The sequence below is a fragment of the Sprattus sprattus genome (genome assembly GCF_963457725.1).
Source record: "Sprattus sprattus genome assembly, chromosome: 7".
In the NCBI taxonomy this organism is placed as follows: Eukaryota; Metazoa; Chordata; class Actinopteri; order Clupeiformes; family Clupeidae; genus Sprattus; species Sprattus sprattus.
Genome location: NC_137926.1, coordinates 36,242,144 through 36,386,322, shown reverse-complemented (window position 1 = coordinate 36,386,322; position 144,179 = coordinate 36,242,144). Strand labels below are relative to the sequence as shown.

The following is a 144,179-nucleotide window of genomic DNA, read 5'->3' as shown; positions in this document are numbered from 1 at the left end:
GGGTGGCAGTCAACATTTCGCTGAAGGTAAGATGCTATGGTGTCAGTCTGAGTGGTGTAAATTAAGCTGACTATTATATCTGCTGGCTTCTTTGGTCTATATTCAACATGGTGAGACACTAAAACTAAAGCAAGCGTGGTTTAATGTGCAGTTGTTCAAATAGTTTTAGGCTAGCTTAATAAGATAGCGAGCTAGGGTAGCTAGCAAGTCATTAACTAGGGGTATAACGCGATATAGTTTTCGCTGTTTCGTTAGGGCTGTTTTAGCCACCCATATATGGGCCATTCTACCGAATTCGTGTAATATGCAGTCCCTCAACAATAAAAACTATTTACAAAACAATTAGGTATTTAGGCATAGATATTTAATTAGAAAATGTTATGGTCTATATAAACCCAATGCATTACATGAGATAGTGATAAGCTAAATATATACAAAATCATCATTTATAGGGTACTTTCTATTGGGAAGTAGCTGTCCCCAACCCTGACATCTAAATTTCAATGCCTTTAAATAACACTTTTCAATTTTTTTAGATTTTTTTCAATTATTTGATTTCAAAGATCTTTATGATTGGGTTGAAACAGAACTTGGAATATTTAGATTTATTGTGGGTTTAATTTTTAAATCAATTTTCTATACTCAAAAAATCATGTCCCTAGTTTTCATGTCACTACCGAAACACAAGAGTTTTAGTCCATTGGCTGAGCCTGTGTTTTAGCCACGACTCTGCATTTTTGACCATGCAGTGACACTGCATCTCTGACCCTCATGGTTGAATGGTAAGTAGCTAAATCCCATAGTTTTTATATAAATGTGTTCCAAAGTCTGAAAATCGACGTGTAACCTTAAGAATTGTCACTACCGAAACGCATGTTTTCTTCAATTAAGTAAACCTTTTGGGGTTTCATGGAAAATCTTATGTTTGTATGTGTGTTCACCTCTTCAAAGATGTGTTTGCATGCCGTGTGCTTGTTAGAATTCTTTATTTATGCTTAAAGTTAGCTAGAATTGTCACTACCGAAACAGTCACTACCGAAACATGTGGTAGTGACCTGATGATTTCAGTAGTGACAAAATGAAATGGTAAGTAGTTCAATCCCATAATTTTTAAATAAATGTGTTGTGTGGACTAAAGGGCGGCCCAGAGCACCTTTTGGAAGATTTTGGGAGAGAAATGAACATCCATCCAACAGTGCAGTCACTACCGAAACACTGGATGTCACTACCGAAACAGTGCAGCACTACCGAAACACAGGATGTTTTGTAAAAAATTAAGTATATTGAGTAATCAACTAAATTGTTATGATACTGATTGGATTAATGTATGTTCAATTTCATCAATGAACAACTCTGGAATCAATATGATCAGTATTTTGCATTGTACAAAGAAATATTGCACTTAGATTTTGATGAATTGTATAAATTGAATTTGAAAATTTGGTAAAAAATTCATTTTTATGGATTTCATTGTAAAAACCTTCAAGAAATATTTGTAAAAATACTCTTCAGAGAAGGGAAGGAAACACAATCTGAACAGGTCAATAATAATACTTTTTTACTATAGTAAATGTGATGTTTCGGTAGTGACAATTTTTGGAAGAGGAAAAGCATTCCAACACATTCTGAAAATACAATATAAAAATTGACTGCTCTTTTACTAGATAAGTGTACTTTAGATATGGTACAATATACATACGGACAAAGTTTTGGGAATAAAACATAAAAAAAATCAAAATATTTCCGACCTGACTTTGCACCAATTCGGTAGAATGGCCCATATACATATATGTCGTTCACTAATTTGCTTGCCGGTCTTGTAAAGTTACTGTAATAAATATTTTGCTAGCTTGCTAAGGGCGCTCAGTCAGAACCGTTAACAATCAGAAAAAAACAACCGGGAAATGTTGGTAGTGCTTACATACGTCAGTTTAATATTCGGAACAACCGTCATGTACTTTGTGTGGTCTATATTATAATATCATACATATAATAATGATTGAGAAGAATATAATATTTTGTGTTGAAATGTCGCTGTTTCCAAAAGCTGGTTCTCTTGACCGGTCTTCCCATTTAATAGTAGACACATGATAGCCTGTTAGAGGGGAGGGAATGTATTTTGCTAGCTTGCTAAGGGCGCTCAGTCATTCTACAGACATCCTCGGATTTTTATCATTATAGTCACAAATAATTAATACGATAATATTTGTATCATAGCTTTCATTAAATTGATTGAATATGTACGGTAACTGTTACTGTTGTTCCGAATATTAAACCGACAAATATGTCAGCACAACCAACATTTCCCAGTTTTTTTTTTTTTGCCTGATTGTTAAGGGGAAAAAAACCCGGGAAATGTTGGCAGCGCTAACATATTCGTCAGTTTAATATTCGGAATAACAGTAACCGTACATATTCAATCAATTTAATGAAAACTATGATACAAATATTATCGTATTCATTATTTATATTACTTTAATTATACAAATCCGAGGATGCCTGTAGAATTGATGTGAACAATCACCAACGATTTCTCAGAAAATGTAGCCCTTAAGAAAAATCTGGTTGAAGAATTTTTCCGATTTTTCACACTTTGTGACTTTCTCTCTTTCTTTTTTTTCTTGCAGATTCTAAATGCAGTGGCAGTGCAAGGTCTGCGGATACGCAACAAGGAATCGAGGTTTGCTTATTAAACACTAAATCATGATTCCTTTGTAAGAAACCATGCACTTCCATGCCCACACTGTGTCAGGCAGGAATGAGGCGAATACATCGCAGTCTGGGCGAGTCTCTGCAGTGGCAAGTTGGTCCTCAGGATTTGTAAGTTCAATTTCAGAGCTATTAGTTTGAACATGGCAGCATTTTAGAAAATGTATCCAGTTGACTAACTTTACAGTTAGATAGATTTCTAAGGACAGCATGATACTTCTTAAATATCCAAATAATTTTATGAATAAATCTTCTCATCCCACATGCTACTGAATCACAGTGCCAGAGGAATTAAAATAGCCCTAGAGCGACACCTGTCCATCTGCCTGCCATCACCATGCTTCACTTTCAGAGCTATTAGTTTGAACATGGCAGCATTTTAGAAAATGTATCCAGTTGACTAACTTTACAGTTAGATAGATTTCTAAGGACAGCATGATACTTCTTAAATATCCAAACAATTTAATGAATATATCAGTTGTTGTGAAGGGGTGGGATTATTTGGACATAAATGTAATAGATTAAGCATCAACGTACACTTTTCCCCTCATCATGTAATTGCATTGCGCTTAAAATGAATTGATCTTCAATGCACTTATACATAGGTCTGTTTCATTCATACAAACTTTTCTAACGTATTGCCTGTGCACATTACTGTATTTTATTGTTGTTTAGTTTCAAGTCGTCTCACAATGAGGAGGTGACTCGTGCAGTCATTCAGACCATTGTGGATTCAGGGGAGAACTGGGGAAAGGAGAGCCTAATAAGAAGTAAGATACTGTTACTGTTAAACATCTATAACTTTGCAATTATTTGGTTTTCTGTGCTATGTAGTCAAGTCTTTTATTGTCAGATGCACAGTACAACAGAGTCGGACTGGGCACTGAAATTCTTAGGACAGGACACCGCACCACAACTAACATAACATAACTTAGTTTTGCTGATGTTGAGAGAGAGGTTATTGTATTCTTCTGTTTTATTCATTGGTTTGTTTCAAACAGGAGCCTGCAACAGGTACTTTGAAAACTTAAAAAGTCAGTGGAAAATGGACCTGGTGGGGAGGACAGAGGAAGTGAGGAGTGTGGAAAAGGCGGTATTGCACCCCCAATTCACACACGGGACGGGACGCAACAACCAAGGTTCCAAGGGTATAAAGCAAGACGCACTCAGCAAGTTGAAGTGAGAAAATAGTGCCGGTTTATTTTACAAGTGCGCAAGTGCCAAAAGTGCAAAAACAAAAGTATAATAAAGAAAATACTTTGGAAAAACAGAAATCAAAACCGGCCCTTCATAGGCAATACAAAACTCACTTTCGGTTCAGGTAAGTAAACACAGCCTCACAGCAAGCTGACGTGTAACACACTGGCAACCCCGAATCTCCCTACCCAGTCTCCCCACTAGCTTTAAATAAGCCAACCAATCAACGACTAATTGGGAGAACTCACCAGGATAGGTAAATCCATACATACAATATTCACTGAACAACAATTACAAAAGCCATAGAAACACATTTAGCATAATAATATCACATCATAATAAATATAAATATTCATACACATTTCCTCATTCACTAATAGTCTTCAAATACATCACATCAGCAATAATAATAATACACGGAAGTATTCACGGCAACTCAGCACCCCTCTCCATTAGCAAAACCCAATTACACTGTCCCAGGACAGAATAAGGACCTAGTTCCAATGTGGCTCGCGTTTCCACACGGACCAGTTTGCGGACGGACTTAGGAGACCTGCAGTTGAATCGTGAGTGTTGTGTTGCGTGTGTTTGAATGACTAACGAAAGTATTGTGAACGGAATGGAATCTGTAACTGAATCAGTGGGTACCTCACTGTTCGCTTTGTTGTTAAGTAAATAAATGAAGTTTATTGAACTGACGTGTGTTGTGGTTGTTTGTAGAAGTCAGCTTACCGGAACGTGCTGTAACTGACTGACTCAGCTTTGAAACGCTGCCGCGGCTACAATTACAATGTGTTGCATTATGGGAAATGTAGTGTGACGATGTGTGTGCAAACTCAGGGCTAGACAGTAGCTACTGGGAAAACGAGACCCTCGCTTTTCACATTTCCTCCCCCCTCTAAAGGCTCGTCACTAGGGTGACGAGACAGGAAGTCTGCTACTGGGTTCAGTTTCCCCGCCCTGTACTTGACCTGAAACTTGTATGGCTGCAGGGACAAAAACCATCGCGTAATGCGTGCATTAGAGTCTTTCATTTTGCCCAACCATTGCAATGCCTTATGATCGGTCTCAAGTAAAAAGTCTCTTCCCAACAGATAATATTTAAAAGTTTCTAGAGCCCATTTCATCGCCAGGCACTCAAGCTCCACCACAGAGTACCTGGTTTCACGAGGGAAGAGCTTACGGCTAATGTAAGCCACGGGCTTCTGTTCTTCGGCCTCCCCTTGGAGAAGAACGGCCCCAAGTCCCACTCCAGATGCATCGGTCTGCACCGTGAACTGGCTCTCAAAGTCCGGACTCTGCAACACTGGTTCACAGAGCAATGCTGCTTTCAGGTCCTGGAACGCCCCCTCATGCACCTCCTCCCACCTGACCCTTGTGGACCCCGACTTCCGGGTCAGATCAGTGAGAGGTGCAGCGCGGGTAGCAAAGTTTGGGATGAATCTCCGGTACCATCCAGCGAGCCCCAAAAAAGACCGGACATCCTTCTTGGTCCGGGGTCGCGGACAGTCCCGGACAGCCTCCAACTTATCCTTTTGAGGCTTAATCACCCCGCCACCGATGATGTGCCCGAGGTAACTAACCTCCGACTGAGCCAAGGCACATTTCTTTGGCTGGATTGTCAGCCCAGCTTCATGGATGCGACGCAGCACCTCTCCCAGATGCTGCATGTGCTGCCCCCAGGTGGCGCTATAGACGACCACATCGTCCAGATAGGCCGCTGCAAAGGTGTCGGTGCCGTCCAGCACACGGTCCATCAGCCTCTGGAAGCATGCAGGCGCCCCCTGCAGGCCAAAAGGCATGACCGTGAACTGGTAGAGACCTTGAGGGGTACGAAAGGCAGTGTAAGGCTTAACTCCATCAGCCAAGGGAACCTGCCAATACCCCTTGCAGAGGTCGAGGGTGGTGACGAATTGCGCCTTTCCAAGCCGTTCTATGAGGTCCTCCAACCTCGGCATTGGATAGGCGTCGAAGTTGGACTGAGCGTTCAGCTGCCTGAAGTCAACGCAGAAACGGAGGGTTCCATCTTTCTTTGGAACGAGAACCACGGGGCTACTCCAGCCACTGTTGGACCGCTCGATGACCCCCAGCTGCTTCATCGACTCCAACTCCTCCTGGAGTGCAGGCAACAACCGCTCTGGGATACGGTACATCCGCTGTCTCACCGGCTTGGCGTCTTTGAGTTGGAAGTCATACTCCACCACTGATGTCCGCCCTGACTGCTCTGAAAACAACCCCTCTGGGATAATAGCTCGAAGCTCCTGCGCCTGTTGAGTAGTCAGGTGTGAGAAGTCAGGCTCCGTGGTGGGGACCTACGCAGGGAAGTACTGCTCAGGAACGTCCTCATCCTCCCCCACAGCTCGCACCATCAGCTGGTGGCTGAGTGGCAACTCCCGTTCGTGCCACTCCTTGAGGAGATTGATGTGGAAGACCTGCCTGGTCTTGCGCCTCCCTGGCATCTCCAGCTCATAGGTCACTGGCCCCAGCTGACGAGTAATCCGATATGGCCCCTGCCAGTGGGCCAGAAGCTTGTTCTCTGTCGTCGGCAACAGCAAGAGAACCTGCTGTCCTGGCTCGAAGCTCCTCTGCCGCGCTGACTGGTCGTACCACCGGACTTGGATCTGCTGGGCCTGCCGCATGTTGTCTTCCACCAGGCTAGCCATCTCCTGCAGATTGTCCCGCATCTTCAAGACGTAGGTGAGTATGCCGTCATTCTCGGTGGGTCTAGGATTCCCCCAGGCCTCCCGCAGCAAATCCAGAGGGCCCCTGACTTGATGCCCGTATAACAGTTCAAAGGGCGAGAACCCTGTGGACGCCTGCGGCACCTCCCTGTAGGCAAAAAGCAAATACGGCAGCCACTGGTCCCAGTCCTTGCCATTATCAGCAACAAACTTCCTGATCATGCTCTTTAAGGTTCTGTTATATCTCTCTACCAGCCCGTCCATCTGAGGGTGGTAGGGGGTGGTCCTGATCCCTCTTATCCCCAGTAAACTATAAACTTGTTTCATGGTTTTGGACAAGAATGCAGTTCCCTGGTCTGTGAGGCTCTCATGTGGTATGCCTACCCTAGATATCAGTTGCAACAAAGCCCGTGCAATAGCACTAGCTGTAATCTTGCGCAAGGGGAATGCCTCTGGGTATCTGGTAGCGTAATGGCATATCACTAGAATGAATCTGTGACCTGCCTGTGTTCTCTCCAATGGCCCAACTATGTCCATAGCTATCCTATGGAAAGGGACACCAATGATGGGAAGTGGATGTAGTGGTGAAGGCTTAACTTTGTAGCTACTGGTAAGCTGACAGGTGGAACACGACTTGCAATACCTCTGAACCTCACTGTATAACCCTGGCCAGTGAAAACGTGCAGCTATCCTCTCAAGGGTCTTCACAATGCCAAGATGCCCTGCCCAAGGGATATCATGGCCCAATGCCAACACCTTCTCTCTCAGAGACTTTGGGACAACCAACTGCTCACTGCTGCCCCCTTCAGGTTGATGGTACAGTAGGCCCTCCCGGACAAAGTAGTGCTCCCCTGATAACGCTGCAGCTACACCAGTCTTCTCCCCATCTATCTCAGTGACTTTACTAAACACCTCTTTTAACGTCATCTTCTCTCTGTAATACCCTAACATTATTGGGAATCTCCCACAAAGCTCCCTGTGAAACATCAGGAACTGGCACCTGATCTCCAAGCTTCTTCACTGTGCCTTGCAGTTTCTCTCTCCTTCTCTGTCTGCGGCTCTTCTGCACCTTTGAATGCTCAGGTAAGCTAATGTCCTCCAGACTGAAAGGCATCATCTCTAGCAGTGACTTGTTACCTTCAGCTTTAGCCTTGGCTTGAGATCGCGTTGCTACCATGCTGACTGGCTTGGTAGTTTGCACCAACTCAGGTAGTATAAGTACGTCCTGTCCCAACACTACTGGCTGGCTCAACCCTTCAACCACACCTGCATTTAGCCAAAAGGTCCGCCCTCTAACCTCCAGGCATATCACTGACACAGGATAGACGTGCTCGTCCCCATTTACACAACACACCCTTATACGCTTACCCCCTAGCTTCTCTGACTTGTCTATCAGATGGGGCTGAACTAAGGTCTTTGTGCTGCCTGTGTCTAGGAGAGCAAAAGTAGGTTTGCCGTTGACATACACTGGGACAGTCTGCACTTTGCTGACACACTCCTCGGCTGTACTACCAGGTCTAGGTATGCTACACATACTCATCTCTTTAGCCTTTTTGATGGGACACTCCCTGCTGATGTGCCCTGGGTGCTTACAGTAGTAACATATAACATTCAGTTTGCTCTGTGTGGCTGTGGGTGCTGAGGCCTGTCTAGGCTGTGAGGTATAAGGTGGATTGTATGGTGGTCTAGGCTGTGACGTCGAGGTAGGGTGAGGCTGTGTGTTTGGTGCCCTACTCTGTCCAGACCCCCTAGGACCAACTCAAGCAAGGAACGCCTCCACCAGCTCAGCAGCCTGTTGGCCAGTCATCGGGTTATGCTCCTTCACCCACACACGCACATCAGGAGACAGGGTTTGCAGATACTGCTCCAAGATGAGGAGCTCTCCAACCATTTCAACAGTCTTGCCGTCTGGCTTAATCCACTTTCGATAGAAGTCCTTCAGACGGTTGTACAGCTCTTTCGGAGTCTCTCCTGGCCGGATGTCTGGATCACGAAAGCGCTGCCTGTAGATCTCCTCGCTGATCTCATATTTTGAGAGAATGGCATCCCTCACCTTGCTGTAGTCCATGGCCTCCAGGATATCCATTGCCACGTATGCAGAGCGGGCCCGTCCGGTCAGGTAGGGTACCAGGTACACAGCCCAGTCAGCTCTTGGCCACCGATAGGCCTCTGCCAGCCTCTCGAAGGTGGTGAGATACTGCTCGATGTCATCTCCCTCCTCCAGCTTTGGCACGGCTGCTCTGGTCCAGGCTGCTGGAGACGGCGCTGCTCGGCCTGGTGGTTCTGCTGGTCGAGGTCCTGGTTCTGGAGGTGCTGCTGGTAGTGGTGGTGCCACTGGCAGTCGATCGCCATCACCGCCTGGTCGACGTCCCTCACCGCCAGGCCTTCGCTCTTCCTCTAGTTCATCGTGGACATTGTTCAGCTGCACCTGCACGCTACGCCATCTTTGCTCCTGCTTGTGGGCCTCACGCTCTTGGCCCTTGAGAGTCTTCTGTAGGAGGCTGTGGAGTGATGCCAGGTTCAAGGTACCCAGGTCGTCTGCTGCCTCATCAGCAAGTGCTGGATCACGTCCCCTGGCTCCCTCATCGTCTTCATCTTCTTCTTCATTTTGCGCTGGCGGCGGCTTACCCTTGGTTAGATGTCGGATAGACATCCTCTGACGGATCAGCTCCCGTCTTCCAGAGTTCTTTCTTCTCTCGGAGAGTGCCACGATCCCACCGCTGCCACCAACTGTGGAAAAGGCGGTATTGCACCCCCAATTCACACACGGGACGGGACGCAACAACCAAGGTTCCAAGGGTATAAAGCAAGACGCACTCAGCAAGTTGAAGTGAGAAAATAGTGCCGGTTTATTTTACAAGTGCGCAAGTGCCAAAAGTGCAAAAACAAAAGTATAATAAAGAAAATACTTTGGAAAAACAGAAATCAAAACCGGCCCTTCATAGGCAATACAAAACTCACTTTCGGTTCAGGTAAGTAAACACAGCCTCACAGCAAGCTGACGTGTAACACACTGGCAACCCCGAATCTCCCTACCCAGTCTCCCCACTAGCTTTAAATAAGCCAACCAATCAACTACTAATTGGGAGAACTCACCAGGATAGGTAAATCCATACATACAATATTCACTGAACAACAATTACAAAAGCCATAGAAACACTTTTAGCATAATAATATCACATCATAATAAATATAAATATTCATACACATTTCCTCATTCACTAATAGTCTTCAAATACATCACATCAGCAATAATAATAATACACGGAAGTATTCACGGCAACTCAGCACCCCTCTCCATTAGCAAAACCCAATTACACTGTCCCAGGACAGAATAAGGACCTAGCTCCAATGTGGCTCGCGTTTCCACACAGACCAGTTTGCGGACGGACTTAGGAGACCTGCAGTTGAATCGTGAGTGTTGTGTTGCGTGTGTTTGAATGACTAACGAAAGTATTGTGAACGGAATGGAATCTGTAACTGAATCAGTGGGTACCTCACTGTTCGCTATGTTGTTAAGTAAATAAATGAAGTTTATTGAACTGACGTGTGTTGTGGTTGTTTGTAGAAGTTAGCTTACCGGAACGTGCTGTAACTGACTGACTCAGCTTTGAAACGCTGCCGCGGCTACAACTACAATGTGTTGCATTATGGGAAATGTAGTGTGACGATGTGTGTGCAAACTCAGGGCTAGACAGTAGCTACTGGGAAAACGAGACCCTCGCTTTTCACAAGGAGAAAAAAACTTCTCCGAAGCAGGCGAGAGCTGGTACGTGGCATGAAGTGAAATAAAAAAATATCACCCCATCTGAAAAGGAGTCAATTTTCATCCACACTAGGCTTTCATGCAGTTTGACACTATGCCTCTTTCTTTTGCAGCTTGTCCAGGAGCGCCTGCTGGTGGCGCGGGATCTGCTGGCACCAGAAGAACACCTGTTCTTCAAGGAGGCAGACGCCAGCTTCATGTCTGATGAGGAGAGTGATGAAGCGGACAAGCTTAAAATCAACATCCTGCCTCCCAGGTGGAGGTGCGCTCTGCGCTGCCAGCAGGCGCTCGAAAGCAATGGCCGGAGGGGCGTCACGTTGGGTGATACCAGGCGGCGAGTGACAGAGAGGGGCCACTTCTCTACAAGGAGCCCTCCAGCCCAGGCCTATGTTGAGAATTAAAATTAAAAAAAATAAATAATATTGTTTTTGTTGTCATAGTGTGTAACTTAGTACCAATCAGTCATAGAGGTTATAGATGGGTCATGAATATCCTAACCGTAGTCACTTGAGCAACTTTGTTTTTACTTAGGTTAAGAAGGAGGATTTATTGTTTGCATGGTAGACTTTGGCCAAATGGTGCTTCATTACAACTTCAACATGGATAGTTGAAGATTAAGATTTAAAAGATAAAATGTTTTATATGATAAAAGGGTTGATAAATGCCGATTTATTACTTAAATACTTCAATGTTAAACATAATATACTACTTAAAACAGGCATGAGATAAATGCCAATAGACATTCGGGTCCTGAAGCTTTTTGGATCGTGCCGCGCGCGCGGCCCGGCCATGCTGTGGGTTTACGGAGTTAAACACCCACGGAAACGATGACTGTCAGGAGCGTTTCCGTGCAGAATATGAGATGCACGGGCGATTTCTGGTGAGTATCCGGGGTCCGGATTTGTCGCGTGTGACATAGTCCCATTCCGGAGTCAAAACATGCTCCGGATATGATAATTGAGACTAACGTTTCCAGCGTGTTTCTGTCCGGATTTTCCCGGGAAGTCTAAATATCAGGTAATCTCAAGTTATTAAGATCTCCGGAAATAAGGCGTTTTAGCCCAGTGTAGAGTGATGAGACTGGTTCAGTGTAGTTAGAGCGATGAGAGTGGTCCAGTGTAGTTAGAATGATGAGAGTGATGAGAGTGGTCCAGTGTAGTTAGAGTGATGAGAGTGGTTCAGTGTAGTTAGAGTGAAGAGAGTGGTCCAGTGTAGTTAGAGTGATGAGAGTGGTCCAGTGTAGTTAGAGTGATGAGAGTGGTCCAGTGTAGTTAGAGTGATGAGAGTGGTCCAGTGTAGTTAGAGCAATGAGTGTGGTCCAGTGTCTCAGAATGATGAGAGTGATGAGAGTGGTCCAGTGTAGTTAGAGTGATGAGAGTGGTTCAGTGTAGTTAGAGTGATGAGAGTGGTCCAGTGTAGTTAGAGTGATGAGAGTGGTCCAATGAAGTTAGAGTGATGAGAGTGGTCCAATGAAGTGAGAGTGATGAGAGTGGTCCAGTGTAGTTAGAGTGATGAGAGTGGTCCAGTTTAGTTAGGGTGATGAGAGTAATGAGAGTGGTCTAGTGTAGTTAGAGTGATGAGAGTGGTCCAGTGTAGTTAGAATGATGAGAGTGATGAGAGCGGTCCACTGTAGTTAGAGTGATGAGAGTGATGAGAGTTGTCCAGTGTAGTTAGAGTGATGAGAGTGGTCCAGTGTAGTTAGAGTGGTCCCGTGTAGTTAGAGTGATGAGAGTGGTCCAGTGTAATTAGAGTGATGAGAGTGGTCCAGTTTAGTTAAAGTGATGAGAGTGGTCCAGTGTAGTTAGAATGATGAGAGTGATGAGAGTGGTCCAGTGTAGTTAGAGTGATGAGAGTGGTTCAGTGTAGTTAGAGTGAAGAGAGTGGTCCAGTGTAGTTAGAGTGATGAGAGTGGTCCAGTGTAGTTAGAGTAATGAGAGTGGTCCAGTGTAGTTAGAGTGATGAGAGTGGTCCAGTGTAGTTAGAGCAATGAGTGTGGTCCAGTGTCTCAGAATGATGAGAGTGATGAGAGTGGTCCAGTGTAGTTAGAGTGATGAGAGTGGTTCAGTGTAGTTAGAGTGATGAGAGTGATGAGAGTGGTCCAGTGTAGTTAGAGTGATGAGAGTGGTCCAATGAAGTTAGAGTGATGAGAGTGGTCCAATGAAGTGAGAGTGATGAGAGTGGTCCAGTGTAGTTAGAGTGATGAGAGTGGTCCAGTTTAGTTAGGGTGATGAGAGTAATGAGAGTGGTCTAGTGTAGTTAGAGTGATGAGAGTGGTCCAGTGTAGTTAGAATGATGAGAGTGATGAGAGCGGTCCACTGTAGTTAGAGTGATGAGAGTGATGAGAGTTGTCCAGTGTAGTTAGAGTGATGAGAGTGGTCCAGTGTAGTTAGAGTGGTCCAGTGTAGTTAGAGTGATGAGAGTGGTCCAGTGTAATTAGAGTGATGAGAGTGGTCCAGTTTAGTTAAAGTGATGAGAGTGGTCCAGTGTAGTTAGAGTGATGAGAGTGGTTCAGTGTAGTTAGAATGATGAGAGTGATGAGAGCGATCCAGTGTAATTAGAGTGATGAGAGTGATGAGAGTTGTCCAGTGTAGTTAGAGTGATGAGAGTGGTCCAGTGTAGTTAGAGTGATGAGAGTGGTTCAGTGTAGTTAGAATGATGAGAGTGATGAGAGCGGTCCAGTGTAGTTAGAGTGATGAGAGTGATGAGAGTGGTCCAGTGAAGTAAGAGTGATGAGAGTGGTCCAGTGTAGTTAGAGTGATGGGAGTGGTCCAGTGTAATTAGAGTGATGAGAGTGGTCCAGTTTAGTTAGAGTGATGAGAGTGGTCCAGTGTAGTTAGAGTGATGAGAGTGATGAGAGTGGTTCAGTTTAGTTAGAGTGAAGAGAGTTGTCCAGTGTAGTTAGAGTTATGAGAGTGATGAGAGTGGTCCAGTGTAGTTAGAGTTATGAGAGCGGTCCAGTGTAGTTAGAGTGATGAGAGTGGTTCAGTGTAGTCAGAGTGATGAGAGTGGTTCAGTGTAGTTAGAGTGTTGAGAGAGGTACAATGTAGTTAGAGTGATGAGAGTGGTTCAGTGTAGTTAGACTGGTCCAGTGTAGTTAGAGTGATGATAGTGATGAGAGTGGTCCAGTGTAGTCAGAGCGATGAGAGTGGTCCAGTGTAGTTAGAGTGAAGAGAGTTGTCGAGTGTAGTTAGAGTGATGAGAGTGGTTCAGTGTAGTTAGAGTGATGAGAGTGGTCCAGTGTAGTTAGAGGGATGAGAGTGGTCCAGTGTAGTAAGAGTGATGAGAGTGGTCCAGTGTAGTTAGAGTGAAGAGAGGGATGAGAGTGGTCCAGTGTAGTTAGAGGGATGAGCGTGATGAGAGTGGTCAAGTGTAGTTAGAGTGATGAGAGTCATGAGAGTGGTCCAGTGTAGTTAGAGTGATGAGAGTGGTCATGTGTAGTTAGAGTGATGAGAGTGGTGCAGTGTAGTTAGCGTGATGAGAGTGGTTAAGTGTAGTTAGAATGATGAGAGTGATGAGAGTGGTCCAGTGTAGTTAGAGTGATCACAGTGGTCCAGTGTAGTTAGAGTGATGAGAGTGGTTCAGTGTAGTTAGAGTGGTCCAGTGTAGTTAGAGTGATGAGAGTGATGAGAGTGGTCCAGTGTAGTTAGAGTGATGAGAGTGATGAGAGTGGTCCAGTGTAGTTAGAGTGATGAGAGCGGTCCAGTGTAGTTAGAGTGATGAGAGTGATGAGAGTGGTGCAGTGTAGTTAGCGTGATGAGAGTGGTCAAGTGTAGTTAGAATGATGAGAGTGATGAGAGTGGTCCAGTGTAGTTAGAGTGAAGAGAGTTGTCCAGTGTAGTTAGAGTGATGAGAGTGGTCAAGTGTAGTTAGAATGATGAGAGTGATGAGAGTGGTCCAGTGTAGTTAGAGTGATCACAGTGGTCCAGTGTAGTTAGAGTGAAGAGAGTTGTCCAGTGTAGTTAGAGTGATGAGAGTGGTCCAGTGTAGTTAGCATGATGAGAGTGGTTGAGTGTAGTTAGAATGATGAGAGTGGTCCAGTTTAGTTAGAGTGATCACAGTGGTCCAGTGTAGTTAGAGTGATGAGAGTGATGAGAGCGGTCCAGTGTAGTTAGAGTGATGAGAGTGATGAGAGCGGTTCAGTGTAGTTAGAGTGGTCCAGTGTAGTTAGATTGATGAGAGTGATGAGAGCGGTCCAGTGTAGTTAGAGTGATGAGAGTGATGAGAGTGGTCCAGTGTAGTTAGAGTTATGAGAGCGGTCCAGTGTTGTTAGAGTTATGAGAGCGGTCCAGTGTAGTTAGAGTGATGAGAGTGATGAGAGTGGTTCAGTGTAGTCAGAGTGATGAGAGTGGTTCAGTGTAGTTAGAGTGATGAGAGAGGTACAATGTAGTTAGAGTGATGAGAGTGGTTCAGTGTAGTTAGACTGGTCCAGTATAGTTAGAGTGATGATAGTGATGAGAGTGGTCCAGTGTAGTCAGAGCGATGAGAGTGGTCCAGTGTAGTTAGAGTGAAGAGAGTTGTCGAGTGTAGTTAGAGTGATGAGAGTGGTTCAGTGTAGTTAGAGTGATGAGAGTGGTCCAGTGTAGTTAGAGGGATGAGAGTGGTCCAGTGTAGTTAGAGTGATGAGAGTGGTCCAGTGTAGTTAGAGTGAAGAGAGAGATGAGAGTGGTCCAGTGTAGATAGAGGGATGAGCGTGATGAGAGTGGTCCAGTGTAGTTAGAGTGATGAGAGTGATGAGAGTGGTCATGTGTAGTTAGAGTGATGAGAGTGGTCCAGTGTAGTTAGCGTGATGAGAGTGGTTCAGTGTAGTTAGAATGATGAGAGTGATGACAGTGGTCCAGTGTAGTTAGAGTGATGAGAGTGGTTCAGTGTAGTTAGAGTGGTCCAGTGTAGTTAGAGTGATGAGAGTTATGAGAGTGGTCCAGTGTAGTTAGAGTGATGAGAGTGGTCCAGTGTAGTTAGCATGATGAGAGTGGTTGAGTGTAGTTAGAATGATGAGAGTGGTCCAGTGTAGTTAGAGTTATGAGAGCGGTCCAGTGTTGTTAGAGTTATGAGAGCGGTCCAGTGTAGTTAGAGTGATGAGAGTGATGAGAGTGGTTCAGTGTAGTCAGAGTGATGAGAGTGGTTCAGTGTAGTTAGAGTGATGAGAGAGGTACAATGTAGTTAGAGTGATGAGAGTGGTTCAGTGTAGTTAGACTGGTCCAGTATAGTTAGAGTGATGATAGTGATGAGAGTGGTCCAGTGTAGTCAGAGCGATGAGAGTGGTCCAGTGTAGTTAGAGTTAAGAGAGTTGTCGAGTGTAGTTAGAGTGATGAGAGTGGTTCAGTGTAGTTAGAGTGATGAGAGTGGTCCAGTGTAGTTAGAGGGATGAGAGTGGTCCAGTGTAGTTAGAGTGATGAGAGTGGTCCAGTGTAGTTAGAGTGAAGAGAGAGATGAGAGTGGTCCAGTGTAGTTAGAGGGATGAGCGTGATGAGAGTGGTCCAGTGTAGTTAGAGTGATGAGAGTGATGAGAGTGGTCCAGTGTAGTTAGAGTGATCACAGTGGTCCAGTGTAGTTAGAGTGAAGAGAGTTGTCCAGTGTAGTTAGAGTGATGAGAGTGGTCCAGTGTAGTTAGCATGATGAGAGTGGTTGAGTGTAGTTAGAATGATGAGAGTGGTCCAGTTTAGTTAGAGTGATCACAGTGGTCCAGTGTAGTTAGAGTGATGAGAGTGATGAGAGCGGTCCAGTGTAGTTAGAGTGATGAGAGTGATGAGAGCGGTTCAGTGTAGTTAGAGTGGTCCAGTGTAGTTAGATTGATGAGAGTGATGAGAGCGGTCCAGTGTAGTTAGAGTGATGAGAGTGATGAGAGTGGTCCAGTGTAGTTAGAGTTATGAGAGCGGTCCAGTGTTGTTAGAGTTATGAGAGCGGTCCAGTGTAGTTAGAGTGATGAGAGTGATGAGAGTGGTTCAGTGTAGTCAGAGTGATGAGAGTGGTTCAGTGTAGTTAGAGTGATGAGAGAGGTACAATGTAGTTAGAGTGATGAGAGTGGTTCAGTGTAGTTAGACTGGTCCAGTATAGTTAGAGTGATGATAGTGATGAGAGTGGTCCAGTGTAGTCAGAGCGATGAGAGTGGTCCAGTGTAATTAGAGGGATGAGAGTGGTCCAGTGTAGTTAGAGTGATGAGAGTGGTCCAGTGTAGTTAGAGTGAAGAGAGAGATGAGAGTGGTCCAGTGTAGTTAGAGGGATGAGCGTGATGAGAGTGGTCCAGTGTAGTTAGAGTGATGAGAGTGATGAGAGTGGTCATGTGTAGTTAGAGTGATGAGAGTGGTCCAGTGTAGTTAGCGTGATGAGAGTGGTTCAGTGTAGTTAGAATGATGAGAGTGATGACAGTGGTCCAGTGTAGTTAGAGTGATGAGAGTGGTTCAGTGTAGTTAGAGTGGTCCAGTGTAGTTAGAGTGATGAGAGTTATGAGAGTGGTCCAGTGTAGTTAGAGTGATGAGAGAGGTACAATGTAGTTAGAGTTATGAGAGTCGTTCAGTGTAGTTAGAGTGGTCCAGTGTAGTTAGAGTGATGAGAGTTATGAGAGTGGTCCAGTGTAATTAGAGTGATGAGAGTGATGAGAGTTTTCCAGTGTAGTTAGAGTGATGAGAGTGGTCCAGTGTAGTTAGAGCGATGAGAGTGGTCCAGTGTAGTTAGAGTGAAGAGAGTTGTCCAGTGTAGTTAGAGTGATGAGAGTGGTTCAGTGTAGTTAGAGTGATGAGAGTGGTCCAGTGTAGTTAGAGGGATGAGAGTGGTCCAGTGTAGTTAGAGTGAAGAGAGGGATCAGAGTGGTCCAGTGTAGTTAGAGGGATGAGCGTGATGAGAGTGGTCCAGTGTAGTTAGAGTGATGAGAGTCATGAGAGTGGTCCAGTGTAGTTAGAGTGATGAGAGTGATGAGAGTGGTCATGTGTAGTTAGAGTGATGAGAGTGGTGCAGTGTAGTTAGCGTGATGAGAGTGGTTAAGTGTAGTTAGAATGATGAGAGTGATGAGAGTGGTCCAGTGTAGTTAGAGTGATCACAGTGGTCCAGTGTAGTTAGAGTGATGAGAGTGGTTCAGTGTAGTTAGAGTGGTCCAGTGTAGTTAGAGTGATGAGAGTGATGAGAGTGGTCCAGTGTAGTTAGAGTGATGAGAGTGATGAGAGTGGTCCAGTGTAGTTAGTGTGATGAGAGCGGTCCAGTGTAGTTAGAGTGATGAGAGTGATGAGTATGGTGCAGTGTAGTTAGCGTGATGAGAGTGGTTAAGTTTAGTTAGAATGATGAGAGTGATGAGAGTGGTCCAGTGTAGTTAGAGCAATCACAGTGGTCCAGTGTAGTTAGAGTGATGAGAGTGGTTCAGTGTAGTTAGAGTGGTCCAGTGTAGTTAGAGTGATGAGAGTGATGAGAGTGGTCCAGTGTAGTTAGAGTGATGAGAGTGATGAGAGTGGTTAAGTGTAGTTAGAATGATGAGAGTGATGAGAGTGGTCCAGTGTAGTTAGAGCAATCACAGTGGTCCAGTGTAGTTAGAGTGATGAGAGTGGTTCAGTGTAGTTAGAGTGGTCCAGTGTAGTTAGAGTGATGAGAGTGATGAGAGTGGTCCAGTGTAGTTAGAGTGATGAGAGTGATGAGAGTGGTCCAGTGTAGTTAGAGTTATGAGAGCGGTCCAGTGTAGTTAGAGTGATGAGAGTGATGAGAGTGGTTCAGTGTAGTTAGAGTGAAGAGAGTTGTCCAGTGTAGTTAGAGTGATGAGAGTGGTCCAGTGTAGTTAGCGTGATGAGAGTGGTTGAGTGTAGTTAGAATGATGAGAGTGGTCCAGTTCAGTTAGAGTGATCACAGTGGTCCAGTGTAGTTAGAGTGATGAGAGTGATGAGAGCGGTCCAGTGTAGTTAGAGTGATGAGAGTGATGAGAGCGGTTCAGTGTAGTTAGAGTGGTCCAGTGTAGTTAGATTGATGAGAGTGATGAGAGCGGTCCAGTGTAGTTAGAGTGATGAGAGTGATGAGAGTGGTCCAGTGTAGTTAGAGTTATGAGAGCGGTCCAGTGTTGTTAGAGTTATGAGAGCGGTCCAGTGTAGTTAGAGTGATGAGAGTGATGAGAGTGGTTCAGTGTAGTCATAGTGATGAGAGTGGTTCAGTGTAGTTAGAGTGATGAGAGAGGTACAATGTAGTTAGAGTGATGAGAGTGGTTCAGTGTAGTTAGACTGGTCCAGTGTAGTTAGAGTGATGATAGTGATGAGAGTGGTCCAGTGTAGTCAGAGCGATGAGAGTGGTCCAGTGTAGTTAGAGTGAAGAGAGTGGTTCAGTGTAGTTAGAGTGGTCCAGTGTAGTTAGATTGATGAGAGTGATGAGAGCGGTCCAGTGTAGTTAGAGTGATGAGAGTGATGAGAGTGGTCCAGTGTAGTTAGAGTGATGAGAGTGGTCATGTGTAGTTAGAGTGATGAGAGTGGTGCAGTGTAGTTAGCGTGATGAGAGTGGTTAAGTGTAGTTAGAATGATGAGAGTGATGAGAGTGGTCCAGTGTAGTTAGAGTGATCACAGTGGTCCAGTGTAGTTAGAGTGATGAGAGTGGTTCAGTGTAGTTAGAGTGGTCCAGTGTAGTTAGAGTGATGAGAGTGATGAGAGTGGTCCAGTGTAGTTAGAGTGATGAGAGTGATGAGAGTGGTCCAGTGTAGTTAGAGTGATGAGAGCGGTCCAGTGTAGTTAGAGTGATGAGAGTGATGAGAGTGGTGCAGTGTAGTTAGCGTGATGAGAGTGGTCAAGTGTAGTTAGAATGATGAGAGTGATGAGAGTGGTCCAGTGTAGTTAGAGTGAAGAGAGTTGTCCAGTGTAGTTAGAGTGATGAGAGTGGTCAAGTGTAGTTAGAATGATGAGAGTGATGAGAGTGGTCCAGTGTAGTTAGAGTGATCACAGTGGTCCAGTGTAGTTAGAGTGAAGAGAGTTGTCCAGTGTAGTTAGAGTGATGAGAGTGGTCCAGTGTAGTTAGCATGATGAGAGTGGTTGAGTGTAGTTAGAATGATGAGAGTGGTCCAGTTTAGTTAGAGTGATCACAGTGGTCCAGTGTAGTTAGAGTGATGAGAGTGATGAGAGCGGTCCAGTGTAGTTAGAGTGATGAGAGTGATGAGAGCGGTTCAGTGTAGTTAGAGTGGTCCAGTGTAGTTAGATTGATGAGAGTGATGAGAGCGGTCCAGTGTAGTTAGAGTGATGAGAGTGATGAGAGTGGTCCAGTGTAGTTAGAGTTATGAGAGCGGTCCAGTGTTGTTAGAGTTATGAGAGCGGTCCAGTGTAGTTAGAGTGATGAGAGTGATGAGAGTGGTTCAGTGTAGTCAGAGTGATGAGAGTGGTTCAGTGTAGTTAGAGTGATGAGAGAGGTACAATGTAGTTAGAGTGATGAGAGTGGTTCAGTGTAGTTAGACTGGTCCAGTATAGTTAGAGTGATGATAGTGATGAGAGTGGTCCAGTGTAGTCAGAGCGATGAGAGTGGTCCAGTGTAGTTAGAGTGAAGAGAGTTGTCGAGTGTAGTTAGAGTGATGAGAGTGGTTCAGTGTAGTTAGAGTGATGAGAGTGGTCCAGTGTAGTTAGAGGGATGAGAGTGGTCCAGTGTAGTTAGAGTGATGAGAGTGGTCCAGTGTAGTTAGAGTGAAGAGAGAGATGAGAGTGGTCCAGTGTAGATAGAGGGATGAGCGTGATGAGAGTGGTCCAGTGTAGTTAGAGTGATGAGAGTGATGAGAGTGGTCATGTGTAGTTAGAGTGATGAGAGTGGTCCAGTGTAGTTAGCGTGATGAGAGTGGTTCAGTGTAGTTAGAATGATGAGAGTGATGACAGTGGTCCAGTGTAGTTAGAGTGATGAGAGTGGTTCAGTGTAGTTAGAGTGGTCCAGTGTAGTTAGAGTGATGAGAGTTATGAGAGTGGTCCAGTGTAGTTAGAGTGATGAGAGTGGTCCAGTGTAGTTAGCATGATGAGAGTGGTTGAGTGTAGTTAGAATGATGAGAGTGGTCCAGTGTAGTTAGAGTTATGAGAGCGGTCCAGTGTTGTTAGAGTTATGAGAGCGGTCCAGTGTAGTTAGAGTGATGAGAGTGATGAGAGTGGTTCAGTGTAGTCAGAGTGATGAGAGTGGTTCAGTGTAGTTAGAGTGATGAGAGAGGTACAATGTAGTTAGAGTGATGAGAGTGGTTCAGTGTAGTTAGACTGGTCCAGTATAGTTAGAGTGATGATAGTGATGAGAGTGGTCCAGTGTAGTCAGAGCGATGAGAGTGGTCCAGTGTAGTTAGAGTTAAGAGAGTTGTCGAGTGTAGTTAGAGTGATGAGAGTGGTTCAGTGTAGTTAGAGTGATGAGAGTGGTCCAGTGTAGTTAGAGGGATGAGAGTGGTCCAGTGTAGTTAGAGTGATGAGAGTGGTCCAGTGTAGTTAGAGTGAAGAGAGAGATGAGAGTGGTCCAGTGTAGTTAGAGGGATGAGCGTGATGAGAGTGGTCCAGTGTAGTTAGAGTGATGAGAGTGATGAGAGTGGTCCAGTGTAGTTAGAGTGATCACAGTGGTCCAGTGTAGTTAGAGTGAAGAGAGTTGTCCAGTGTAGTTAGAGTGATGAGAGTGGTCCAGTGTAGTTAGCATGATGAGAGTGGTTGAGTGTAGTTAGAATGATGAGAGTGGTCCAGTTTAGTTAGAGTGATCACAGTGGTCCAGTGTAGTTAGAGTGATGAGAGTGATGAGAGCGGTCCAGTGTAGTTAGAGTGATGAGAGTGATGAGAGCGGTTCAGTGTAGTTAGAGTGGTCCAGTGTAGTTGGATTGATGAGAGTGATGAGAGCGGTCCAGTGTAGTTAGAGTGATGAGAGTGATGAGAGTGGTCCAGTGTAGTTAGAGTTATGAGAGCGGTCCAGTGTTGTTAGAGTTATGAGAGCGGTCCAGTGTAGTTAGAGTGATGAGAGTGATGAGAGTGGTTCAGTGTAGTCAGAGTGATGAGAGTGGTTCAGTGTAGTTAGAGTGATGAGAGAGGTACAATGTAGTTAGAGTGATGAGAGTGGTTCAGTGTAGTTAGACTGGTCCAGTATAGTTAGAGTGATGAGAGTGATGAGAGTGGTCCAGTGTAGTCAGAGCGATGAGAGTGGTCCAGTGTAGTTAGAGTGAAGAGAGTTGTCGAGTGTAGTTAGAGTGATGAGAGTGGTTCAGTGTAGTTAGAGTGATGAGAGTGGTCCAGTGTAGTTAGAGGGATGAGAGTGGTCCAGTGTAGTTAGAGTGATGAGAGTGGTCCAGTGTAGTTAGAGTGAAGAGAGAGATGAGAGTGGTCCAGTGTAGTTAGAGGGATGAGCGTGATGAGAGTGGTCCAGTGTAGTTAGAGTGATGAGAGTGATGAGAGTGGTCATGTGTAGTTAGAGTGATGAGAGTGGTCCAGTGTAGTTAGCGTGATGAGAGTGGTTCAGTGTAGTTAGAATGATGAGAGTGATGACAGTGGTCCAGTGTAGTTAGAGTGATGAGAGTGGTTCAGTGTAGTTAGAGTGGTCCAGTGTAGTTAGAGTGATGAGAGTTATGAGAGTGGTCCAGTGTAGTTAGAGTGATGAGAGTGGTCCAGTGTAGTTAGCATGATGAGAGTGGTTGAGTGTAGTTAGAATGATGAGAGTGGTCCAGTTTAGTTAGAGTGATCACAGTGGTCCAGTGTAGTTAGAGTGATGAGAGTGATGAGAGCGGTCCAGTGTAGTTAGAGTGATGAGAGTGATGAGAGCGGTTCAGTGTAGTTAGAGTGGTCCAGTGTAGTTAGATTGATGAGAGTGATGAGAGCGGTCCAGTGTAGTTAGAGTGATGAGAGTGATGAGAGTGGTCCAGTGTAGTTAGAGTTATGAAAGCGGTCCAGTGTTGTTAGAGTTATGAGAGCGGTCCAGTGTAGTTAGAGTGATGAGAGTGATGAGAGTGGTTCAGTGTAGTCAGAGTGATGAGAGTGGTTCAGTGTAGTTAGAGTGATGAGAGAGGTACAATGTAGTTAGAGTGATGAGAGTGGTTCAGTGTAGTTAGACTGGTCCAGTATAGTTAGAGTGATGATAGTGATGAGAGTGGTCCAGTGTAGTCAGAGCGATGAGAGTGGTCCAGTGTAGTTAGAGTGAAGAGAGTTGTCGAGTGTAGTTAGAGTGATGAGAGTGGTTCAGTGTAGTTAGAGTGATGAGAGTGGTCCAGTGTAGTTAGAGGGATGAGAGTGGTCCAGTGTAGTTAGAGTGATGAGAGTGGTCCAGTGTAGTTAGAGTGAAGAGAGAGATGAGAGTGGTCCAGTGTAGTTAGAGGGATGAGCGTGATGAGAGTGGTCCAGTGTAGTTAGAGTGATGAGAGTGATGAGAGTGGTCATGTGTAGTTAGAGTGATGAGAGTGGTTCAGTGTAGTTAGAATGATGAGAGTGATGACAGTGGTCCAGTGTAGTTAGAGTGATGAGAGTGGTTCAGTGTAGTTAGAGTGGTCCAGTGTAGTTAGAGTGATGAGAGTTATGAGAGTGGTCCAGTGTAGTTAGAGTGATGAGAGTGGTCCAGTGTAGTTAGCATGATGAGAGTGGTTGAGTGTAGTTAGAATGATGAGAGTGGTCCAGTTTAGTTAGAGTGATCACAGTGGTCCAGTGTAGTTAGAGTGATGAGAGTGATGAGAGCGGTCCAGTGTAGTTAGAGTGATGAGAGTGATGAGAGCGGTTCAGTGTAGTTAGAGTGGTCCAGTGTAGTTAGATTGATGAGAGTGATGAGAGCGGTCCAGTGTAGTTAGAGTGATGAGAGTGATGAGAGTGGTCCAGTGTAGTTAGAGTTATGAGAGCGGTCCAGTGTTGTTAGAGTTATGAGAGCGGTCCAGTGTAGTTAGAGTGATGAGAGTGATGAGAGTGGTTCAGTGTAGTCAGAGTGATGAGAGTGGTTCAGTGTAGTTAGAGTGATGAGAGAGGTACAATGTAGTTAGAGTGATGAGAGTGGTTCAGTGTAGTTAGACTGGTCCAGTATAGTTAGAGTGATGATAGTGATGAGAGTGGTCCAGTGTAGTCAGAGCGATGAGAGTGGTCCAGTGTAATTAGAGGGATGAGAGTGGTCCAGTGTAGTTAGAGTGATGAGAGTGGTCCAGTGTAGTTAGAGTGAAGAGAGAGATGAGAGTGGTCCAGTGTAGTTAGAGGGATGAGCGTGATGAGAGTGGTCCAGTGTAGTTAGAGTGATGAGAGTGATGAGAGTGGTCATGTGTAGTTAGAGTGATGAGAGTGGTCCAGTGTAGTTAGCGTGATGAGAGTGGTTCAGTGTAGTTAGAATGATGAGAGTGATGACAGTGGTCCAGTGTAGTTAGAGTGATGAGAGTGGTTCAGTGTAGTTAGAGTGGTCCAGTGTAGTTAGAGTGATGAGAGTTATGAGAGTGGTCCAGTGTAGTTAGAGTGATGAGAGAGGTACAATGTAGTTAGAGTTATGAGAGTCGTTCAGTGTAGTTAGAGTGGTCCAGTGTAGTTAGAGTGATGAGAGTTATGAGAGTGGTCCAGTGTAATTAGAGTGATGAGAGTGATGAGAGTTTTCCAGTGTAGTTAGAGTGATGAGAGTGGTCCAGTGTAGTTAGAGCGATGAGAGTGGTCCAGTGTAGTTAGAGTGAAGAGAGTTGTCCAGTGTAGTTAGAGTGATGAGAGTGGTTCAGTGTAGTTAGAGTGATGAGAGTGGTCCAGTGTAGTTAGAGGGATGAGAGTGGTCCAGTGTAGTTAGAGTGAAGAGAGGGATCAGAGTGGTCCAGTGTAGTTAGAGGGATGAGCGTGATGAGAGTGGTCCAGTGTAGTTAGAGTGATGAGAGTCATGAGAGTGGTCCAGTGTAGTTAGAGTGATGAGAGTGATGAGAGTGGTCATGTGTAGTTAGAGTGATGAGAGTGGTGCAGTGTAGTTAGCGTGATGAGAGTGGTTAAGTGTAGTTAGAATGATGAGAGTGATGAGAGTGGTCCAGTGTAGTTAGAGTGATCACAGTGGTCCAGTGTAGTTAGAGTGATGAGAGTGGTTCAGTGTAGTTAGAGTGGTCCAGTGTAGTTAGAGTGATGAGAGTGATGAGAGTGGTCCAGTGTAGTTAGAGTGATGAGAGTGATGAGAGTGGTCCAGTGTAGTTAGTGTGATGAGAGCGGTCCAGTGTAGTTAGAGTGATGAGAGTGATGAGTATGGTGCAGTGTAGTTAGCGTGATGAGAGTGGTTAAGTTTAGTTAGAATGATGAGAGTGATGAGAGTGGTCCAGTGTAGTTAGAGCAATCACAGTGGTCCAGTGTAGTTAGAGTGATGAGAGTGGTTCAGTGTAGTTAGAGTGGTCCAGTGTAGTTAGAGTGATGAGAGTGATGAGAGTGGTCCAGTGTAGTTAGAGTGATGAGAGTGATGAGAGTGGTTAAGTGTAGTTAGAATGATGAGAGTGATGAGAGTGGTCCAGTGTAGTTAGAGCAATCACAGTGGTCCAGTGTAGTTAGAGTGATGAGAGTGGTTCAGTGTAGTTAGAGTGGTCCAGTGTAGTTAGAGTGATGAGAGTGATGAGAGTGGTCCAGTGTAGTTAGAGTGATGAGAGTGATGAGAGTGGTCCAGTGTAGTTAGAGTTATGAGAGCGGTCCAGTGTAGTTAGAGTGATGAGAGTGATGAGAGTGGTTCAGTGTAGTTAGAGTGAAGAGAGTTGTCCAGTGTAGTTAGAGTGATGAGAGTGGTCCAGTGTAGTTAGCGTGATGAGAGTGGTTGAGTGTAGTTAGAATGATGAGAGTGGTCCAGTTCAGTTAGAGTGATCACAGTGGTCCAGTGTAGTTAGAGTGATGAGAGTGATGAGAGCGGTCCAGTGTAGTTAGAGTGATGAGAGTGATGAGAGCGGTTCAGTGTAGTTAGAGTGGTCCAGTGTAGTTAGATTGATGAGAGTGATGAGAGCGGTCCAGTGTAGTTAGAGTGATGAGAGTGATGAGAGTGGTCCAGTGTAGTTAGAGTTATGAGAGCGGTCCAGTGTTGTTAGAGTTATGAGAGCGGTCCAGTGTAGTTAGAGTGATGAGAGTGATGAGAGTGGTTCAGTGTAGTCATAGTGATGAGAGTGGTTCAGTGTAGTTAGAGTGATGAGAGAGGTACAATGTAGTTAGAGTGATGAGAGTGGTTCAGTGTAGTTAGACTGGTCCAGTGTAGTTAGAGTGATGATAGTGATGAGAGTGGTCCAGTGTAGTCAGAGCGATGAGAGTGGTCCAGTGTAGTTAGAGTGAAGAGAGTGGTTCAGTGTAGTTAGAGTGGTCCAGTGTAGTTAGATTGATGAGAGTGATGAGAGCGGTCCAGTGTAGTTAGAGTGATGAGAGTGATGAGAGTGGTCCAGTGTAGTTAGAGTTATGAGAGCGGTCCAGTGTAGTTAGAGTGATGAGAGTGATGAGAGCGGTCCAGTGTAGTTAGAGTTATGAGAGCGGTCCAGTGTAGTTAGAGTGATGAGAGTGATGAGAGTGGTTCAGTGTAGTTAGAGTGAAGAGAGTTGTCCAGTGTAGTTAGAGTTATGAGAGTGATGAGAGTGGTCCAGTGTAGTTAGAGTTATGAGAGCGGTCCAGTGTAGTTAGAGTGATGAGAGTGGTTCAGTGTAGTCAGAGTGATGAGAGTGGTTCAGTGTAGTTAGAGTGATGAGAGAGGTACAATGTAGTTAGAGTGATGAGAGTGGTTCAGTTTAGTTAGACTGGTCCAGTGTAGTTAGAGTGATTATAGTGATGAGAGTGGTCCAGTGTAGTCAGAGCGATGAGAGTGGTCCAGTGTAGTTAGAGTGAAGAGAGTTGTCGAGTGTAGTTAGAGTGATGAGAGTGGTTCAGTGAGTGTAGTTAGAGTGATGAGAGTGGTCCAGTGTAGTTAGCGTGATGAGAGTGGTTAAGTGTAGTTAGAATGATGAGAGTGGTCCAGTTTAGTTAGAGTGATCACAGTGGTCCAGTGTAGTTAGAGTGATGAGAGTGGTTCAGTGTAGTTAGAGTGGTCCAGTGTAGTTAGATTGATGAGAGTGATGAGAGTGGTCCAGTGTAGTTAGAGTGATGAGAGTGATGAGAGTGGTCCAGTGTAGTTAGAGTTATGAGAGCGGTCCAGTGTAGTTAGAGTGATGAGAGTGATGAGAGCGGTCCAGTGTAGTTAGAGTTATGAGAGCGGTCCAGTGTAGTTAGAGTGATGAGAGTGATGAGAGTGGTTCAGTGTAGTTAGAGTGAAGAGAGTTGTCCAGTGTAGTTAGAGTTATGAGAGTGATGAGAGTGGTCCAGTGTAGTTAGAGTTATGAGAGCGGTCCAGTGTAGTTAGAGTGATGAGAGTGGTTCAGTGTAGTCAGAGTGATGAGAGTGGTTCAGTGTAGTTAGAGTGATGAGAGAGGTACAATGTAGTTAGAGTGATGAGAGTGGTTCAGTGTAGTTAGACTGGTCCAGTGTAGTTAGAGTGATTATAGTGATGAGAGTGGTCCAGTGTAGTCAGAGCGATGAGAGTGGTCCAGTGTAGTTAGAGTGAAGAGAGTTGTCGAGTGTAGTTAGAGTGATGAGAGTGGTTCAGTGTAGTTAGAGTGATGAGAGTGGTCCAGTGTAGTTAGAGGGATGAGAGTGGTCCAGTGTAGTTAGAGTGAAGAGAGGGATCAGAGTGGTCCAGTGTAGTTAGAGGGATGAGCGTGATGAGAGTGGTCCAGTGTAGTTAGAGTGATGAGAGTCATGAGAGTGGTCCAGTGTAGTTAGAGTGATGAGAGTGATGAGAGTGGTCATGTGTAGTTAGAGTGATGAGAGTGGTGCAGTGTAGTTAGCGTGATGAGAGTGGTTAAGTGTAGTTAGAATGATGAGAGTGATGAGAGTGGTCCAGTGTAGTTAGAGTGATCACAGTTGTCCAGTGTAGTTAGAGTGATGAGAGTGGTTCAGTGTAGTTAGAGTGGTCCAGTGTAGTTAGAGTGATGAGAGTGATGAGAGTGGTCCAGTGTAGTTAGAGTGATGAGAGTGATGAGAGTGGTCCAGTGTAGTTAGAGTTATGAGAGCGGTCCAGTGTAGTTAGAGTGATGAGAGTGATGAGAGTGGTTCAGTGTAGTTAGAGTGAAGAGAGTTGTCCAGTGTAGTTAGAGTGATGAGAGTGGTCCAGTGTAGTTAGCGTGATGAGAGTGGTTGAGTGTAGTTAGAATGATGAGAGTAGTCCAGTGTAGTTAGAGTGATCACAGTGGTCCAGTGTAGTTAGAGTGATGAGAGTGATGAGAGCGGTCCAGTGTACTTAGAGTAATGAGAGTGATGAGAGCGGTTCAGTGTAGTTAGAGTGGTCCAGTGTAGTTAGATTGATGAGAGTGATGAGAGTGGTTCAGTGTAGTTAGACTGGTCCAGTGTAGTTAGAGTGATGAGAGTGGTCCAGTGTAGTCAGAGCGATGAGAGTGGTCCAGTGTAGTTAGAGTGAAGAGAGTTGTCGAGTGTAGTTAGAGTGATGAGAGTGGTTCAGTGTAGTTAGAGTGATGAGAGTGGTCCAGTGTAGTTAGAGGGATGAGAGTGGTCCAGTGTAGTTAGAGTGAAGAGAGGGATGAGAGTGGTCCAGTGTAGTTAGAGGGATGAGCGTGATGAGAGTGGTCCAGTGTAGTTAGAGTGATGAGAGTCATGAGAGTGGTCCAGTGTAGTTAGAGTGATGAGAGTGATGAGAGTGGTCATGTGTAGTTAGAGTGATGAGAGTGGTGCAGTGTAGTTAGCGTGATGAGAGTGGTTAAGTGTAGTTAGAATGATGAGAGTGATGAGAGTGGTCCAGTGTAGTTAGAGTGATCACAGTGGTCCAGTGTAGTTAGAGTGATGAGAGTGGTTCAGTGTAGTTAGAGTGGTCCAGTGTAGTTAGAGTGATGAGAGTGATGAGAGTGGTCCAGTGTAGTTAGAGTGATGAGAGTGATGAGAGTGGTCCAGTGTAGTTAGAGTGATGAGAGCGGTCCAGTGTAGTTAGAGTGATGAGAGTGATGAGTATGGTGCAGTGTAGTTAGCGTGATGAGAGTGGTTAAGTGTAGTTAGAATGATGAGAGTGATGAGAGTGGTCCAGTGTAGTTAGAGCAATCACAGTGGTCCAGTGTAGTTAGAGTGATGAGAGTGGTTCAGTGTAGTTAGAGTGGTCCAGTGTAGTTAGAGTGATGAGAGTGATGAGAGTGGTCCAGTGTAGTTAGAGTGATGAGAGTGATGAGAGTGGTCCAGTGTAGTTAGAGTTATGAGAGCGGTCCAGTGTAGTTAGAGTGATGAGAGTGATGAGAGTGGTTCAGTGTAGTTAGAGTGAAGAGAGTTGTCCAGTGTAGTTAGAGTGATGAGAGTGGTCCAGTGTAGTTAGCGTGATGAGAGTGGTTGAGTGTAGTTAGAATGATGAGAGTGGTCCAGTTCAGTTAGAGTGATCACAGTGGTCCAGTGTAGTTAGAGTGATGAGAGTGATGAGAGCGGTCCAGTGTAGTTAGAGTGATGAGAGTGATGAGAGCGGTTCAGTGTAGTTAGAGTGGTCCAGTGTAGTTAGATTGATGAGAGTGATGAGAGCGGTCCAGTGTAGTTAGAGTGATGAGAGTGATGAGAGTGGTCCAGTGTAGTTAGAGTTATGAGAGCGGTCCAGTGTTGTTAGAGTTATGAGAGCGGTCCAGTGTAGTTAGAGTGATGAGAGTGATGAGAGTGGTTCAGTGTAGTCAGAGTGATGAGAGTGGTTCAGTGTAGTTAGAGTGATGAGAGAGGTACAATGTAGTTAGAGTGATGAGAGTGGTTCAGTGTAGTTAGACTGGTCCAGTGTAGTTAGAGTGATGATAGTGATGAGAGTGGTCCAGTGTAGTCAGAGCGATGAGAGTGGTCCAGTGTAGTTAGAGTGAAGAGAGTTGTCGAGTGTAGTTAGAGTGATGAGAGTGGTTCAGTGTAGTTAGAGTGATGAGAGTGGTCCAGTGTAGTTAGAGGGATGAGAGTGGTCCAGTGTAGTTAGAGTGAAGAGAGGGATGAGAGTGGTCCAGTGTAGTTAGAGGGATGAGCGTGATGAGAGTGGTCCAGTGTAGTTAGAGTGATGAGAGTCATGAGAGTGGTCCAGTGTAGTTAGAGTGATGAGAGTGATGAGAGTGGTCATGTGTAGTTAGAGTGATGAGAGTGGTGCAGTGTAGTTAGCGTGATGAGAGTGGTTCAGTGTAGTTAGAATGATGAGAGTGATGAGAGTGGTCCAGTGTAGTTAGAGTGATCACAGTGGTCCAGTGTAGTTAGAGTGATGAGAGTGGTTCAGTGTAGTTAGAGTGGTCCAGTGTAGTTAGAGTGATGAGAGTGATGAGAGTGGTCCAGTGTAGTTAGAGTGATGAGAGTGATGAGAGTGGTCCAGTGTAGTTAGAGTGATGAGAGCGGTCCAGTGTAGTTAGAGTGATGAGAGTGATGAGTATGGTGCAGTGTAGTTAGCGTGATGAGAGTGGTTAAGTGTAGTTAGAATGATGAGAGTGATGAGAGTGGTCCAGTGTAGTTAGAGCAATCACAGTGGTCCAGTGTAGTTAGAGTGATGAGAGTGGTTCAGTGTAGTTAGAGTGGTCCAGTGTAGTTAGAGTGATGAGAGTGATGAGAGTGGTCCAGTGTAGTTAGAGTGATGAGAGTGATGAGAGTGGTCCAGTGTAGTTAGAGTTATGAGAGCGGTCCAGTGTAGTTAGAGTGATGAGAGTGATGAGAGTGGTTCAGTGTAGTTAGAGTGAAGAGAGTTGTCCAGTGTAGTTAGAGTGATGAGAGTGGTCCAGTGTAGTTAGCGTGGTTGAGTGTAGTTAGAATGATGAGAGTGGTCCAGTTCAGTTAGAGTGATCACAGTGGTCCAGTGTAGTTAGAGTGATGAGAGTGATGAGAGCGGTCCAGTGTAGTTAGAGTGATGAGAGTGATGAGAGCGGTTCAGTGTAGTTAGAGTGGTCCAGTGTAGTTAGATTGATGAGAGTGATGAGAGCGGTCCAGTGTAGTTAGAGTGATGAGAGTGATGAGAGTGGTCCAGTGTAGTTAGAGTTATGAGAGCGGTCCAGTGTTGTTAGAGTTATGAGAGTGGTCCAGTGTAGTTAGAGTGAAGAGAGTTGTCGAGTGTAGTTAGAGTGATGAGAGTGGTTCAGTGTAGTTAGAGTGATGAGAGTGGTCCAGTGTAGTTAGAGGGATGAGAGTGGTCCAGTGTAGTTAGAGTGAAGAGAGGGATGAGAGTGGTCCAGTGTAGTTAGAGGGATGAGCGTGATGAGAGTGGTCCAGTGTAGTTAGAGTGATGAGAGTCATGAGAGTGGTCCAGTGTAGTTAGAGTGATGAGAGTGATGAGAGTGGTCATGTGTAGTTAGAGTGATGAGAGTGGTGCAGTGTAGTTAGCGTGATGAGAGTGGTTAAGTGTAGTTAGAATGATGAGAGTGATGAGAGTGGTCCAGTGTAGTTAGAGTGATCACAGTGGTCCAGTGTAGTTAGAGTGATGAGAGTGGTTCAGTGTAGTTAGAGTGGTCCAGTGTAGTTAGAGTGATGAGAGTGATGAGAGTGGTCCAGTGTAGTTAGAGTGATGAGAGTGATGAGAGTGGTCCAGTGTAGTTAGAGTGATGAGAGCGGTCCAGTGTAGTTAGAGTGATGAGAGTGATGAGTATGGTGCAGTGTAGTTAGCGTGATGAGAGTGGTTAAGTGTAGTTAGAATGATGAGAGTGATGAGAGTGGTCCAGTGTAGTTAGAGCAATCACAGTGGTCCAGTGTAGTTAGAGTGATGAGAGTGGTTCAGTGTAGTTAGAGTGGTCCAGTGTAGTTAGAGTGATGAGAGTGATGAGAGTGGTCCAGTGTAGTTAGAGTGATGAGAGTGATGAGAGTGGTCCAGTGTAGTTAGAGTTATGAGAGCGGTCCAGTGTAGTTAGAGTGATGAGAGTGATGAGAGTGGTTCAGTGTAGTTAGAGTGAAGAGAGTTGTCCAGTGTAGTTAGAGTGATGAGAGTGGTCCAGTGTAGTTAGCGTGATGAGAGTGGTTGAGTGTAGTTAGAATGATGAGAGTGGTCCAGTTCAGTTAGAGTGATCACAGTGGTCCAGTGTAGTTAGAGTGATGAGAGTGATGAGAGCGGTCCAGTGTAGTTAGAGTGATGAGAGTGATGAGAGCGGTTCAGTGTAGTTAGAGTGGTCCAGTGTAGTTAGATTGATGAGAGTGATGAGAGCGGTCCAGTGTAGTTAGAGTGATGAGAGTGATGAGAGTGGTCCAGTGTAGTTAGAGTTATGAGAGCGGTCCAGTGTTGTTAGAGTTATGAGAGCGGTCCAGTGTAGTTAGAGTGATGAGAGTGGTTCAGTGTAGTCAGAGTGATGAGAGTGGTTCAGTGTAGTTAGAGTGATGAGAGAGGTACAATGTAGTTAGAGTGATGAGAGTGGTTCAGTGTAGTTAGACTGGTCCAGTGTAGTTAGAGTGATGATAGTGATGAGAGTGGTCCAGTGTAGTCAGAGCGATGAGAGTGGTCCAGTGTAGTTAGAGTGAAGAGAGTTGTCGAGTGTAGTTAGAGTGATGAGAGTGGTTCAGTGTAGTTAGAGTGATGAGAGTGGTCCAGTGTAGTTAGAGGGATGAGAGTGGTCCAGTGTAGTTAGAGTGATGAGAGTGGTCCAGTGTAGTTAGAGTGATGAGAGTGATGAGAGTGGTCATGTGTAGTTAGAGTGATGAGAGTGGTGCAGTGTAGTTAGCGTGATGAGAGTGGTTAAGTGTAGTTAGAATGATGAGAGTGATGAGAGTGGTCCAGTGTAGTTAGAGTGATCACAGTGGTCCAGTGTAGTTAGAGTGATGAGATTGGTTCAGTGTAGTTAGAGTGGTCCAGTGTAGTTAGAGTGATGAGAGTGATGAGAGTGGTCCAGTGTAGTTAGAGTGATGAGAGTGGTCCAGTGTAGTTAGAGTTATGAGAGTGATGAGAGTGGTTCAGTGTAGTTAGAGAGAAGAGAGTTGTCCAGTGTAGTTAGAGTGATGAGAGTGGTCCAGTGTAGTTAGAGTGATGAGAGGGATGAGAGTGGTCCAGTGTCGTTAGAGTGATGAGCGGTGTGAGAGTGGTCCAGTGTAGTTAGAGTGATGAGAGTGATGAGAGTGGTCCACTGTAGTTAGAGTGATGAGAGTGATGAGAGTGGTCATGTGTAGTTAGAGTGATGAGAGTGGTCCAGTGTAGTTAGCGTGATGAGAGCGGTCCAGTGTAGTTAGAATGATGAGAGTGATGACAGTGGTCCAGTGTAGTTAGAGTGATGAGAGTGGTTCAGTGTAGTTAGAGTGGTCCAGTGTAGTTAGAGTGATGAGAGTTATGAGAGTGGTCCAGTGTAGTTAGAGTGATGAGAGAGGTACAATGTAGTTAGAGTTATGAGAGTCGTTCAGTGTAGTTAGAGTGGTCCAGTGTAGTTAGAGTGATGAGAGTTATGAGAGTGGTCCAGTGTAATTAGAGTGATGATAGTGATGAGAGTTTTCCAGTGTAGTTAGAGTGATGAGAGTGGTCCAGTGTAGTTAGAGCGATGAGAGTGGTCCAGTGTAGTTAGAGTGAAGAGAGTTGTCCAGTGTAGTTAGAGTTATGAGAGCGGTCCAGTGTAGTTAGAGTAATGAGAGTGATGAGAGTGGTCCAGTGTAGTTACAGTGATGAGAGTGGTTCAGTGTAGTAAGAGTGATGAGAGTGGTCCAATGTAGTTAGAGTGATGAGAGTGGTTCAGTGTAGTTAGAGTTGTCCAGTGTAGTTAGAGTGATGAGAATGATGAGAGTGGTCCAGTGTAGTTAGAGTGAAGAGAGTGATGAGAGTGGTCCAGTGTAGTTAGAGTGATGAGAGTGGTCCAGTTTAGTTAGAGTGATGAGAGTGACGAGAGTGGTCCAGTGTAGTTAGAGTTTTGAGAGTGGTCCCGTTTAGTTAGAGCGATGAGAGTGGTCCAGTGTAGTTAGAGTGATGAGAGTGGTCCAGTGTAGTTAGAGTGATGAGAGTGGTCCAGTGTAGTTAGAGTGATGAGATTGGTTCAGTGTAGTTAGAATGATGAGAGTGGTCCAGTGTAGTTAGAGTGATGAGAGTGGTCCAGTGTAGTTAGAGTAATGACAGTGGTCCAGTGTAGTTAGAGTCATGAGAGTGGTCCAGTGTAGTTAGAGTGATGAGAGTGGTTCAGTGTAGTTAGAATGATGAGAGTGGTCCAGTGTAGTTAGAGTGATGAGAGTGGTCCAGTGTAGTTAGAGTAATGACAGTGGTCCAGTGTAGTTAGAGTCATGAGAGTGGTCCAGTGTAGTTAGAGTGATGAGAGTGGTTCAGTGTAGTTAGAGTGATGAGAGTGGTCCAGTGTAGTTAGAGTGAAGAGAGTGGTCCAGTGTAGTTAGAGTGATAACAGTAGTTCAGTGTAGTTAGAGTGATGAGAGTGGTCCAGTGTAGTTAATAATAATAATAATAATTTTATTTATGAAGCACATGTCATACACAGAATGCAGCTCAAAGTACTCGAACAAAATAGAAGTTCAAAAATAAAAACAACAAGAAAAGGAGCATATTGACAAAAAATAAAATAAAGGCAGGCAAAAGTAGGCTAAGACCATGAGAGTCGTTCAGTGTAGTTAGAGTGGTCCAGTGTAGTTAGAGTGATGAGAGTTATGAGAGTGGTCCAGTGTAATTAGAGTGATGATAGTGATGAGAGTTTTCCAGTGTAGTTAGAGTGATGAGAGTGGTCCAGTGAAGTTAGAGCGATGAGAGTGGTCCAGTGTAGTTAGAGTGAAGAGAGTTGTCCAGTGTAGTTAGAGTTATGAGACCGGTCCAGTGTAGTTAGAGTGATGAGAGTGATGAGAGTGGTCCAGTGTAGTTACAGTGATGAGAGTGGTTCAGTGTAGTAAGAGTGATGAGAGTGGTCCAATGTAGTTAGAGTGATGAGAGTGGTTCAGTGTAGTTAGAGTGGTCCAGTGTAGTTAGAGTGATGAGAGTGATGAGAGTGGTCCAGTGTAGTTAGAGTGATGAGAGTGGTCCAGTGGAGTTAGAGTGATGAGAGTGGTCCAGTGTAGTTAGAGTGATGAGAGTGACGAGAGTGTTCCAGTGTAGTTAGAGTTTTGAGAGTGGTCCCGTTTAGTTAGAGCGATGAGAGTGGTCCAGTGTAGTTAGAGTGATTAGAGTGATGAGAGTGGTCCAGTGTAGTTAGAGTGATGAGAGTGGTCCAATGTATTTACAGTGATGAGAGTGGTCCAGTGTAGTTAGAGTGATGAGAGTGGTCCAGTGTAGTTAGAGTGATGAGAGTGGTCCAGTGTAGTTAGAGTGATGAGATTGGTTCAGTGTAGTTAGAATGATGAGAGTGGTCCAGTGTAGTTAGAGTGATGAGAGTGGTCCAGTGTAGTTAGAGTAATGACAGTGGTCCAGTGTAGTTAGAGTCATGAGAGTGGTCCAGTGTAGTTAGAGTGATGAGAGTGGTTCAGTGTAGTTAGAATGATGAGAGTGGTCCAGTGTAGTTAGAGTGATGAGAGTGGTCCAGTGTAGTTAGAGTAATGACAGTGGTCCAGTGTAGTTAGAGTCATGAGAGTGGTCCAGTGTAGTTAGAGTGATGAGAGTGGTTCAGTGTAGTTAGAGTGATGAGAGTGGTCCAGTGTAGTTAGAGTGAAGAGAGTGGTCCAGTGTAGTTAGAGTGATAACAGTAGTTCAGTGTAGTTAGAGTGATGAGAGTGGTCCAGTGTAGTTAATAATAATAATAATAATTTTATTTATAAAGCACATGTCATACACAGAATGCAGCTCAAAGTACTCGAACAAAATAGAAGTTCAAAAATAAAAACAACAAGAAAAGGAGCATATTGACAAAAAATAAAATAAAGGCAGGCAAAAGTAGGCTAAGACCATGAGAGTCGTTCAGTGTAGTTAGAGTGGTCCAGTGTAGTTAGAGTGATGAGAGTTATGAGAGTGGTCCAGTGTAATTAGAGTGATGATAGTGATGAGAGTTTTCCAGTGTAGTTAGAGTGATGAGAGTGGTCCAGTGTAGTTAGAGCGATGAGAGTGGTCCAGTGTAGTTAGAGTGAAGAGAGTTGTCCAGTGTAGTTAGAGTTATGAGACCGGTCCAGTGTAGTTAGAGTGGAGAGTGGTCCAGTGTAGTTACAGTGATGAGAGTGGTTCAGTGTAGTAAGAGTGATGAGAGTGGTCCAATGTAGTTAGAGTGATGAGAGTGGTTCAGTGTAGTTAGAGTGGTCCAGTGTAGCTAGAGTGATGAGAGTGATGAGAGTGGTCCAGTGTAGTTAGAGTGATGAGAGTGGTCCAGTGTAGTTAGAGTGATGAGAGTGGTCCAGTGTAGTTAGAGTGATGAGAGTGACGAGAGTGTTCCAGTGTAGTTAGAGTTTTGAGAGTGGTCCCGTTTAGTTAGAGCGATGAGAGTGGTCCAGTGTAGTTAGAGTGATGAGAGTGATTAGAGTTGTTCAGTGTAGTTAGAGTGATGAGAGTGATGAGAGTGGTCCAGTGTAGTTAGAGTGATGAGAGTGGTCCAATGTATTTACAGTGATGAGAGTGGTCCAGTGTAGTTAGAGTGATGAGAGTGGTCCAGTGTAGTTAGAGTGATGAGAGTGGTCCAGTGTAGTTAGAGTGATGAGATTGGTTCAGTGTAGTTAGAATGATGAGAGTGGTCCAGTGTAGTTAGAGTGATGAGAGTGATCCAGTGTAGTTAGAGTAATGACAGTGGTCCAGTGTAGTCAGAGTCATGAGAGTGGTCCAGTGTAGTTAGAGTGATGAGAGTGGTTCAGTGTAGTTAGAGTGATGAGAGTGGTCCAGTGTAGTTAGAGTGAAGAGAGTGGTCCAGTGTAGTTAGAGTGATAACAGTAGTTCAGTGTAGTTAGAGTGATGAGAGTGGTCCAGTGTAGTTAATAATAATAATAATAATAATTTTATTTATAAAGCACATGTCATACACAGAATGCAGCTCAAAGTACTCGAACAAAATAGAAGTTCAAAAATAAAAACAACAAGAAAAGGAGCAGATTGACAAAAAATAAAATAAAGGTAGGCAAAAGTAGGCTAAGACCAATTGAGATCAAAAGTGAATAAATAACTGAAAAGACACACATATTGCACGTAATTCAATGGGAAGCAAACAATAAAACAATAAAAGCAAGTAGTGAGCAAGGCAGGATGGAATCTAAAAGCAACAGAGGCTGGTAGCTAAAAGAATGCAAGCCTAAAAAGATGAGTCTCAAGAAGTTTCTTAAAAATGTCCACAGAGGGTGCTGTCCTAATATGAAGGGGGAGGGAATTCCATTTTTGGGGTGCATAAAACTCAAAAGCGGCCTCTCCAATCTTCTTTGGTGGGGGGGGGGGGGGGGGGGGATTTTCAAAAGTTTGGCGTCAGCCGATCTAAGGGATCTGGCAGGGGCATAAAAAGACAGCATGTCTGAGATATATTGTGGAGCGAAACCATTTAGGGCCTTGAACACTGTTAGAAGTACTTTAAAATCAATTCTGAAGGGTATGGGCAGCCAGTGTAGGGCTATCAGGACAGGGGTGATGTGTTCTCTCTTTCGGGTCTTTGTAAGGATTCTTGCAGCAGTGTTTTGGATGAGTTGAAGCTTGTCAATCAGCTTTTTTGGGAGACCAGTAAAAAGGGCATTACAATAGTCTACTTGACTGGTGACGAAAGCGTGCACAAGTTTTTCCGCATCTGGTTGCGAGACAAGTACACGCACCATGGTGATGTTTCTCAGGTGGAAATAGGCAGTTTTGATTATTTTGTTTATGTGGGGGGGAAAAGTTCAGGTCGGGGTCAAAGGTTACACCAAGGCTAGTGACAGAGTCTTTAGTGTGCTTATTTAAATCACCTAGGCTGTGATACAGGGCTTTTCTTTTGTCAGGAGGGCCGATGAGCAGGACCTCAGTTTTCTCCTCATTGAGTTTTATGAAGTTTTTACTCATCCAGTTGGTGATGGCAGAGAGGCAGGTGGTTAAGACAGAGATGGTGGTGGAATTGTTAGGATCGATGGAAATATATAATTGGGTGTCATCAGCGTAGCTGTGAAAGTCAATGTTATGAGCTCTAATGATGCTGCCAAGGGGCAGCATATAAAGGGAGAAGAGAAGAGGGCCCAGGCAGCTACCCTGAGCAACCCCGAAAGGCCCATTTTGTATGCTGTAGGTGTGCTCACCGATGCTGACAAAAAATGTCCTGTCGGTGATGTACGACTTAAACCACTCTAGGGCAAGGCCTGATAGTCCCACCCAGGATGCAAGTCTGTGTATAAGTATTCCATGATCAATTGTGTCGAAAGCGGCACTTAAGTCCAGAAGAACAAGAGCCGAGACTTTATTTGTTGCAGTGCTGAGCCTGAGGTCGCTGGTTATTTTTGTCAGAGCAGTTTCAGTGCTATGGTTTGCTCTGAAACCAGACTGAAATTTTTCTAAAATGTAATTCTTGGAAAGGAAGGTGTTCAGTTGCTTAAAAACGGATTTTTCAAGTATTTTACTCAGAAAGGGGAGGTTGGAGATGGGTCGGTAATTATTTAGGATGTTTTGGTCCAGATTGGGTTTCTTTAGGAGTGGTTTGACTAATGCCGTTTTAAAAGAACAAGGGAAAATGCCAGTGAGAAGGGAGCTGTTAATAATTTCGAGTATAGAAGGTGACAAACTAGCCTGACGATGTCATACTCATAATTCTAGTCAGAATATGAGTCTGAGATCGGACAATTGGGCTGTGATTATGGGGCGTGTTTCAACGAACCAGGAAAGAAAATTCCTCTTCGCTGAATTGGATACCTAGAACCAATCAGAGCAACGTAGTATTACCATCTGACAGATTAAACTTTTACCTGATCCCGTAGGAAGGACGGCAAAAACATCTTTTCAATCGACAAATGCCTTGATCGCGTTTCTCTGTTCCTCTTTCAAAATGAATGCGCTGTCAATATCTGCTGAGATATGCCTGCTCACGTTACTTAATTAGCACTCAAGGCTAGAAGCTACCATTAGTTTCAACGATTTTTTTGGCCAATGCGTTAGCATAACCGATCAATAATGGTCTAGAGTGCTTTAGTTAGGACCTAAAATCCTCGGCAACACTCGTTTTGCGTATACACAACTAACCGAGTCAATGTAGACATAAAAAAGTCGTGTAGATAGCTTAAATCATATAAAATATGTCCCACTAAGCTCCCGAGACGGCGCCATCTTTGTTCGATGTATATTCCGGTATATTCTATCTATATCTGTCCATCAACGTATAAAGCCCGCCCTTACAATTTGATTGGTTTAGATTGCGTTTCAACCTTTTTGAAACGTTAAATCTCTCCCAACTAACTCGATTCCAGACTGAATCTCCCAGACCAAAAATTTTGTGGGCGGAGTTCAGGCTGGTATCCAGGCTAGTGACAAACAGCTAAGAATGTTTTTCAGTAAAAACGTGGGGATAGGGTCAAGGCTGTAGGTGGACTGTTTGCTTCTCTTTACTAATGTAAATAGATCATCCTCTGTGATTGGGGTAAAAGATTGGAAGCTGGGCGGCCTTCGGGAAGGCTCTGGTCCATGTGGGATGTTGATGGAGACAGAGTCAGAGTCCCTTATTCCTTCCCGGATGTCGGTTATCTTCTTTATGAAAAACATTGCAAACTCTTCACATTTTTCTGTTGATGCTGGGAGATCATTTGCTGGTGCAGGTTTTAGTAGATGATCAATGGTGGAAAAAAGAACTCTGGCATTATTTTTGTTGTCTGTTATGATTTGTGAGAAGTATTTTTTTCTTTCCAGGCGTACAGCATGGTTTTCTTCCAGAGTCGCTCGGTGGCCCTGCATTTTCTCTTTAGGGCTCTAATTGAGTCATTCATCCAGGGTGAGCGCTTGGCTCTGGTCCTCGTCCTAGTTTTTGTTGGTGCAACTTTGTCAATAAAGTTCCTTAAATTACTATTTAGACTGTCGACCATTTCGTTTGGTGTATGGTGGCCGTTTAAAATATCAGCTGACTTAATCAGCTCGCTGATTTTCTGCTCCGCAGACGCGTTTAGGCGCCGTTTGTGAATGATGCTTTTTTGAGGGGTAACTGTTGACAGTGTGAAATTGAACTGCACACAGTGGTGGACACATGGTCTGACATTCCGATGTCTTTGACTGAGATGTTGGTGACATCAGATGCGTGAGAAATGAGCAGATCCAGTGTGTTTCCTTTTTCATGGGTTGGGGCAGAGATGTTCTGGACTAAACTAAAATCATCTAAAATGCATAAAAACTCTTTAACCGACGTGTTCTCTGGCTTGTTTACATGAAAATTAAAATCACCTGCGATAATTGCCCTGTCAAAATTCGAGACTATCTCGGAGAGGAGAGTGGAAAAGTCAGAGAGAAACGACTGAGAAAATTTGGGCGGGCGGTATAGCGCAGCCAGGATGAGTCTGTGGTCGGCATTGACTTTCAAACAGGGGCAGACTGGGGGGAAAAAGTGGCCCGGGAGTTACTGTCAGACCGGCCCACTCAATACACGGCGCGCGGCCCACTATGTACACAGCGCATTGCCCACTCAATGGATCGCACGTATCGGTCAGTGGCCTACTGGGAAAAATACCCATACACTTAACATTATTTTGGGTTGATTACAAAGAAATTACATCATATATGCTTGTTTTTTAATAACATTTGGATCCACCAATTTGCCTGGATGGACACATGGAATAAAATGATACTGGCTATTGTAACACTCCAAGGTAGGTATAGTTTGCAAGATGAATAGTATCAGATCAGATCAGATGGTTATCAGATCAGATGGTTATACGTATAACTACAAAGCCTATTGGTTAGTACACTCAAAGCGTATTAGATAAATATACTTGAAATTAGTGCTGTCAAACTATGGCAATATTTAATCGCAATTTTTTGTCTATTATAAATGTCCCTTCATTTATTTTGTATCCATTTATCCATGTTTTATTCCAGAATCATCTATCTAGATAACATACTAACATTGTTTATAATGTAAGTGTTGTGAAACGCAAGCTTTACTTGGCCAATTCAACACCTTTAGATAACATATTAACAATCTAGATAACATATTAACATTGTTTATAATGTAAGTGTTGGTGTAACACAGTGATTTTAGCATAATAAACTAGCTGGTTAACTTATTTGACACAAGTTACAGTATTAGAAATGATAAGATTGCCCTATTTACAACTTCCACCATGGATAGCTGGCTCATCGATTGTAAGCAAGTGACTACAGCTAACATGTTAAAATAGATAATCTCGATGTTGACAACAGCTTGCTTATTTTACCAGATCATAACGGTCTCAATTTAAGACATACCGTTAGCTAGGCTTGCTGTAGGGAACGTTACCTCATCTGTGAATAGCAAGCTAACATTTGGCAAGGTCAACGCCACATCTTACCTTATCACTGTCACCAGTCAGTGGTTTTACAAATAAAATGTAGGCTAGAGTAATTGACATTTACACCTAAAACTAAAATCAGACTGACGGAAGAGATTGACAGAGGCAGCAGCAAGCTGTGCCTCATCCGTGTTAAGGGCTAGGGCTGACTGCACACGTCAATACGGTTGCGTGCCCTGGCTGGGCGTGTTGTGTGTATGTATGCAAATCCAAATGTAAGAATCCCAGAATCCTCTACCTCAATTGGCACAGCTGAGAACACTTCGGCTGTGTAAGAACCAATTTCCAGGTGTTCATTAATAACGTAGAGATATGTTCTTACGTTGAACTTCCGAAGTCCGTAAAACACATTTAAGAAGTAACGTAAAAAAAAAAAAAAAAAAGGTCACCATAGGTGTGAAGACAGATTGCAAGTTGGAGTATAAACCGCCGTCAGTGCTTTTCTTCATTTGTTTTTCTTAGAGAACACTAGATTAATGTTGCCTTCAGAAGCTAAAAAATATATTGTACTGATATGCGCTGCGAGAGGGCCTGATGGCGGTGGGCCGATTGACGATTATCATGGGCTGGTGTTTTGGGCCATCGGCCCACCAGGGATTTCCCCGGTATTCCCGATGGCCAGTCTGCCCCTGCTTTCAAAGCCAAATATTCTGGGAAAAGAGCCTAGATTTATCTGGTTGCAGGAAAATTTAGTATCGAAGACAATGGCTACGCCACCCCCTTTTTGATTTTGTCTCGTGACATGATGAAAGGTGTAATTGGGAGGGCACGTCTCAATGAGGGTTGCTGTTCCATTGTCATTTAGCCAGGTTTCAGTGAGAAACATAAAATCAATGTTTTCGTCAGCGATTAGCTGGTTAACTGCTTGTTAAAGACCGCACGTTGAGAAGCCTTTTGCTTGTTAAAGACCGCACCTTGAGAAGCCTTTTGCTTCTTAAAGACCGCACCTTGAGAAGCCTTTTGCTTGTTAAAGACCGCACCTTGAGAAGCCTTTTGCTTGTTAAAGACCGCACCTTGAGAAGCCTTTTGCTTGTTAAAGACCGCACCTTGAGAAGCCTTTTGCTTGTTAAAGACCGCACCTTGAGAAGCCTTTTGCTTGTTAAAGACCGCACGTTGAGAAGCGCAGCATTCACTGTCAGGGGGGTTGAGGGATTGGGAAGGGGGGTTTCGCGCAAGGGCGCGCGGAGGTTGCGCGGACTCTGTGTTTTTGTACTGGATCTGGACGTAGTGGGTCTGTTGCCAACTATAGTTGGGATAGGGTGGTAGAGGGGTGAGGGTCGTGGCGGGGGGGATGGAGGCAGTGGGATGGCGGGAGTGGACTGGTCAGCTGGGTTTGGGGGGCAGGTGACTAGTCATGCAGAAGCGGTGGGGAGTTGGGAAAGGTGCTTCGTGAGGTTTGTGTTCAGTTTCATATCACCCGCTTTATTGGGGTGTACACCGTCAGTTTTGAAGAGGTGGGGGTTTTTCCAGAAACTGTCAAAGTGGTTGACATATTCTCGGGAGGTTGCTTTACAGAAGTTTTGCAACCATTTATGCAGACCGTAAAGTGCTCGCACTCGTGTCTCAGTGCAGGTATTGGCCCGGACAAAATGCAGGATTTCCCTGCTTCCATGTTTTCAACAACTGAGGTCAGGCGCTCAAAGTCTTCTTGTAATTGAATAGATTTTCTGGCCATGACGTCACACGCACCTGCGTGAATGATTACTGTGTGGACAGAGGGGTGCCGCGCTATCAGAAGCGGGATTTGTCTGATACAGTCTTGGATATTCCTACCAGATGAACTGTATGTAATTGCATCAGGAAGTGCAACAAACCTAAAAAATGAGTCCCCGATGCACAGAAACCCCGGAGCCCAGCTTTCCAGGCCATTTGGCCTCGAGGCGTGCCCAGGTATGTGCAACTGAGAGCTAGCTGCTGGCTGGCTAGCACCAATGTTGGTAAGAGGTGTCGGCTGGGCGCTAGCTGGAAAGCTAGCTGATTGCTCGGTGAGCTCCTCATCGGCGGAGAAGGTCGGGTGCAGGATCCGGGAGCGTTTTCTTCGGGGGGCGCTGCCGCTGGAGACGGAGAGGTCAGGGAGAGAGGTGAGACGTTCCGGACTTAAGCAGCAGCGGGAGGGCCGCGCACTTGATCTCCTTGGCTCCTTGCAGATTTCCGCGCCGGGGTCCTGGGTCTCGTCATCCAGCAGATCAGCGAGCGGACCTAAGCCGTGGTTGCCATTGGAGTCGCAGAGGATAACGATGTTGTCCACCTCGCTACTGGCTCCACATCTGGTGTCAATGTTGCTGTGGCAGCAGGACGCACGTCTGTTGTTGCTGTTGTTGTTGCTGTTGCTGCTGAAAGTGTTACTGTTGCTGTCGCCGCTGCTGTTGTTGTAGCTGTTGGAAGAATGCCTGTTGCTGTTGCTGCTCAAAGCGTGACTGTTGATGCTGTTACAGTTGGATCTGATGTTTTCTGCAATGCGTGAGCTTGATCTTCGCTGGTTCTCCTCTCTGCCGCAATCCTTTCTGTCTGTCAGACTTTGGGCTGGCTGTGGCGTCGCAGACAAAGAGGTGGTGCACATCTGCGAGCCTGCGTGTTGTCTCTGTGCTAGACTCTTACCAGTGAGAGAGGTGTATGACCTTAGTTCAGTCCTCATCTCCTCCAGCTGACTCTCGAGAGCCTGTGCATGCTGTTCTCTCCTGGACAGTTCCCGTCTCACATCTGTCAACTCTTGGCTCATCTCCTTGTTGGCCTCCTCCAGCTGCCTCACTGTAGAGCAGAGCTGTTGAAGTTGCACATTGGGGTTGCTGATCTGGATGATCTGCTCTTGGAGCTGGCAGATGATGTTAGTAGTTTCTTCTTTAAATAAGAAGTAGTCCTGTTCCAGCAGAGAGAAGTTGTCTTGAAGGGCTCTTATTCTGAGAGAAGTGGGAGCCTTTGGTTGGGATAGGTGTGTGGTGAGGCAGGATTCAGCCATTCTCATCTTGATGGCATCTTGCTTTTCACCTATTTTGTCTTTTCTCTCGTGATTTTTCAGGACCTTTTGGACCACAGTTATGCTGCTGTGTGGTGGTGAGGTGGTGAGGTTATCACCGTGTCTGGGTCCTCTTTCTCTGAAAGTTGTAATTTCCACCCATTACATATTCCTTTTTTCTCTGCGGAGGGGTGGTGGTGAATAATTGTACTGTGCCAAATACTGGGGTGTTCAGAATAAAATATTAGGTTGCTGACTTCTCCATTTTTATATAAATCAGCAAATAGGGTTTCAGGATTTCCTATCAGCAGCTGATGTTTGAATTCTCTTCTTTGGAGTTCATTTTTTACATCAGAAGGGTAGTGGATTGGTTGGTAGGTAGCCCCAGACTTGAGCAGTGGGAGATTGTTTTTGTTTGGCTCATGCTGTTCAGGTTATTTTTAATTTGGAATGATCGCGGCAACTGATAATGGAATGGAATCCCAACTGTCAATGTCAACTGTCAATGCTTGGCTAACTGTTTACCTTTAGCAAAGACTCTTGTTACATTAACTAGCCAATTGTTCAAATGTATCCTACAGACTGATTCTTATGACAATAGGTGTAGGAGATGAATTAAGCTTTTTCAATTCCAGTTCCTTGTCACAATTTTGTTACAGCTATGCAACTCTCCGTTTCTTAGTTTCTTAGTAGCTGAATGTCCTTCTCTACCTTAGATGTTGATTCCTCTGGTTTTGTCCTTATGTTTGATCCTGTGATGGTTATTGTCCACTGTAATCCATTCGTTTTTTATTTGTGGTATTTTTGAGACTGTAATTGTCTAGACTCTTTTTTGAATCAATTAAGTGTAAAATGTAGGCATTTCACTCTGTTTTAAACAACAAACAAATAAAATAATCTAGAAGCTCATGTTGAGCACGACTTCTCTGTTCTTGGAATTCCGGAATTATAGTTAGAGTGATGAGAGTGGTCCAGTGTAGTTAGAGGGATAAGAGGGGTCCAGTGTAGTTAGAGTGATGAGAGTGATCCAGTGTAGTTAGATTGATGAGAGTGATGAGAGTGGTCCATTGTAGTTAGAGTGATGAGAGTGGTCCAGTGTTGTTACAGTGCTGCTGTGTCAGCCAGGCTAGCTCTGTATCAACATGATGATGCATTGTAGACACATGTTTTTCCGAGAGCCTCTTTAAAGTGTTCATGTACTAAGCAGCTTAGGCAGTGGATCCAGACAACTTCAAGTGATAAACTAATGTGGCATGCTCTCTGTAAGAGAATTGGTGGCGAACATTCAAGCCTTAGGTTTCAAGCCTTAGTGCTTGGCTGTATGCAGACAGCTTGCATTCAGGCTTGAAAACTCAAAAAGCCCTTGTGTTTAGAGATTCAAAAAACTTGTAACACATTTAGTTCATTTTGATGATTTTTTATTTTTTTGTTTATGTTTGCAATACTATTAATCTACTAATTTCCAACAGTAAAAGGATGACTGGATGTTGAGAGGGTAAGTTACAGATACAAAATCACAGCACTTGTAAAACACGTCAAAGTTATAGCAATCACCACAAATCAGCTACTGGGAGAGATGCAGTAATGGGGTGCAGGAGTAGTGATGACATCCTACATTACATAAGCACATTGATGTGGAGTCTGGAGGAGTGGATGCTCAGGTTGGAGGAAACTGGGAAACTGTCCATGTCGAATCCAGATTGCTTCTATTCTCGCATGTAAATCCGTGTGCACAGCACGTTGTCTGCGCCAAATATCTGTCAAAGAAGAACAGGCATATACATAAGAATGATTTGAGTGTAAAGTTAGAACTTTGTCATTCTTTTCATTATATGAAATAAATTAACTATAATATTGTGCCACTGTAAGTAGTTTGTAAACTTAGTTGTCTTCCTTTGACAAAATGTAATGAAGCATGCATTTTATGGAAATGTGCCAAATTTAATGAAGTCATTGGAAGCTGAATTCATGTTTCACACAGTCACTATGGCATCAGTTACTGTGACTAACATTTGTGAATACATTTTATTTTAGTTTTATAATAACAAAGTAAACAGTGTAAATACAAAAACAAATACAATTGCAATGCAGCTTCACACCTTAATTATGTTCCGTAAACAAAACAAGAAATTACAATTTACACAAAAGGACAGGGCTATAACATTGTATATTATTCCTTAAAAATATATGATCATAGCATGTTCAGGTCCTCCTGAATCGTCACTATTCACCTTAATGCTACACCTGTATACATCCAAACAAATGTTTTTTCTTCCTTGACTACAGACGTTATTGGGTATGTTCAGGGAGGGCAAGGCTAGGATCAGGTCATTTAAGGACAAAATGTGGCAAGGCTTTGTCTCTAGAAGGGAAAGTTAACCACACAATTTGAACTTCAACAACTGGAACCTTCCTGGAGACACCTATACTGCCCTGGTTTCTAACAGTAAGTGCCACACATCTCATGTGTGTATAATTAGGCTAACATCTATGTTGTTTGCAGTGCACACCAAAACCTTAAGCTGCGTTCCTTAAAAACCTCAAGGGGTGTTTTCCATTTCCCCTTCTTAAATTAACCCAAGACATCATGGTCACAGATCTAAGATTAATTTTGAATTGTATCCAGGAGCATTATACAAACATTGTAAAAATGTAATCTAGCTCAATCTGGATTCAATATGGAAAATAAGGCGGAAAGGGGGTGGCGTTGCTGCCCTGCTTGAAGGTCACCTATGGGAGAAGTGGCTCAGTACCCTGTGTACACCCCAGTACACTGTGAAATGTTTTCATAACATTTGGACTACATCTGTGATGATCTTTAACATCTTATCCATTTTTTTCTCCCCAGTATATTCAATTCAGTTAAATTTTATTATATAGCGCTTAAATAATACAACTGTCTCCAGGCGCTTTATAGAGCCTTATAGAGTTGTTGCAGGCAGAGGGTTTCTGCACGTAAATTAGGTGGAGAGACTACTGCGGCAACCAGTGCATTTCTACATGGAATTACACCCCAGGCGAACCCCCTCCGAGCCGAATATTCTTTATTTTTGTAATTATTATTATTATTATTATCATAACAATATAAGTGAAAGACAAACTTACATTTCTCAATTGACCTATCGCTAAACCCCGCCCCCTTATTTACTTGGACAAACTATAGGAGCTGAGCCATCAGTGTCAAAATGATATCCAAAAGGCGCTCTAGGCAACTTTTGGAGAAAGAAGGACCTGATTTCATCTAAAAGCCTTCAAAAGGGACTTCATTACGCAATGGAGAGATATCTACAAAATGTAAAACTAGATATGATTGATGACAAGCTTAAATTGGAGGCGAGAATTTACAGATCACAATGCAAGAGGGAGAAGCCTCATCTCACAGTCGTCACGATTGCAGATAACAACATCCCATACCAGCATTGTTCATGCACCGCAGGGAAAGATTAAATTAATTAACCTTCAGTTAATTGAACTCATCTGGACAGGCACTGAGATGTAGACCTACGTTTATTAGTTAATTTACTAGCATTGTCCCTGACAGGGCAGTGTCCTAGCGTAGCTATGTCAGTTATTGGACAGTGTCAAACATCGGCCATTCTGTTAAACAATCAAAATGCTAAGTTTAATATCTTAAAATCAAATACCGGCACGCGTCAACTATCGGACACATTCAGCGTTGACATGTTTGCATTCACTCTCGTGAGTGACTATGGAAAGAAACATAAGCTCCCACAAAAATATTGCATTACAGCTTTCGTTGTGAAATAGTGTACTTTTGCCTATACCTTATAGTGTGTGTTGAACACTTAGCAGCGCAACGAATATTTAATTTGGTCTTAAAGTTGTACTGTCAGATCTGTTCTCTCCAAGGATTAACAATTGATATGCTCAGTTTAATAATGGATTAACGTGACAACCTGAACGTTTGCCGATAACACACGCAGTCCGAAAATAAACACCGTTTTGATAACTGTCTGGCTAGCTAGTGCAGCTAGTGAATAGCTAATGTTAGCTAGTTTTAACCAGAGATAACTTGCCTAAGCCTAGCATAACATCAGTGGTGAAAGTTAGCCGGTACTGTCAATGGCAATAATGTGACTAATGAGTATGCCGATGATCATGTAGGCTTGATTACATTAGCAGAGGAAAATTCCAACCTTACAAGTTCCATTTGGGAGACGCAGAGGTGAACTGTCCCCCGTGCCCCCACCCCTTTCCCCGTCTCACACAGGATCTGTGCACCGCACCCTCTTAGCAAGCAGGGGCGCCTGCAGCTGCAGGGGGCGTCAATTTTCCAATTTCCCACACAGTGATATGATAGGTTTAGCAAACCGCTTCGTGGCCCAGATGATTATTAGGGCCTGAGCTGCTATGCAGCGAAGCCCTATTGTAATTGTATGGTTTCTTATTACAGTGCATGAAATGCCCTGTATTGTTATTCCTAGGCTTCTTCTTCTTCTTCTTCTTCTTGTTACCTTTTTCTGCGATTAATTCAGCCCGAACCGCTTAACGTAGAAACTTCATTCAAACTTTGTCGCGTAGGTCTTGTAAACGACACTTATGCTATGTATTTTTCACTTTTCTAAACTTTATACTTTTTAAGATATTAAAGAAAAACGAATATACATTTCTCCCATTGACTTACATTGGGCCATTATGACATCATAATAGGGTCTTTAAACTGGCTTGCACCTGTGCTTTACTGACACCTGTGCCAAATCAAAGGAACCTCTTCTCTCTCTGTCCCTCTCAATTTAACTGTAACTAGGAACATTAAGACACCATCCATTCTCTATTTTTTTTCTCTCCATCTCTCCATCTTTCTCTCTCAGTCAACTTTCACACTCAATCTCTCTTCTTCACTCCAATTTTATCTCTTTTTTTCAATATTTTCACTCTCTCTTTATCTCTTCATCCAGAGCCACTCGTGTTCACTCTTCTTTCCTTCTTCCACTCTTCTTTCCTTTCTTATTTTCTTCTTCCATTTTTCTTTCCTTCTTCCACTCTTCTTGCCTTTCTTTTTTCCTTCATCCACTCTTCTTTCCTTCTTCCACTTTTCTTTCCTTTCTTCACTCTTCTTTCCTTCTTACACTCTTCTTTCCTTTATTCTTTCCTTCTTTCACTCTTCTTTCTTTTCTTATTTCCTTCTTCCACTCTTCTTTCCTTCCTTCACTCTTCTTTCCTTTCTTCTTTCATTATTTCACTCTTCTTTCTTTTCTTCTTTCCTTCTTCCACTCTTCTTTCCTTTCTTCACTCTTCTTTCTTTTCTTCTTTCCTTCTTTCACTCTTCTTTCCTTTCTTCTTTCCTTCTTCCACTCTTCTCTCCTTTCTTCACTCTTCTTTCCTTTTGTCTTTCCTTCTTCCACTCTTCTTTCCTTTCTTCTTTCCTTCTTTCACTCTTCTTTCTTTTCTTCTTCCTTTCTTAACCTTTGCATTTCATGCACTGGTATTTCCTTCAGGAAATGCATTTTCTAGTTATTATTTTTATTCCGTTCAAAAAACGCTCTAAAACTCACCAAATTTGGCAGGGATGTTATGCCGGGAAATCTAAGATCTTTTGTGTTGATGTTTTTTTGGGGTGGGGCAAAATGGCTCTGTAGCACTCCCTAGAACATTGCAGTTTGTCAAAGTTCAACGAAATTCGGTACACGCCTTTGTCATGCCCAGACGCACCAAAAAGTGTATTGACGCCATGGTGGCAGGGCAACAGGAAGTCGGCCATTTTGAGTGGAATATGCTCCACTATTCTCCATAGTATTTTCTTCTGAGCTTTCTTCTGAACTTTAGACGACTTTCAGAACGCGAAATAGCAGTCGTAACTCTGCCGGAATCTTCTCAAATGCGATTCCACGGGCCATCTTGTGGTTATTTGAGGAATCACATTTTAAAAAATCTGTCCGTGTTAAGGCTTAACGGCTGAATTTGTGAGAAATCGTTGGTGATTGCGTTCACATCAACTCTATAGACATCCTTGGATTAAAATAATAATACATAATAATAAATACGAGAATATTTGTATCATAAACAATTACGTTTCACATTTATAGTCATGATTCTACGAGGTAGTATTTATTACATAGGTCTCTATTGCTCGTAGCTTGACTGTTCTCTCCCTTGTACGTCACTTTGTACAAACGCGTCTGCTAAATTACTGAATGTGAATGTAAATGTACACGAACACTGTGAATAAATAAATAAACACTAAACCCAATCTCTAAGAACTGTCACATGCACTTAGCCTACTGCATTTTATACGCCTACTCGTGACCAGTCTTCACACTTAGGGTGGCTATTTTGGCTGACAGCACTGACTGCATTTTATACTCCTACTCGTGACCTGTCTTCACACTTTTTTTAAAAAGTGACTTCTTAAATGTGTTTTACGGACTTCGGAAGTTCAACGTAAGAAAATATCTCCACCTTATTAATAAACTCCTGTTACGAGTTGCTTTTGTGTGGATTTGGGAAATTTGACAGCACACTTGGCTATGGCTGCGTGCCCTAATAAGGACCTGACGGGGCGTGTATGTATGCAAATCCACTTTCATGAGAACGCGCATCAATCTAAGAAACTAATCGGAAGGAACACAGCTGAGAAGACTTCGGCTGCTTATGAACACATTTTCGAGCGTGCGGGAATGCAGCGGAAGCGTTTCTCTTACGTTGATTTTGCGAAGTCGTGTAAGAAACATTTCTGAAGAATTACAGAAAAAGATCGAGAATGAGGACCATTGTTCTTTGCCCAGGGCTTCCAATTTGCTAAAACCGCCCCTGCATATATGTGTACTTAATGGATATGGTGATGAAGAACATTGGACCTCATTCTCGAACATTTTCAAGTGTCTTCCTAAATATCTTCTTACGACCTTCGCAAGGCCAACCCTAAGAAAGATTCCCCCTGGATTCATGAACGCATGGAAATGTGTTCTTAAACGAGCCAAAGTGTTCTTAGCTGTGCACTGATTATTAAATTGAACGCCCGTTCTCGTACACCTGAATTTGCATACATAAGTGGCCCACCAGCTCCTTATAAGGGCTGGAACAATAGGACCATGTGCACACACAATCAACAGACAATACGAAAGCAACTACAGGTACTGTTGCAGAATGTAGATGTGTCCATTCTATTCAACTATGGCTATATCCACGTGATTGAGTTTAGTGCTTATTCATTTATTCACAGCCATTTGCAGTGTTCATGTTCGTGTTCGTCCTCATAGAATCATGACTATAAATGTGAAACGTAATTGTTAATGATATGATATTCTCGTATTTATAATTCATAATATAAATCCAAAGATTTCTGTAGAATTCATGTAAACGCAATCACCAACGATTTCTCAAAAATTCTTCCCATCATGGGCGCACTCCAATCTGGCCAATCTACGACTGCTTTTCTGGGTTCTTAAATCCTGTTCTTAGCTAAGAACGAATCCCAGATAAGACAACTTTCATGAAAGCCAGAATTGTCCCAGGAACTTTGTAAGTGGATTTAAGAAGACATTTCTTCTTAACTGCGTTCGAGAATGAGATCTGCAAAGGCAGATATCCTGCCAAAACTCACTTTGGAATTCAATCAAAGCACACTGTTTGTTCTTTAAAAAAAAAATTTACACATCACATTGCTTTCCCTTGAGGCTGTGCAGCTATTGTGCCTAAATTAAATACAATTGCTGTCCAGTCTTCCTCCACTGCACCTCTAGCAGAGTAGGTGGCACACTTTTACACCACTGTCATAAATACCAGTTACGCTTTGTGACACCCTAATACAGTGGTACACATGTATTTATTGACAAGCTATTGACAACCATCTTTGAAGCTGTTATTCTAAGATACAATTGTTACATAATGTTGCTTTAAATTGTTATTATACATTTTAAGTGTGCATTTTTGCTTTGGGGAAAATTAATAATTATGTTAATATGTATGTGACACAATAGGAAGTATTGTTTGATTGTATCTCAATCAGTCATAACTGTGTGTAGCAAAGCCCCTTAAGATTGGATTTAGTTGAGACCTCAGGACAGGCCTTAAAATGTCCTCAACTTCGAACTTCAAACTTTTTTCATTGGCCAAAATGAATGGGCTTTTGTGGCTGAATGATTCAAATCTTGGCCAAAATCTTCTTGAGTGTTGTAATCTTCTGTAGTTAAGCGTCATACAGTGAAAAAATATGACATTGCATATCAGTATATCTAAGAGCCATAATTGTTCAAAAGGGAAGCCTAACTGCTATGCCCTGTGGGTTCAGGCCACAGCCCTGTTCATGGACCCAGGATGTGGAGACAATTATAAATTGATGAACTAGGGCAACCAAAAGCCATTTGGCAGGACTCAGGCTGCGCTGTGGAGGTTCTGATGAGCACTAACTGTGAGGGAATATGGGTCACTGCCTTTGTTCTTCCAAGTCTCTTAAAGGTCTAATTCTCCTGCGGTTGGACAGCCCAGATGCAGCCCTCTCAGCTTCAGGAGGCCCGGTCCAGAGGTCCAGATCTCTGGTAGTATGATACACACTCGGAACCTCAAGGCTCCCTCTGGAAGATTCTATGAAGGTTCCTCCAAAATAATTTCAACATCAAATAAATTATGTTTGTTCATCAATTTTGTCTTGGTTACCTTTGGCTCTTATCACCCACCTCAGTCTGAAGTCTTTTTAAAGGCGCCTCTCTTCAAAACCGGCAACATCTACACATCTGGAATTCCCTGGTATCTCACTGGATATTAGTAAGTTCATGTCTGCTCTTCCGAATCTTCACCCTTTCATTGCACACCTCCTCTCCTGCCCTTTAGTAACATCCCTTTCATTAGCACTTGATAATCTGTGTCTAGCAGATTTAAAACTCTTGACCGGCTTTGATCCCCACAGGACTTCAAGCTGTAAGGGCAGCAGTTATTTCATAGGCTGCCAGTTCGCTCTCTCTCTGACCTCATCAGCTCCTTAATTTGTAAGCAGGAGAAGCCTCTATAGTATTATTTGAGTTCTGCCCAGTAATTATAGTAGCATTTCTCTGGAAGAGATTGGTTATTAAAAGGGCTCTTAATTTATAGTGACAATTCAGTAGTCATAGATGCAGTTAACCCTCCTGCTGTTTCTCCCTTCCTCAGTCGCTTCTTGTACTAAGTTACATATCACCACTTGATAAATAAAGCAGCTCATATTTCATGGCGCCATAACCATATTTGTGCTGGCTCACCCCCTCCCATTTTATATTTCATAAATTAAGAACCTCAAGGTTTTGAACCTCTGGACAGACCAAAGGCCACCACTAGGAAATTATACATTCTTTTAGATTCTTCCAACCTGTCTCTATCAATCCATCTATAATTAAATTCAACTGTATCCATGTAACGCCCATCTGCTTGAGGCCAGCCCAGTAGAGAAAAAGAAGGAGGAGGTAAGAGCGAGACGGGGAAAAGAAGAGGCAGGCAGATCATTCCTACATAGAATAAAGCAAATATTTCAGACATACATCATAATGACATACATGGGGCAGGTGGACATCAAGAATACATACACGTGGCAGGGTGTAGAAAGGGAGGTACTAAGTTAGGAGAGTAATGCCAGCAGAGCTTAATTCATTCCCGTGTTCTGATGAGTTATGCTACCTATTGATATGTGCTACTGAGTGGTTGTGTGCATGCATATACCCACTCTCTTTCCACACCCATAAATCTGCAATCAGGCTGTTCAGCATACACTGAAGACTTGATTGATAGTTCCTGTCTGCAGTTCTAGTCACATCTATGCAGACCTCATGCTGTTCTTCTTTCCTGCTCCCTTCCTGAGAACCAGCCCCCCAGACACACCCCACGAGGTTGTGTAATTCTAGCTTCCTACGACTGTATGCTAGTTTTGGATTTTGCTGTGGAATCGCCATGTGGAGACATCCACTACGTGTAGTGAGAGGCAGGAGCAAGGAGTGATAACTTGGAGATAGAGAAAACATCGCTGCCTTTGGAGGCCAAAGGAACGCCAACACAGGCTAACTATGAAGAGATTTACCATACACGACTGTGTAAGCACGTTTTCCCTGCCCCGTCCCATTGTAGGGATTGTGTTTACTGCAATGTTCATCTTATAGGTTCATTCTTAAATAATGTTTAATGATGTGTTTTACTGTTTTCCAGATGATTTGTCAATTTTATGTTTTGGGACTTGAAGGATAGAACAATATTATGAACAATATTCTGAGACCACAGGGCTAACTCCACACGTTGTTGTATTTGGCCTACCTGTGGAGACCATGGTGGGGAACCACAGACAACCCAGCAATATGGCCTGGATGGCTGGGTTTACCAGGATAATCAGATCCTGCAGAAAGTCTATGATAAGGTTGTGGCCAACACGAGCGAACACAAATGGGATAAGGGCCGCTATGGCTGCTATGACCAGTTTCAGCTTTCCCAGCAAACAAAATTACGTCACAACTTTTAATGAACAAACATAGGCCTATATAAAATTTCTTTCAGCAACAATTTGGGCGATTTACATGCAAACCAAGATTGCCGGGCCCCCCCACCCTCCCTCCACTACTGGATCTCCCTCAACTTTTATAATGCATGCAGATCTGTGCCTTGCAGTATGATTGAATAGATTACAGATCTGAATGTTCTGTTCTTCTTCCAGGGCTCGTCTTTCTTGCTCTGTCTCTGTCTTTCTCTGTCTTTCTCTCTCTGGCTCTGTCTTTCTCTCTCTTTCTGTCACTCTCTCTCTCTGTCTTTCTCTCTGTCTTTCTTTCTCTGGCTATGTCTTTCTTTTTCTCTCTTTCTCTCAGTCTCTCTCTCTCTCTCTCTGCACAAACACACTCACTTTCAGGGCCCTTCAGGCTCATCAGTGCTATCAGTCTGAGTCTGACCATGCGCAACTTTAATTGGGTAGTGAAGAAGGGTTCAGTGTCTTGCACAAGGACACTTACAAACTTGATGAGGAGGAGTTGGAATCGAACTAGCAACATTCCTTACTAAACCACTTCTCTACCTCCTGTACCACTGTCGGGCTAACGTTATATCACTTAAACATGTCTATCACAGTGTGAGACAGCCAACAAACTTAGTCATTTTTTTTCGAGGGTTTGAGAAAAAGCATATGTTTCTAACTGTCTTACAGCTGTATAGCTCGTCAAAAGTACATCTAGCTTTGCTAAAACGGTTGTTACCCCAACGTCCCTGCTACGTTTGTGGTGCGTCCTTTTCACGTCCTTGAATAACGTCCCCAGGACGTAAAGAGTGCGTTTCCCAGACGTCACCACAATATCCTCAAGACGTTCTTGGAACGTCCAGCAGAATGTCCCCTGGCTGTCAAGGGAACCATACACATTTACGTTTAGGGAATGTTCAGAGAGGACCATCAGACGACGTCTAAGGGACGTTTTTGAAGGACCGAATGCGAACGTTCCGCAGAGGACCACAGGTAAAGGTTACGGGGACGTTTTGAAGGACGTCCTGTGGACGTGTGTCGAGGGACCAAATTTGAACGTTCCCTAAAAGTCCGATTGAAGGGTCATCGCGAACGTCACAGGAGGACCAAACGACTTCTACGAACATCCTGGTAACGTCCGCTAGGAAACGTTGTGGCGGGGACAATTGGGGACGTCGCGAATGTCCTTTTAAAGGTCTGGGAACATGCCTCTGCGGACAAGCAGACCTTCCCCCTATGATTTCCCTGAACTACGGTATTTTATTTAGGTAAACAGAAATAAAGAGCATTCATTTATATTGACTTCCGTGATTCTCATTGTGTTGGCGTGGCTGGGAATTTGAACCTTGAAGTTAACAGTGTTGAGTTAACGGCTTTGAGTTACAATACCACTGTTCATTGTTTCATCCATGAGCTGACTTGGAAAAAAGAATATGGCTTTCAAAATAGACCAGATATATCCAGATGTACATCTTGAATCAATCATTTGGGCAAATAGTAACAACAATTTATTTGTGTAGACAAACTTTCTCTATGCAAAATCTAATATCTCACCAGTATCAGTTCTTCTCCTTGAAGTTCTCTTGACCAAAATGTTTTTGGGCCATCTCCATCCACTAGTGTCTGCTTGCAGTACATCTTACTTTCAGTCTCCCAAGTGGCCAAACTCTGTTGGGTCCAAGAAAAGATCAGTTAGACTAAGGACAAGAGGAGGGGCATAAATACTTCATGATGAGATGCTACTTCCTGGGTTATATGTATTCCACAGACTGGGTGAGATTTCATATCATAAATAAGAACATTAAATAAATAATAAATATTTAGAGCTGCCTCAACATAAAGTTGAGGCATTTTTTTAAATATTGCTGACTGCCTATGTCATTACAATAAAGGCATTTTATTAACATTATTGCACATATAAAACAGTTTTCATACATTCACCATTGTGACTTTGTGATGGTGTGCCCATTGCTCATTCATGCTTGTATTCTCGCATGTGCTCATAGCTCTGACATGTTTCATGCCATACCTGCGGGACCAGAGGCCTTCTGCTCGTTTGTGGTAATTGGTTAATTGTATGTCGCTTTGGATAAAATCCCCTGCTGAATATCTGACTTTACCTTTAATGCAACTTTGTCTGCTGCTTATACTATGGTTGTCATGAGGTTCACTGCTACCTGCTCTAACATGGAAGCTTTTGATGCAATGCAAACCTCCCAACCACAGCAGGAGAGGGGCTTTAAGAATATTGTGGAATCAGGTTGCCAAGTGGCATGCTGTTATAGGTGAACACAATTGGAGTGTTGTTACTGGGTACAGCCAAAAACCTGGCAGGAGTAGCAAGTGCACTAAACTAGAATGATCAGTTCACGTTAAACATGCATTATGCATCCTGATTTTAAACACGTCCCAATAGCACTGAGTAAACTGCTTTGTAAAACTGATCAATGCTAGCTCATCCACCTCTTATGCCCAAGTTAAAGGTTCATGTCCAGTGAGGGTAAACAGGTGCCATGACCCATATTTGGAGCGAGCTTTGGGGGTTTGTATCAAGGAGCCAAGCAATAATTACAGTAATTACAGAGCCATGCATTGTGTTAATCTCATGTATCAGTATCTAAAAATCACATCTACACACCATGGTAAATATGACTTCTTTCCATTGTTTTTGCTAACAGATGGGCTATGTGTCAAGGTAGTGTAAACAGGAAAAATGCACAGATTAGAATTGTTATTTTAGGTAATATAGGCGATGTGTTCTTAATCAATGACATCCTCTACCCAGGCAATAAAACCATCATGTGTAATGCTTAGGAAGGAAGGAGTCGGGGTGGATAATATTACCACGTTTGTTAGATGCAGAGGACTATGAGGCTGATGAAGGGTATTGTGGATATGATACACTGATGAGTATGAGTAAGTGTAAATATTTCTCAATATGACATATATTTTCATAGGCTAAAGTTAGGCTAGATGGTTTTAAATTCATAAAAAGCCAGGGGAAATTTGGCAACATTCAAAAAGTTTGAACTGTTAGACATCTAAGTAATCTGTGTGAGTCATGTAAGGGATAACGGCCGACGAGCTGTACAGTTTTACAAAGGTAATGGACGCTGCGGGGCAAAGAACTCCACGACGCGAAGCCCATTACCTTTGTAGAACTGTACAGCTCGGAGGCCGTTATCCCGCTTATCTCCCGTTTACAACATCCAAAAATGTTTCTATTATTATTATTATTATTATTATTATTATTATTATTATTATTAAAGATCTTTAGGAAACTTAATATGCATAATAACCTGATGAATTCTTGATTTGAAGCCTAGTGCTCCCGTTAGAGAAAGTAGTGCGTTTTTTGAAGAAAAAAAAACGTTACGTTGGTTGTCAATGGTAACCATTCAAGAGCATTGATATGGAACGGCGATTTAACTTTTCTACTGGGACTACATCCAAGGTGTCCGTTTATACGAACTTAATGTACACCCCATTAGCCAATCAGAAAACAGTATTTCGTTCCAGAGGAAGATAACTATGTGCAATGTGCTGTGAAGCCAACTATAAGAATGCTTTATTAGTTTGCTGCTTGTCTGTATGAGCTCTTATGCCTATTTATGTAATGCCTGAGGATTGTCCTGCATATTGACAAGCAATTAGACTGGGGTTTGCCTGTGTAGTAAGGTGTAGTCTATTTGTAATCTTTTGGTGTAGAGATTTCAGTGAATATAAACAAGTAAGTAGTGAAAATAAACAAGTAAGTCATTTAGTTTATTTTGACATTCTATTTAGAAAAGGCTTCATTTTAGGATTTGTAATTGGAAACATTCAACCTGTACAAAGGTGTTAACAGCCCTTATGGATATACAATGTTGAAAGGCCATTATACAACAGTTTCGGTCAAAATCGTAGAACCACCAACACTACCACCACTAATAGTAAGTGTGAACAAGAGCAGAAAGAGGCACAAACAACCGAATTTCGACACGTAGCCCTATCATGTTAATGGGACTTGGTCAAAGATGCCGCATTACTTCCATCAATCATATGCAGGCTTATTTTGGACTAAAGCTAAAATGTATCAGAGCATATGCTAATGGATACCTTGCTCTTTATTATAGTGCTTGCAAAGCAAAGCACTGTACTGTTATTCCTAGGCTTCTTCTTTTTGTATTTTTCCAAGTGATTTTTTGTCAAAGGAGAAGAAAGGCAAAAAGGTGGAGGAGAGCGAGGTGTGTAAAGACTGATAGATTGAAATATCGAGAGAAAAAGAGAAAGACGAGAGAAGAATGGAGTGTGAGACTGGGAAGGTGGTAAGGACATAAAGATAAATAAAGTTAGATAAGATATAACGTTAAATAAAGATAGATAGATGGATAGATAGATAGAGAAACAGGCAGAGAGAGAGAGTGAAATAATTAAGCAATAAGGTTCGAGAGGCAGTACGGTATCCCATTGTTCGAGGGAGTTGTTAGGCCCGACGCGCAGCGGAGGGCCGGCAAACCCTCGAACAAGTACATTATTGACGATACCGTACTGACTCGAGTACCTTATTGCTTTTATAACACGGTTGCCAGCGACTTTATAAATATTAAGTAAAATTAAATTATAAACAGTAAGCTGCCTTTCAGCACAAAAAAGTTCTAGTCACCAAACATTGTGTATCGCATTTCAGTAGCCAAGAGAATATAGTCCCCCTTTGTGTGGCTGCATTAGCATTGGGAACTTCACGTCTGTAAGCCTAGCACAAAAGCTACGTGTGTTTGAATGGGGTTTTGGTCTAAGCGTTTGCAGTCACCTACAAATATTCGAGACTTTCAGTAAAGACTTACAATACTCTGCAACATTCGTGTAGCACAGAAACAACTAACCGAGTCAATTTAGACGTATAAAAAGTCGTGTAGATAGCTTAATTCACATGAAACATTCCCCACTACATTAGCCACAACACGCCGCCATCTTGGTTATATATTTTCTTTTGAGTGCGCACTGATTTGGAACGCTCAGGTATATGAAAACAGGTAGTACAGTTACTATACCGTTGAATATAGCACACCCCGGAACTCACTCTCAGAATTGTGGATTCCATCTACCGGTGTTATAATTCCATCTACCCGTGTTATAATTCCATCTTCCCGTGTTATAATTCCATCTACCCGTGTTATAATTCCATCTACCCGTGTTATAATGAGAAATAGGACATCTTAGACAGGACAGCTTAGAGACAAAGAAATGGTTAAATGTACAGTGTGGAGGATTTAAGAGGATCTATTAGCAGAAACGGAATATAGTGTTCATAATTATGTTTTCATTACGAACCGTTGTGTTTTCAGTGAGTCTGCAGTAGCCCAGAATGGACAAACATTAACACTGGCACTAGAGAGGGCCTATCGTGTTGAGGCACATGATGGCCACCATAGGTTATCCTACACACATGGAAAGGGAGGGGTGATGGAGGGGAATACAGTTGGTTGCAATCTGCAACCTCACCACTAGATGCCACTAAATCCTACACAATGCACCTTAGTTAAATATTAAGATAGAGAGAAAGAAACTGTAAGATAAAGGGCCCTATTTTAACGATCATAAACGCAAGTAGGACAGCGCCAAATGCAAGTAGCTGCGTGGGCGGCTCTATGGCGCATTTGCTATTATAACAGCGGAAAAAACACACTTGCGTCCGGCGCAAATGTCAAATGGCTTGGTCCAAAGGAGGTTACTCAGCCATAGGTGTGGTTTGGGCGTAATATGCAATAAACCAATCAGAGAGTCATCTCACATTCCCTTTAAGAGCGAGGAGCGCATATTCCATAGCGGCTTGTTATTATAATGGCGGAATTACCTGGAGGAAGACCGGAAAGGTTCACATATCACTTTTCTATGCAATATTCGTTAATTTAGCCAACTCTGGTTTTGAATATAGGGTACCGTTCGTGCGAAGGAAATCACCGGCAGATTGTCGCAGGACATTTCAAGCACTGATAAAGCATGCATGCGTTGGCTATCATAAAAGTATTTTATCATTGCGATGCAAATGCCATGTGTGTATAATAATAATCTGAATTAAAGTTCATGCTTGTGAAATAAATGCATTTATATGTGTATGAGTGTTCAATTCATTGGGATGTGCATGTGGGCCTTAGTGGTTCACGTTGCTGTGCTCACAATTTCGGAACAGCGGGCTGTCGGAATAATGGGCTTTCGGAACATTGACATGGAACCATTTGATTCAGTTCTACACTACTGTTCCACCCTGTTCTATACAGTCCTATACTCAGTGGTGGACAGTAACGAAGTAAATGTAATTCGTTCCTGTACTTAAGTAACATATCTATGTATCTGTACTTTACTCAAGTATTTCTATTTGGTGAGACTTAATACTTTCACTCCACTACATTTCAAAGTGAAACTTCGTACTTTTTACTCCATTACATTAAGTAAAACCTCTCGTTCCTTTTTACCAAAGCGAATCAAATAATGAAAGGTCAAAGTGAGTTCACAATCGCAATTTTTCTTCACGTTTGGTAGAGCGTTTGGTAGCACGCGCCCTTAAAATAGCGTCTGAATACGCGCCACAGACTCTACACAATGCGCCTTTGACATTAGACTAGGTTTTTTCTGGTCTACGGCGCACTGTCATTTTGAAACTGCAAAATACCACTTGCGCCTGAGAAACGCCTTCTCTGTTCCGCCCCGCCCATTTCAGCGCAAGTTCATTTCGACTCGCGCCTCTGGAGGGAAAATCCCGCTGTGCGCCGGGTGCAAAATAGGAATGATACATGCGTCGGTGACAATGTCAATTGCGCTGGGTGCAAGATAGGGCCAATAGTGTTTATAGGTGTTGATAGGGTAGTTGCAAGAGGGTTGCAAAGGATCCACCACAACGTCGATATCAAAATCGGCTGCATGTAGCTGCTTGTATTAAGTTCAAGTCACTTTTGCTTGCTTACAGAGTGATTGCTGATTCTGCCCCCACCTACTTAAATGCTCTTGTAAGGGCAAATGTTACCCCTAGGATGCTGTGCTCGTCTAATGAGCGTCGTTTAGGACTGCCATGCAAGTACGGCAATCAAGTCTTTTCTCATTTGTAGTTCCACGTTGGTGGAACAAGCTGCCTGGCACTACCAGAGCAGGGGCGTCCCTTTCTACCTTTAAGAAGCTCTTGAAGACCCAACTCTTCAGAGAGCACCTCCCTTCCTAACTTGCACGTCTACTAGTACTTAACTGCACTTTTTAATAATATTTATTGTTACACTAGTTCTTTATTGCTCGTAGCTTGACTGTTCTTTTTACAGATCAGCTGATCGGAACGTTATTATTCTGTAACTCTTTGCTAGGCAGGAACCAATAGTCCAATACAGTTCCTTCTCTCTCTGTCCTATTCAATATAACTGTACAACTAGGAGTTTTGAGAAGAGGCACCCTTTAAGTCTACCTGTTTTTCTTTCCATCTATCTATCTACTGTATCTCTCCATCTCCACCTTTTCTTACCACACTCCATCTTTATGTACCCCTCCATTTTCTCTCCTTTTCATCTTTTCTCTCTTGACTCATTTTCCTTTATACATTTTTGGCTCTGTCATCATATTCTCTTTTCCCTACAGGTGTTTAAATTACCCAGTCGTACCTTCATAAAGCTCAACAAGCCAGCTGATGGGAACATCTGCTGACTTTGTTTACTATTTACTATTATTCATCTCATTTTGAGCTCTCTTGATTACAAAGACGGCAACTATCACTTCTTGTGAAAATGCAAAAAAAATGTGTCAGGGATATTTATATTTCTAGGGAGTCTGCACTTGCCTAATGGCAGGGATGTCCAAGTTTTCAAACTTTTGTGATGTGATTAGTTAATATGAGCGTGTTGTGATTAACTGAGAGTTCCACAGTCATTTAATAGCAAGCTTACATTTCCCATAACTGTATAATAGCAGCTTTAAATACCTTAATAGTTTTACATTTGCCCTGTGCAGAGTACCAATACTAGTTGAATTAGTTGAATAATTTAAATATTTTTACAAACATGTGTATGTGACTTGATGGAAGATATTTACAGCATTCATTCTGACAGATCATTCAGAATATGTTCGCTAAGCTATGTGTTTGTACTGTTGGTTTGAAAACATTAACAGCGTGTTCTTTTCTGACATAGATCTGTCTTGCACCCTGTGGTAGATAAGCTGTTGAAAAGACTGTTTCTATAGCAACTAGCTTATTAAAAAGACTCAATTAGTCAAAGGCACTCTCCTAGACTTGAATTCGGTCTCCTCAAAGCTAAAATGGTCATGTGTTTTTCTGTTTTTGTAGCAAAGTCTTTTAAAATGTTTCTTTCTGCTGAGTTTTCTGTTGAGATTTGTAATTTGGATTGTAATTATAGCAGAAGAAAGGCTCTGTCAGTGTGCTAACCCGCGTTCACTCTCTCCCAGAGATTAGAGGACACTTCTAACCTCTTGTGTGTGTAGTCGAGTCCTTTCCTCTTTGCCAGTGCTCCTTTTGTGTGTAATCCATTTTGCCACGGGCTTGCTTTGGACCAGTCCCAACACACAGACAGTGAGGGACAGCAGGGGGCATGCGGCACTGTACAGCACTAGGCCGAGCTTCCATTCATCCAACACAAATTATGGTGTCTGAGTCTACAGAACTGGGATAAAAACGTCCTCTCCTCTTCAGACTTAATTTACATTAGCAGACATAGCCAGCAGCTGGTGTTCATCGACAGAGCGCCGATCTTGTTTGGCACGACGCTGTTAGGCCTGTCTGCTTATCTGTCCTCTGCCCTGAAGCGAACCACAGTGAAGATGAGTGTGTTTTTTTAAACATAGAATCAGGTCACCCCTTAGCCTCTCATTTATCTGAGGAGTGAACTGGAATTGTTTGCTCATCCACATTTCTCTTCCATTTTATACCTTGTCACCATGCAGTAGAAACTGTACGCCGATAAACAGATAATAAAACTCACGTACACTAATGTCTATGACATGATTGCATGAATACAACTGCAACTAACTATTTTATTAAAGTTGAAAGTAATGCTCTGCTTTCAGCCTTACCTCATCAAACGTATGACAACATAATCATCTATATGATGCACTACATGCTTTGTGGTAGAGAAGAGTAAAGATGGGATGTCACATGGCTGTTATGTGGTATGATCAATTTCCAGAAGCCTTTTCAGTTCAACACTATCTCAATATCCAGTCTCTGTCATGTTGACCTCTTTTTTTTTGTCCGCTAAATCCTTTATCACCCAAACCTGTATCAATATTTTGTTTAAAGCATTAATGAAATCATTAATGTGACCCTCCCTGTTTCCATGGTGTAGTCCATTTAGTGCAGTGTTGCTGAGGGCAGTGAGAGAAGTAGATTTGTTCAATAGATCTAAGTTCCTGACCCGCGCTACCATAAGTTAATTAATTTACTTCAATGGGTTGTTAAATTCATTCTTGTGATGCATTCTTAAAATCAATATAACACAAATATTTCACGGGAACTAAAAAGAATCTAGGTATAGTTTAGGGATTGATACACGCTAGCTTTAGTCTGTGCTGTCAATTAATCAGTTTCTCAGTATTATCTGTCATTTATCTGTTTGTAGAATCTCTTATTTGTTAACACAGAACTCTATTCTAAATGATGAACAATACTCACCATATTTGTGTGATGACATATTGTTACTGTACAACACAACATAACAAATATATGACACTGTTATATTTTACATTTCTCAAATAAAAGTTCCTAATGTCCAAAAGGATAGACATAAATATAACGGATATGAGATTTTTATAGAAAATATTAAAACTTTAATCTAAAAAAAAATCATAGTAAGTCTTGTCTCTTGTGTATCTCTATTTAACATTGAACTTCACAGAAAGTGTAAATTCCTTAGCATTGCAGATGTATTTATCAAAACAGAATGGTAAATCTGCAAGCACACTCAAGTATGACATGGAAGAAATTCCTTCATTATCACTAAAATGATCTGTTACATGCTTAGCTCTTTTGTCTTTGCACTAATTTGAAATCAGTTGCATATATACAGTATTGTTACACACATACCTGACCCACTTAAGCTGTTTCTATGGCAAACACTTGATTAGTGTGTGCTGCGCTTGAGTAAGGCCTTTGTTAAAAAAACTAAAACAAAGGCGAAGACAGAAATGAATATGGCTGTTGGAATGCCTGTCTTTATCCCTGCCCTACATTACAAACAATTAATATTGATATTGTTTTACTTGACATTCTCCACAACTACACAATGATGTTATTTGACACTGGCCAAAGCTTTTGCAGGATTCGGTGGGTGGTTCTTAGCCACCCTGTGACTCAAAACACAGAACTTTTTTCAATATAATAAACAGAACATCCCATGCATGTGTGATGACATGGTGACTACACTATTTCTGAAAAACATGAGCACATAAAAAGTTGATATGTGATTACAAAATGTAAAATGTACATGCACATGTATTGCTTGTTTTTTTCTGGTGTTTTGGCGGTTGTGTGTTGTTGTTGTTGTCATTCATTACAGTGTAATTTTGCAGCCACGTCTTGGCCTTTAAGTACACCTACTGTACATACCTTGCATTTTCTCCCATCTAAGGTCTCCTCATCAAACTCTTGGCCAATGTGGAAGTTGATTTCTGTCGTACGGACAGTTGTAGAGGTCTTGATGTAGAACTGTTCCCCATCTTGGCGGATCTCCACGTGGGGCTTAGAGGCAGCTGCTCCCGCCACTTTCCTTAACATAGCATTCACACCTGTATGGGCACAACGTTTGATTTCATGAGCAGACGACACATACAAACTAAAACCATTACTTTATTTATATCCTTAGTTTCAGTCTAAGCATCAACAGCCTAAGAACATGTGTATGTAGGAACATACTTGCAGGCCCTTAGCGAAAAATCATCGAACACTGTCTATTTTGTCAAATAGGTTGTGTACTTTATATTACTTTATATAACTCCTTTAAAAGATGATAGGCATCCTCTCAAAAAAGTATCCCACAAGTCTTTATGGTTAGATGTTAATGTATAGATACATTGCCAAATGTAGTGAAAGGTTGGCTATCATTGGTTTATTGCAGTAAACAATAACCTTTACAACTAAAGCCTCTTTGGATTGCTCCAATCACATGCTAAAAATTCTGCATGAAGAGTCATGTTTTTCCTTTTTCGCAGTAAACAGTGTTAGGGATCCAACATGAGAATGAATGCACACATATTATGTTGTTAATTTATGGCACGGTCCACTCCATATAGGAAAATGTCAGTTTTGGGTCTGCCTAGATCGTTATCTATTTCTTTAAGGTGATATTGGGGAAATGAGCACGGAGTGGACACAAAACCAGGTCCCTCTGGGCACTTGGACCCAAATATGGTGGGGATGCTGCCGCCTGCGCCTCAGCTCCCCAGAAAACTGTTTATAATGATTAATGATTATTAGTTTAATTTGAGCATTAATATGTTGAATACTGTTGTGATTATTAGTTTCATTTGATCAGTAATACCTTGAATACTGTTATGATTATTAGTTTCATTTGATCAGTAATACCTTGAATACTGTTGTGATTATTAGTTTCATTTGATCAGTAATACCTTGAATACTGTTGTGATTATTAGTTTCATTTGATCAGTAATACCTTGAATACGGTTGTGATTATTAGTTTCATTTGAGCAGTAATACCTTGAATACTGTTGTGATTATTAGTTTCATTTGAGCATTAATATCTTGAATACTGTTGTGATTATTAGTTTCATTTGATCAGTAATACCTTGCCACAGACATTTGGCTTCATATCCTGCATAAACTCATATAGGGAAATGTATTAATCTCATCCAAAACATTATAGCTGGTATCAAGACAAGGAAGAACGTGTAGCGAATTGGTCAAAAGCAAAAGATGATCACAAGATCATTCCACAAACTACTAACTAGCTAAGAAGGTTTTTTTCTAAAAACATCTGTGTCCCTAAAAGCACTGTTATACCACCAAAATGAATGATTTGACTACTAACTCTTTGAAAAGATGTTGAGTGTTTTGGAGTCAAGTTGATTTCAAGAAAAGGTATGTTTCTTGTTTTGCCTCTGCTTCTGACAGGGTAATTAAGTGATTTGTATTGCATAAGTCTTGACTTGACAAAAAGGCTTTAGTGAAGAGACTACAGAGATGTTATTTGAATATTTATTCAAATGTTATATAGTAATATCGTATGATGTTGCAGCCTCTATAGTAATATCCTGTAATGTACAGATGCCATAACAAGGTCATGAAAAACAACAGTATTCATTCTCTGGTTTGTCTCAATAACCGCTGCATCATCAAGCTGTAAATATTGGGGCCCTTTCCTTTTCTTATAATCACTTCCAAAAATGATATGGTTCAGTGACTGACAGAACTTCAGCTGCTCCATCTTACAATGTAGCTTGCATATTAATGTCTTATGGGCACAGCTGTTAAAAGATAGCAGATACACCAGATAGCATGTATCCTTCATTCCTAACGACAATGACAAACACTGCCAACAACAATAATATATAGTATATGTCCAAAGGTAAATACATAAATACAGCAAACATAGGAAATATTAATACAAAAATCACAGAGTGAGTCGTTTCTCTTAATTATTATTTAACTTCAGTTGAAGTTTAGTCTTAAACATTGCAGTGGTAATAATCAAAGCAGAATGGTAAATCTGCAAGCACATTCAAAATATGACATGCAAGAAATTCCTTCATTATCACTAAAATGATCTTTGCAATAATTTGAAATCAGTTGCATATATATTGTTACACAAATGCCTGACCCACTTAAACTATTTCTATGGCAGACACTCAGATCAGTGTGTGCTGCTCTTGAATAAAGCCTTTGTTAAACAAAACAAACCAAAGGCAATGCGGAAGACAGAAATTCATACGGCTGTTGCAATGCCTGTCTATATCCCTGCCCTACATTACAAACAATTAATATTGATATTGTTTGACTTGACATTCTCCACAACTACACAATGCTTTTATTTGACACTGGCCAGAGCTATTGCAGGATTTGGTGGGTGGTTCTAAGCCACGCTGTGAGACAGAAATATAAGCTAATTCTAATGCATGCCTGGTCTGGCTCCAACAGTGATGTTCGTACAGCCTTTCTGCAAAAAGGCTGGGAAATGGGAAATGACAGGAAAAGCTTACCCAGGGCTTTCAGAAGTTCATCAAAATTCTCACTGCTCTTCATCTTCCAAGTGCCTGCAAAGTTGGTCATGTTGTGGGAGCTGACAGCAGTATTGATTTTCAAAAAGAATTTTCCACTCAGCTCTTTGCTCCTGTCTGAATGTCTGTCTCTGCTTCCGTCTGACTTTAGCTCTCTTGCACTCACTCACTCTCCCTCTTATTTAGAGCACAGCCCCTCACTAGCACTCATCCTGCTTCCCTCCTCCCTTCTTTCCATCGCTTGCCTTGTTCCCCTCTCATCATCGTATCTCTTCCAGGCCAGCCGCAGACAAATGCCTGCCCCCCTCCCCCACTTTTTTGACTAGGTCTCTCCTCAAGGTTTCTTCCTCTGTACAGGGACATGTTCCCATGTCACTGTTCAAGAGAGTTTGGGCTTTTGTGAAGCACCTGGAGAGAATGTGCACTGTTTAAGGTCCCCTAGAACTAAAGAGAATTTTCAAATCAATTTATTAAAAATATTTTAGATGAAACATTATTGTATTAATATTGATGTAACATAGCTATTCATATTTTAGTTTGAGATATCAAAGCTCAACTGTTTGGAGCCCATCAGTGTGGAATCTTTTGTCCTTCTTGAACACTTTTATACACTGAAGTTCAAATGAGGGGAGTTGCACGCCCAAGTCAAGCCACGCCCTGGCGAACTGTGTTTACAAGGAGACCCCTGGAAAGATTCATTTGGCTCCATCACACAAATGTAGGGTTTATACTTCAGCACTCTATAGGCATGGTGTACATTGTTGAATTGGCACACAGCCACAGGGATGTAGTGTTTCTTTTTAGAGCATTTTAAACTGTTTTAACCTGACACAAAGTCTGTTAAGTGTGACCCCTCCCTCTCTACTTTGTCTCTCTCTCTCTCTCTCTCTCTCTCTCTCTCTCTCTCTAGTCTTCTGCATCAAGGATGTTAGCAGTGCAGGCCCCACTTCCTTGTTACTGATATTCCAATAAGAGGATGCTAATACTAAGAGGATGCTATCTAATCTTCAATTAGAAATAAGAATTGTATATGGCACACCATCTGCCATGGCCCCCTTCAATACCCCTACATTAGTGACAATAACCTTTTTCAATCACAAGAATGAAATTAATGAAAATAATATGTTATGCAAACTCATTAGTTTCACAATCTCAAGCTTGTGAAACATTCCTCACATTCATTTACATTTTTAACATAGGCAGCTGATAACAATGATGGACACATTACTTACACATGGCTAACATTCTATTACTAACGCTAGCTACCCCGCACTCTCATGGCCAGATAGTTGCCCTGTGCCCACCCTTTAGAAACTGCTTTCATAACAAACAAACACAAACAAACTGATAAATACACAACTGAATCTCCATTTTAACATTGACGTTTATTAGGAAAGCTTGCCACTGCTTACTGACTCTTGAGAAGTCATGTAAACATTCAGGGAAATGTTATAAACAATGAATCATGATCCACCTAAATGTGTCATAAATAGGCATCACCCTTTGCATTAGATGTGGGGCAAATGACGACACTACAGTGAAAAACAGTAAGTATCAAAATCAACTGATTAAGCGGTCATTAAGGTAGCTACTAGTTTTAGAGTCTTGTAGAAGCATGTTGGCCACATCAAAAAACTTGTGATCATACGCCAGCTTATAGCATATGTAGATATCCTCGCAGTGGTGCAGTAACTTCTTCAGGTTGTGACTGGCGTTTGGGGGCCTGTGTTGTGTCAACCTAGAGGCAAAATATTTAATATGAAAATGACTTGTGCACACACACATGCAAACACACACACACATGTGCACACACACACACACAGACACACACACTTACTTTTTGGAAATCTCCTCAAACAGGCTGGCTGGAAGTGGTCTGTATAGTTTAAACTCCTCAAGGAAGATGAAGTCCCCTTTGAGGATGATCTTCTGGTACAAAACCTCTGCCCAGTCTGGACTGAAATCATAAGCTTCTGTGACCACAAAGACCTTGTAGAGAAAAGGTAAAACCGATCAAGAAAATAGATCATTTTCTCTACACACTTTCCAGTTTTACAGTCAGTAAAACATATTTTCTGCCCCATGATAGATAGTCTTTTTTCAGAAAACCTACAGTTAACTACATGACTGAAATTACTCGATAATTAATTGCAAGCAACCAAACAGAAACTCACTCAAAAGTCTCATTCTGAAGACATAGACTTCATCTTATGGCATTTTCTGAATCAAAACTAAAAAACATGAAACTAGATCAATACCCTCACACACTTATTAAAGATGTGTATCTGCACTACACTGTAAGCTGCTTTAAATAAGCAATAACATGTCATTCCATGACAAATTGCCCTGCATGATCCCCTCAGTTCTTCATGTATACCCTTAGTCCAGACCAGCGTTTCCGTTGTCTGGTAATTGAAAAATTGAAATGTCCGAAAATATTAGATCTCACTGGTCAAATTGTCCGATTGGAATTTCTTTAAAATCCCGTCTCGCAAACACAATCTGAATTAGACAAACATCCTAATATTTAGGCCTATAAAGCAAATGTGCACTGCCCTTGTTATGTTTTAAAGGAACTGATTAGGGTGAACCGTCTGACGAGGATAAACTTGTAATAGGCTAGGTGCACGAAATACTCAGTGTGGGCTATTTGTTTCCTGTTTAGCCAGGTGTGTTTGAACCTGCCACTATTTTGAATGTAATTAGTGTCTACACGTCCTTCTTTATCGTAACACTGATTCACTAGGTGCAACACCTAACCAGGTCCGTGTAGACGCTAATTACATTCAGAATAGCGGCAGGTTCAAATACACCTGGCTAAACAGGAAACAAACTGCCCACACTGAGTATTTCGTGCACCTAGCCTATACCTGCAGTGTTGCGTCTGAATGCGTTTTATTTCATTCTACTGTCTATGCCCGTGCGTGAGAGCGCCGAAGTTGTGTAGAGGCCAAGAGCGGTATTGCAGACAGATAGAGATTTTGAAAAAATATAGCTCGCAGCATATTGGAAAAAGGAACTGAACAAGTTAATTTTTTGGAGCATTGAACATAGTCAGAGCAATGACCATTTTGTGGCACTCAATTTAACGCAACAGCAGGTTGCGATTAAAGGCCACTTATGACGCGCATCTGACATTTATGTTTTTTTCCCATTGTAAACTTAGGCAAATAAACATGTGGCATTCTAAACGACCTGATTATGTAATTCTTAAAGCTACGCATGCCGTCAGTTTTCTTCAATAGGCTTATTTAGAAGCAGATATAGATATTTGACAGGCTTATCATTAAAATGTCCGGAAAATGAAAACTCTGCCGGTCATAATGACCGGCAACATTTTTCTCTAGCCGAACCTCTGGTCCAGACACAGACACAATATGTCAGAGTACAACAACAAGTGAATAAAATTGTGGCAATTTGAAAATTAAAAATTGTGGTGATTTGGCATAGACCAACCGAAATGCCAATAATATGGGTTCATACCTGGTAGCAATGGGGCAGTTCCAGGATGGTGGACAGCACCTCTGCTTGGCGCAGGTTGATGACACGTTGGCTGTGGCCATGACTGAGGAGGTGAAGCTGAAGAGTGACGAGCTTAGCCATTTTCACACAACGCACTGCCTGGCGCACACACCAGTCCTGTAGAGGCCGGGGCACAGAGAGAATGGCTAAACCACTAACATTTCAATAAGGACAGCATTGTATCCCACAGTTCTGTTAACAACCTCTGTCAAAAAGTACCCTTGGAACAAGCTATGTGCACACCCAAGTTAAGATGGCACTAGGGGTGGGGGAAAAAATCGATTCTCTCGTAAACGATTCTGTCTCGATTCAGAAAAGTTCATAATCGATTTTTTTTTTTTTTACAGTTTTTCAGTTGTTAAGACCTAAAAAGCGAAAATTTGGCACAATCTGCACAACCTTCACTTCATGTACCAATCACTCAACCCAATTTGGCAATACTTAAGACTCCCTTATCTACACTAGACTCTGATTTTCCTTGTTTACACTCTGTTGTCAATTACACATCACCTTGTTGTCAAAACACTGTACACAATGTTCAGTTGTTGAACACACTTCTCAAGTAAAATCTCAAAGCATCAACCTACAAGACACAAATAGTCAAATCTCTAAACACTCAGGTCTTTTGACCAATTTGCAGTGAGGACTGCACCATAAAAGTGTCTTGAGCCTCTGTTTTGTTTGGTAAACTATTGAGAACTTTGAAAAGATCGACAACCAGAGAAGGAGAGGGGTAAGAGTGAGATGAGGAGGAAGAGGAGGACAAGAAGGAGTTGGAGTAGGAGGTCGAGGAGTAGGAGGACAGAGAGAAGGAATAGGAGGACAAGGAGGAGGAAGAGAATGAGGACAAGGAGAAAAAGGAGGAGGAGGAGGAGGAGGAGAAAGAAAAAGGAGAATGGTCATCTCTAATGAGATTTGGGCCGCTGTGGTAGACCATGTTTTCATGGTTTTTCGTTAGAACCTTCAGGATGGAGAACAGGTACAACATCTGTTTGCCTTGTGTATTGTAATACTGCATATCAATAGAATATAGTGTGCTCACAGTATTTTGCAGGACTGAAAGAGAACCACACTGTGGAGGAAGAACACACACTCTCAATCTTTTTTAAAGCAAAGTAGCATTTTGCAGGAGATGTAAAGGGTTTTGCATTTTTTGTTAGTTGTTTTGGTATTTGTGTTTAGAGTTTTGAGAAAATGAGGCATGCTTTCAAAAAATGTGTGTAAACAATGAGAAAAACTGTAAGCATTTTGTATACAATATAATGTCAATACAATCTAATGTTTGGTGGAACAGGAGAATTGTAAATATGGTTTGTGAGAACAACGGTATCACACGGTTTACAGTACTGTACTGTTCTCTGTGTGTACCGAAATAAAACCTTTTTTGCTGCATATTTGTTTGCTGTTTTATGTTTGACTATGAAAAATGTAGGCCTACAGTGAGACATTTTACAAAAGGAGAAATGGCTCATTCTCGAGTAATTGTCATTGTCATTCATATGGTGTTCCATTTCGATGATTGTGTTTTCAATTTGGTACTGCAGTGTGCTGTAAATGCTTGGTAGTGTGCAGCAAATGCTTAGTTGTTCCATTTTGTGAACAGTTAAGAGATTTGATGGCAAAGAGTCATCTCGCAAAGGGAGTGTCAGGTTTAGCATTTTGTGTGTGAGGTTTTCAGCTTTCTGTGTGCAGTTTTGAGAAAGCCGTTATTGTTTTGAAAAAGGGGTGTTAACAATTGTGAAAAACTGTAATATATATAAAAAAGTAAAAATAAAAAATAAAAAAATGTACACATCCATTTTATGTTGAAATGCAAGCTGCATCGATTATTGCATTGTCCATAGAAAGTCAAAATTGTGACAAGGAAAAGCTTTTTCTCCAACAAAAAAATAGAAAAGGTAATTCATCTGTTGATTTTCTTTAATTATCAAACACAAAGTAGGAAGTGATTTAAGACTCTGAGTTGCAAACTCTAATGTTTTAAAAATCAAATCGTTATCGCTTTAGAATTGATAACCGATAAGCGTTTTAGAATCGATAATAGGTTTAGAAATGATAATCAGTTTAGAATCGATAATCAATTTAGAATCAAATCATTGACCTCTGAATCGGAATCGAATCGTGAGGTGCCAAGAGAATCCCACCCCTAGATGGCACCCTGGTTACCATGGTAATGCACAAGGGTGTAAACAATAACCAAAAGCCAAAAAAGGCAGTAATATTAATCAAGGCGCTTGTTTTGCACAAATGATTTTGGAATATTTGCTATTACACAGTAGTATGTCCAATTTAAGCTAGACTACACAACTTTAAGAGTCTAAACAGATTTTCAAAAGACAGGTCATGGCACACTTGCAGACAGATTTTAAAAAACATTCACTTTTGCCCAATACTAGACGACAAGGGTCCTGAACTACCCGACTTCACAATCACACAACCCAGACAGTCGTCACTGGGCTATAACTGGGGTCACATAATACTCAGTTCAGTTTCACGGTTGGGGCGACAAACACAAACATTTGTGTCTAGGAAGTCGAATATGTGTTCGTCATAGACGACCCGATAATTCAAAAGCAGTTGTAGCTCCAACGGGACAGTTTGCCTCTGACACTTTGTGCTACTACTGGCTAGTTCCACTAGGGGGAGCTCCAGGGACTGGTTACTAATCGGTTAGTCCCATTATCAATGCATGACTAATCAGTGATCATTTCAGCAGGAGGACCTGAACAAGAAGAACATGCTTGTTTTACCTCATAATAACGCGAAATAATTGTATGTTGGCAGGATAAAGGTGATCCTTGTGTGCAGTTAAGAGATATGGGAGTATACTGCATACTGGGGACTGGTCAACATCAGTAATCAGGAGGCCTCCTGTGTGTTAATCAGTCCAACCAGACCCCCACCCCACTATGACCCTTATTGCAATCACCAATTTCACAAGAACTCTGGTCAGGCTAACTATCTCTCATCTCATCTTTAACTATCTACTAGTTTATCAAGTCTACCACACATTATACTACATAACTGAAATAACAGTGGACAGTGGATAACTGTGTGATATGTGGCTAGTTTTCAGAGGATGATATAAAGGTACGTTTATTATCATTACGTTTCGCTGTGGACTGGATGTTTGAGTGTCATTGGTGGACATAGAATAGGCAAAGTATGCATAAATGTTTTTAATGTGTAGCTCGCTTTGCCATTTTATAAATATAAATGGTTCCACAGTTGACTCGAACCTTAAGTTCTGGCCCAGGGAAACCTTCCTGGTGTCTCCCCCCAAAGACAATTTGGATTTGTGAGTACAACAAATCAAATGTGACTGTTTTGGTTAATTTGTCTTTGGTAATTGGTAAAGGCTTCGTGGGCATCAATCCCAGCCACAGAACAAGTACAGGAAAAAAACAATGGGACAGCATTAACCACCATGTATCCACCCACAACATCCAAACTCAATGACATGTAGGGCATGTGAACTGTGAGTTGAATATAACTTGTAACAGTCTCTCTTCTCATCCAGCCTGTATGGTTAAGGTCACTTCATGATTTAAAAAACTGTTCAATTTGACATTATTTTAAATAAAAAATGAACGCTGTGTATCAATAGTGCTGTGTTTCATGGGTATGAGTGGAATCAATGGCCAACAGGGACATTGGTGGCCATGTCTGGTGGATTTTTTGATGAAATATTCTCTGCAATGTTTTCCAAATAAATGGATTTCCAAATAAAAACACTTTAAAATGCAACTTTTAGAAAAACAGTAAATTACTGTTAAATTACAACAAAAAAAAAAACTTGAAAATGTGTAATATAGTAAAAATGGCTATAATTTCACTCAAATCACGGTCCACCGGGTCAAAAGAATCAGTAATTGAAGCAACCTTATTACCAATGTCATCAGGGGACATTCAACCATCATATCATCATAAGATGTTACATTCCTTGGGCTATTGGTTGGGAACTTCCCACAGCGGCCAAACCTCTCACTGTCGCATGCAAGTTCTCGTACCCAACAACCTAGTATAAGGAATGTAACTCAACAGGGTGCACTACAACCTTCATATCAATACCTAATAATACTTAACAACAACAAAGAAGCCTTAGTGAGAAATTCACTGGGGTTGTCAAGTGGGCACCTTCCTTTGTTGGTGTTTCCAGAAGGGCTCAACAGTGGTGACTGGCATTCAAGACCCAACCCCTCCATACTCTGGGTAAGCACACATGTCAATAACAAACACAACAAAAGATACATCACGAAAGGATTTCACATGCATTTGTGTCCGAATGACTGCCTAGTTATCGTAACATTAACCTCATTATACTATGGGATGCCACAGGCTATCCAGGGTAAGGGTGGGGGGTACCCCCCTCGGGAGTATTAACCAGGTTTAGGGTAATGAACACAAACCTTGGTCATCTTAGGCACTGAAACATCTTTCAACAACAGGCTTCTTCATATAATACAGGTTCATTCATGTCTCCAAGTAGTCTGTGAGAACCTCAGCCATCACCACTGGCTTGCTTTTTCAGCAGTCTCAAAAAACTCCTTTAGAGCTCCTTTCAATTACCATCCTCAAAAAAAACGAAATCCAACAGAAGCCTGGTTGGTTAAGCACTAACAGCTATCTCCACTGCCAGCCTCATTCCCTCCCTTCTGCTACCAGTTACGCATTTTTCAACTTCTTTTCAAAGGCTTCCTCAGTTGCATCTTCAAATTAAATTGTTAACTCTATAAAGTAAGCAATGCCTTTACAATCAGAATACACCAGTGTATCTGGTCTCAAAGCAGTCACAACTTCCAACATCAGCCAGCAATCTCCAATCCCGAACTTTGCCAGAACGGTTTGTACGTACATGGTGTCAAGTTTTCTGCCCCTCTCACACAAAATCAATTCTTATATCCCAGTCATTAAAGAAGCATCATGCAACAATTGAACTTCAGGATTAGGGTTAGGATAAGCAGATGTACCTTAAAATAACAGCTTGAAAAAAAATGGGGCGCTACAATGACTTTTAATATGGAGAATCACTACCGTGCCATTGCCATACCAGGGCCCAAAGGGATATTACTGCTAAATGTAGGATTGCCTGAGGCCACCCGGCTTTTTACTGTCTGCCGAACTAGTAAGTAGCTTATTTGCCGTCTTGCTTTGTCTTGTTTTGCACTTGCTTGATGTTTGACTGTGTTAGGACAGTTGTTGACTCACTAGTTTATCATAATGTCAAAGTCAGCACATTTCCAGAGATTTCGTTAGTTCTAGCCGCTAGCATATCATGAGCGATTAGCAATTGATCCGGAATTCTTCTTTAACGGCCAAAAAATTAACCTCAACTCATTGCTTCTCAAACTAATCTGCCTCTCTAAATAAGGTTAGCAAATTATCACATAATTCTGTTTTAGTAAATTCTGTTTGATCTTTCATTGTAATTTCAGTGTAATTACATCAAAGAAAAAAAGCCTGTGTATAAATATTAAATATAAATATAAATGCTGTTGTGGCTAACACATGCAGGATGAAAAGACTTACCTTGAAGAGACTCTCAGCAGCGTCTTTAAAGAGAGTCTGGACCTTTATCAGGGCACTCTTGAGTTCAGCTGTCACAACTGGACACAAAACAAGTTCTTAGTTGGTGTGAAGCATTTCTTCTGAATCTGTCCCATTTTAAAATGTTCATGTATGATTATTGTGAAGTTCCAGTGCGCTTCTACTCACTCCATGGCTGGGACTCAATGATCTTGAGCTGAGTACGCGCAGCTCCCTCGTGGTTCTCTCCAATCTCACGACACATACTAAAGCACAGTGCCACCATATTGTGCTTCTCGCTGTCACATGGCAGACACCGTTTAATGTAGTCCAGAAGTGCAGTTTTGAGCCTGGTGTTCTGCAAAACATTCAGTTAAATTAAGTCATCCAATATCTCAGGAATAGGCTATCGGAGAACACTGACCCTTTCCCCTCTGAAGTCCTATCTATGTCAGAGCTAGATATGCATTATAGCCTATTAATCTTAGCTGATTTTTTTAATCACATTTCTGTTCAGAACTAAGTATAAAACAACATTTCTCTTGAAAACATTTCCACGTCATTAGTTAAACTTTACATGACCTTTGATGACACTGCAAGTGAATTCGCTCAATTGAAGAAAGTAACTGAACTCTGTCCACTAAAAACATTCCCACTACCCTAACTTAAGTGGGATATGTTCTTGGGTTTAGGAGACATGTTGGAGATGGAGGCATGTTGAAGACATGGAGGTATAAGGAGATATGTTCTTTGGTTTTTTTCTGTGCAGCGTGTGGTCAGACTGCCTCCAAAATTAATTTCTAAGACTAGTTGAAGGACGTGAAATTGCGAAAGTTTACAAGATAAATTGATAAAATCAGCAAAATGACACAGCAGCTTAACCACACACAAACGATGTCAGATATGGCATCTGCCGGCCGCTGAAGCTACTGCAAGTCTAGTGCATGAGGTTAACAATGCAAACATTAAGCAGTTCTTGAGATATTAAAATGTGTCCATTGTAGGGACCCTTGTGGATGCATTCAAAGAATGTTGTAGTCATTGACTGTATCAAGTTTAATTAAATTTGAACTTTCACAATTTCACAAGATAGAAGCCATAGAATCACAAATGCATTCAGATTTTTGAATTTCCAAAGTGTTTGCCCATAACAGTCAATCTAAACAGGAAGTGAGGTTGTATCTCAGCAATGTTTTGATGTATTGCTGCAATAATACAACTTAAATCATTCTTGTGTCTGGTAATACTGTGTGAGGTCCCAAGGCCTACTGGTCATGTCAACCTAGTTGATGTGGCTGCCATATTGGATTTCAACGAAAGATTTTGAAATGTTTCACAGGCCACGCATTTACCATATTTGGCATGGTATGACCCTGAAGAGCTGGGGTAGGAAATATTCCCTCTGCATGTGTATGTGATAATCATGTAGCTGGTCGGGCAAGGTGATAACAACAGCACGTTCATGGGTTTGTGAAATTACAGTACTGCCTTAGGTAACAATGTCTGCTAAAGGTCAAATGTGATGCCTTCTTGACTCCTCTCTTACCGATTCCACCTTCTTCCTAAGCAGCATCTCAAAGCAGTGATTTTGGTTCAACAGGTCAAATATGTATGTCATCTCATTGTACCGCCCGATGCCAGTGAGAAGCCGTACCTGGAGGATTTACATGTAACAATTAGCAGCAAACTATTTTGTTCTACAAACACTACATTGGTTTAAATAACAACACTTTAACTTAAGTTCTTTTTAATCAGTTAACATGATCAGTTACAGTTAGCCTATCAGCTAGCACAAACGCTTGAGTGATAAATAATATAATTAATGACCGATAAATGTTTTTGCTACAAGGAACCTTTAGCCGCAATCTTGGTCACACTTTTGGTTGCTCCCACAAGGGAGAGGAGCTAGGGATATACTGCCCCCAATTTGGAGTGTGGAATATGACATCATTTAGTCATACTTTTACTCGACAGCTAGCTAGTATTATAAATTACCCCTTAAAGCAATCTTCCAACCACCTCATACTTAAATAATTAATTTAGCATCACATAAGTGGAAATCCCTGAGTCCTTCATTCAATGTTTCAGTCCTGAAGTTACTCACCAATAAACTGTGGCGGTCACTGTGGGCCAGGTGGACATGGCTGACATGCCGTGCTGCCTGGAGGACTTGAACTATGCCTTCCATGTTGCAGCTGAGGCTGAAGCAGTCATGTGCCAGGATGAGGAGCTCTACCACTAAAGACAAGGACAGGAAAGCATCAGTTCATCTGCACTACTTATCCCTTGTATTGGTTGAATCTTTAGAGCTAAATAAGATCCCATAGCTTTTTCTTCAATCCATTTAAATGTATCACTTACAATTTATCACTATCAATTTATCGTGTTCAAATTAAAGAACTTTTACCCAAGTTGTCACTGTTCATCAGATGCCAGACTATGGTTTGGGCTGTTCCCCTCACATCTGTGTTGTGCTCTGAGTAATTCAATTTCAGTGTGCAATTGTTTCAAGCTGCTTAGCAATAAAAAAAAGTTTAATACGCATGTTTATCTTCACTGTACTGTGAGCCACTTTGAACCAAAACACTTTGGCACTTTGGAGCAGAATAAATGGGAATTCAGTGAACATCTTACTGCAGCTCAGCTCTGACAGTGGCAAGGTGGAGATGTGATCCAGCAGTCTGATGCCCACCAGGTTGGGGTCTCCACAAAGCTTAGCCAGCTGCCGAAAAGCCTCTCTCCCCTCTGTCAAGCAGTACATTTGCTTGTCCACTGCAAAAAAAGTCAGAGTAGAGTTCTTGAGTAACTGCAATCTTGCGTAGTTCCATAACACTACTAAAAGACCTGAGTTCACTTTAAAAAATGTTTAATTCACACAGCATTCCTATCGTTACTAGTGGTTTATCCCAGAAAGTGAATGGTTTTACACATCATGGTTCCACATTGGCCTAAAATTATAGAGCTAACTACCTAGAATGCATGCAAAACCTTGCAAACATCAGCAAAATCACAGTTGGCACTGATACAAGCTTGCTAGAATGCTAACTGGTGTCCTCTGGCGATATGGTAGGCCACGTTTCTGACTCAGACCACCAAATTTGATGATGATACTAATAAAAACATATACCCTAAAGTGGTAAATTCCTTTATACTGCTGCTTTAACTATTGAAAAAAAATCACTTAAGAACCAGAGTCTGCTCACCGAATTCTCCGTCGTGCCCAGATGCTTGTATCCCTTGAACTACAAATGATGATACAAGTTGTGCAACAGTGTCTGTCTGCAGGCCCTGCACATTGATGAAGACCTGTGCCGTCTTATAGCGGTCCTGTTGCTGAGACAACAAGATCTTCTGCAGCACGGCCTCTGGCTCTGCAGCAGAGATCTCGTTGTAGGAACACTTCAGCTCCTGTGGAAGTGGAAGAGTATCACTCGAATCACATTTATAGTGGCTTTATTTTATAATTAACCAAGTATTTCTTTTATTGCTAAATTAATTATCGCGCATCAATTTTTCCTCAACTATATAAGATCACATCACTAAACACTAAACACCATTTGAGACCATTTCTACTATTTGAGGGTCATTTTAATAAGAGTGTGATTTGGTCCAAGCATATAGTTTGGTTTATTGTACAGGGATTTGACAGTACAATTACAAGTATGGTTGAGAAAGAGGGATGGGAGACCTCTTTACCTTGGATAGTTCATAAAGGCTAAGAACCTGTTTACAATAGTTCTTCCCATGCCGGCACTCATCCACAAGCCCCCGCAGCTGAGACACCACCTGGTCCTCTGGTGAGGGCACCACCACAAAACTCCCCAAACTAGAACCTGGAAGGGAAAGGCCTCGTCAAATCGTGCGGTAAAATCATGTGGGGTCATATTTAACGTCACATTCAGGCCAAGTAATGTCACAGGCAACAAAAAATAAATATACCTTATACTCCGGCATTCTGTCATAATTCACAAGATCCCCTTAATTTTCCCCATCATTTACAAGTGCCGCTAGTGAACCATGAATTAGTAATATGATGATTAAGACCTTTGACTAAATTGTCCGACATTTGTTGTTGTTTTCAACTCATTCAGGATTTGTTCAATTAGTAATTTTTTTCCAAATGAACTTTCAACCATTTCCAACTACCTGGCTTTTTATAAGGGATATACAGGATCTGGATCTTTTTTTGGCATGTTGCCTTTATAAATCAGCTAAATTCAATGTCCCCCTGTTTTAGCAACCCGTGGTACGGTTTTATAAATTGACCCCTGTGTTTCTCCTGTGTAGATAAGTCTGGAACATACAAACGATAAACAGTAATCTGAGGAAAACTCACAGCTCTGGAGGCTCTTCCCTGTCTCAGTACTCAGTAGATCCTGGATGCCTCTCTGGTGTTCTCCAGAAGCTAGACCACGGCAGTGAAGAACCAACCACACGTCACGATGGTAGTAGTGGAAGTAGCGGCAGACTCGACTTGCCTCATGAATGCAGCCATCATCTAGAAGGTTCCCTACCAGCATGGACAATGCACTCAGTTCTCCAACATCTTGAGGTCCTGAGGATTTCTCAGTGGAGGATGAAGGCATGCCGTCTAGGCTCAGGTACTTTGGGTCACCAAGGGTCGGCACTTTGGAGAAGGAAAACTCCTTCATCATTTCCTCAAAAGAGTCCTTATTCCTAGCCAGTGGCATAGTAAATAGGCTGTCCTTTGCTAGGTCAGTGACAAGAACTTGCCGATGCACTTGACACCTCCACAGCGTTTCCTCAATCTGCTCTAGCTGGTCCAGTGGTGGACTTTCTTGCTGGGAAAGCCAGAAGCCAGCGAGGCAGAAGAGAACACAGCACTCCTGCATGCAGACCAGCTCCATCTCCACAGCCCAGTGAGTCTCTGACTGGGACTGCTCAGCCAGAGAGAGGAAGAACCGCGAGGCAGCCTCTATGTTCGTACTATTACTCCTGAACTCGTCATGACACCTCCTTAGGAATGACAGTCTTACATCCTTTCTTTCCCACTGATGCTTGTTCTTCAGAGTGTGAAATTGTTGGAATAGCTTTATGTCGAGGGGAATATATAACAATACAGCAGTTAATAGTGTAATGAGAGGCAGTAGTAAGTACTACATTATGGTCTAAAAAAAGCTGAAAAAGATGAAAACAAATATGTTCTTGTCCACATGAGTTAAAACTAGGGCTGTAACGATACACCTACCTCACGATTCGATTCGTATCACAATTCTTGACCCACGGTTCGATACACCCCACGATATTATTAGTGTGCTTGCCCGAAGGGAAGCACAGTATTGTTATCGTCAAGTTTTCTTTATTCTCCCCGTTTTTCTTGCAGCTAACTACTCCTCGCCCGATCGAGCTAGAGACGCCATTCAAACACCAAAACACCGGCCCGATCCGGTGCAGGTTGCTATGACTTTTCGTGGCGGTACTCCTTGCCACTCCTTTTTTATTCCTCTTTTTCATCCCCTTTTTTCTCCATAGACTTGCATGGCAGAACTCTGTGCATTATGACATCATAATAGGCTCATTAAACTGGCTTGCACCTGTGCTTCTCACTGACACCTCCGCCAAATCCAAGGAACCGCATTTTCTCTGTCCCTCTCAATTCAACTTTGAAAAAGAATAAGAGGAACCGTATTTCTCTGTCCCTCTCAATTCAACTTTGAGAAAGAATAAGAGTAACTACAGTTTCTAACCTAGCTACCGTATTTCCACTTCGTTAAGGTGAGTTGAATGGCAGCATTTTCAGTGTACTGACTGAAATTTTAATGGAAACTGATAGTTAGCCGTAGCAGCTAACATATAAATTAACGTTACGTTAACGTTGGAGACGCCATTTTCCTTAATTCAAGTTGTGAAGTAAACCTTTGAAGTAATTCATGAATTTAGTTGTGTGGATATAGTGAGCTAAGGCTTGTATTCCCACTACGGTAACGTTAGCTATCCTAGCTGTGTTAAGCAGAGCTATCCTAGCTGTGTTAAGCAGCTGTAACATCTGAGTACGGGGCTAAAGGCTAACTAACACTACGTAACGGGAGTATCCACTGGCAGTTTCAGCTAGCCGTAACGGGGGATCATTTTCCTTAATTCAAGTTGTTAAGTAAACCTGTGAAGTAATTCATGAATTTAGTTGTGTGGATATAGTGAGCTAAGGCTTGTATTCCTACTACGGTAACGTGAGCTATCCTAGCTGTGCGGGGCTATGCAAAAGTTGCTTATACTGAAAGAATGGTTAACTTGTTGTGGCCGATAGCGTGAGTTAACATTAACCCGTGTCCTGGGAGTAATGATTCATGAGAGACCTTGAACCATTAGGTTACCTGAAAAACGTTTGAGGATGTACCTGGACACAGCGTAGCTATTGTAGTGTGCTCAGTTTTCGAAAACTAGACTGAAACTAAGAAGGATAACTATGACTAAATGTGACTAAAACTAATATGCATTTTTGTCTTAAGACTGAATCTAAAATAGCTGCCAAAATGAACACTGATAGGGGACCCCTTAATCTGCAACTCATGGTTGCTCTAATCAGATGTACTAACTAGGCTTATAAGAGAAGACTAACTTTTTATGCCAACGAACACACTAAACCCTTTCACAATAAACAAGCAAACATGAGAGAAAAACAGAGCAAGCACACTCTCGCAGTTCGTTCACGAAACGCATTCTAGTTATTATTATTATTTTATTTTTTTTCACATTAGAATAAGTATGAGCTATAAAAAAAATGAAGAAACAATTTATAACCAACTATAGAGGGTTTTATTACTCAAAGCAAACAAACTTCTGAAAAAGTATGCTTGAACATAGCCTAAAAATATGAGGGAAACAACACATAAATAACCAAATAACTTAAATAACTTAAAACTATGATGGCAGTGTATGGCCAAATGTGACAGACCCTAACTGCCACGTATTTTATGAACAGGGCCCAGGCAAATCAAATGAATGAATATCGAGGAGGCAAGAGTTTAGCAAAATAAAACGTTTTATTTCTGTAGTTTAATAAATATCTGGTCACTGGTATTTAATGACATGACAAAAACAGTTCTCACACAAGCACACCCTCATACACTGCCATCATAGTTACCCACGATTACCCGCGATATACAGGCTACTGGCAACAGTAACACACCCACCAAAAAGAGCTATAAATTCTGGATTAACCCAACTCACGCACACGAACCAGAGCAAGCAAACGTGTTACAATGTTTCAGAACATTACACACATTAGTGAATAGCCGCCACACTACTACACCACGTATTATGGTATGCACTTCCACACAATGCGCACACTTGGGAACCACTACAAACTGAACGTTAGGGTTACACAGTAACCCCGTACATCACAAGATGGCCGTTAAGTAACGAAAGCACACACACACATTCATACAAACAAAATACAGAAAGATCCCAAGAAAGTAACATAAAGTACTGGTGGCTCTCTCACAGCCTATTAACTCAAAACAATTTAAGTACGGGAAAACAGTGGTCAAAACACGACGCAGTGTACGTCTTTCTTCTGAGGGAGCGTTAGACCACCCGCAACCAAACCTCCGGAGAGGGAGAGGGAGAGGGAGAGACGGCTACGGGGCAATTAACGCACACACTTCTATTCTCCGTGCAGAGCAGTCCTCCTGCTACAAACAATCCGGCAACCACGCGCCAACAATTCAAATGGCCGATTCAAATGTCATCTGAGGTAGACATTGCGCACAGCACACGTGTAGGCTTACTAGCGAACCAAACTTTTTGTATCACGTGACCGCTGAGGGCATGTCGCGGTTCTGCCTCCTCGCATCGCGATGCAGGTTCGTGGCCCAGAGTGTCGCGATTTCTCGGTTCGATCCAATATCGTTACAGCCCTAGTTAAAACATATGTATTTTTATCGTACACACAAACTGACCTCAGTGATTATTAAAGCATCAATGGACAGATCTGCCAGGTCTGCCACCTGTCTGGCTTGGCTGAAATACCCCAAAGCTTGTAGCTCCTGCAGCATGTTCTGGCACTCCCTCTGCAGAACATCAGAGGAACAGCGCTCCAGCAGGTGCGGAGAGAGGGACACAGGAGTGCCCTGGAGAATCTGGCTGAGTTGGCTAAGAGTCCTAAAGTCTGGACCTGCACACACAGATAGACAGGTAAAACAAAAGGTAAGCCAAAAAGAAAATCTAAAACAGGCAGCAAAAGAAACTATGGTTACATTTTCACCAGAGGTGTTGGAGGACCGGGATTCTTCTTACTTTATGCAAACTACATGGACAACATACGGAGGAATGGTTTTGACATGCCGTTTTATTAGTGTGATCGCGTGGACATGACGCAAGTGTTGCTCCCCAGCATGAAAGGCCTATGAGGCCTTTTTCTTATTCTACAGAAGCTGCAGGGGTGTAAACGCTTCCGCCTGAACAAGAATGGTTTTATACTTCCGCCTGTTGGACAAGGTGCAAAGCAGACTGCCTCATGTTCGCTTTGTACTAAACCGTTTGCATGAGCCTTCTGCTTAGAATAGTGTCACTACAGGAGCTACAGAAACAGTGCCTCACCATTGGACTTGAGCAGATGCCCCATGTCAGACATCAGCTGAAGCAGTCTCCTGAGCTCATACTGGGTGCCACACTGCTGGATCATAGTCAACAGGAGCACAGAGGCCTGGCTCTCAACCCACTGAACAGGGATCCCCACAGGAGATTGAACAACACCTTCCCGGAGCTTAAGCAGAGATGGACAAACAAATAGTTTTTCACTTTCAATTTGAAATATAACATGAAGAATCATCTGGAGCATTGTGCAGATATCACATCAGTCTAGTATAGAGGAAGGAAAAACAAACAGACCCTAAGTAATTCCAGACCACAAAGAAGAATTCATTTTGTAAGATGGCAAGGCAGGCTAGCTTTAAAGGGAAACTTTAAGGGCATCTCTGTAGGGGTCCTGTCCATGTTGTCAGACCCTTATGAGAACTTTGACATACTGGCTGGCCTCATAGGATTAGGGTTAGGGTTAGGGTAACTTTGACATACTGGCTGGCCTCATAGGATTAGGGTTAGGGTTAGGGTAACTTTGACATACTGGCTGGCCTCATAGGGTTAGGGTTAGGGTTAGGGTTAGGGTAACTTTGACATACTGGCTGGCCTCATAGGAGTTCATTGTATAGCCGTTTCGTGGTTGCATTATGATTTAATACTGGACCATTTTTGATCGTTTATTAAGTTTGGACCAAAAAAAGATCTAAAAAATGCATTTACATTTAGTAACAAATGATAAAATATAAGTAGAGGGCAAAGGTAAATGAACAGAACATACGCTGAACAGACACTTCTGGAATTCCTGAAGCTTTGTCTTCGCATCTTCATATTTTTTGGCATCACAGCAGAGTTGATACATGTTGAGCATGTGGAGCAAAGGAGATTTCTGTGACAGAAGAGCATGCAAAGTTAAATGCACAAAGTTAAATGTCATTTTAGTGAAAACAGCATTACACTGAGGTCCAATGTGTCTGTGTATTTGGGATCTCTACAGGCAAATCAGTTTAGTAGCAAAGACAACATGACGGGTTCAGGCAAGTAAAACTGACAATAAGTGCTATGGGGCATGCTGGCAGTGGCGTGCACACATAGACACTAAGTGGTGCCAACGCACCAGGACTTTTGCCCTTTATCAACGAAAATGCCATTTTGAAACATTTTTTTTTTTTTCTTCATTTTACTGAGGCCGGTTTTGAAATGATCTTTTAAAAACCTAAGCGATTAAAAACGACTGAAACAATGCCCAAATATGAGCCACGTCCCCCTTGCACAGAGCAGACTCTATATTCTCTTCCTTTGTCACGTGCACTCGCGCTGGCACGCGCAGGGCACCACATGCGCTTCAGTAAACGCGTCTCCAGCATAGCAGCCTCGGTCGCAGACAGGCATCTTCTCCCGTGTTCCCACCAGCCAGGTAACATACAGATCAAGTAAAATCGTATAGTTTGCCCTCTAAGCCCAACGTGTAGCCTAATCATTTTGTTGTGCAGTAAAATGTCTCATACAGCAACAAACAACTAAGCATTTTTAGCCGACTGGTCACCTGATAAAGTTTTACGCTGTATAGCCCAATGACAGATAACGCAAGGACGACCATAGGCTTATTAGGCTACAAATTATTTCGGTAGAGTTTGCAATTGCAAATATGCTTAATGTGTTAGGACGAACGTTTTCTGTTGTATAGGTTTTGTCAGGCAACATAAATTAACACATTTATTTGTGGCAGAAAAAAACGGGAAGTTCCTCATGTGAAAAATGCCCATCTGTAGGCCTATTCAATGACAACAGTTAGCAGCTAACTCCTTCTTCTCATACTTTTTGGTCTCTTTGTTAATTGTATATTGATTTTGATTTACTAATTACAGCACAATGCCAAGAAAAGAGAGGCTGAAAAAAAAAAGAACGAATAAAAGAGCTACAGCAGGCAGCACAGTGTAGCAGCTCTCTGCTCTCCTGGATGAAAGGAAAGCCACACGATGGAAGGTCGGAGTCAAAGTCAGAATCACTAACTGTTGTGTGCCTTAGTTAGGCTATATGCTACATACGTGTAACTTTTTTATAATAAGGTGTTCCGCGTGCGCTAAAAAGTGCCCTTCCCTTCCCCCCTGAGCACCTGCCCCCCAAAATGTCTGTGCACGCCACTGAATGCTGGCTACATTCTCTCCCTCTGTACACCCAGTATGTTTGCATGTACGCATGATTTACATCTGCACCATGTATGCCAATATGATGCATGTACAAATGATCTGCTTGTTTCTTGATTCCATGTTCCAAGTTTTGACCTAAAACTAAAAGTAACATTTTACCCTCAGAAAGAGTTGAAATCCATGTATGAGTGGCCTGATATTACAATTCTTCAAGAAGAACTTCCAAATGATGGCCAGGTCATGGAGATTCCACACATGCTGGCTCAGACTCTCCTCAATGTGGGCAGTGGCCTCTTGAGTGATGGACGCATCTACAGATGTCAGAATCCACACAGAGAGGAACTGCACAAGCTCTGACTGCTTTCAATCAAACAAAAACAAATCAATTGTAAATGGTTAAAAGACTAATGCACCATGTTTTAATGCTTTTTAGTAAGATCCCTGCTCATTTTAGTTCATTATCTTAGTATATATCATAGTAAAATGGCAATCCAAAATAACAGCCCACATTTTAATAATTCTTTATTCTATGTGAGTTGCCTGTGCTTTTTAATAAATGATACCTTTTCACAAGCTGCAAACATAGTGAGTGGGGGGCAGTGCTGGGCCGTTGCCTGCCCCAGCAGATACCTCCATGGGCAGGGTTGCCCTTGGCTCTGTATGACCACCTGAAACAGCTCTTTGGGGGGCTCCAGGTGCTCCCTTCTCCCCAGAGACCCTATGTGGTCCAGCAAGCCTTCATGTGCGGACTGGAGAGGGGCCTGCAGGTCCTGGAAGGCCAGTGAAAGATGAGTCTGCAGGGCTGGGCAGAAACTTGTCACGAGTGCTCGAACCTGGAGACAAAGAAACAGCCATAGCATTTCACAATGTACGTATCTTACCTCAAAAGATATGTCCATGTTTGAGCCCAGTTTGGAGAAGCAGAATGGTGGATTGTACCTGCGTGCATATTAACTAGGGTATATAAGTCAGAAACACACCTGCTGTGGAGGGTAGCTGTGTTGCTGAACAAAGAGCAGTAGGTAAAGCCACTCTCCATCAGCTGCACAGTCACATGGGTATATCTGGGTCAGGGTCAGACCATGCAGCTGGGAGAATTGGACAGGTAATGCCCATTCCAGCAGAGCTTCATGAGATGACCTGAACACAAACGCAAACGTTTCATTTTGGATGCTGTTCACAATTATGAAAATGGTTTTAGATTGTTTGACAAGTCTCTGTAGTTAAAAAGACCTGCTAATGCATCTGTGCTCCACGGTGTTCTTCACAGCTTTTTCCAAGTCATTCAGCAGCTCCCAACCCCCTGGCTTATTCCAATCGGACTCCAGTAGCTGGTTACATTTTCCAACTGAAACACAAACAAACCCATACTAGGCTAGAAAATGTATTTGTGAAATGAAAAGTACAAATCTGTGAATCATATAAAGTCATTTCCAACAATACTCTTACCCTAGCACTCCTACTTACCCAAGCACTCCTTCAAAGACCTCACATTGTTTCCTTCAGAGTTCTTCTTCAAGAACTTGAGTATGAGACTGAGAGCCTTAATGTCTACCCTCAGTTTCAGGCTGCAGATACCCAGTAGCTCACAGAAGCAGACACAGGCAGCCGCCACAAAGGGTGTGTTGAAGTGCTGAAGGCCCAGACCGTAAGCTAGCTCTGCAGCATGGTTTAAGCTGTAAATCATGATATACTGGTTAGATGATTGTACATTGCTATTTGCCCCGAAACAGGTTCAAAATATCCTATCATGGTAACACCTTAGTACATGCAGGGCTCCAAAAGGGGCAGTGCCCATAATAGAGGCAATATCTGTTGCATATAGACACCATACAGAAACAGCTGGTTTCTGAACAATAAAGATGACAAGATTATAGATCATGACAGCTTAAAATGGGCTATCTACTATATCAACATACAGTGGTAAAATAATACAGTGCAGCTGAGTGAAACACAAAACAGGACAAAATGTCACCAGTAAAATAAAGCTGTCCAGTGACAGACTAAGAAGATGAGGAGTTAAATACTCCCCAAACCAATCATAGTAGAGGTACCATACACAGTGCCTATAGAAAGTATTCACCCCACTTGGAAGTTATATAACAGTGAATCATGGTCAATTTAATTTGGCTTTGAGCTGAGCGGTAGGAAAAAACCTGTTCATGTCCAAGTAAAAACAGAACTCTACAAATGAATCTAAATTAATACAAAATATAAAACACATAATCATAGAGTACATCAGTATACACCCCATTCAAGTCAGTATTTTGTGGATACAACTTTGGCAGCAATTACAGCTTTGAGCCTGTGTGGATACAGTTGTATGCAAAACCTTGGGCACCCCTTGAGCAATATTCATATTTTGCTGATTTTGGAAGTTAAAAGAAGTAAATACAACCCCTGCAGCAAAGGAAAAGTTTGGGCACCCTTCCACTTCAAAGTCTCAGAACCAAACATTAACTTGTTAAGCATTTGCAATGAGATTGTAAAGCAGGTCAAGAGTTGCCCTTCGGTATGATCAGCTATAAATACAGTGCATAAGTATTCACCCCCTTGGCTGTTTTTCCCTTTTATTGCTTTTATAAATCAATCTTGGTCAATATAAGTTGGCTTTTTTGACACAAAAATCACAAAAAAGCCCTCTTTAATGTCAAAGTGAAAACAGATTTCTACACAGTAATGTCAATTAAATTAAAATATGTAATGAAAATAAGTGATTGCATAAGTATTCACCCCCTTTAAAGTGACTGACCTAATTCAACAGAGGTCCAGCCAATTGGTGCTAGAAGTCTCACAATTAGTAAAATGGGGATCAGTGTGCAGTGAATGTGTCTCAAGTGATTGTAGTATAGCGACACCTGTGTCTGGAAGGTCCATTCACTGGTCAGTATTCAGTAATCAGTATTCCTGGCTACCATTACACCATGAAGACTAAAGATCACTCTGAGCAACTCAGATGAAAGGTTATTAAAAAGTATAAGCCAGGGGAAGGATACAAAAAAAATGTCCAAGGCACTAAACATCCCCTGAAATTCAGTTAAATCCATCATCAAGAAATGGAAGGAATATGGCACATGTGTAAATATGCCTAGAGCAGGCCATCCTCACAAACTGAGTGAACGTGCATGAAGTGGACCAGTGAGAGAGGCCACCAAGACATCTATGACTACTCTGAAGGAGTTACAAGCTTCAGGAGCTGAGATGGGAGAGACTCTGCATACAACAACTTTGTAGTGGAATGTCAGGCCATTAGGGTGCACTTGACCATTGAGTACTGACTGATGTACGAGGCTGAATATAGTTAATAAAGTTACGTGTGCTGCTGAAGAATGACGTCGTCGTTGCTGTCTGGTTTAACAAAGCTAGTTCACATCATACCATTGTACATGGTGTCAGAAGATGGTGATGATAATGTGAGTAAAACAAAGTGCAATTGGAACTATCAAGAAGACGTTAGAATTTGCCTGCAGTGGTGATTTAGCAAGTTGCTGAGCAAGAGAACTAGCTGCTAGCTCGTTGACTAGTCCTCGTAAGAAAAGGAGAGGGATAACGTTGGAATCATAGGTCAGAATGGACCAGATATTTTCGATACCGCCCCGGCAAGCTTCAATTTCGATGAGCCAAACAGTTTGACGCAATGGCTACGGCGCTTCGTGCGATTAAGGATAGCTTCTGGACTAGCAGAAAAGACTGAGGAGTATCAGGTCAACTCGCTACTATACATTATGGGGGAGAAGAGTGACGACGTTTTGTACACGATGACATTGAGTGACGCTCAGAGAAAGAAATATGAAGATGTGTGCAAAGCCCTGAGTGAGTATTTCAATGGCAAACACAATGCCATTTATGAGAGAGCCAAATTGAATACCAGATATCAACCGCCAGGGGAAACAGTGGAAAGTTTTATCACTGATGTTCACAAGCTTGTGGAGCATTGTCAATATGGCGTTGTGCGTGAAGAAATTATAAGAGATAGGATCGTAGTTGGAATCAGAGATGCCAAACTGTCAGAGAAATTGCAATTAGATCGTAATCTCACATTGGCTAAAACAAGTCAGACAAAATGAAGAAATAAAGAAACAACAGCCTTTGATTAGACAAAAGACTGAAATTAAGAAAGCAAATGTGGATACAATGTCTACACGAAAACCAGGGAAATTTCAGCCAACGACGCCAACACAGAAAAATCACACAGAAAATTGTAAAATATGCGGGAAAAGCCCTCAGCACTCATGGAAACAATGTCCAGCCAGAGAGGCAGACTGTAGAAGATGCAATAGGAAAGGCCATTTTGCGGTGGTGTGTCGATCCAGACAGTGAGTGGAGGCGATTGAAGAAAGTCAGGAAACAGCAAAAGGTGCGTTCATGGGAACAATTCAGTGTCAGAAACCAGACATATGGAAACAGAACATTCAAATTAATGGAGTACTTTTTCATTTCAAGTTAGATACAGGAGCAGTAGTCACCGCCATACCAGAATCCGTGTACTCAAGAGCCAGAGATGGTGAACTGCAAAAAGCACAGCGATTGATATGTGGCCCCAATAACCAACCATTGACAGTACTGGGCACATTTAATGCGTGTCTTAGAAAGGGCAAAAAGGAAACAGAGCAGGAAATATTTGTAGTCCAGGATCTAGTGATGCCACTGCTAGGTCTCCCTGCTATTCAGAGTTTGCCGCTGCTCCAGCAGGTGGCAGCAGTCCAAGCCATGGGAAACAAATTCAAGACCATGTTCCAAAGGTTTTCTTAAGTTAAGGGAAGCTACAAGGTAGCTATAATACTGAGTAAGCGGACGGTGCAATGCCATATGCCCTATCAGCTCCTAGACGTGTAGCATTTCCTCTCATCAGGGGCGGCTCGTCCATAAGGGCGATTGGGGCGACGCACTGCCTATGGGAAAAGGAAGAAAAAGAACAAATAATAATGATAATTCCTGATGTATAAATTCAATTGCACGACTACATGTAAATGTAAATTTCATATTTTTTTTCTGTCGGATTCTACCACTAGACCGTCTGATATGCCTATGTCATTGTCGAATCAGGTAACAGTAATTCAGTCAGCCTAGAGTCGTGATTCAAATGGCCCCGCCCCTTCAGGGCGATCTTGGGCAAAATGAAAATCACCCCAGACCTCTCCCATTGACTCCCATGTTAAATGCATTTTTTTCACAAAACAGAGCTCTCAATGTATTCTCTATGGCTTCCGGGAGGGCTAGCCCCTCCAAGTCTAGTCATAAGTAAGCGACGCAAAAGCCTACGGTAAAAGCCAATGAGAACGTCACACAGCTTCGACAAAGGCATGTCAAGATGGCACCTGTTCAGCACAACAACTCCATCCGCTCTTTGACAGAAACTTCTTTTTAGTCAGCGTAATAATAAAAAAGAAGATAAATTGACCAAAAAAACAATTAGGACTTCCTAGACCAAAAGTATCCATTCAACAGTTTTCTACAAAGGGAGGGAAATTGGAACAAAAGAGAATCGCGGTGGTGAAGTGGCTAACGCGGTCTGTATTTCTATACATTTGAGACGTGTGGATAATGAAAAAGTGGGATCATTTAATGTGGAGCCACATCATGTTTGCTTATGAAGGCTCCTGAATGTAACTTTCTTCCATAGCGTTCCACTTGTATCTTGCTACTCTAGCTATGTAGAAAGAGGGGAGATATTACTGTTGGTTGCTGCCAATAGTGGACAAAAAGGTTTTGCTGTATGAGTAAATCGGATAACTTAATGTACCTACTGAATGGGTCGCCTTAATCATTATCAAAAAAATTGCCCCCCCTGAGATTTTTTTCAGGAGCCGCCACTGCCTCTCATGGATAAAGTGAAGTCAGAGCTCCAGAGAATGGAAACTATGGGCGTCATCCGAAAAATCAAAGAGCCGACCGAGTGGTGTGCAGGAATAGTGGTTGTTCCGAAGCGAAACGGAAACATCAGGATCTGTGTAGATATAACAAGACTCAATGAGAGTGTGCGTCGCGAGAGACACATACTGCCAGCTGTGGATGAAACTCTAGCAAAGGTAGCTGGAGCTGTAGTTTTCTCAAAACTGGATGCCACTTCAGGATTTTGGCAAATACCCTTGCACAAAGACTCTGAGCGCTTAACAACATTCATCACTCCCTTTGGGAGGTATTGTTTCAGGAGACTCCCATTCGGAATCAGCTCGGCAGAATTATGTCGGCAAGTTTTCACCTCATCTGCCCACTCTCACAAAACCCCTAAGACACTTGCTTAAGAATGACTGCACATGGACGTGGGACATTCAACAAAAGACTGCTTTTGAGGCAATTAAGGAAGAGCTGAGTTCACCAACTGTCTTAGCTCAATACAGTTCAAAGAGAGAAACACTTGTCTCAGCAGATGCATCGTCTTATGGCCTGGGAGGAGTGTTAATGCAGAGACAGTCAGATGGAGAATTCAGACCAGTGGTGTACATATCCAGAAGTCAAACTCTCACAGAAGCTCGATATGCACAAATTGAGAAGGAGTGCCTACCTCCTGGGATTAGACTTTACTGTACATACAGACCACAAGCCTCTCATCTCATTGCTAGGAACCCGTCTGCTGGATGATTTACCTCCATGTATTCTCAGATTCAGATTGAGAATGATGAGATTCATGTACAAAATCATTCATGTGCCAGGAAAACAGCTGGTGCTAGCTGACGCGCTGTCACAAGCACCCCTTGGACCTCAAAACAGCACAGAATGTGACAAACTGGAAAGAGAGAGCCAAGTCTACATTGACCACGTCATGGAACATATACCTGCAACAAAAACAACATTGGAACAGATCAAAAAGACAGAGGGTGGCCTGTGCATAGGAAGGCAGTTCCTGAGCTTCTGCTTCCGTATTGGCCATACAGAGCAGACATACATGTGGCTGATGGCATCCTCCTGAAGGGAGAACGAATCCTCATCCCAGCACCGATGCGCAGAGAGAATACACCATGGCCATCAGGGCATGACAAAATGCTTTGCCAGAGCACAACAATCCATGTGGTGGCCAGGGTTATCAAGAGACATCAGAGAGCTGGTGGAAAGATGCAAGATATGCTGCCAATACTCTGCTTACCACACAGAGCCACTGATCACAACACCGTTACCAGCTAGACCATGGCAGAGGATTGCTGCAGACATCTTTCAGTGGTGGAAAGGACACTACCTGGTAGTGATTGATTATTTCTCCAGGTACATTGAAGTAGCCAATCTGCCAACTCTCACAACTGCAACCACAGTGGAGAGACTGAAAGTCATCTTCGCCAGATTTGGCATCCCTGAGGTATTAATGTCGGACAATGGGCCGCAGTTCGCCTCATCTGAGTTCTTAGCATTTGCCCAAGAATATGATTTTGAACATGTCACTAGTAGCCCCAGATACCCGCAGAGCAACGGGGAGGCGGAGAGAGCGGTCAGAACCGTGAAACAGATTCTGAGTAAGAATCAAGATCATCAGAAAGCTCTCTTAGCCTACAGAACCACCCCATTAGCTCATGGAGTCTCCCCTGCAGAACTTCTGATGGGACGAAAATAGAAATCTACAGTGCCAGTCCCACCACAAACTCTCAAGCCGAATTTGCCAAATCTCCAAGCTTTCAGAAGAAAAGAGAAAATTTGAAAGATAATCAAAAGAAAGCGTATGGAGCAAGACACAGAGCAAAAGATTTGCCGATACTTCAAACAGGCCAGAGGGTATGGATCAGGACGGCAAAGACCACTGGAACAGTCCAAGAACCGGCATCGTCTACAAGATCATACAACGTGGAGACGGAGCTGGGAACGCTGAGAAGAAACCGGGCTCAGCTGGCTGTTCTTCCAGAACGTGGCCAGCCGCATGAACAGTGCCGCTGCTAGCCATTTTGGTGCCCTAAGCACAACTCCTTTATGATGGCCCCCCCCCCCCCCCCCCCTCCCGCCCCACGAGAATAAAAAAGTTTGTTTCATCAACCCCAAATGAGGGACACTTTCTTCCAGGTGCCGGTGCGTGCCAACAGCTGACCAACAATAATGGAAATCGAAAGGTTTCATTAGCCATACCATAAACCTATTCATTTCAGTGTCATTTTGGCAAACCACTACTGGCTAGGATGTATTGTTCATTGTTCTGTCTCAACGTCCTATGTAGCTCTGGTTGCAGTTCACTGCCTGGCCACAGTTTTAACATTGTTTTAGATGGGTCGGGGGGGGGGGGCTATTTACCTCTTGTCAATACAGAACCTAAGATAGTAGCTAATGTTATAGTCTCTTCAATTTAACTTCTACAATTATAATGGGTGCCTGTGACACTTCGTATGCACTAGTTCATATTCACACATTTTAACACCAGTTCATCATGTGTAAAGAATGCTGATATAAAGTATGAAAACAACCAGTAGTCAATGTGCAAGCTTTCAATTAAATCGTGATTTAAGATTCTCAATTTGATGTGGGGCAGTCTGTCCTTTAGTCGAGGCATGATGATCTCTCGCTACAAGTCTCACCTGTTCGTGTTGGCGTGACCCATTACTATTATTATTATTTTTGTTGGCATAACAAATGCTAGTGGAGTCAACTGAAGTTGAGAGGTGCTTGTCTCCAGGTCACAGATTACACTAAACTGTCATATTTTCTTTTTTCACGGACACAAAAAAAAGGCTGTGATTGGAATACGGTACTGGAGCTGTCCCTGACGGGACAAAACAAAAATCACTAATAATTCCGGATGACACGGACAATTCGGGACGTTTGGCAGCCCTACTTGCACCTAAGTTATAACATATTTGAGTGTGCTAACATTATCAATAACGTCAGCTAGTTCGAGGTGTATGCATAGGCTAACCAGTTAATTAGCAGCACATTTCCCATATTTAACAATGATTAAACATGGACGTACCTGAAAGTCATGCACGGGTATCATCTCGCATATTTTCTGCCCCTGACTCCTGTTGTCTTTTTGAGGCCATTTTCGAAAAGTTGACCTAGCCACTGAGATAGGAAAGGGCACAACCACGGCGAGCTTGGGGGTTGAGTGTGTATTTGTTTTAGGTTTTTTTTTTGGGGGGGCACTAAGCACACTAAACGCACATGTTGAATGTTTATAAACAAAGTTTAAGCGGGCACCAAAATGTCTGCCATGGAAAGCCCTAGACGAATACGTCCTGCACCGGCTTCTTTAAAAGCTGCTGTATGGCAGCATTTTGGATTTTACGAGATTGAGGGCAAGCTGGACAAGACTTAGGCCCAATCTCAATACTTCCCCTTACCCCTTATCTTCCCCCTTACCCTTGAAATTGCGCGTTCATGTGAGAGCTAGTGGTGTCTCAATACCCAATTTGATCAAGATTAAGGGATAAGATTGAGGGCTATGTACCCCTTATTTTTAAGATGATCTGAGAGCTCACTTGCTCCTCCAAGGGCTATCCCAGAGCACACAGCGAAACCAGTACGGAAATTTTCAAAAAAACATGGCTGCTTGAAGCAAGGAATATTTTACATGAATAACGCTATCTACACAACTTTTTATATGTTTATAATGACTCGGTTTGATCTGAAATATGCTACACGAACGATGCATAGTATTGTAGGTCTTAACTGAAGCTTTCAAACGGTAGTTTTAGGTTACAATTAGCGCGTATACCACCACTCCATTGGCTTATATGGTAGCTTGCCAGCTAGATGCTACATACACTACATGTAAGTATTTTTGGCTTATAATTAATAATTATATAATTATAATTAATTTGGCTTATTAATCCCCCCCACCGTGTGAGGACAACACGGATGCGAGGACGACCCTACTCAAGGTGAGCCCCAGGAAAGCTGCAGGTCCAGACAACATACCCGGGCGTGTGCTCAGAGACTGTGCAGACTCACTCACCGATGTCCTCACAGACATCTACAACACCTCTCTGAACCAAGCCATCATACCAGCAAGTTTCAAAGCTACCACCATCGTACCACTACCCAAGAAGTCACCGGCATCATCACTGAACGACTACAGACCCACTCCCATCATGATGAAATGCTTTGAGAGACTGGTAAAGGCCCACCTAACATCCACCCTCCCCACTAATCTGGATCCATACCAATTTGCCTACCGCCCCAAGCGCTCCACTGATGACGCCATAGCAACAGCACTCCACCTCTGCCTGGCTCATCTGGAGAACAAAAACAGTCACGCACGGATGCTGTTCATTGACTTCAGCTCTGCGTTCAACACCGTCATCCCCCAACATCTGGTGGACAAGCTGAGTACAATAGGCATCAGCACTTCACTGTGCAACTGGCTGCTGGACTTTCTAACAAACACACCGCAGACAGTCAGAGTCGGAAACAACTCCTTAGCGACCACCATCATAAACACGGGGGTGCCGCAAGGATGTGTGCTATCCCCCCTGCTGTTCACGCTGATGACCCACGACTGCTGTGCCAAATCTGAAACGAATCACTTCATCAAATTTGCAGATGACACAACAGTGGTGGGCCTCATCAAAGACAACGATGACTCAGCATACAGAGAGGAGGTACAGCTATTCATCAACTGGTGTGAGAGGAACAATCTGCTTCTCAACGTCAACAACACAAAAGAAATTACTGTGGACTTCAGGAAAAAACAACCAACACACATCCCACTCATCATCAACGGCAGTGCAGTAGAGTCTGTGAAAAGCACAAAGTTCCTGGGAGTGCACATCACGAATAACCTCTCATGGACTACCAACACCACCGTGCTGGTCTTGACTTGAGTATACCTTTCTGGCTGGTGCAGATTGGTTTGCTGTATTATTTGATCAATGAATACGGTTAGTTTGTTATCATCATTTCACAGAGTTCTAAGATGCTAACCGTAGCTTTTACCGACTAGCTTAAAACAAGACTGATCAGATCAGAGTAATGAGGTCTAAACGAGTGCAATCAGTTCGTTGTGCATTTCTACATCAATCCGTGGAAGCCACGACATTTACAGCCACTTAGACAGCATAAATTAAACAAAACTTAGATGTCATTTTAGCAGCTCGGACGTCCGCCTCCACAGTGTGTGAAGCGACATTTCACTGAAGGGGGACGTGACCGAACAGGTTTTTACAAGACTTTTCTGTGATAAACTTACTGTTGATTTGGATAACTAGTGCAGGAAGATGAGCCAATCACAGATAGCAAGGCTGTCCACAACAATGACACGCCGTCTTTGATAGAAGGTACGCATGAGGGTAAAATGAACCATTTATTTCCCGAATGCCGTGCAATTACCCATTCAAAATTGGTATGGACATTTTAAACGTATCCAAATATTGGTATGGACACGTCCATAGTGTCCATACGCAATTTTACGCCCTTGCCACTAACATACTGCTGTCAGGGAACAATTATCGAAAAATAGCACTCCTTTTCCAGTTCATGAAAATGGGAATGGTGGCTCAATCCACTTTTTTCAAAATACAAGACACATACTGTGTTGGCCCTGTCCAACAGTTCTGGGAAAGGAACCGAGGTGACGTTTTAACCCGTCTGCGTTAACAGGACCGTGTTGTTGTCCTAGGTGAGGAAATGTTTTATAACCTAGTTATCCATGATGAAATTGACATGTATTTGGTCTGCTATGAAAGTCAAGAATATTACGCTACATTCAACTCTAATATTTCAATGTCTATTTTTTTCCCTTTTCATTAGGAGATGGCAGAATGGATTCCCCAGGTATGTTGGTAGAGAATGTGGGTTAGAATTTCAGGATGCAGACAGTTCAAAATGTACATCTGTACTCTTCATTCTACAGGCCACTGTGCACAGTACTGCACATACACAACTATTGAGTAGGAATCAAGGGACATTGTGCATATAGTGACTGTGGACAAGCGGGAAACAAACAGAAATTCGGTCATCATGGAGAAGGAGTGCTTCATAAGGACCATGGATGTACTACTCCAGGAGATTCCTGTAAAAGAAGTGGTCACTGATGCCCACCCTCAAATGACTGCATTGCTTAGTAAGGAAAAATCGAATTATTTAGATTTCTGATTTTGTTTTTGGTTGTAGTGTGATTGTAAAGCTTTACTGTTTGTTACAGATCCAGAGCGTGGCAAATATAAGGCTTGGGGACTACAACATTCTCTGGACATCTGGCATGCTGCAAAGAATTTGGGGAAAAAGCTACGACGGGTATGCCATTTACCCAATCCATTTCACACTCTCAAATAAGATGAATTGTAATCTCAATGTTCTTCAAAGGTTTGGATTTTCACATGAGTACACCGTCATTCTGAGCAAGAATAATAACCTTTCACAGCTGCACAGAGGCAGTGCCTGTTTAACACTCTTGTATCTTGAAATCAGGCTGGCATAGTGAAGGACCAGACTGCTATCATGCCTTGGGTAAAAGACATCGTGAACCACTTTTGGTTTTGCTGCAACAAAGCAAAAACCGAGGAAGAGTTCAAGGTTGGGATGGAATGTAGCCGTAGGCCAAAACAATAATGCTGTTTTATTTTGTTTGACATGCTGAAAATTAAGGTTTCTGACTGTTTTCCAGTACGATATACTATGTGTATATATTGAATATATAATGTTCTGTTTTGCATCATGTCCGCAATCAACACATGTGGGCAAATGGTTGCTGTGATCATGATCCCTTGGATGAAAGTAGCCAAGTAAAGCCATGGATGAAACAAGGTAAACAAAAACATTATGCTCGGGTGGTTTCTGTTACTGTGAATTAACTCTAATGATTTGATAATTTGATGTGAACTCTCACAATGATGTGATTACAGATACAGCAGCTCACCAGGCACTTACTGCAATCATTATGGAAAAGCGCTTGTTGGGGAACGCGAGAAAGTTCTTCAATTTCAGGTATGCCCCTTTTAATGCAAATGCTAGTATTTGTCATTCATTTGCACATACACACAAGCATCATATTTATAAACTTTTATGTCTGTCTTGTAGAACCATTACATTTACAATAATTGGATGATGTACAGCGTAAAGTATTGTATAACTCTGTGTGCAAATTAGCTGCGTAGGACTGACTGCGAGGCACATTAGAATTGAAATCGAAATGAAGGCTCATCGGATACTTTTCATGGAGTAGCATCTAGTGGTGAGAAGTGTGTCACTGAATGGACCTTTCGGGTTACATATGTGTTTTTCAGGTCAACTTCAGATTTGGAGAATTTCCAAAATCACATACTGATGTATACAGGAAAGCGGTTTTCCTACCGCCCTCCTGTTTACAAAACCCGGACATTGCTAGCAGCGATCGACTATAATTACCACAACCTCCGCATTCCGGCACGTGGCAGGGATGGACAGCGAATGTAAGCTTTGTTATAACAGTAGTGTACCACCACCAATAATAATTCATTAGTTCTTACCTAAACAGTTGTTGAATTGTGCTATTACTTTACTAGGTACAGGCGGTACTTCAACAAGAAGTCCAAGCACTGGAATGTTTATGTGTTAAAGGAATGCAAAGGCTACCACTACATTCCAGACCTGCAGAAGGCCATCCTTGCAGAGAGGCTGGGAAGTGGAAAGGGTCTTCCCAGAATATAGGGTCTAAGGCCTGATGATCCCAGGCGCTTGAGTTTGGTGGCCGCAACACAGCCTCCATCCACATCTGAACTTGACGCGGCCCATGTACCACGGGGAGAGGGTGGTGCTCAAAGCGAATTCTAAAGCATTCCATTCTTTGCATGTAAGGCCTGATGATCCCAGGCGCTTGGGTTTGGTGGCCGCAACACAGCCTCCATCCACATCTGAACTTGACGCGGCCCATGTACCACGGGGAGAGGGTGGTGCCCAAAGCGAATTCTAAAGCATTCCATTCTTTGCATGTATGTAAATAATTTGCAAATAATTCAAGAGTCGTAAAAAGAAATATTTTAATGTATATGTAAATAAAAAACAATGAACATCAAACATCAAACTGTACATGTTTTGAACATAAATAACAAAACTATTCATATTTTGGGACATATTTACATCAACCGGCGGACCCTGAAGCCAACATAGGTACCCAAGGGGTCAGGAAATAAGGTCCTAATCTTCCAAACACAGCAGCTTGGTATGACTACCCTATTTCCTTCCCCCAAGCGACCATGCTGCCACAGTACAAATTGGCGGTATGCCGCATGTCTGAACTGTCTGTTCCCAGCCCCTGGTTCCTGTGCATCATCGATAGCAAACACATCGTTCCAAGCAGCCCGTGCTAGCCGTAAAACGCCCATGTCAAGAACATAATACTGCATCATTGCCATGGTGCTTACACAGTTCTCAGGGGTCTGGCCGCAGCAGATCCTTTCTTGGTCTGTGTTCAGGTCGCTACAATTACTGCAGGTGCACCAATGAAGTCTCGGATTTGGCACATGTGTTTGGGAAGACAAAAAGGCCAAAATGTCGAACATCATGCCTGGTTGCCTGGACAGCATGGTGTCCACTAGCTCAATCCTCTGTTGGTCCGTTAGGGAACAAACCCTTGTCTAAAACACAAGTCTTGTTTTGTTATTGTTTTACTTTTGGCAACTGATAAATATTTCCATGGAGAATTGTTGACAAATAATCAAACCTGTGCTTCAGCTATTCTCCTGTCCTGTAGCTCCTGTATCCTTATCTGGTCATCTGGGTCGATGTCTCTGGCCCCGGCTCTGCCTCTTCTTCTGCCTCTAGTGTCATTCTTTTGGTTGAATTAGCATTCATCTCCGATATCACAATGAATAAAACTATGCAGTCATATTTCTGTAAAATCTTTGAATATTCTTACCTTGGTTGACATAATTCGCTGTTTTCTGATCACGTCTTCACTGACTTGTACGGCATACAAGTAAATGCAACGCGAATTCGAACATGCACCTATCGTAAATGTGTTTTTACGACACTGGAGTAAATGTTAAATACTAGTGAAAACCTTTAGGGGGAGCTCTAAGGGAAACCTGCATATTGGGGCTTTAAGCAGTGACAGTCCCGCACTTCTTTGTCTTTCTATGTCGTTTTTTATGTCTTGAAATTTTTTTTTAGTATTTATTGTTACACCAGGTTGTATTGCTCTTAGCTTGATTGTTCTCTCCCTTGTACGTCGCTTTGGACAAAAACGTCTGCTAAATGACTAAATGTAATGTAAATGTAAATGTAATGTGTATGAAAGAGAGGGACTGAGAGTGTGTGTGTGTGCGTGTCTGTTTTTGTGTGTGTGTGTGTGTGTGTGTGCATGAGGGCGGGAGCTTGTGTGCTCAAGTGCGCTGTGTCGGTGCGAGCCAGAAAGAATGTGTGTGTGTGTTCCTTTGTTCCGCCAGTATGTGTGTACATGTTTATGAACATACATGTGAGATGAACAAAGAGCAAGCCTATGTGAAGCGCCAAGTTGAAGTGTTCCCTTTGTGTGTGTGGCTGTGTCAAGGCCAATGTATGTGTAATCTGTGTGATTACTACGCTAAGTTAGAAGAAGAACATGGTTCCCTATCGCAGTGGACTGCGATGTGACAACTGGGACATGACTCTGTTATGGACCTATCGAATCACTATATATTCACACCGGAAGGCCGAATTGTGACGAATCACCGTCCTGAGCCCGCCCCCTCAGGTACCCTTAATAGGGGGTGATGCCGTCGCTCTGTCTCTGAAGACTTTTCGCTCTTGAAGTAGAGACCTCGATACGTCACTTCTATACGCTCAGCGTTGTTTTCCCTTGTGTGCTATTCACTCGGTTGAGTTGGTGAGTTGTCGGATTTAATTCCCTTACTAGCTCTGAGTGCTGCAAGGATAATTTCAACGCCTAAGTAAAGTAACTGTCTTGACTGGTTACCACGTTTGTCTTTGACAAGCCAGTTAGCCATTACTATTCAACGTGCTACGTTGTGATAGTTTTCTTTACTGACTGTTGTTTCATTTCAGAGGATGTCCAGGCAGTGGCTACGTCCTGGCCTGCGATGTCTGTGCTAACCTCCTCTCGTTACAGACACGTCGAGACTGGCGTGCCCTGACTTCAGCATGGCTGGTGAGAGTTACCGAGTTAGCTCATTAGCTAGCTAGGCTGCTACTTCCCTGCTAACTGAGTTGATGCCTGACGGCCGTCAACTTTTGTAAGGTAAACGAGCGATGTCTTACAACCTTCTCCGGTTAGTGCCGCAAGTTAAGGCTTCTAGACTTAAAGTTCGAGTTAGCTACCTAGCTTGTTAGGTGTTAGCTTGCTAGCAGGCTAGTCTACTGGCTTCCCTGCAACTAGCTTGTTCCCGTTGGGGAAGCAGGCATGAAAACGGGTCAGGGGTGAAAAAGGTGAGGAGGATATTACCCCTCTAGGGGGGTCCGGGGGCGTGCTCCCCCGTAAGTAAAATTTTAATATTCCATATTTTAAAGCGTCAATCTAATGCAGTTTGAGATGCTTTTTTTTCAACCTGGGGAGAGCTAGAGAAACTTAGCTTCATTCATGAGTCAAAAATGATTTTGGCCTCCTTACTTAGTATTATGCAAGCCATTTCATGCCAGCCTGTCACTGGGTCTATCATTTACAGTATATGAGGCACAATGTGGTAAGGGCACCACAAATGGCTTAATGCATAGCCCCCACAAGAGATGCCGTAACTTAACTTGTCTACTCTTCCATCCATGATTGACAGCCAATACAATGTTATGTAATTCAGATTTCAATACATTGTATTGGCAAGGCCCTTCGCGTTAATCAGCGGCGAAAAAAAACAATACAATCATATATTCTTTAGAAGTACTAAATGATGCAAAATGCAAGGATCTCTTTTCATGTATAGAATTCTTGTCAAGAAAATATGATTCTATTGTTTGTTTCGCCGCTGATTTATTATGTTGAATAACTGGATATATATATATATATATATATATATATATTTAAAATATGTCAAGCTCCTATTAAAGTATCCATCAATCTACTTCCAGTGGCACTTGCTCTTGACTGCTTTGCCTCATAGCTTGGCGACTTGGCCTTTTTGAGCAGAGCTCACCTTTCTTGTCACCAAAGTGCTTGTCATGTCAGTGCTCAGGGTTGCTCTGTATTGGGTCTTGTTTATGGTAACGAGACTGAACATCGTCATCTGACGTCATGATTTGTTTTATACCTGCAAGGCTTGTAGGTTGACTGGCTGCAATAGTAGGAATTATTTGCTACGTTAACAGTCTGTAGTCAAACACCTTTGCAATGGTCGCCTTGCCCCAAAAGAGCGATTCAAAGTTAGAACAGGGAGTCTCCGTGGCGTTTGAGTTAATGTAGCTAAATGAGCTTACTCAGTTATTCAGTACATCAGTTATTCACACCGTAGCCGTCTCGTTACCAGGCTAATCACATCATATGCTTGCTAACTTTTTTATACAAATGTATCTGGAGGTTATACCACTTGAAATTAATCATCTGGTTAAGTTACGAACACATGTTTTAACGTTTTATATGCTTACATTAAGGTCACAAAAAAAAAATGCGTCCAGCAGGGATTCCAAAATTGTCCAGGATTTTGCCTCGTCAGATATAAGTGTTTCTCTGGGTCTTTCACAAATTAGTTATTACGTCTTTAAGACTTACGTTCCACCTTCTTGCGCGAGCTCTGACTGTAGACAGAATTGTCATTGGTCAAACTTTCCCAGTGTTGACAGATAGAATTCATTATCCTCCAAATACGATAATTTTGAGCCTCATATATGATACGCCATTTACAATCTGGCAACACTGCCGCCTGCCGCCACTGAATATGACCCCCCCCCACAAAAACAAAAACTCATCGAATCTACACGATTCACGTTGGTCACCTATTTTGTTTTCAAAACGGCGAATTTCGCTGAAAGGTGAGTGATTCTCATGCCTGTAACAAACTCGTACTGTACTCCTGCCGCCAGCGTGAGTGACGAGTTAATACTTTGTTCTTCAGAATGTTCGTGCTAGCTGCCTAGCTTGTTAGCTCTTGCCCTTGACTACACTGCTAGCTAGCTAGCTTACCGTCAACGGCTGTCACCATTGGTGAGCTCCGAACTAGTTCTGTACTAATGTTTTCTCTCATTCCAGTGCTGAATGCCCCGCACGCTTGGACAGCAGGGATGCTAGACAGATGATGCACTCTGAGCAGTGCTCGCCGTCAGCAGCAGCGAGGAGACGAGACAGCTGATGCACTCTCACATGTAGCTTTCATGTTGAGCGCAGCGTGTAAGTTATGTTTCATAAGCACAGCACTGCATGTCACACATTGCCTCTGTAGGAAAAGCAATAAAGTCATGCATGTTTAAATTCCCCTTCAACACATCCACCACACAACACAACAATCAGCCATGGTTAGCGGATTTAATCAGAATGTCAGTGCAACCTCCGTGGGAGCTCCCTCTGGGCAGAGATCTCCTCTCGCAGGCTCACGGGATGGTCTGGCACCTCAAGCCAGAGCTGTGGCAGCTCAGGGCCTGGCACCTGAAAGGAACAGGCTCTTAGCTTCAGGCCTGGGTTCCTGCAGAGTGTATTGCAGGCGAGTGATCTGTGATCCTCTGTGGCCTGTGAATATGCTACATTATGTGTTCATCTCCCTTTATGTATTAAAGGTGGCTGGCACAGTTGGGGTGTAAGTTTCATAAGCAAGGGATCGGTGATCCCGTTCACCTTAAGTTGGAATCATACCCCATGTAGTGCACACTACCGCCCGCCATGTGAACCTCTCAGAGGGCAAGGTGAATAAGGATTGGCGTGTGTGTATGTGTATTGGCCAGCACTGTTACACGCGTGAATGGACTCGGTCCCAGTCCACTGCGATAGGGAACATCTCGGTTACGTATATAACCTCGGTTCCCTGAGTAGGGACCAGATGTGACAAGCGTTGCGTGTACAGTGTGTTTGTTTTCTGGTAGGCTCCATGCTCAGAGTCTTCAGAGACAGAGCGACGGCATCACCCCCTATTAAGGGTACCTGAGGGGGCGGGCTCAGGACGGTGATTCGTCGCAATTCACCTTCCGCCGTGAATATATAGTGCTTCGATTGGTCCATAACAGAGTCATGTCCCAGTTGTCACATCTGGTCCCTACCAGCCAACTACCAACTAACCATGAATATATATCCCAACAGTTATGCTTAGCCAGATAGTGAGTATGCCAGGGAAGTTGTAAATGCCCAGTTGGTATATCGAAGCTTCCAGTCCTTTAGGGAAAGGGGTGTTCGATGTTTTGATGAACCAGGCTGAAGAGAGTTTGTAGATAAAGTAGTTTGTAGCTCTGATGTCGTTGTTGCTGTGCAGTGTAGATCGGAGGAAACCGTCGCTCCTTTTGTTCAGTTTGTAGAGTTCGGGGTCGTCTTCGCGATGAATTGCTTTAGCTAGCAGGCTTTCTGTTGTAGCAGTTCACACTAAACTTGCTTACTCTCGGCTAGCGGTGCATTCCTGGCAAGCGAGAAATCTTAGAGTTTGTTGCATTGTTTGTTACACCGCTCCAACTCTGACATGTCCATCCTGATCCTGTGCAGTGCTTGAGTAGAAAAGTCTTTTTTTCTCCTCATTTTTTCATTCTTTTTTTTCCCATTTAAAATAATGGGGAAACAGTTGGTGATCCTTCAGGTTTTCTGACATCCAGCAACATCAAGTGTGCCTGCTGTAGATTCCCCATGCCAGCATTACGCAGCCACACTAATGTTAACAGCTTACACTGCACCAAACACCTTAACCGACTTCATGGATATGCATCTGCTGTGCTTTTAAGAAAATCAAGAAACCACCCACACTGGATTATTTACAGTCACATTGATAAATTACAATGCCGTGCGAATGTCACAAAATGTTTGCACAGGTATCTGTATGTGTGTGGGTGGTGAGGGTGGCTCACTGATTTCAGTCACTGACACTTATTTTAATCATTTTAACTTGATAAAATGTGATATAATGTAATCAGCAATGTTATATCACATACAATTGTTTCATTACAACGTCAGTTTACTCAAGCAGACTATGCTTTGTTGCAATCTGTCTAGCTAATCAAAACATTCCATTGCTATGCTTAGTTCAGAACCTGAGTTTAGCAGTTTACTATGACTGTGCCTAGAGTTAACTGAGATAATAGTTATTTCAAAGGAATTGTTAGTGTTTCTTTAAAGAGCAATAACATTATATAAATAAAGTGGATACAATTCCAACTTGGAAAGGTCACTAAAATCCCTCATATGACTCCTGCAGGAAGGTTTGTTTGAAGGAATGTGTCATTTGTACAGGGGTGCCCAAACTTTTGCATACAACTGTAGGTCTCTATCAGCTTTGCACATCAGGACACTGCAATATTTCCCCATTATTCTTAGCAAAACGGCTCAAGCTCTGTCAGGTTACATAGGGTTAATAGGTGAACAGTCCTTTTCAAGTCAAGCCACAAATTGAATGGTGCTCTGTCTCTGCCTCTCCAGAACATTGACATTGTTGTTTTTAAACCATTTGTGAGTACATTTGGCTGTATACCAGATTAAAATGATTGGTTCCCTAAGCTAGAGATAGCAAGGATAGTGCATAGCTCGGTTAACTGGAGTCAGACCCAGCATGTTTTACACACCTCTCACAGAGGTTCAAGCTCTGTATTATCCAGTTGAATAGGCTACAGTTGGGTGGGGATACAAAAACCCATTTCTTTGTTGGTTTTACCTGATACATTAATGGAATTGATACGTGAAAGAGGGAGACACCCATTATATCTGTCAGAGTTGCTGTGTGCGCTACTAACTTATACACCTTCCAGCCTCATGCCTACAGCCAAATCACAGCTGAGGGGATGTCCTTTACCAACCCAACTCTCACTCCTGTTTTATTACTGAATTTAAAGACACAAGGTGTCGCATTTCATCCCTAGGCTGCAAATCAGTTCACTATTTTTCACTATGGGTCTACTCCAACCGATCAGTTTTGAAAGACTGGCTTTTTCTAATACCTACATTACACTGACCAATCACTGCACTGTTTGACACTATTTGACATGGTTGAAAATGGCAAATGACTCACAGTAGTTTGTCATCTTTGAAGTTTGCCAGATGCTGGACTAGAAAGGTTCCATAGGCGAAAGAGGGCCTTCCGTGCCTCAGGTGATGCAAGAAGTCCAGGTTTTCCAGGAGGGCATATTTGTTTACAAGATATGGGGTGGAGAAATGAGGCAGCTCTTCAGATATATCTGTTAAGAGAGTAGGTGATTAAATCATTAACAAATGATAAAGATAACATTTTTGGGGAAGTCTGTGAAACCCACCTGTAACGCCCAGTGTATTGGCTGATTGCCACCAAAAGAGTCTGGAGGAATCCAACGGATTTAGAGACTGAAAAAAGGCAAGGTTGGGAACTTTTAAATCTCACCACTTACAGGTGCCTGAACAATTGTAAATACTTATTTCAATAAAATTATAAAGACACATGACATTGCATGCATAATCAATACACCCCTTACAACATACCTGCATGAGATGGTAAACTGATATATCTGATGATCCCATGCCAAATGGCCCACTGGGTGGGAAGACTGCAAACTTGAGTTTGGGATACGTGCTCAGGGCCATCTTGAGGAGCTGGGGGTCAGCTCGCCACGGGCAGTCACCCACTTGGAGTACGTGTTGAGAAACCTGAGGAGAGCAGATTGCAATTGCAAAAATCTGAATGACAGAAGAGTTATTTTCTCAAAATTTGACTAAATGTGGGTTGGCATGGAGTGCATTTTAAACATTCTCAACCAATCCAATCTTTTTCAAGGATGAGCTAAAACTAGGTGGTGCAGATTCCAACAAAAGAGCCAAGGTAAGCATGTTATTTAATAGGAGGTTTTCAGAGGTTCTGATACAATTCCAAATACAGCCGCGGAAAAAATTAAGAGACCACTTCAAAATTATCAGTTTCTCTGGTTTTACTATTTATTGGTATGTGTTAAAGTAAAATGTACATTTTAGTTTTATTCTATAACCTACTGGCAACATTCCTACCAAATTTCAAATAAAAATATTGTCATTTAGATCATTTATTTGCAGAAAAATGACAATTGGTCAAAATAGCAAAAAAGATGCAGTGTCTTCAGATCTCGAATAATGCAAAGAAAACAAGCTCATATTCATTTTTAAACTACACAATACTAATGCTTTAACTTAGGAAGAGTTCAGAAATCAATATTTGGTGGAATAACCTTGATTTAAAATCACAACTTTCATGTGTCTTGGCATGCTCTCCACCAGTCTTTCACATTGCCGTTGGGTGACTTTATGCTACTCCTGGCGCAAGAATTCAAGCAGCTCGGCTTCTTTTCATGGCTTGTGGTTTGTAAAAGACCATAAGGATTGAACCAAAGCCGACTGGAGGGTCTCCTAGTTCGTCTTCTCTGATGAGTCCAATTTCACAGTAGGTGCAAGTATCTGTGGCTTGTAGGCCTCTCCAGGTCTCCGTCTAACCATCAGACGACCATGTGTTTGGCAAAGCTGAAAATTGGACTCATCAGAGAAGACGAACTAGGAGACCCTCCAGTCCGCTTTGGTTCAATCCTTATGGTCTTTTACAAACCTCAGCCAGGCAAAGTACAACGTTGTCCCGGAAGAAAAACTTGCTTCCTTTTGCTCTGACAATGTTCCCCAACTCTGAGAAGTGTTTTTTCCAGCAGGGCAATGCTCCATGCCACACAGCCAGGCCAGTAAAGGTGTGGATGGAGTATCACCAGATCAGGACCCTGTCATGGCCAGCCCAATTTCGAGACCTGAATCCCATAAAAAAAACTCTGAAATGTTATCAAGAGGAAGCTGGATGGTCACAAGCCATGAAAAGAAGCCGAGCTGCTTGAATTCTTGCGCCAGGAGTAGCATAAAGTCACCCAACGGCAATGTGAAAGACTGGTGGAGAGCATGCCAAGACACATGAAAGTTGTGATTTTAAATCAAGGTTATTCCACCAAATATTGATTTCTGAACTCTTCCTAAGTTAAAGCATTAGTATTGTGTAGTTTAAAAATGAATATGAGCTTGTTTTCTTTGCATTATTCGAGATCTGAAGACACTGCATCTTTTTTGCTATTTTGACCAATTGTCATTTTTCTGCAAATAAATGATCTAAACGACAATATTTTTATTTGAAATTTGGTAGGAATGTTGCCAGTAGGTTATAGAATAAAACTAAAATGTACATTTTACTTTAACACATACCAATAAATAGTAAAACCAGAGAAACTGATAATTTTGAAGTGGTCTCTTAATTTTTTCCGCGGCTGTATGTTCACAGACTATACTCATGAAGTATAAAAGTAATTTCTGACCACACAAGACTTACGTAGGCAGGCTTAACTCAAAAGATAAGGAGTTAAAAGCTTCAGCAGCTATGTTTGGAAAGACTATGCATACAACTACTTTTGCCCGGATTCTTCACCAATCAATGCTTTATGGAAGAGAGCCACGGTTGAAAAAAAATATGGACCAAATATCGACTAGAGTTCGCCAAAAGGCATGTGGGAGACTCCATGGTCAAGTAGATGAGACCAAAGTGGAGCTTTTTTTCAAAAGTAGCTCTCTTCCATAAAGCTTTGATTGGTGAAGAACCCGGGCAAAAGTTGTTGTATGCAGAGTCTCTCCCATCTCAGCTGCTGAAGCTTGTAACTCCTTCAGAGTAGTCATAGGTGTCTTGGTGGCCTCTCTCACTAGTCTCCCCCTTGCACGGTCACTCAGTTTGTGAAGATTGCCTGCTCTTGGCAGATTTACACTTTCTTGATGATGGATTTAACAGAATTCCAGGGGATGTTTAGTGCCTTTTCTTTGAGTTGCTCAGATTGGTCTTTAGTCTTTATGGTGTAACGGTAGCCAGGAATACTGATTACTGAATGCTGACCAGTGAATGGACCTTCCAGACACAGGTGTCGCTATACTTCAATTACTTGAAACACATGCACTGCACACTGATCCCCATTTCACTAATTGTGAGACTTCTAGCACCAATTGGCTAGACCTCGGTTGAATTAGGTCAGTTACTTTAGAGAGGGTGAATACTTATGCAATCACTTATTTACATTACATATTTTAATTAAATTGACATAACTGTGTAGAAATCTGTTTCACTTTGACATTAAAGAGGGTTTTTTTTGTGAATTTTTGTGTCAAAAAAGCCAACTTATATTGACCAAGATTGATTTATAAAAGCAATAAGAGGGAAAAACATCAAAGGGGGTGAATACTTATGCAAGACACTGTATATAATATGTAACTTATTAAAGTATTGTGTTCCATCGTGTATGCACAGATGATAATCCTGCACCCTGCTACTGCTCTGCTCTGATATACATTTTACATTTTGCACTCTACTACTGCTTCAAAAGTGCTCAGGAATGGTTCGGAAGTCACTCCAACAGTAAAGAACACGCCATAGACAACATCCATACAGGACAATATGGACCAGCCAATACCTCTTTAATGCTTAGAATGACAACAATAACAAAAAGCTAACCCACAAATAACACCAACACCAGAAAGACAGAAGAGGCCCCACCTGGTCTATGCCGCCAGGGGCAAACATAATTGTTGACAGAGCCAGAAGGCTGTGACCCTCCAGAAGCATGCTGCTCACACTGCCCTGGCTGCCGGGGATGAGGACACGGGCACTAGTCAGGCTGCCCTGGAAGACTCTCCCTGGTTCTGCAGGATTACAACAACATGACATTCAATTAGCCCAAAGCTCACAGTGGAATGCTTCAAGTTGAAACCTCTCCTGGTTCAATTAAGTCAGTTTTTTTGTCATTGTGGAATATCTTGCAGGGCCAAATACAGTAAATGACCACTCTTCTGACTCATTGAGATGAATCTCATTCCTTTTTGATGTGCGATTGTGTTTCAGGTCTGCACCTAGCTGTCTGAAATCCACTGCCCAGTTGATGTGTATGCGCTATCTTGACAGCAGATAGCCAAGAGAACTGAAACAAAAAGCTAAAAATCTCCAATTGCTGTTTGAACGATGCTCATTAAACTCAGTAACAAAGAAGCAGTAACAGTAACAACCTTTGTATTAATTTAAATTAAAAAACTAAAGCTAATGTGGATTAGCAAACACGAACATTAATAGTAAAACAATTGTAGTGATATGGTGTCCCTCTTATAACTATGATAGCTGGTTAGAAAATGTATTGTGAATAACTTTTACGAATAACGTTTGTTAATAAAGCTTTTATGCAGACTATTTTGTGGTTTACCCATGGAAGGAAATCTCATTCTACCCTTTCGGGGATGAGGACATGAGTGTTTCTCAAGAGCAATTCCTGAGGGGTACACCCAAAGCTACTTTTGCCAATGATGAAATATATTGAGAGAACATTAAAGTGGCATTATGTATCCACTTCCCCCACCCACATTTTTCCTACTGGTCGGGGATCAAACCGGCCACCCTCCGGTAACTAGCCCGAAACCCTAACCAGTAGGCCACGGCTGCCCATATGCTCATGCTTATGTAGGTTTACCTGAAGCCGCCCGGTTACTACTGTCTGCCAAACTAGTAAGTAGCTTATTTGCCCTCTTGCTTTGTATTGTGTTGCATTTGCTTGATGTTTGACTGTGTTAGGAAAGTTGTTGACTCACTAGTATGTCATAGTGTCAACGTAAGCAAATTTCAAGAGGTTTCACTAGGTTTAGCAGCTAGCATCTCGTTAGCAGTTAGCAATTCCTGCATAATGCCACTTAAAAAAAAAACTTGGTCGATAGAAATCTACTCATAGAAGATATTTTAAAAACATTATTGCATATTTTACAGAGGATGCCCCCTACTACCGATTTCCACACCTGGGTCTCCCTTTACATAAAAGAGCTTCAGTTATAACTGAACATAGAAAACTGCAGCCTATGGCTTGAGATGGCTATGTACAAACTTTCAAAGACTTTTGAAACTTTGGATACAAGGCTATATGCACTTTTTGTAAGGGCACTTTGATTCCCAAGGAAAATGTTCAAGATTTGAAATCACACCAAATATAATTGGATTGATTCATTAAATTATTTTGATTGGCTTGGGAGAGGAATTTCATAGTTTTTTTAATTAGTTTCAATATGGAGAATTCAGTATTTTTTATCATAATACATTTTGTTGTATTGTTGCCCATCAGTCAACTATGCTACCTAACAACTCCAAGACAAAGCGAGTGTTGGGTGAAATACCTGTTATGTCCTTTGCTATTTCTTGTATTTTCAACAGCATCTCAAAGCATGGATGACTTTCACATGAAGGCTCTCCCTCCAGGACTGGCTCATTTCTGGGATAAACAAGGTCAAATGAGGAAACAGCAAATGCTACAAACCAAAATCTCTTTTCAAAATTAAGATGTATTACCTGTAAGACCTAATGTAGTTGTAGAGGAGGTAGCGTAGTCCCATCTCTAGACAGTGGTTAATGAAGGAGGTGTAAAAAGCGTGCATCTGAGAGGATGAAAACTGTGGAATCTTTGTCACTTGCATCACTCCTCCAGCCTGACCAAGCCTCCACAGCAGCTGTTCAAAGTTGTCCATTTCAGTCTGAACAAATTCACCCTGTCTGTGAAGACACATGAGTTGGTCGAGCTCTGAAACAACGAATATCAAACAGTCCCAGGGATCCGGCCAAGGGATATGGCTTTCTTACCTAGCCAACATGTCCAAGATGAGGTTCCTCAGAAACATGTTACTCTGTGTGTTGTTGCTGACAACATCTGCAGTTAATGCTGGCCATAAAGGAGAAGTAGAGGAGTTTCTGTTGCTCACAAGGCTCTCGATCCACTCAATGACCCCCTGATGATCGTGGTGTGAGGTCAGGTATGCCCACAAGACTTCAGATTCACAGGAGCTCTCTGTGCAAGAAAAGAATGTGTTGTCGTGTGTTATGTATCAAAAGATCCCCAAGTCAGAGGTTCACAACTAGGGGATTAGATGTACAAAAACAAACATCTTATTTACCCGATGGCACATTAACACAACGCAGAAGAGCAGTCAAAGACAAGCGATCAAAGCAGTGACTAGGCCTCTACGAACTTATAAAATGTTTCTTTGTAATTTTATAGACTCTAGTGTGTGGACATCGATTTAACACTATTCACATAGTGAATATTCACATTTTTCACATTGAAGGCCGCTACACACGAACATCATGTGTATTGGCTAGGCCAACATATGGACATCGTCCCAGTATAGCACAACATAAACATGTGGGCTGACTGCATGGAGTGATTCATATCTGCACAGTCACAGATAGTTTTTCAGTTTTTAAATCAATCAAGTCAGTCTCTGGAAGGGAAGCTATGCAAAAAAGGTTAGGCCTTGTGATGTCTTACAGCTTACCCCATTCATCTGGTAGAAAGATCATACAGTGAACATGTGGTTATGGTGTTACTTAAGTTCTTTGAGCTAGGCTCGCTCCAGTAAGTGTTTGCTGGAGATGGGTTCATCCAAGAAGTCACTATCCATTGGATGGATGTATTCTGGATGTATGCATGAAATCTACGAACCACAGAGGCTTAAGGACAGATGGGGTGATTGTTCTTTCCCCTCACTACAACTCCTGCTGTAGGTACTGGAGACTAGTGGCAGGTATATGTTCACATTTTGATTACCATGGTGGTGCCGGATCTACATCATAGAGGAGATGTTTTAGAGGTCCAAACAGGGAATTGATTTTTCTACTTTGTTATTTTTCTCCCCGGAACAGTAACACATGCGCCAAATCATAGATTCCAAATCAGTACATCTTCTCACGCAATTGAAACGACAGATTTTCACCAGTAGTGAGCGTTATAATAAGCAAGTTTACATTCACTTGGCCTGCTTAACAGAATGGATGCCAATAGTCAATTAAATGTCAGCAGTCAAAAGAAGCCTGTGTGAATGGCCAGTCCTTGAAATTTAGTAGGCTGATTCATGATGGCATATAGAAGCTATTTACCCAATTTTAAACAAATCAGCCATAGGAAGTGACTACAGCAAGCTTCAGGCCTTCCTCTGTTCCTCTGATATGGTTTGTTCTATTGTCAAAATTCAGTTTACCTTTAAATCCTTAAGAAACTAAATTTTCCCACAAGCCATGTGTGGTTCATACTAATAATGTATATGTTTAATTTTTAACTACAGTACTTCATTTTTGCTAATTGTTTTGGCACATTCCTGTAAGTTCAACTGTGGGCAGTGATCTAAATTACCATGTGTATGTCTTGTTAAACCAAATGTAGCACAAATCCTGAGGAGGAACTGGGCCTGGATAGATCACATCAATCAGAAAGCAGCATCTAATAGCACCAGTCAGGCTCTGACCTGGAACCCGCAGGGGAAAAGGAAAAGGCCTTGACCCAGACACAGCTGTAGACATAAGGGAACAAACTGTACAGAGGCAGCACGGACAGCTCAGTGAGGTCTGTTGGAGAGTTGAGCATGCTGCCTCATATGGGGACGACACAACATCTCGTTTAGGTAAAAGGAGAATGTCTTCTGTACCACTGCCAAATACACGTGTACACTGTCCATTAGGGGGTCTCGAATGGCAATTTGTATTTACAACAGTGGTGTAAAAGTGAGCTACACTCCGCAACTTTAGTGGAAAAAATTCGTTCAGAATGGGGTTTTAAGGTCTGTGTAACTAGATTTTATAATGTCTTTAAATTCATTTTGGGGAATTAATAGATCTGTTGTTCCCACAATCCACCCAGGCAATTTACAATGTAGTCTTGTGCTTCAGGTCGGAAACACTGCCATAATGTAAGGACATCACCAAACAACAGTTAACAAGCTAGAAAGCTCCTTTCAGTGCCCACAATGCAGTTTTTGGTCTTTCCAATGCAAGTCTATTGGCTATTAACTAGTTAGTTCACTCGTTTTAGCCTCTTCATTGACCAATAATCATCAGTATCAACTAAATAAAACACCATATTCAATTCATTCTATAGTGATGTCTCATGTAGATAGGGAGAGCAGAGGGGTGTGACTCACTCAGGACTTTCTTCTGTGCCAAGAGGATTGATCTCTGAGTGTAGCAGTCCCAGTGTTTGACCCAGTCCAGCCGCAGTAGACTACACAGGTTGTGTGATGACAGGTCAGCGGGTTCACATGCAAACTGCTGCAGCTGACTGGTAAACTTTGGATCCACATGCCCCATGTCCAAAACCCTGCAAAAACATTGATTGTAAATGTAACTTCAAATCTACACAAACAGTTTCTGTGGCAAAACGTAATAAATGCTGGAAGGAACAGCTGTGCCCCACCTCCTATTCTCCAGTGGCTGACAGGAGGATGCTGTAGGCTCTTCAATCTTCCTGAGGAGCTTTATCCTCAGCAGCTCTTCATCTGACAGATATCCGTGTCTCCCCAACTCTTCAACCTGCAGAGGGATGACAACTTATGAAACACCTGTAAAGCTTCATCTGACAGACACCCATTTCTCCCCAACTCTTCAACCTGCAGAGGGATGACAACTTATGAAACACCTGTAAAGCTTCATCTGACAGACACCCATTTCTCCCCAACTACTCAACCTGCAGAGGGATGACAACTTATGAACCACCTGTAAAGCTTCATCTGACAGACACCCATTTCTCCCCAACTACTCAACCTGCAGAGGGATGACAACTTATGAAACACCTGTAAAGCTTTACCAGTGATTTTAATCTCAAAATATTTTGCATTGCTATGCCTGCTTCATGATGGAGTACAATGTAGCCCCTACAGTCCACACTGTTCAGATTCAAAGTAGCCCCTTATACATGTGTCAATGTGATCCGATCACACCGCGTCTGTTCAGATAGAAACTCGCGATGCGGTTACAATTGCCTCATGTAGCACTGGCTTAGATGTGATCCGGTCATTTTTTCCGCCGATGTCTGAGCCTTTCGAGAGAGGTGGTTTACACCGATCGTTCAGCTCAGAAAAGGGCGTGTCAAATAAGGTCTATGTGACGGCGGTGACAGCCTGCGTGGAGATGACCCCAGCCTCTTATAGGGAGTGCCAAGGCAGGGCTCACTCACAGCGAGTGATCTCAGGGGAGTCAGGTCTCATGTGCAGAACATATTTTATGTGAATAAAGGTCATCTACACGACTTTTTATACCTCTAATCGACTCGGTTTGTTGTTTATATGCTTCACGAATGCCGTGAGGTCAAACGGAATAGTGTAGGTCTTAACTAGCTGCTAATAAGTAACATATTATTAGTAACATATAAGTAACACATCAGCAGTAATGAATCAACTGTACTGATATTAAATGTACTACTAACATGCCATTCTCAAAATAAAGCCAGTGGCATGAGTATTAACTTTTTATTATTATTATTGTCAGTATGAGACAGCTTATTAGAAACTATTTTCTGAGTGTACAGCAATGCAAAGCAACTTTAGCCTTTTTATTTTATGAAGTTACATAACTATTCATTAGGAGTCATTGGCCCGTATTTTGACGTCTGGCAGAAATGGCAGGGCATGCAAACTGATGCACAGGTGTAAAGTGAGTGGTTAAGGCGTGATCAAAGGCACAAAGTGGGCAGTGCCAGGCCGAAGTTAATAAATGAAATGTTTGGTTAAAGCCGACCGCGTTGTCCAGCAATGCCTTTAAACTGAATGCGTCAGACGAGATAACAATGTAAGAAGATGGCAATTTTGCTGTGGGTTCTGGACAAGGATTTACTCTAGTGCTTCTTCTGTTGTATTTGTAAACAAATATGTTTGTTGAAACATAATTGTATAGCTGTTTGAAAATGCCCTACCAAATCGCTTTGAACTGACTGTTACACTGTTGATCAGGATAGTCTATATGATTTTGAGCCTGAAAACAATTAAGTATTTTAATCTCCCATACATTCTGGAGCATGTATTTCAGACTAGAATGTAAATGTCCAAACATGCGTAACATGAGGCTTCATATTCAATTAAATAATCAAAATGACTACTTTCCTCAATAGCATAGACTACATACTGTGTGCAAAATAATGATCTTAATCTTTTAGGCTACTGCAATAGCATATTAGGTTAATCTCAGTTAAATATGGAATTCGACACAAATTACATTAAAATGTAATCCTTTACTTGTTTGTTTCACTTGGAATGAATTAGGCAACTGGTGACTATACGTGTAGAAGTACTAATGATATGGGCCTCGTTTCCCGATAACGATGTATCTTAACGTTCTACGTGGATTTTCGCGACATCGTTGACGGCCGAACTCTTTCTACTTACGAGGGTTTCCCAACCATCAACTTAAAGTCAGGTGCACGAGCGCAACGTGCACGAGTTCTTAAGTAGCTCTTAGGAGCTGTTTACGTCAGGTTAACCTGTTTACGTTAATTGCTGTGAAATTAGCTAGCCTATGCGTGCATCGAACGTGCAATGTGCACTAAATTCGGGGCGGGGATAGTAACGCCATCTCCAGCAGAGAAGCCTATTTAAACTGTGTTCCCATTGTAAGGACATTTATTATGATCTGTCTGAGAGTGGGCTGTCAAAGCTAGCATCATCGAAGTCATACAGTACAGTAGGCTACATACATTCAATAAAATTAACCTACATTTGAGTCCAACTGCATGACCATTCTTGCCCTACACTTACCCTTACAATAAAGAAGTGATCCTATTTCAACCATAACTTCATTTTAAATAATGTCTTTCTTTATGACATTTAGTTTATAGTTTAGACAGCAACGTTGACATCTACAGTATATTCAACTGCATCCACTACATAATCTCAAACTTTATTTGTTGGTAACTCTCCAAAAAGGCTACCATTAACACATTTCTTAATGAAAAGGAAACATGCATCACAATAATACTTCAGTGTAACCTGTACCTATGTGGAGTGCAAATATGTCTTGCCATTACACTACCCAACAGCCCTACGTCTGCTAGCACTACAGAATGCATAATTCCTACGGGCACTGCACTAGTTTTGTATAGCCTAATCTTTATTTTCAAATACTCAATATTCTTTATTTCTATTTTGATGGGAATAGGCAGGTGAAACAATGACATTCTCATGATGTGCTATACACAGAAACATCGTTTGGATTTCTTCTACAATACAACCATCTAGCTAGAAAGCTACCATATAAGCCAATGGAGTGGTGGCATAAGCGCTAAATGTGCCATCAAACTACTGTTTGAAAGCTTCAGTCAAGACCTAAATACTCTGCATTGGTCGCGTAGCACATTTCTACGGAAGCGTATTGCTGCCACACTAAAAAAAAAAAAAGGTCTCAGTATCAAGTAATTACGTGAAAGTTTCTTGTTTTAACAATATCTTTTTCACGTTTTAACATGATGAATATCATGTTATTACATGAAATGATCACGTTATTTCATGATAATGATATTTTCACGTTATAACATGAAAATATCATGTTATTTCATGATAATGATATTTTCAGGTTTTTACCAGATATTTATCATGTTAATACATGAAATGATCACGTTATTTCATGATAATGACACTAAACGAAACGAGAGGCAATAGGCTGGAAGCTACTTTGGGTCCTATATGCACGAGTCAATCAACGGTCGGGCAGCTAGTGTTGAACTTGGAGGTACTCGCCCAAGATTCCACAGTAGGCTACATGGCCTCATTCATAGTCGACTTGATGCGCTGGAGCCCACCAGTACCCTAGGCAGAGAAACAGCACGGTAGCATAATTTCCACCTCCATGCTTGATGATATGGGGATGGTGTTTTTTGGGTCATATTCTTGGGCGAGAACCTCCAAGTTCAGCACTAGCTGCCCGACCGTTGATTGACTCTTGCAAAGGACCCAACTAGCTTGCAGCCTATTCAAGGGAACTATGGATGGGGCCATGTACTGTGGAATATTGGGCGAGAACCTCCTTCCCTCATTGAAAACGCAGTACAATCCCAGGCATGTTAAAATCCTCCTGAGTGTGCGCATACTTATAACGATGTCATCCACCGTGTTCAATAACTGGAGAATCTCACCATGTCTTAAACCCAGCTTAAAATAGAATTTGATTGACTCGTGTAAAGCACCCATAGTAGCTACCAGCCTATTCTTGCCTCTCGTTTCGTTTAGTGTCATTATCATGAAAAAACGTGGTCATTTCATGTAATAACATGATAAATATCTTGTAAAAACGTGAAAATATCATTATCATGTTATAGCGTGAAAATATCATTATCATGAAATAACGTGATCATTTCATGTAATAACATGATATTTATCATGTTAAAACGTGAAAAAGATATTGTTAAAACAAGAAACTTTCACGTAATTACTTGATACTGAGACTTTTTTTTTTTTTTTTAGTGTGGCAGCAATACGCTTCCGTACATTTCCGATCAAACCGAGTCATTATAAACATATAAAAAGTTGTGTAGATAGCTTTATTCATGTAAAATATTCCTCGCTTCAAGTAGCCATGTTTTTTTTTTTAATTCCCGTTTCTTCCGAACGACGGTCGAACGACGCCCCTGGTGGATTAAATCGCTAAGTGTGAAGTTACTACTGGTCCTGACCACACGTAGAATTCCTCTCAATGAAAGATACACTTAAGCTAAGTGTGGCGTTGGGAAACCCGTCTGCAACGTAGGAATCCTCTTACGAGCGATTTCAAGTGCTTTTTAGGCTAAGTGCGCGTTCGGGAAACGAGGCCATGGGCTGCAAAGGTTGTAATAGCTACAAATGAAGGATACTCTGAGGAAAGCAAAGATTCAAGCTCAAAATTGATATTTTAAACAGAAAGCATTATTTTTAACTTGATTCTTGAAACATATTAATGTAATTTTCTATTTATTTTAAAACTTATTTGAAGGATGAAATGTGAATGTTCCTGAAAAACGTGTCATTGTCTGGGTGATTCCAAATTTATGAAAAGTAGTGTATAGTTAATATTTATATATTTATGATAACATTACAAATGAACTTACCACAAAATATCTTAGGGCCTTGTCCACTGTGTGGAGGCATATGCTGTGGAGCTGTTCCTTCACACAGTAGCCCTAAGATCAAACAAAAGGCTTAGGATAAGGCTTGAGAAAATGGCTACAGGGAGTCTTAAGGTAATATGTATGTTATGTTTAAGGACACTGTAAAAAAAAAAACAGTCTGTCCCCATCTCACCATGTTCCTGAGCAGTGATGTGGCCTGGCCCAAATCTTGAATCTGGAGGCAACGAAAGACCTGCAGCAACCCTCTCTTCTTTAGATCCTCAAGGCACAACTCTGGGCTGGCCTGCCGTCTCAGAAACGCTTGTGCCCAGGGGATCTGGCAAGCTGTAACGGCACGCTGGACGATCTCCTGAGGGGCCAAACACAAAACAACCAACCTCTTGCTGCTCCATTCAAGCATCTTTAAATAATATTAACAGTAAACCATAGTGATGAGTAGATGAAAACACTGTCTTTACTTGAAAGTATTACTTTTGTTCCTAACCCAAGTTCATTTTCAATAGTGTTTCAAAACGTTTCTGTACCTCTATAGGTAGGTTGTTCATTTCTTCCATTTCTTCTTCTTCTTCTGACGGCTGTAAGGTGACCAGACCCTCAACCTTTGCATCCCAAGGGAGTATCCTCATATAATTTCGCAAGTCAGATATGTACCCATCTAGCATTTTCACACAATCTTGTATATTTTCATCCAAATCTGTAAGCAGAGATGTGGACAAAAAAAAGACAAAACTTGACTTTCACTCATTTATACTGCTCATCTTTGTTGTGAGAAGCATTTCTAATTAGAAATACCATTCTTACCTCAACATTTTGACTGATAAATAAAATAATAAGACAGTATATATACAACAGTCCCTAACGTGAACACATCTACCTTTACACTACAATTCTGCAGAGACGGTCATGAGCATGACCAAAAATGTGTGTCAGAAACCCTTACCTAGATAAATAATCATAAAGGGGGCTTAAAAAACTATTGAATCAGTGCTTATTCTTGATTTAGTTTTGGAACTTACACTTTTCTTAGAGGAACACCTACTACAGTTACAGGGTTGATTTTATGATTTTAGTGTATGTTTTCAAGGCTGGGAAGGGACTAGCTCCAGTCTATATTTCTAACCTTCTGACCACAACTCTCCCTCAGGTCCTCCAAGGAACTTCTACTGGCTCAACCATGGTCGAATTTTAAAACAAAGGGTGGTCGAGCTTTTACTGTCATTGGTCTAAAATTATGGAATAGTGTCCCCCTCTAATGACAGATTTGCTGTCTGTTTTGACACTTCTACCAGATTGAAAACTTACTTTTATACACTGGCTTTCACTGGATTTGAATTTGGTGACACATAATATTAGCTGCACTTAGTTCAACCTGAGGCTATGCTTTATTTGTGCTTTTAGTCTATGCTTTTTTTGGTCAAGTTGCTGTTCTTTTGATGTTTTCATCGTTTTGGTGGTTTTATTCTGTTCTGTTATCCATCCTATTTTGATCACTTTTAGATGTTATGTTATAAACTCCTCAAAAAAAGTTTGGAAACATTATCTCGGTCGATTATTCCTCCCCTTTAATAATACTAATTGGTATTGTATTTTATATTGTTGGAAAGCCTTATTAGTCACCTTTACAACGAGGTACAACTTGTAAGGATCGTGCAATCATGGAATGAGCAACACAGCTAAATGTGTGGGTAGAGGCCTAAATAAATTTGCCAAAATCCCCTCCTATATTCTTCTGTTGGTATTCAATCTTGTTTTGAGTTGCTTGGTGAATTGGATGATTGCATGTCCCAGAGTAATAAGGACAAAACAACACATATTGGACATTTTTAAACTTTATTCATTTTACACTGACAAGGACCTCAGTAGCGTTAAGGGCAGTCATTGCAGGCTCCCTGGCAGCCTTATAAGCACGAAGACCGGCCATGTGCAGTCTGTTCCTCACCGTCTGATCAGAGATTTATCTGTGGTACTGTTGTGCAAATCTTGCCTGTAAATCTGGAAGAAAGCCTACGGTTCCTCAGTGAAGCAAGGATGATTTGGGGTGTTGTCTTCCTGGGACGGCCACTTCGTGGTCTGTCTTTGACCAGTCTCACAGAACTTGGTCTAAGTTTGGAAATGGTACCAGGGCTGACACCAAAAAATGCTGCCACTATGCATACTGGAACACCAGCTTCCAGTTGCCCTATTGCACCATTTATGCTTGCATGTTTATGCTTAGAGCACACACAAACTCAACAAAGTGGCACGACCCATGCACACAAGTGCTGTCAATTAGGTGCCACTCAGATGCCAGTCACACACCTGTGACTGGCATACACCTGCCAGCACTTGAAGCTCAAAACAAGAGTGAATACCAACAGAAAAATATTGCAGGGGATTTTGGCAAAAGAATGTAGGCCGCTCCCCATACATAAAGCTGAGTTGCTCATTTCACGAATGCACGATCCTTACAAGTTGTACCTCATTGTAAAGGTGACTAATCAGGCTTTCCAACGATATCAAATACAATACCAATTGGCATTATTGAAGTGGAGGAATAATCGGCCGAAAAGTTTCCGAACTTTTTTGGAGGGGTTTATTATGTTTTCCCTTAAGGTTACGTAATTAGCGGACCATCCAAAGCGTCTTACAAAACATACTTAAAAATGAAGTATATGAACAATAACAAGAACAGCTTTCCTACCTTCTGTTGTAGACAGAATGCTCCGAACTTGTGTGCTGAGAAAGGTATATGTGATACTGAGCAGTTGTTCAGAAAACTGTTTGCTCTGAGACTCTGTATGTGTGTCTCTGATTGCAGAACACAGAAGGTCAAGGGCAGGGCACAATTCCTGAACATCTGAACAACATATACACACACCATATAGACAAACAAACAGAAAGGTAGATGGGTTATTCCTTGAAATCAACTATTTTAGAACAGTAGCCGTTAGCAGTTTGGTCCAATTCAGATTTGTCAAATTTAATAGTCAAATAGTCAATTCAGTCAATTCAGTACCGCTTGCACACCAAAAATTAGGCTTCTACCTCAAGTATCTCAGAGATGTTATAGCTCAAGGATGCATGACATAAGAATGAATGCTTTTCTTACTCTTAACATATAGATGGGTGGAGACCGCAGGTGTCTGTTCAAGGGCGCTGTATCCACTACGTGGACAAAGAATATTCTCCTTGCTTTTTAAGAAGAAGTCGACCGTGTCTAACTGATGGTTCTTCAGCCCTGCCTAAAAGAGAAGGAAAACATCGTCATTGCGTTGCAACATTGTGGTGATAGGGATGCCACAGAGACTCACTGAGAAGACTGAATAAGACTGAATAAGATGTGAATGGCCCCCCCACCTGCAGAGCATGGATGGGGATGGAGCAGCGGCCCCAGGCGTTCAGGTGGCAGAGGGAGTCAACGGTGCCAGCACTGCCAAATATCATGAGTCGGTTCAGGAGCTCCTCCTGGGAAACACCAAACAGCACCAAGGAAAGGCCTGAATCTAGAAAACATTACAGAAGATGCATGTATTTAAAGTAACAGTATGCAACAATTATACTTCAGGATTAGAGTTAGGATAAGCAGTTTTACCTTAAAAAAACAGCTTGAAAAAAATGTGGGCGCTACAATGACTTTTAATATGGAGAATCGCCTCCGCGCCATTGCCATGCCAGGGTCCATAGGCATATAACCGCTAAATGTAAGATTGCCTAACGCCACCCGGCTTTCTACTGTCTGCCAAACTATTAAGTAGCTTATTTGCCGTCTTGCTTTGTCTTGTGTTGCACTTGCTTGATGTTTGACTGTGTTAGGACAGTTGTTGAGTAACTAGTTTGTCATAATGTCAAAGTCAGCACATTTCAAGAGATTTTGTTAGTTTTAGCCGCTAGCATATCGTTAGCGAATAGCAATTGATCCGGAATGCTTCTTTAACAGAACATAATGTCCAATAACAATACAAAAATGTGAAATGCCTGTAATTGTCATTAACCGTTTAAGCACCATAATGACAATTGTAAGGCCATGCAACAAAAATAAGCACTGCCTTTAGTAAATTATGACAAAATCACTATTTTCACCAGATCCTGTTAAGGCAACAAAGTCTACCTAACCACATGTTGAAAATAACATCTTGTCCGTGTCTGAAGGAAACACAAAATATACTAGTGTCCTGATAGCATCGCAGTCCATGGTATAGTGTCTTAACCTTAATTACAGGTTCAAATCTTGGTCAGGCAGGTGGCACTTCAGAACTTGCACTAGCAGCTACAGGCAGTGGACGTATCAACTCAAGCAGGTTTTAGTGCCCCAGGGGGCGGGGTATTGGCACATATGCCTTGTCTGGGAATTCCCCGCCACCTTCACTGCATTTCATTTGCTCAGTTAGTCTGGCGAACTACGCAATGGCGGTCCACTTCAGTCACGTAATTGGACACTCCTTTACCCAATCAGACCAACAATACAGGTGACGGTCTTTGCATCCCGTTTTCAATTTAATCATTGAGAGCGTTTAGATGCACACTATAAAAACAGATTATTATCGGGTTTTGTAGTTAGACGATCTGGTTATTCTAGTGCTCATGTAAACGGAATAAACTGATATTCGTTAAAGGTTTTTGAAAAACCAGTTTACAGTTTTTTTCAGTCGCTAACAAGCGTTTTTCTAAACAGTCGTCACATTTTCAAAACTCTAAACACGATTAGCACAACATCGGTCCTTTGTGGCCATACCATTCACACATTACATGTTGTTTTCACACAATATGCAGTCAGTGAACACATTTATATAATGCTTACATTTTCTTAACAGACAAGCTATACCTCCAAACAAAATTATGGATTGTTTTTTTATTATTTACAAATGTTAACACACAACATCCCACAATTGCAAACACAATATTCCAAACCTTAGATACAGTATAAAAATCTCTGCTTCTGTAATACAGTAATATCAGTTCTAAAACAATATATCCCAGCTGATAATAAACAAACAATTGAATAATTGACACACAGCTGATGTATGTTGGGTATATTGGGTCAACCACAGCTGATTCCAGTCTGGCTTAGAATCAATGGCATTACTTAGGTATCCAGTAAAAGGAGGACTTTGAGGAGTGATGTTTTTGGACACAGAAACCGAAAAAGATGTCTGGACGAGGAAGAGTTAGAGCAAGGAGCCCAGGGAGAAGAGTAGGCCCAGTGAGAGGAGCAGTGAGAGGAGCAGTGAGAGGAGCAGTGAGAGGTGTAGTAGTGAGAGGAGCAGGAGTAGTGAGAGGAGCAGGAGTAGTGAGAGGAGCAGTGAGAGGAGCAGTGAGAGGAGCAGGAGTAGTGAGAGGAGCAGTGAGAGGAGCAGTGAGAGGTGTAGTAGTGAGAGGAGCAGGAGCAGTGAGAGGAGCAGTGAGAGGAGCAGTGAGAGGTGTAGTAGTGAGAGGAGCAGTGAGAGGAGCAGTGAGAGGTGTAGTAGTGAGAGGAGCAGGAGTAGTGAGAGGAGCAGGAGAAGTGAGAGGAGCAGGAGTAGTGAGAGGAGCAGGAGTAGTGAGAGGAGCAGGAGTAGTGAGAGGAGCAGGAGAAGTGAGAGGAGCAGGAGTAGTGAGAGGAGCAGGAGTAGTGAGAGGAGCAGGAGCAGTGAGAGGAGCAGGAGTAGTGAGAGGAGCAGGTCCAGGGAGAAGAGCAGGACTAAGGAGAGGGCAAGGTAGAGGTATAAGAATGCGTGGTGGTGGCATTCTAAGGGCTACAAGGGCAGTAGTGAGTGATGGAATTCGTGCCACTATCATTGACCATGTGATAAACCACGGTCTTTCACTAAGAGAGGCTGGTGAAAGAGTACAGCCCAATTTGAGGCGGTCAACGGTTGCGTCAATTATACGCATCTTTCAACAAACCAACAGGTAAGTTTGCATTTTACATGGATTGTTTCTATTCTCACTTGACATGTCAATGAGGCCATACAGTAATGCATATGTTGATTTTTTTTGTCCCTTAAAAGAATGCAACGTCTTCCTCCCTCTGGGGGAAGAGGAAAGCTCCTCAATCATCAACAAGAGCTTGCCATAGTAGATATGGTTGTTGCAAATAACGCAATTAAACTGCATGAGATTCAAAGCAGAATTTTGGAGGACCAAGAGATATTTCACAATATCAATAGCACCAGCCTCGCAACCATTACGCTGTCCAAACACAGAGTGCGGATGAAACAGCTCTACACTGTTCCCTTTGAGAGGAACAGTGAGCGAGTCAAGGTGCTACGACAACAATATGTCCAGGTATAGTGTGTATATTCAATTCAATGTACAGTTTTATAAGCTTTGCACTTTTCAAGTAGGTAGCCTACTCAGTAATAGGTTACAGTACTGTATGGTATATAGTACTGTAATGGCATGATTTACATAAACTTTGTTTCAGAGAGTTATGGAATTGGAGGCCAACCAGGCCCCTCATGAATTCGTATACGTGGATGAGGCAGGATTTAATCTGGCCAAAAGGCGTCGACGTGGAAGAAATGTCATTGGAAAAGGGCCACAGTTGATGTTCCTGGACAGAGAGGGGCAATTTCAAATGCAGGATCACTCCTCCACAAATGTCAGGTTGGACCTTACAACACTGAGCGCCTCCTTGCTTTTCTTGATGATCTCCACCAGCGCCTGGTTCCAGAGCAGGATCAGGAGGGTGAAAACAGGAGGACCTTCGTTATCACCTGGGACAACGTGGCTTTCCATCACTCACAAGCAGTTACAGCATGGTTTGAGGTCCACCCAAGACTGATTCGTCTATTTCTTCCACCCTATTCACCTTTCCTCAACCCCATAAAGGAGTTCTTTTCTACATGGAGGTGGAAAGTCTATGACCATCAGCCACATGGCCAGTTGTCCCTCCTTGAAGCCATGGATGCTGGCTGCAGGGACATCACAGTTGATGATTGTCAAGGGTGGATCAGGCATTCCAAGCGGTTTTATCCCAGGTGTATCGCCTTGGATAACATCAGATGCGATGTGGATGAAAACTTGTGGCCTAACCCTGAAGATCGCAGGGATTAGATAAAGGAATTTTGTGCTTTTTTTTAGTTCTCCCTTTTTACTGGGCTTTTTGCTGTTGCTTTTTTGTTCATGGATATTTTGTTAACTTTAAACAATACTGTAAAATGTTTTCTGTTGTATCATACTGTAAACAGTATTTCTACTATACCTCCTGTAGTAAACAGTAAAGAAAAATAAACTGATTCGCTTTTTACTGGAATGCTTTTGAATGCGAACATTACATGTGGATATACAGTTCCCAACCAAAAAATTTGGCGTAAAAAACAGTGGATTGCATGTTTTGCATGCAAATACCTGTAAAACTGAAACATAAAAGTCTATGCAGTTTTTGTAATGTCCACAATAGCCAGTATTTTGAAACCTGGTGTACTTTGATTGGCTGCATGTTCCTTGTGAAGTGAAAACAAGAGTTATTCTTTGAAAGAATAATTTCATTTTGAGTCAGATGTCCAGTGTTTTGGTAAAGTTAGTGTGTGCAGAGAAAGATGTCTTCTATTTTGAAATGAAGAGTTAGTATATAGTTAACAAAATGTGCTTTTGAAAAGAAAATGATCTATTTGGCTAATTGTGTTTTGTAGGTTAGTCTGTGTTAAGAGTTTAGAAAAAGTATTTTTTTCGCGATGGAAAAAAACTGTAACACACCTATTTGGTTACGTAGTCGTGGTTAGTTTAAATCCGCCAATGGCGCGCCAGGCAGCCAATAGCCAGTTTGTGATTGGCTCCATGGATCCTTACAATGCTGAACTAAGTTGGTATAGCCGCCTCGCCAGACTGAGTTTGAAGGCAAAATCAAATTGGCCGGAAAAAGAGGGGCGGGACTGATTAAATTCCGATTCGCAAACTTAGAAAGGTTACCCCCCTGTGTTGTACCTATGTCTTCTCAATCATCAATAAATTATGATTCCATGAGTAAATTGTATTCTAACCCTTATCTTATTTTAAATTTAAGGAAAAGGGAAGTAAATGACAAACCATGATTTTTTTCTCTCATAAGTTAGAACATTTCTTTAAAAACTGCTTAACAACAGGACTGTCCTGAGAAAAACCGGTTATCTGGTAACCCTATTCTAAAGAGAACACAAATGTACAAATGCAAAGTCACCAAAAACAAATAGCAAAAACCCCCCCAAAAAAGGCCAAAAGCTTACAGTGGGGAAAATAAGTATTTGAACCCCTGCTGATTTTGGTCCACTCCTCTTTGCAGATCCTCTCAAAATCCTTAAGGTTGCGTTTTCAATGGGAGGGAATGAGGTTCAAGCCCAATATTCCACGTTACATGGCCCCATCCATAGTCCCCTCGATGCGGTGGAGTCGTCCTGTACCCTTGGCAGAGAAACCGCACCAAAGCATAATGTTTCCACCTCCATGCTTGATGGTGGGTATGATGTACTCTTGGGGTCATATTCAGCATCCCCCCCCCTGTCAAACACGGCAAGTCGAGTTGATGCCAAAGAGCTCGATTTTGGTCTCATCTGACCACATCCTGTCTCCCAATCCTCATTAGAATCATTCAAGTGTTCATTGGCAAACTTCAGACAGCCCTTTACATGTGCTTCCTTGAGCAGGGCCGTGCGAGTGCCGCAGTACTTCAAACCATTACGGCGTAGTGTGTTGCCAATGGTTTCCTTGGGGACTGTGGTCCCAGCTGCCTTGAGATCATTCACAAGCTCCCCCTGTGTAGTTCTGGGGTTATTCTGCACCTGCACCGATACCGCACGAGGGGATATCTTGCATGGAGCCCCAGACCTAGAGCGATTGACAGTTGTTTGGTGTTGCTTCCATTCACGAATAATCGCACCAATAGTTGTCTGCTTCTCACCAAGGTGCTTGCCGATGGTTTTGTAGCCCATTCCAGCCTTATGCAGGTCTACAATCTTACCTCTGACGTCCTTGGACAACTCTTTGGTCTTGCCCATGGTGGTGAGGTTGAAGGTGTGAAGTATGATTCTTTGGACAGGTTTCTTTTATACACCAGTTTAGATCAGGTGTACCTGTGCTTCTTGGGCACATAACTGGTTATTGGGAGCCAGAATTCTTGCTGTTTGCTTGGGGGTTCAAATACTTATTTTCTGCATCAAATACAAATAAAGACATTAATGTTATAAAATGCAGTTTTCTGGATTTTTTTGTTGATATTCTATTTTTCACTGTTAAAATACACCTACCATTACAATTATAGATCACACATTTCTTTACAAGTGGCAAAACTTGCGAAATTGGCAGGGGTTCAAATACTTATTTTCCCCACTGTATAATTCGTTTTATTTGAGGCACACTTGCGAAATTGGCAGGGGTTCAAATACTTATTTTCCCCACTGTATAAACCAAATTCGTTTTATTTGAGGCACAACTGGGTAGAGTTTATAGTATGCATTCAAGAAGCAGATCGCCCTGGAAAATAACTGACAGTACAAGTCAGCAGACAGTTGATTAGAAAGATGATGAGTTGATTAGATCTGTTAGCTTACCTTTTAGCAGTAGACAATGTTGCTCTCCAAAACAGAGTTGGACAGGCAGGCATGCTGTGTCTGTGCAATGATAAGTGATATCTTGGCTCTCCAGGTCCATGTAGGCCACCAGGGTGCTTTTGTTGAAAGGAGACACAACAGTAAGAACTGCTGAGAACTTAGAAACCGAGAGCATAACCGGCGTTGCTTCAGCTGGGACCTCCTTTATCTCAAACCCACACCATAGTCGCTCACTCTCCCTTGATAGTTTTGCTGCGGCTCGTCTGTACTTTATATGAGGGGAATCCTTGTGCCATGGTGAAATGAGTTTCTGCTGGAACACAGGAGTGGGTATCTTGGCTCTGGTGTTCAACAACGTCAACTGAGACTCCCAGGAGCTGACAATCAGAGTAGAGAACATGGAGGTTATTTCAACTGCTGTGGATCTAAGACAATCATCTCATTTAAAACAACAGTGACAGAAGTAAACACCCTACCAGTCACTGTGGAAGGTGAAGTCCAGCACAGAGTGACTGTCAGAAGAATTGAAGAGATCCTCTTGATCGCTTGCATCCTGAGGCTTAAGAGGCAGGTGACTGATAACCTTCTGACTAAGCAAGTGATCTGGGTAAGTCCTACAAAAGAACATTTTGGTCAGCATGTCGTTTCCTGATGCTCTTTGTCAGGCAAAAATCTACACTGTATCACAACTTTACATTACATTTTATTGTCTCAATTAAAAAAAAATTGTGCAACACTGTAATGCTCCCGAAAAGATCAATGAATATAAAAAATACCCTAGTTAAAGCTGATAAACAAAGAATAACTAAAATACACGGTGGCTAGCGATGTACCCTGATCATTTCACATATTTAAATGTTATAGGCAGAATATCTGTGCAGGGGGAGGGAGCGTGGCGGAGGCTAGCGATGTACCCTGATCATTTCACATATTTAAATGTTATAGGCAGAATATCTGTGCAGGGGGAGGGAGCGTGGCGGTGGCTAGCGATGTACCCTGATCATTTCACATATTTAAATGTTATAGGCAGAATATCTGTGCAGGGGGAGGGGGTGTGGCGGTGGCTAGCGATGTACCCTGATCATTTCACATATTTAAATGTTATAGGAAGAATATCTGTGCAGGGGGAGGGGGTGTGGCGGTGGCTAGCGATGTACCCTGATCATTTCACATATTTAAATGTTATAGGCAGAATATCTGTGCAGGGGGAGGGAGCGTGCAGGCACGTCATTACTTTCTAGTCAGAATGGTGGTCCCTGGGACAAAAGCAGTTCAAAAACCCTGTTTTAGAGGACACACTTATAGACACACCTCCATCTTCATCAATATGTGAGCTCACCAAGTATTGAATTACAGCTCAAAGTAACTTCTGCCTCAAGCTGTGACACCATTTCATTTTTCAACTTAATTACCTGAAATATTCATTAAGGTGAACCACTATAACCAGGTTTAGGCTGGTCACCACAACGGCTGTGCTGAGATCTTCTGATATCTGCAGGAGGCAGAAAGCAGATGGCTGGAGTGCATCTGTGTTGAACAATGCAAAGTCTACAATTGCCAGTTGCTGCCCCTCAGTGCTGTCAAACATATCTGTGAGCAAGATGTTAAAGACATGCCTGAGACAACACTGTGTCTAGTTCTAATGTATACAGCATTACTACCTGCCTCTAGCAGGAATAACAATCAGTTACACAAAACGAATCATTGAAATATGTGAAGAACATATCAACAAAGTTAAGACTAGTTAAGACAAAATTATGCATCTTTCTGGGCACCACTAGCCTGACGATGTCATACTCATAATTCTAGTCAGAATATGAGTCTGAGACCGGACTATTGGGCTGTGATTATGGGGCGTGTTTCAACGAACCAGGAAAGAAAATTCCTCTTCGCTGAATTGGATACCTAGAACCAATCAGAGCAACGTAGTATTTCCATCTGATAGATTAAACTTTTACCTGATCCCGTAGGAAGGACGGCAAAAACATCTTTTCAATCGACAAATGCCTTGATCGCGTTTCTCTGTTCCTCTTTCAAAATGAATGCGCTGTCATATCTGTTGAGATATGCCTGCTCACGTTACTTAATTAGCACTCAAGGCTAGAAGCTACCATTCGTTTGAATGTTTTTTTTTTCTACGCGTTAGCATAACCTATCAATAATGCTCTAGAGTGCTTCAGTTAAGACCTATAATCCTGGGCAACACTCGTTTTGCGTATACACAACTAACCGAGTCAATGTAGACATATAAAAGTCGTGTAGATAGCTTAAATCATATAAAATATGTCCCACTAAGCTTCCGAGACGGCGCCATCTTTGTTCGATGTATACCGGTATTCTATCTATATCTGTCCATCAACGTATAAAGCCCGCCCTTACAATTTGAATGGTCAGATCACTTTTCGGGGCCGTTTAAACCCTCCCAACTAACTCGACTCCAGACTGAATCTCCAGACCAAAAATTTTGTGGGCGGAGTTCAGGCTGGTATCCAGGCTAGGGCACCACAGCCAGGATTAATGAATATAAATGTTCGGTTTCACTATAGAGAAAAGCAAAACAGTACAGGTAACAATAATAGAAGGATACAAGTGACTCCAGAGTTGGTCAGAATGAAGAGTATTCCCTGACAGATCTGAGAGTCTGCCCATTTCTGGGAGACGTTAAGTGGCAGAGTGGCGCTGAAGCAGGATGCCATCTCTGGTGCCACACATCCATTCTGCCACAACAACTCCACCAAAACATGGCAGTTCAGCAGAAGAAAACACTTGCTGTCAGCAAAAGACAACAACTTCACAGACACCAGATCAGTCAGACCTGCAATGAGATATTAAGTCACATATCAAGCACAAATGACATAACTATCACTTTGTTCTCCAAACCCGAATACCAAGCACAGAAAACATCCCAAGATCTGTTACCTATAATACTGGTTAGCTGCACAGAGATGTAATGCTCTCCTAATTATGTAATATTGCCTGATTGCATTATGCAGGCTTTCTCATAATTCCAAGAGTGTCCAAAACTAGAGATGCATTTCCACAAGAAAGTGCATGTGATTGCACTGCAGCACTCCATGCAGACCATAACCTATGCAATTACGTGAATGCTAACACTTTGACCTATGAAATAAAGTTTGACTCTCCTTCCACCTGTTGGATTAGCAAAAATATAACCTTTGAGACCTGTCAGTGTCTAGTGAATATGACATTTGGGTTTCAGAGCCATCCAGGTGAAAAAGTGAGAAAATTACGGTCAAAATATATCAGTCTAGATGGTGATTGACACTGATCATTACTGTTTAAATAATTATTCTGGTCAATGAACTTCAAGTGTTTCATGTTTATTTAGCATTTTGGCAACTTAATGAATATTGACATATTGCATAAAGTGGTCAAGAATGCCTGCACACTCGTAATCTGTGAACTCCATTATCAAGTATTAGGCATGTTCATATATAATAGCATATGTATCTGACCTGTGTGTCTATTATTATGGGTAAAAGTATGTTATCATTCTTTTAAACCTATCATTATGTTAGAAACTATATTACCTGTGACAATCTACTAGTTAGTGTGCTTGCCCGAAGGGAAGCACACTATTGTTCTTCATAAAGTTGTCTTTATTCTTCCCGTTTTTCTTGCAGCTAACTACACCTCGCCCGATTGAGATAGAGACGCCGTTCAAACACCGAAACGTCCGGCCCGAAACGGTGCAACCTGCTATATCTTTTCGTGGCGGTACTCCTTGCCACTCCTTTTTTATTCCTCTTTTTCATCACCTTTTTTTCCCCATAGACTTGCTTGGCAGAACTCTGTGCCATTATGACATCATAATAGGGTCATTAAACTGGCTTGCACCTGTGCTTCACTGACACCTCTCACTGACACCTGCGCCAAGGTTCCAAGGCTCCTCTTGTCTCTGTACCTCTCTATTTAACTGTATAAAGCGGGGTTCACACTAGACTTCTTTTTTTAGAAAAAAACGCAGCCTTCAGCGCCTTTTGAGCTCTTCAGAATTCATGGATATCATGTTACGTCACTGTCTTTTAAGCACCGCCATATTTGTCTCTGAAGCAAACACATTACGGTCATAACCTACGGTCACAACTCAAAGAAAGTTCAAAACGCTAGGGGATATGTTGTGCTGTTGAATCTGACAACCTAGATATACAATTCCTAAAGATTTAGGGAATGACTGACCTGTAAAGTGACTGACCTCCTGATGGCAGCTGACTCAGAACTATTATCCATCCTCATCCTCCTCGACCTGAGCGCGGCTTTTGACACCATATCCCACTCCACCCTCCTTGACAGACTAGCCTCCATTGGCATAACTCACACACCCCTGGACTGGTTCCGCTCATATCTCTCTGGACGCTCAGTTCAATATCTCTCTGGACACTCAGTTCAATCAGTTAAAATTATTCTCATCCCACCCATCCCCCCTTTCCACTGGTGTTCCCCAGGGCTCTGCACAGCAAAATCGGTAGTGTTAATTTGAGTTAAAATGTTCGGTGTTAACTAATCAGAGTTAACAAGTGTTGATTTTAGAGTTATTGTAACACTTACAGTGCTGAAAAAGCTCTGTAGCTGGGGTTATTTCAAGGAGTCAATACCCATCACTTATTTGGAGTTGATTTCTACATCCGGTTTTTACGCGCTCTCGGGCATGAAGAGGCTGCTAGAAGTTTGGTGTCGAGATCAATCGTGGAGGTTGTTAAGGTAAGAACCATACATTATAATTTAAATTTGTTTTAATTTAAATCATAATTACGCCTAAATATTATCATTTTTAATAACGGTATTTATCTAAAGCACGCAACATTTTGCCAATGTGGAAGCTTAGGTTACTAATAAATTGTGTGGTAGCCTAAACGCCAGGATTCTTTAGCCTAAGTAAAGCTGACCATCTTCCACAGGTTTTTACAGAGACAATAAATGTACATATAATAAGTGCTTAACAGTGATTTTAATGTTATAAAAGAAATACGAGCCATTTTATTCCTTTTGAATGAAGAGGGGCGGGGGTACTCGCAGACGTTAGAATTTGAATTTGTCATAACGTTAGTAGCTGACAGCTTGTGGTAAGGTGAGCTCGACAGGGAAATGCACTTTGCTCACTTTCATAGTTGTAAAGGGGAGAGAGAACGTTCTTGTCAGGAATATTCTGTTAAAAAGGTAAGAATCTAATTTAAAGACAGTTCAAGTCAAGTTTTGTTGTCGAAGTAGTTACCCTTAACTCTGCTTCAAACGCATGTAAGGATAACGCAGTATAGGGATTGATTGCTTGCTAATGGTAAGGGAAGCAGTAATTAGCATGATCAGAGGGAAGACTTTCCCCTTTGCTTTGGCTTCAGCGAAATAGGCTACTATTCAGTGTTTTACACTTAACGAAATATATCAGTGGAGGGAGGGTCGTCGATGCCGCCGATATTTTATATGATGCAACATCTAGCCTACCATGCTATATGAAAAAACGACTAGCTATCGACAGCAATATGTCATAGACAGAGCTGTGCATATGTTAGAACCGCCGGTTTCAAATGTAAGAAATTCACTTATCAATGTAGGCTACTAATGATGTTTTGTTATATAAAGTAGGAAGCGTGTTAAGCGCACACTGTTGGATGCAACAAACTTCCATTGCCACTTAAACCATGGGTAATACATTTATGGTAATATAGTTTTTCACCCCCTTTCCCTACTTTCGCCACCAGGTGCAATTTTAGGACATGCTGCCGAACGTGAAATACCTCCATTTAAAGAAGTACATCAAATTGCACGCCAGCTTCACTTATTTGGAATTCATAAGTGAAGGTAAGACATCCTAAGAGGCTTAACAAGATATGTTGCCCATGTATCAGCTCCTCATATCACAAGACTGGATGTAGCTCATATGTTAAAAAACTAGGCTATACCTGTAACACAGTTTATTGTAGACTATTGTGTCTCATATAAAAATAAATAAATAAAAACTTCTATTATTGATCAATCTTGGTAAGATCTGTATCACTGTTGCGGCTGACTTGTTTAATTTAGTCTACCATTAACACAAAGAAGTGCAGAGTTACTAATCCAAGATGCAGTACCATAATATTGCCCCAAATAAATGCAGGCCTAAAATAATAATTAAAAAAGATAAAAGCAAAGTTATAGCTTCAGCTTCAGTTATAGCTTCAGGGTGCTGTTGGGAGCTATAAGAAGGACAGCATTTGGTGTAACGTAGACTAAATGTAACACTTGTGTATGATTAACAGGTCAATCAAGATTTTCTGCTGCTGTTTTGTGTTGAAACAGCTCATTCAAGCCAAAATTCATCAAAGAGGCCAACCAGCTGACTCCGTCAACTGACCTGTGTCATTTGCTAAAAGCTGCAGAGAAGCTCGCAGAGAATGATGACAATGGTACGCTTCGCTGCATGTTTTTTTGACAATACTAATCTTTATTTTAACTTTTTCATTTTATAAATTGTCTGATACATTCCACCCCAAACAGATTGTGATAGTGACATGGCTTCTGTACTGCTACTGCTTCATCTTTTGCCACCTTCAGCTGGACGGAAGAGGAGGACCAAAATAAGTCCAAGGGATGCAGAAGACAAAACGGTGCACTTTCACAAGGTAAATCCTGTAAGTTCCCTCACTTTTTAATGTCCTACAAGACACTTTTTTAGCTCTGAACTTTCATTTTTTTCCTCTCCATGTGGAGTATGTTTTTGACAAGACTAAGTACAGGCCTATTGTTCAGGAGTCCAGTAAGGAACATGATTTAAAACTAAAGGGGTCATTTATACTTGGCTTACTTAACAGTGTATGTTTTTTTTTTGTATCTTATTTGTTTTTAGTCATGCAGCTGCATCGATGAACACCTGCAAGAAAGATCTGGCGAACCATACATCCTTGCTGTTGGCCAAACCCAAAGCAGAATTGACACCTTCTACATCGCAGTGGACAAACAACTCATCCCCTGCCAAGCCACAAGCTCACTGGGTGCTTCTGATTAACTTTTCAAATCCCACTACGTTATTTGTAGTAAAAGCAATAGCAAGGTCTAGTTCTGATTTCCTTTTGGCACAATGTCACCAAAAATTAAAGGAATGTTTCTTATTAGACAAAGAGTCTGAATGGAGTTGAGGCCTATACTATTGCCAGTACTGTCCAAGTTCACCCTTGTTGGACGATTTTTGCGCTCTGAGTAGCCATAATCAAAAGCATAGATCCATGTTTTGGTCAATAGTGTCACCTTATAGTTAACAAGCTTTTTGTTGAAAAGTTCAGTGAGCATTTCCATGCCTATCAAGTCTTTGAAACCGATGAAAACGATGTTATTAGAGCAGATTCTATTGAAATTTACAAGCCCTTTGACTTACAAAGTTCTTATGGCAATAACAATGGACTTTACATTATGCCATTATTTTATTTGTTAAAGTACAATGTTTTGATGGTGCTTGGAATGTATTAAAATTATAATGTGAATGTAATGTCATCATCTTTCTGTATTTTTTTTTCACTGATAGTAACACAATTGCACTTCAATGTGGTAAAGGTATAAGACAGTAAATACAGATTAGAATTTAAAAACTCATAGAGCACTCTAAAGTGTCATACAATAACATTGTAAATGTTATAAAGTAACACTAAGTGAAAAAGAGTTAACACAATTGAGTGTGAAAATAAACACTTAAAAGTGTTATAAATAACACTGTGGATGTTATGAATTAACACTCCCAGTGAAAATAGTTAACCTTATCCAGTGTAATAGTGAACACTTAAAAGTGTACTCAACAACACCACAAGTGTTATGGAATAACACTCCCAGTGAAAAGAGTTAACACAGTACAGTGTAGAAATTAACACTTAGAGTGTTAGATTTTTAACACCACAATGTAGTTAAAATATTAACACTTTGCAAAGTGTTGATTTAACTCTGAATCAGTGAGGATTATATAAACACTGGAAAAGTGTTGAATTTAACACTATGGGAGTTGAATTAACACTGGCGATTTTGCTGTGTGTCCTTGGCCCTATCCTATTCATCATATACCTCCTCCCACTTGGACTGATTTTCCGTAAATACAATATTAATTTCCACTGTTATGCGGATGACACCCAGCTCTACGTTTCCACCAAACCCACTTCCACCTTCCAACCCTCCTCCCTCTGTGCCTGTTTACAGGAAATCAAATCCTGGTTTTCTTCAAATTTCCTGAAGCTTAACAGTGAAAAAACTGAGGCAGTCCTCATTGGCTCCAAACACACCCTCACCAAACACCCCAGTTTCACCCTCACCATAGATAACTCCTTGGTTACCCCCTCTCCTCAGGTTAAAAGCCTGGGTGTCGTCCTCGACAGTACCCCATCATTCAATACCCACATCAACAACACCATCCGATCTGCCTACTTTCACATCCGCAATATCAAACGCCTCCGCCCCTCACTCACTCTCAACACCGCCGCAATCTTGGTTCACTCACTTGTCACTTCCCGCCTGGACTACTGCAATTCCCTTCTCTTTGGTCTCCCACACAAACTCATCCATAAACTTCAACTGGTACAAAATGCTGCTGCCCGTATCGTCACTAGGGCGCCATCCATCAATCATATCACCCCCGTTCTACATCAACTCCACTGGCTTCCCATTAAACACTGCATAAATTACAAAATCCTCCTCCACACATTTAAGGCAATCCATAACCTCGCCCCTCCATACTTCTCTGACCTCCTCCACATCAATGTCCCTACCCGGTCTCTCAGGTCTGCCTCCTCCATCACCCTGACCGTCCCCCAAGCCCATCTGTCCACCATGGGATCCAGAGCCTTCAGCCGCTCTGCCCCTCACCTCTGGAACTCCCTCCCCCCTGACATCAGGAACATTGACCCTAACTCAATCGCTCTTTTTAAAACACAAATCAAAACACACCTGTTCAAGCCAGCCTATAACCTGTAAAGTAGTTGCTGTATTATGTATAATTCAATGTTTTATTCAATGTTGTAAGGCGACCTTGGGTGTCTTGAAAGTGAAATGCAGCACGTTGATACAGTCGTAGTAATGGCTGTGTATTATCAAAGCTATATAGCTACTACCTTGAGCAAGCTACAGTGCTAGCAGTAATAGCTAGCGAGTTGTTTACGTTCACAACCCACAGACAGTTCAAAAGGCCCGGGATATGTTGTGCTGTTGAATGCGACAACCGTCACCAAAGAAAACCTAGATATACCATTGATACAATCGTGAATAGTTGCTGTGTCTTAGCACTCTACTGAGCAAGCTAGAGTGATAATAGCTAGCGAGCTATTTAGCTTTCACCCAGGGCTTGGCTACAACTCGTTAGCCAATATTGGCACTCTTGCCTGCTCAGAAGAGTTTATGTATGCTTGAAATCTCCGGTTTATGGGGATGGATTATGTACAACATAAATGTCAATGTCGGGAAAAGAAAGTTGGGGCAGATGCTTTGCAAAAACACAGTTAAATTTCATGAGCGAACAAGACACTTTATTTCTGTTCAAGATACACAAGGTGGCTACAGCGGAGGCGGTGGCAGAAGACCGAAAATGTAAGTATCAGCGGTAATTAAACACTGTACTGATATTAAATGTACTACTAACATGCCATTCTCAGATTAATGCAAGTGACATGACATTGTGGAGTTAACGATACCGACAGTTTGCATACCTAGCTAGGTAGCATTAGATACCATTGGATCTTTTATGGATCAATTATGCTAAACTAGCTGGATTAACAATGGATATCCTCAGTTTAAATAACGGGTTAACATGACAACGCGTACGTTTGCCCGTTAAAACATGCCTTCCAGTAATTAGGCTAATACCGTTACGATACTTATCTAAGCTTGTCCTTCTAGAAATGATTGTAGCTTTCAATCATCTTTGTGTGTTTTGTTTTTGTCGTGGTAATTTCACGTGTCAGATGAGGAAGAAAAGTATTAACAGTCTGAGTAATGTAACCAAATTTGAAGCATCGATACCTTGCTAGTAAACTCATTGCAGTATGGACTATAGGACAGGCTACGCACAACATTAATGAAGCAAAAAAATGAATGAATATGTGACTGGTTTGAATAGCCTTGTCTATTTGGGCAATTGTTATTATTATTGACACCACTTTCAACTGTCAAAACTATCCGTCTAGCTAAATCTGTTGGTTATGAGATTTCACATTCACAGCATTTCATATGGAGGATATGTGGTTGATTTAACTCTAAGACCAGCTAGGCATAGTCGTTGTATTGTGCCATCACATCATTTGAATTTTCAAAATCTAGACTCATTGATTAACACGACCTTTGGAGGAATAATTACACCCCATAAGAGATAATGTCACTTGGAGCCTATTTTAAGACTTCTCCAAGCTAAATGTAACACACTAGACCCTTTCACAATAAACAAGCAAACAAACAAACAAAAACAGAACAACAAAGATACCCTCATATGTCTAAACGTCAGTGGAACCAAAATATAATGGTTGAGCTTGGTTGATTGCTAAAATATATTGGTTGAAAACAAAAAGGTGTATTCAGTGTCACTGCAGACAGTTACACTGGAAGGCTGGCAGATTCATCCTACAACCTGCATTCAACGTTGCACTGAACACAGAAAACACAGTACTATACAGATTTTGTTCTCAGATATCAGTCTGTGAGGCCCCTCAACAACATATGCGCACTCGGCCACTGCAGTTGCTTGTGCTTGATGGCCGCAACAGAGCATGCACACTCTCGCAGTTCGTTCACGAAACGCATTCTAGTTAAAACATGTTATAACCTACAAGTTCCTAATGTTCAGATAAACACAGAGCAAGGCATGAGTCTGTGGATGGTATGCTGGCTGTCTTCCAAAAGGCGCCCAAACTGGCAGCAGCCCAAGGTATTCGCCATGGGGCCACTCTGTTCTCAAGGGTTTGGGGGACGTGCATAGAGAGACAAACCAGGACTTTGAGGGTAGTCGCCTGCGGTGATTAGGATATGCATATTGATAGAGATTATTTCCAAACACTGTTAATGATTTAAGAATATGTGAATCAAGTGCCTTGTATTAATATATTCCTTGTATGAATCATGTACTAATGTATGTAGGAACATGGCTTTTCTCTGTGTGTGTGTGTAACTAGAATATTAGGTGCAACTGCCATCCTTGCAAGACAGGGAGCCTCTGACGTGAGAAATCCAAGTGGTTATCCCTGCTGAAAGCTAAACTTCTGACTATATAAACTTTGTGCGATGGGTTTATCATTGCCTTCACTTTCAGCCTTGTGCTGGGAGGGGAGCCCGATTGCAATTGTTGTTGTTGTTTGTCAAATAAATGTACTTATATTCAGCTCCGGAGTCCTGAGGTAACTAGGGTAAATTTTCCATATCACATATGGTAATACACATATTTATGAACATCTAAACATGGACAGAGAAGGCTAAGGAACCAGTTGGGAGTGGAAGGCCATTGTGTACTGTACAGTGGCAGACCATTATGTACAAAAACAGTGATGGAGCGAAGGACGACAACAGAAGCAGCAAGAATACAACCTGACACTCCAGCATGACACCCTCAGGGGTCAGGAGCAGAGACCTTGCCCATGGCTTCTAGATTGTTCAGTTAAAATGTTAAACAGGTTTTTTTCGAATTTATCTGCACCACTGAAAACTGATTTCTTGCGTTCTTTTTGATTGGTATGTGTCATGTTTGAGTAATTTATTGAGCACTGTCTTCTGTCTCGGTCAAGCTCTGGCTTGCTCAAGAGTATCTGCCCAGGCACGAGTCCCCATCTCTGCCACTGACAAAGGGCGAAAAGAGGGTCTGAAGGCTCTTGCTAGCTGTATGTCTCCTCTGACAAGGCAGCCTAGACAAAATCTAGTTGGATCAGGTCAGAGGTCCCTGTCAGTGTTCAATTCAGCGCATGTATATTCTCATTTCCCCACGTCACTGTAGGGCCTTAAGTTTTGCTGTTACCCCCTGTTCTGTCTGTCTCCCTACTATCCCACGACAGCGGTATGCTTCTGTTCTTCAATATTTCTTTAATTCCTGTCATGTGCTAGTTTGCAGTGTAGAAACCTTTTTATACTGATTTATATTGGAACCTTGTGTACCACAATGGATAATGTATGTTTGACCAACTTCACAAATGTGTATGTTTAATGTTTTTTTTTTTTTTTTTAATTATCATAGTTTTAGGTTCCCGCACTGCATCATACTAGCAGTACAGCAGGTGCGGTGGGATGCTAGTTAGCTGGTGCATGGTTACAAATGCTTAGTGTAACTAGCATGATAATTATGTGCAGAACAAATACTTATAATTTTGATGTGGTTTACTTGTTTTCTTTTCTTTGGGATCAGGTATGTCACATTTTCTGCATTTACTTTTCAGTTGTATTTTTCCATGTACAATATTTCTGGAAGTTCAATAACACTGTAGTTGTAGTGTCATGTGTTGTTTAAATGTGCTCTTCTGCAACTCTCCCTCTTCTAACTCAGTGTAGAAACTGTGATGGACTGATTATTGATCAGATGTTAGAATATCTGTTTGTGGAAAGATCATATAATAGGTAATTTTCCAGGTGGACTGTATTGGACTTGATTACGTTTATAAAGACGCAGCATGCAAAAGTTGAAGTGGCTCACCCTGTATTGTATACTGCCTACCCCCATCTCAAGCTGTCAGACAAATGTCACTGCCTTAGCCTACAACTGAGGTACATGAAGAATCTTAATCTTAAGGTTAACTAATGTGAATGTTCAGTGATACTCACCCGTGCCTTTGCTCTCAACCATCCTCCTGAGTGTATGTGTTGAACACACAGAGACAGACTCCCCAGAGAATGACTCAAGGTTTTCTGGGTCAACTGTATGTAGTATGAGGTCAAAATTTGACCCCACTGCCATAAGTCGATAGAAATCATTGGACCCTCTCTGTACTGTCGTTTCTTCCCATGCAAAACTGAGAACGAGAGATTGTTGACGCTCACTTATTAAAAAACACCAACATGTCTATTGAGTTGACTAATCATACAGACAATATACTATACAATCATTACATAGTGAAGCATGTCACTGCACAACTTGTGCAACTTACTCTGAAAATGTATCCGCCGAAATGGTAATTGATGTTCCACTCTCAGAGACATCTGTAAGAGTTATGTTACTACTGCTACTCAAACAACAAATCAAAGGACGGCTTTTTTGGTCCAGGTTTTTAGCAAGTTTGGCTTTCGCTATGTCGTCCACTTGAATACTGAATATACTGTCTGGTAGAAGTGCAACATCCACCACAACATTTCTTTTCGAATGTGGTGAACCAAACATAGCGTACTCTTCATTGAATAACTGTATAACTGTTATAGTAGGCCTTGGTCGAAAAAACACACCAGAAATTACTTCCAAACGCAATTATTCAATCCAAGTTAGAAAGTAGTGAGAAAATCAGTATGTCTAGAAAAACAGTGTTCAAAACAAACTGATACGGAAGCTCATCATGCGGCAGATGTCATGTGTCGGATGATGCCGTGTGAATCACGAGTTCTCAATGTTGTTGTCAAAATAAAAGCCATCTTTTTTTCAAAGTTCCATTAAAGCAACACTATGAAACAATTTTACACTTTTTGAGGTATCGTTTTATAGGCAACTTGTTTTGGTACCATCCTCAAATTTGTTTTGATAGCATATGGCCATGTGAAAGACAGATAAACACTTGTGTCTTTCCCATTAGCGATCTCTAGGATATACACTATGTAGTTCTGTGTTACAGGCTGGAACACCCTGCAAAAATGGAAGAAAAGCTTTCACATTCATGACATTGCCGGCTATACTGCCAAAAGACACCAGTAGTGTGTTGGCAAGCTTTTATCAGTGCCAACTGGGCTGATTGTGGTGTTTGCAAGGTTTTTGCATGCATTTTAGGTAGTTAGCTTGCTAGTTTTGGAACAAAACTACTTATAGAGATTGCTAATGTGACGTCATGAACGCAACGCATTTTGGGAATCCGCGGCACAAACAAGTCGGTGCGAGCATAGACATGTACACTCATAGATATA

General features: G+C 42.1%; 2 protein-coding genes across 3 annotated transcripts; both read right to left on the bottom strand.

Moving 5' to 3' along the window:
• Positions 1-45,125: 45,125 nt before the first annotated feature.
• Positions 45,126-67,154, bottom strand: LOC308367859 (cellular retinoic acid-binding protein 1; the record flags this gene model as incomplete). Its single annotated transcript, XM_080841849.1, has 4 exons — positions 45,126-45,242; positions 55,457-55,570; positions 64,479-64,657; positions 67,085-67,154. The coding sequence occupies 4 exons, from the start codon at positions 67,152-67,154 to the stop codon at positions 45,192-45,194; spliced, it is 414 nt and encodes a 137-aa protein (XP_080697975.1). The 3' UTR covers positions 45,126-45,191.
• Positions 67,155-68,600: 1,446 nt separating this feature from the next.
• On the bottom strand, positions 68,601-143,535 carry spg11 (SPG11 vesicle trafficking associated, spatacsin; the record flags this gene model as incomplete). 2 transcript variants are annotated; one of them, XM_080841847.1, is made up of 38 exons in its annotated part: positions 132,727-132,860; positions 131,552-131,729; positions 130,616-130,753; positions 130,140-130,516; positions 123,994-124,139; positions 123,746-123,878; positions 123,338-123,493; positions 121,182-121,351; positions 120,830-121,006; positions 120,637-120,708; positions 115,984-116,099; positions 115,712-115,887; positions 113,382-113,586; positions 113,094-113,294; positions 112,922-113,016; positions 111,270-111,415; positions 108,221-108,385; positions 108,019-108,085; positions 107,778-107,943; positions 88,306-88,514; positions 88,072-88,186; positions 87,819-87,978; positions 87,402-87,671; positions 86,998-87,195; positions 85,470-85,577; positions 84,710-84,875; positions 84,070-84,284; positions 80,487-81,201; positions 79,847-79,983; positions 79,354-79,558; positions 78,785-78,922; positions 78,255-78,388; positions 77,697-77,804; positions 76,340-76,508; positions 76,154-76,230; positions 70,586-70,741; positions 68,940-69,091; positions 68,601-68,840 (listed from the first exon to the last, which is right to left on the bottom strand). In XM_080841847.1, exons 1-38 carry the CDS (start codon positions 132,833-132,835, stop codon positions 68,663-68,665), a joined length of 6,603 nt encoding a protein of 2,200 aa, XP_080697973.1. In that variant the 5' UTR covers positions 132,836-132,860. The 2 variants fall into 2 exon arrangements, with proteins under 2 accessions (XP_080697973.1, XP_080697974.1); XM_080841848.1 differs by lacking the exons at positions 68,601-68,840; positions 68,940-69,091; positions 70,586-70,741; positions 76,154-76,230; positions 76,340-76,508 and adding exons at positions 142,899-143,086; positions 143,222-143,535 and having other exon boundaries at positions 77,664-77,804; positions 132,727-132,954.
• Positions 143,536-144,179: the final 644 nt, after the last annotated feature.